This window comes from Schistocerca piceifrons, chromosome 3 (genome assembly GCF_021461385.2).
Source record: "Schistocerca piceifrons isolate TAMUIC-IGC-003096 chromosome 3, iqSchPice1.1, whole genome shotgun sequence".
Taxonomy (NCBI): domain Eukaryota; kingdom Metazoa; phylum Arthropoda; class Insecta; order Orthoptera; family Acrididae; genus Schistocerca; species Schistocerca piceifrons.
The window spans coordinates 556,633,464-556,777,642 of record NC_060140.1 but is presented as its reverse complement, the minus strand read 5'-3'; the positions used below and the strand labels follow the sequence as shown (position 1 = coordinate 556,777,642).

General features: G+C 41.9%; 1 protein-coding gene across 1 annotated transcript; it reads left to right on the top strand.

The window, feature by feature from the left end:
• Nucleotides 1-30,434: 30,434 nt before the first annotated feature.
• Nucleotides 30,435-140,455, top strand: LOC124788830 (zinc carboxypeptidase-like). The gene is made up of 9 exons (XM_047256111.1): nt 30,435-30,590; nt 48,908-49,044; nt 53,989-54,064; nt 66,805-66,949; nt 68,899-69,059; nt 98,417-98,501; nt 114,642-114,844; nt 117,137-117,221; nt 140,262-140,455. Exons 1-9 carry the CDS (start codon nt 30,435-30,437, stop codon nt 140,453-140,455), a joined length of 1,242 nt encoding a protein of 413 aa, XP_047112067.1.
• The last annotated feature ends 3,724 nt before the right edge of the window (nt 140,456-144,179 follow it).

Below are 144,179 nucleotides of genomic sequence, written 5' to 3'. Positions count from 1 at the left end.
GCTGCAAAGGGTCCAACTATAGCTGTACATGTATATTAAATACTTTCATGCCCAATTTCAAGGCCAGTAGGGCTATCGTACATTTTGGTAATGACAGATATCTCATCAATAGACAAAATACCAGGTCAGTATGTTTCTGTGAACTACTGTATCGTCTGCTACAAAACATGGAATATGTTATCATGTATCACGCATTTTAAATGTATATTTCAACACACCTCTGTAAGGTACTCAATAATTTATCTTGCCCCAAATTTTCCTGTCAGTGACATGCTGATTCGGCTTGACAATAAATCTAGAACTACCTGCTTCCAATGGCTTGTTAAATAAGTTTGTCTTCCTTCACTTGGTTTCTATGATGGTTCTATCGCTGTTTCTCCTTAATATGACAGTTTCCTAGACACGTAATAATTTGGAATGGAGTCTAGTGACTGGAACATTCTCACATTTCATTCAATTTTCCAAGTAATGGAATCCTCTTCAAAAGGCGTGTGTGTTGTAGATTCTGGTGTTAGTAATCTGAAGGAACAGCTGTGGAACTAGTTCGTTGTGTTTCTGCAGATAGTTTTGCTGCTTTCCATTTTGTATTATCACGCCCGTGTGGCAATTTTCTCTTCAATGAAAGTTGCTGCTGCTTAGTTGGTACATTGAGTTACGTATGTACTGCATTCAATACGATTTTTTTTTATTTTATGTATCCATAAACTGTTTTAGCTTTAAGTGTGGTATTGAGTACACTACACGATCATCTCTAGTTCGCATGACTGGTAATATGGACAGTAGTCATTACATTACTGACGTTTTAAGGCCAGTGACTATGTCCCATCTAAGTGGTTCCAATGACGTTCTGCTTCAACAAGAAAACGCGACAGTGTGTTGGCCGATTCGACTGTTACCCTGGCGAGTTGCTTAGCCATTGAAAACAAATCTGCCATGGGTTACCGAGATTCTGGCACGCCACCATTCGTGAGCCGCTAGGACGATGAACTCTAGGACGGAGGTGAAGCAGCGTGGAAGGACGTACTCGAGTTACTGAGATTCTGGCACACCACCATTCGTGAGCCCTTACGACTGATGAACTCTAGAACAGAGATGAAGCAGCATGGAAGGACGTACTCGTATTTGAAATCCAAGCTCAGTTCTACTCTATGATCAGTCGTGGAGTAGCCATTGTTGCTGTTTGCTAAATTTTGCAAGCTATAAACCCACCAAATCATCTACAAATTTAAACACGTATCCTTCCTAGTATAATGTATACACACAATAAGTAAAATTTAGTTATTTACATCGGTTTCTGGAGTTCCAATTTTAATAATCAGCAGTGTATATACACTTCTCCAGACAAGTGTGATGTGTTTTTCACAATTCCAGGCAGTGTCACATACTCGTAATCAGTGATCTCTAGACATCAGTGCAACATGGATACCAGGTACATCGCTTTTCGACAGTCGATTTTATCTGACAACTTTGTATCTGAGCTCCAAGAGAACGTACTTATGTGTATATCTGACAGTATTTACCCTCTGTTACCTAGTTTCTGCCGGCCGGAGTGGCCGAGCGGCTCTAGGCGCTACAGTCCGGAGCCGCGCGACCGCTACGGTCGCAGGTTCGAATCCTGCCTCGGGCATGCATATGTGTGATGTCCTTAGGTTAGTTAGGTTTAACTAGTTCTAAGTTCTAGGGGACTGATGACTCTCAGCAGTTAAGTCCCATAGTGCTCAGAGCCATTTGAACCTTTTTTTTTTTTTTTTACCTAGTTTCTCAGCCCTCCAAAGGTGATGGCTAGGTTTCGCGTTTCCATGATATTTCCACTTTACAATGACATCATTTTGAACTGACCTAGTAACCTGTAAATTCCGAGAAATAATTCTGACAAAATGGGATTAGAATTATTTTCTATTCGAACTGACGCTTTCCACTGGTCTAACATAATGTCGGAGAATACGTATGATGGTGACGTGTAAGCTGTCTGTACGATTAACATGAGAAAAGAGCCCCTATTATTGTACAGAATGTTTCGAGAATATTCATCCGATTTCACAAGGGTACATCCTCTATCAAAATACTAACACGAATTCTTTACAGACGAATGGAAAAACTAGTAGAAGCCAACCTCGGGGAAGATCAGTTTGGATTCCGTAGAAACACTGGAACACGTGAGGCAATACTGACCTTACGACTTATCTTAGAAGAAAGATTAAGGAAAGGCAAACCTACGTTTCTAGCATTTGTAGACTTAGAGAAAGCTTTTGACAATGTTGACTGGAATACTCTCTTTCAAATTCTAAAGGTGGCAGGGGTAAAATACAGGGAGCGAAAGGCTATTTACAATTTGTACAGAAACCAGATGGCAGTTATAAGAGTCGAGGGACATGAAAGGGAAGCAGTGGTTGGGAAGGGAGTAAGACAGGGTTGTAGCCTGTCCCCGATGTTGTTCAATCTGTATATTGAGCAAGCAGTAAAGGAAACAAAAGAAAAATTCGGAGTAGGTATTAAAATTCATGGAGAAGAAATAAAAACTTTGAGGTTCGCCGATGACATTGTAATTCTGTCAGAGACAGCAAAGGACTTGGAAGAGCAGTTGAATGGAATGGACAGTGTCTTGAAAGGAGGATATAAGATGAACATCAACAAAAGCAAAACAAGGATAATGGAATGTAGTCTAATTAAGTCGGGTGATGCTGAGGGAATTAGATTAGGAAATGAGGCACTTAAAGTAGTAAAGGAGTTTTGCTATTTGGGGAGCAAAATAACTGATGATGGTCGAAGTAGAGAGGATATAAAATGTAGGCTGGCAATGGCAAGGAAAGCGTTTCTGAAGAAGAGAAATTTGTTAACATCCAGTATTGATTTAAGTGTCAGGAAGTCATTTCTGAAAGTATTCGTATGGAGTGTAGCCATGTATGGAAGTGAAACATGGACGATAAATAGTTTGGACAAGAAGAGAATAGAAGCTTTCGAAATGTGGTGCTACAGAAGAATGCTGAAGATTAGATGGGTAGATCACATAACTAATGAGGAAGTATTGAATAGGATTGGGGAGAAGAGAAGTTTGTGGCACAACTTGACCAGAAGAAGGGATCGGTTGGTAGGACATGTTCTGAGGCATCAAGGGATCACCAATTTAGTATTGGAGGGCAGCGTGGAGGGTAAAAATCGTAGGGGGAGACCAAGAGATGAATACACTAAGCAGATTCAGAAGGATGTAGGTTGCAGTAGGTATTGGGAGATGAAAAAGCTTGCACAGGATAGAGTAGCATGGAGAGCTGCATCAAACCAGTCTCAGGACTGAAGACCACAACAACAACATCTTCTATATGAGTGAAGAGAGAAAATTGGTTTGAATTTTCACTTACGCGTCAGAATTTAAAGTTTGCTTTGGCGTCAGTTGTGGGTGTTGGTTCACGTGCTTGCCAGTAGGTGTCACCTTGTTTGCTCACTTGTTCAGTACTCAATGCACACTAAGTAGAGATGGTGATAACACAATAACAAAAGGCATTCCGCATTCCCCGTTTCAACAGGTGCTGTTCAGTTACAATTGTGCTGCGTGATTTTCACCGAGATTACGGTACTTTCATGTGCTGCAGGGTAAGGGCCGTGTGGAACTTGTATTGTTATTATTGGCGTCAAAAGCCCTCTGACCTCTCGGTATGTTGATTCTTCGTGGGCGTCTGTAAAAGAGTCCGTCTCTGTGATTCCCATTCCAAGAGTTAGCTTTGGTTGAACCGTGAAGCCTCTATGTCATAGCGCTGAAAGTAGGAAATCCAAGCGTGCTTGCAAAATTGTGCAGTGAGTTTGATTGTCTTCTAAATTAAGACACGAAGGAGTTTCAGACATTGGCTGCTAGTGGGCATTAATTTAAATCAGTGCCTAATCGCAGCCACTGTCTATAATTCCTATGTGTGTTAATGTAGACGATATATAGGGTGGAGAAAAATTGTGTCACGAAAATTTAACCTTGGATAGCTGATGCCAGTAGGAAACAAAATTACTGATGTTGTGTAGGTCGACAACGCATAATTTTTGGTTCTAATGGCTCTGAGCACTATGCGCCTAGAACCGCTTGGCCACACCGGCCGGCGCATAATTTTTAAACTACGGAAACTTGGCGCCACGTGCTCAGATTGGCCGCGGGATTGCCCTGGTGCCGGATGCCCTCAACAACGTATAAACACGAAAGCTTTGCCTGCCGGAGATCGCGCTGTGCAACCTATGAGTTCATAGCTCTAGCATACGACCACCGCGGCGTTCGGGGCCCACACCACAGTTGCGACACCTGAGGATGGGCTTATGAGAGCCCGAAACCAGTCGTGATAATTTAAGAAATTTACAATTGAAGCGGTATTTTTAACCTCTAGTAATATACACTACTGGCCATTAAAACTGCTACACCACGAAGAAATGCGGATGATAAACGGGTATTCATTGGACAAATATATTATACTATTACATTTTCACGCAGTTTGGGTGCATAGGTCCTGAGAAATCAGTACCCAGAACAACCACCTCTGGCCGTAATAATGGCCTTGATACGCCTGAGTCAAACAGAGCTTGGATGGCGTGTACAGGTATAGCTGCCCATACAGCTTCAACACGATACCACTGTTCATCAAGAGTAGTGACTGGCGTATTGTGACGAGCCAGTTGCTCGGCCCCCTTTGACCAGACATTTTCAATTGGTGAGAGATCTGGAGAATGTGCTGGCCAGGGTAGCAGTCGAACATTTTCTATATCCAGAAAGGCCCGGTCGTGCATTATCCTGCTGAAATGTAGGGTTTCGCAAGGATCGAATGAAGGGTGGAGCCACGGCTCGTAACATATCTGAAATGTAACGTCCACTGTTCAAAGTGCCGTCAATGCGAACAAGAAGTGACCGAGACGTGTAACCAATGGCACCCCATAAAATCATGCCGGGTTATACGCCAGTATGGCGATGACGAATACACGCTTCCAATGTGCGTTCACCGCGATGTCACCAAACTCGGATGCGATCGTCATGATGCTGTAAACAGAACTTGGATTCATCCGAAAAAATGAAGTTTTGCCATTCGTTGACCCGGGTTCGTCGTTGAGTACACCATCGCAGGCGCTCCTGCCTGTGATGCAGCGTCAAGGGTAACCGCAGCCATGGTCTCCGAGCTGATAGTCCATGCTGCTGCAAAAGTCGTCGAACTGTTCGTGCAGATGGTCGTTGTCTTGCAAACGTCCCCATCTGTCGACTCAGGGATCGAGACGAGGCTCCACGGTACGTTACAGCCATGCGGATAAGATGCCTGTCATCTCGACTGCTAGTGATACGAGGCCGTTGGGATCAACCCATCGATTCCATATTCTGCTAACAGTCATTGGATCTCGACCAACGCGAGCAACAATGTCGCGATACGATAAACCGCAATCGCGATAGGCTACAATCCGACCTTTATCAAAGTCGGAAACGTGATGGTACGCATTTCTCCTCCTTACACGAGGCATCACAACAACGTTTCACCAGGCAACGCCGGTCAACTGCTGTTTGTGTATGAGAAATCGGTTGGAAACTTTCCTCATGTCAGCACGTTGTAGGTGTCGCCACAGGCGCTAATCTTGTGTGAATGCTCTGAAAAGCTAATCGTTTGCATATCACAGCATCTTCTTCCTGTCGGTTAAATTTCGCGTCTGTAGCACTTCATCTTCGTGGTGTAGCAGTTTTAATGGCCAGTAGCGTATATATAAATGTTTGTTGAGTGCCTGGCAGGAGGGACACTGAATATTTGTGAAAGACAAAATGAAAACTTCGACGTTAAGCGTAAATAGAGAAAGTGCTCAAACATTGCATGTGTAAGCATGTAAAAAATATGCTCTTGTAAAATCGGATGGTTCTTCTTAAAATAAAAACGTTACAGTCACACATGTAAGTTAAAACTCATCCCAAATTGCTATCTTCATTCATATAGAAGAACAGAGGAAAAATGCTCCTGTCGGAGTACAAAAAAGGTGACTCTGCTCAACTTTTAATAGAGTTTGGCAGAAAAGTGGCGAACCAGCTGCCTACAACAGACTGAATTACTGCCGTTACGAAACTCCACATTAACATTACACATCGTTTGTGAATCTCAAAAACACAAATTATACAATAACGTGGCTAACGATGAGTGTTTCATTGCACACACTTCCTACACGTCCTCTCGTTATCCTGTCTCGTCAGGAAGTTGAGTCACATTCCAATTTTCTTCGATTTCGTCGCTCGCCGTGAAGCAACGCTAAGTCACAGAATAAATATTTCGCTCGCGCAGGCGAAATGCGCCACCTTGCGAAATATATTCACTTATGAATGTCTTTCAACCGGATGTCCTACGTCTACTAGTTAGTACAAGGCAAGGGGCAATTTAAGGCATTATATAGTTTCGTAACAACATTTTGCGAAATGCACTGTGTATTAGTCGCACGGAATTATGATTATTAAAGGCTGGAGTACGTTTACCAAACACCATTGACAACAGGCGATTGGTAGGTCCATGGCCTTTTTAGATCTAAGACTTCCACATCTGGGCAAAGCGTCCCCGTGTAACGATAGAAAACAGGAATGAGGTCTACTAGTTAGTACAAGGCAAGGGGCAATTTAAGGCATTATATAGTTTCGTAACAACATTTTGCGAAATGCACTGTGTATTAGTCGCACGGAATTATGATTATTAAAGGCTGGAGTACGTTTACCAAACACCATTGACAACAGGCGATTGGTAGGGCCATGGCCTTTTTAGATCTAAGACTTCCACATCTGGGCAAAGCGTCCCCGTGTAACGATAGAAAACAGGAATGAGGTCAGCCGAACTGGTTTCCTAATCCCATTTCGCATATTGGTACTTGTGATTGAAGTTCATAAATTTAAATAACAATCTTCTTGTTCAGTTTATTGACAATTAGTTATCGCACAGATGCTGGGTGAAGTCGGTCGATCTCTCAGGGAAGCTGGGCGCTGCAAGGCGGGCTCGTCTCTTATGATGACTGTCTCCCCCACGCCTGCTACCGGGATGCGTAGTCGATGGATCGGGCTCGGGTTGTTCCTCGTGGTGGGCCAGGTGGTTAGAGGCTAGCACCTGGGTCAGGAATGGGATGTGGTGAACATGAAACAGAACGAAAAGTCTAGGCATTCTGACCCCTTGCTCAGAATTTCTTCTTGGTCCTGAAATTGTTAGTAACAATGCTAACATGTTTTTGCACTGGCATGATAGATTCGGATCGAGTTTTTCTTTGTTCACTTTTCACCATTCTTTCACATTTTTAACATTTCTGTTAAATGTCACTGGTTTTATATCCTATTGTCCTCGAAGTAGTCCTTGGATCGGTCTCAACACGATATGAATTCTCATAATGTTCCTAATTATTTTGCATTAGCTGTACCCTGTCAACAGTCACAGGTTATCCATGGGCACACACAATTACACTGCACTTTGTAACCTCCCCCTCACTTATAGACCTTAATGACAGTGAAAAATTAAACCGCGTACACCTAATGCAAATTGGGGAAAAGCAATCGTCACCGAAGTTAATTTGTCGGTAAAGAGGGAGGAAAGGGTTACATCTACATGAAAGGAAAAATGCAAATGAAATTGGTGTAAATTAATTTTGAGGAAAGGGTAAAACTAATAAAGAAAGTAAATGTGCGGTCGTTACGTTAACAATTAATTGGCGTTAGTTAGATATTTGAGATTTGGGGAAAATTACGGTCGCCCGTCCTATGGACAACTACTATAATAACTGAAAATGAAAGATTAATGCACATATAATTAGACTAAAGGCGTGGCAACTGAAGGTTGACACGTGCTGTGTGAATGTTTGTCAGAAATAATAAATTTCGCTACACTCTGACTTAATTTAGCAAAAGAATTAATAAAACCGGAAAATTGAAAGTTAATTTAGTGACTGAAATTATAGTGAACTTTGTTTCTGAAACACTACGAAATTCAGTAAAATAGGTTAGTCTTGGGCTACCTCAACAATCATTTCAAAAACTACTTGAAGGTACGCAATGTAGAAATAAGAGATTTAACTTGGAACTTGAATTAAATGATTCTGAACAATTAACAATAGTAAAATTTAGTACGTACCAAGCTGAGCTGCAGTCACAGGTAAGCTAAAATATGGTAACAAAACTCGCACTCTTAATTTCTGCTTGTGTAATCTAAATACTGTAGCCAGCTATGAATACATTAACTGAACTTTGAAATTAAAGCAGTGAAATGGAATGATATTACTTTAATGCTGGTGTATGAATTTCAACGACACTGGGGTTCACTACAGAAAAGGAAGGGACCCTGCTTGGTAAAGCAATTGGGACAATGAACGACAAAGGTCCATGCTAAGTTGCTGTATTTTTTTGATGTAACAGTTTGAAAAGCTGAGGTCTGCCATACAGTTCTAAAACTTTACGTGCTTTTAGTCTTCCTTGCTCTTTGATTGAAGGTTTGCATCCGTCGATCGGGGAGGCGGCGACAGTCACTCATTGTCGGCCGTCGCTGTTGCAGAAGCTGGATGTTGGCGCGCCTTCTTCTCGACACGGTCACCAGGCGAAACGGGCTCTTGATGTCCGCCAGCTAATGCTTCCCGTCCGCGACACCGTGTCAGAAACTATCATAGCAAGTCGAGCGCAATTACATGCTGCCAAACCTCGAAAGCGCGGCAACTCGCGAGAGCGTCACACAACACACCTGCTCCACCGCCCTACGCCAGCCAGACTCCCTCTGCCCGCGTTCCATGCGGCAGAATTAACACTACCAAAGATCCTAAACACTTCGGTTCTCCACACGACCTATCGATGTAATCGTTCGATACCATAGTTTTCCCTAGGCAAGACCCAGCGTAAAAATACAAATAATATTTACAAAACAAACCAATTATACATCGACATAATGCTTATATAAATGCAAATAGTAAAACAATTACAATATACACTCCTGGAAATTGAAATAAGAACACCGTGAATTCATTGTCCCAGGAAGGGGAAACTTTATTGACACATTCCTGGGGTCAGATACATCACATGATCACACTGACAGAACCACAGGCACATAGACACAGGCAACAGAGCATGCACAATGTCGGCACTAGTAAAGTTTATATCCACCTTTCGCAGCAATGCAGGCTGCTATTCTCCCATGGAGACGATCGTAGAGATGCTGGATGTAGTCCTGTGGAATGGCTTGCCATGCCATTTCCACCTGGCGCCTCAGTTGGACCAGCGTTCGTGCAGGATGTGCAAACCGCGTGAGACGACGCTTCATTCAGTCCTAAACATGCTCAATGGGGGACAGATCCGGAGATCTTGCTGGCCAGGGTAGTTGACTTACACCTTCTAGAGCACGTTGGGTGGCACGGGATACATGCGGACGTGCATTGTCTTGTTGGAACAGCAAGTTCCCTTGCCGGTCTAGGAATGGTAGAACGATGGGTTCGATGACGGTTTGGATGTACCGTGCACTATTCAGTGTCCCCTCGACGATCACCAGTGGTGTACGGCCAGTGTAGGAGATTGCTCCCCACACAATGATGCCGGGTGTTGGCCCTGTGTGCCTCGGTCGTATGCAGTCCTGATTGTGGCGCTCAACTGCACGGCGCCAAACATGCATACGACCATCATTGGTACCAAGGCAGAAGCGACTCTCATCGCTGAAGACGACACGTCTCCATTCGTCCCTCCATTCACGCCTGTCGCGACACCACTGGAGGCGGGCTGCACGATGTTGGGGCGCGAGCGGAAGATGGCCTAACGGTGTGCGGGACCGTAGCCCAGCTTCATGGAGACGGTTGCAAATGGTCCTCGCCGATACCCCAGGAGCAACAGTGTCCCTAATTTGCTGGGAAGTGGCGGTGAAGTCCCCTACGGCACTGCGTAGGATCCTACGGTCTTGGCGTGCATCCGTGCGTCGCTGCGGTCCGGTCCCAGGTCGACGGGCACGTGCACCTTCCGCCGACCACTGGCGACAACATCGATGTACTGTGGAGACCTCATGCCCCAAGTGTGGAGCAATTCGGCGGTACGTCCACCCGGCCTCCCGCATGCCCACTATATGCCCTCGCTCAAAGTCCGTCAACTGCACATACGGTTCACGTCCACGCTGTCGCGGCATGCTACCAGTGTTAAAGACTGCGATGGAGCTCCGTATGCCACGGCAAACTGGCTGACACTGACGGCGGCGGTGCACAAATGCTGCACAGCTAGCGCCATTCGATGGCCAACACCGCGGTTCCTGGTGTGTTCGCTGTGCCGTGCGTGTGATCATTGCTTGTACAGACCTCTCGCAGTGTCCGAAGCAAGTATGGTGGGTCTGACACACCGGTGTCAATGTGTTCTTTTTTCCATTTCCAGGAGTGTATAAAGACACAGAAATGTCATATCTACAGGTAACAAAATAAGGAAAAAATTTATAGTACAATAGATGGAAATAGGAGGATATGCATTTCCGGCGTTACAACTTACATTCAGACAACTTCATATGTCATTAAATCAAAAAAAAGTTCAAATGTTTGTGAAATTTTATGGAACTTAACTGCTAAGGTCATCAGTCCCTAAGCTTACACACTACTTAACCTAAATTATCCTAAGGACAAACACACACACCCATGCCCGAGGGAGGACTCGAACCTCCGCCGGGACCAGCCGCACAGTACGTGACTGCAGCGCTCCAGACCGCACGGCTAATCCCGCGCGGCGTCATTTAATCAGTCATAAATGCCCTTATTTACAAGGCCATATTACTTTGCTTGCTTCACTGTAAGTCCAATTGCTCAAGTAATACAAACATTCAACCACTAATACATGGTAATTTGGCGCTAGCATCCGAATCTAACATAACTCAGCCACCGTTAGTTTACATGTTACATTACACTCAAAATTTGGTTATGTACCATAGGTCCACCACATTGTAGTAACCACAAAACAACATGCACACCCCTGCTCTTTGTTGTCTAGTATTCCAGGAAAAATTATTCTGCCCCAGCGTATTTCTCAGACAAGTGCGTGAAGTTCAGTGTCCAGAGCTATTTGGACTCATTTCCTGTCAAAATATTTGCTTTTAGTAAGTACTGGTACTATCACCCATGAACTACATTACTATTTATACTTAATCGAGAACATGAACACACACAAAATTAAAGTTCATTCAGCAAATACACACAAAAGTTATTCATATACACATAAAAGTATACAATCAACATTAGCTCTCCTTCTGTGGTTCTGCTGAAAACAAACATCAATACACTTACTTATCTAACTAAACCTACCTACACCTAAAACCTCAATGAAATAAAATCTCCTTAATATACACAAACTTTACTAGAGACTGGACGAATTGTAATTTTCACTCTGCATAGTACTTTTTGATATCATGGTGAGGATAGAGTCCCTTCACCTTTCCTGTCACTGGGTAGGCCAATAGATATGCCCCAGGATGTGGAATCCTTCTTATTTCAAACGGTCCAACAAATAACAATCGTCATTTCCTGTTCCTCTTCTTCAGTAAAGATGCATATGGATGAGTGTGCAACATCACTCTATCCGCCACAGCCAAAGTTTGTACTTTCTTTAACTTACTGTCATATTTTACCTTTCTGTTTCTGGCCCTTTCGGTCATGTTCACTAAAGCCAACTTACTTTTTTCATTCTAAGTGGGCTTATTACGTGGCATCTTTGGCAGACTGTTCACCCGCTCATTCTTTTGTCATCGGTTGCTTCAACTATGACCGATGGTTGTTCTCACCAGGCTTGATTATTTATTGGCCTTGGCTTCATGTCGTATATAGTTTGATTACTTTGTCCTTGATTTCTGTGGTCATTATATACCGGATTGTACCTCCTTTCAAATCGCCTCTGTCTGTTTCTGTTCGGCTCATAATTTCTTCCGTTATTCTGCTGTTTCATACAGTTTGCTCCATTTTTGTAACCTTTACTCACATACGTTCAATGAAAATTATTCATTTACCTTCCATTCATTCTTCCTATATTACTCTTATAACCTATCTGCCTATTTTCCATTTGACAGGATTTATTGTAACTACTCCTTCCTCTTCGTTTCTCCTGTAGCAAATCGATTGAATCTACTGCAGACATGAATTCTTCCAGATCATCTTGTGAAACATGCAACAGTCTTTCCCTGATATCCATGAGAAGCTGAACTTTGATGATCATTATCGTACTTTTGTGATCTATTGGTTGTTCCCAATATCTGTCTTTATTCAAACATTTTTCCAAGTATCTTTTCGGTAAGAGAAGGGTTCCGGATAATCTACTTCCTTCTTCAGTCTCTTCTGAATACCTCTTCACCAATATCTATTGAGGAATGCCTTGTCAAATTCTTCGTAGCTGTGATACATGTTTATTGTCAGTGACCCACACACTCCCATCGCCTTGGATGTATCCTGACACATATTCGATTTTCTGTCGATCAGACCAAGCTCGTGGTAATACTCCTCTGATTCTTCTGATAAATAAAACAGGATTTAATGTCTCTTTTTCTGGAAGAAATATTTGGAATTGACTATGCTTTAACATTTCCCCTTCCATGATAGATCTGGTATAATCACTCACTGGTGACATACTTCCATACAAATGTTCGTTTGGGCTTGTATCTGTGTACTGCGCCCCCTCCCCCCCTCCAATTATACATAGAGCCATGATTGCTACCTTTAGATCTCCACTCTAGGCTGGTTTCGTTTCTTTCTTTAATAGCCGCCCCACCTCCTCCGCACCCCTCCCCATCCCCCGTAGTTCTTCTATCCTTTGAGTGCACGTTTGCAAATTGTGTATAACCTCTCCTTTCCATCCTTGGAACTCAGTTCGTAGCTGCTCGCGGATTTCCGTCGACTTCTGATCTATTTGGTGAGATGACGGTAGGCCTTTACTCACTATATTCTTTGCCGCTTCCTTGATACCTCTATTAACAGACAATATCACCTGCTGTTTCTTATCCACTACCCAGTCGTCTAATTGTTGCTTAAACTGCTGGATTTTCTTGGAACTTTTGTTCCAGTCGCCCTTCACATCCGGACGCTAATTCCCTTACTGTTGAGGCCAGATTTTGTACCTCTACTTCTACCGTTTGTTGTCTCCCCCGCACGGTTTCAATTTCACTGTTTACTCTGTTTATTTCGATCGGAAATTGTTCGTGGGTTTTATCCATACTATTTATTTATTTCCTGAATTCTGTGTGCTCACATCAGCTAATACTTTAACAACATTTTCCCTTGTGGGCAGTTCGTTCGCTTTATTTGTTGTACCGTTAACTTTCTCGGCTAACTCTGCCTATTCTGTAACTAAATTGTTCTCAGTTGTGGTCAGATTTGTTACTTTATCCAGTATATTTGCCTGTTTCACAGGTATGGTTTCTACATTTTCAGAACGAGCCACCTGCGCAGCTGACATTCGCTTGCTCATCAAACAGCTTCTTCTGAGCAGCAGATATGTTGGAGTGATCCGAGGTTAAATTCTCAACTGACGTGGAAATATTCACTTGAATAGCAGATTTTTGAGACTTCTGCAGCTAAGCTAGCTACGGTATTCATCAATTGTTTCATTTGATGTAAGAGCTCAGCCATATGCTTTGCATCCTCCTTCGCCAGCATCTAACGTTTGCCCTGGGTTTTGTTCATCACCACTGGGCTGCACATTCTCTTCCCGTTCCCTTTGCATTTCAAACTGTGATCTGGTTTTAACGATAAGAATTCAATTGGTCACTATTCTTTTGATTACTTTACTCTGGACACAATTCAGCTTTACCCCACGGAAATACACACCAGATTCTATACCCCAGACTATCTCTCCACAAATGTGAACACATGAACAAACACACACACACACACACACACACACACATATATATATATATATATATATATATATATATATATATATATATATATATATATATATCACTCTCCATATACTTATGCATATAATAACGAAATCTACAAATATTCCTAACCCAGTCGTTATCTACAAAGACAGGTCAATGTGTGCAATGAGTTAGCATGTCATTCTTGCGCTTGCCTTTACTGAAGAGTAGAACTGCGTGAAGTTCATATGTGATCGACCCACGTTGTCGTGGCTGTCTGATGTCGGATGTAGCTCACATAGAATGATTCCATCAGTCGTACATGAAATTATACAAAGCACAACATAAATTAATGTTTTTAAGCTGGTAATATTATACTCGTTGTTATGGAACTAGTGTGTGTAGTGTCTCTGTTTGTTTGTATGTATGTGAAGGACAATATCTTGATTGGCTCGACTACTCCCACAGCATAATTTCCTACACGTAGACAAGTTACTCTCGTGGTGTAGATGTAACTGTCGACTCCGACGGTTGCCTGTAAAATTCTTGAAATGTGAGAGAAAGAAAACTTCTTTAGTATCTTCTCGAATTGCTCATTCGATGATTGTTTGCGAGTGAAATGAGTTCTTTTTAGCAGAGAAATCTTTCTCTATGCTTCAGACCGTGTTATTAAAGTAGGTTCTACAACCAACATCGATCACCAAATGTTCGAAGTCCTACACATGCCTGTAGTACATAACATTTCATCACAGAATCCTTTGATCAAAATTAATTACGCGCAATTACCTTTGAAATGTAACAGACTGAATTACGGCCGTTACGAAACTCCACATTAACATTACACATCGCTTGTGAATCTCAAAAACACAAATTATACAATATGGCGGCTAACAATGAGTGTTTCATTGCACACACTTCCTACACGTCCTCTCGTTATCCTGTCTCGTCACCAAGTCGAGTCACATTCCAATTTTCTTACTTTTCTTCTCTCGCCATGGAGCAGCGCTAAGTCACGGAATAAATATTTCGCTCGCGCAGACGAAACACGCCACCTCGCGATGTATGTTTACTTTAAACAAAAATCTATAAGAAGGTCGCTGAACCGATCAGCTGACCTCCACCATATAGTGCGGGCCAAGGGACACTTTACACGCTAGGTAGGCAAGAATACTGCTGCTTTGCAATGATGGTACCATTTGGAGCCCTCAGCCCTTAAACGGCCTCGGAACATACGCAGTTTGGTATCTACACACGACCAATTCCCATACTGTTCACACCCTATGCGGACCCGGGTGCGGTGGCCAACCTTAAGACACGGCTTCGCATTCGTTGTAATTATTTCCGTTACTTACAGTGTACTGAGCGCAAGTAGCTTCGGCTTATGAAACTATATGGGAACGAATGCTGTCGGCGATGGCGCCGCCTGACTGACGTTGACAAGAAATCCGCTGCAGGTCAACGAATGGCGTAAGTCAGCCATAGGGGAGGCCCTGGTTGGGAAACCCACGGTGCAGACTTACTTTGTCGGTAATCCCACGGTACCTGCGGCACACACGAAAGGGTCGGGAACACCACGATCGGAAAGGCCATGTTACCCTCTGGATAATCGTGAGAATGTCTCTGTCGAAGAAAAAGATAGGGTCGAACAGCAACGTCTGTACCACCATGTGTAGAGGATGGCAATAAGCATCCAAGCGTGGTAAAACACAAGGGGAGGAACAACACGGCACTAAATATTACTTAACATAAATTTTAATTTTGTTTATTGTTTCACTTTTATTTCACAGTTCGTAGTGTGGTTCTGTTGAAGGCCTCAAATAAGCATCACTCATTTAAACAATTGTACCAGACAAGGTACAATAAAATAACGAAATCCGCTTCACCATTACTTTGGTCACAGTATTAAAAACAATAATGATTCGTTTAATTGGCGTCGGCAGCTGTGGCGAGCGGTTCTAGGCGCTTCATTCCGGAACCGCACTGCTGCTACCGTCGCAGTTTCGAATCCTGCCTCAGACATGGATGTGTGTGATGTTCTTAGGTTAGTTAGGTTTAAGTAGTTTTAAGTCTAGGGGACTGATGACCTCAGATGTTAAGTCCGTTAGTGCTTAGAGCCATTTGAACCATTTTTAATTGTCGTGCTAATACCAAATGGGGTAGGACTCAAACCCGCCCAGTAAATCCAGGAACCGGACGCCACGTAACCGGAGGCAGACCAATATAGCGCAGTAGACAATACTTCTATAGCACACAGATAAACATTTTTAGGATCTTAACAGACACGAACAATGAAGAAAAATTTTAGGTATTATAAGAACCTGTAAACATATGACAGTGACCTCCACAGACACCAAGGCACGCACTTTACTTAAAATTAACTTACAGGAAAATGAATCAGAACGTCATGGATAAAATCCGTCTTTTACAGAAGCAACTCCTAAATTCATAAGTTTCTCAATGCAAACAGTGTCTCCTTATGGAGTTAGAAAACTAAATATGTGTGAAAATCAGGGTGTATAACCAAAAGAAAACAGTTTAATCAAAAGGTACGAAACTAGTATAAAAACACAAACTGGCTGATATCTGCACACAAAACCGATTAAAACGACAACGCACCAAACAAACTTCTAACTGAACAAGCAAAAACAGTAATGAACTGCGAAACTTTCTTGTAAAGAAGAGCACAGCTGCACCAACAGTTTAAACACGTACATACGAATGAATGACCAATACCACACAACAGTATCCTTCGTAAGTCTGATTGGCAACGACTTTTATTCGATTCAGAGCTTCGCATGCCCATCAGTTAAGAACGAATTGCACACAGCTGTAGAGAACGTAAACTTGTCTAACACATCTAACCAACATTGGCTCCCCGTAACACGCCTGAGTTTAAGTGCAAAATCTGACCAGTCACTCCCAGTAGTCAACAACCTGGCCGAAACCTTTTCTAGCAACAGATGCCAGTGGCTCAGGTACCCTACAATAAACGTTCAAAAGTCGCTCACCAAATTTAGCAGCAATTCCAGAATATGCTGTAGGACTGTGAGTAGGAATCTGGTGCCGCTCTCGTCGACGACCAAAAGCCAGCACTTCGGGACAGGAGGGGCCAGCTACTCCTCCGCTGCCGACTGTGTCTGAATGGCGTGACGCCTGCGGTCGATCTCGAAGTAGTTGGGTATTCCGTGCCGAAACACAGAATACCCGCCTCTCGCGCCACTTGTCTGCAACAAATCTCTGAAATGTTGGTATACGTAGGTGATCTGCGCGGGCGGCGGATAAACCTTAGTAACATACATGGGCAAAGATATGCAGGTCAGCTTATCGATACTAGCCGAAGCGGCTCAAGTTATTTTGTTTAATCCAAATCTTTGTTTCATTTTTTACTTATCTTGAATCCAACCTCACTCACATTCGCCGATATGCTTGTAGCAAGAAACTATTTTGAGGAGTTTCTAATGATGTATCGAGCGTGTTGTAGGAGAAGAACCTCAGCAAGTTCTGGAATTTGTCGATTAGTAAAAGTGCTGCTTTCTTTCACGACTTCTGCCAGTTCCATTTTCTGCCAGCTTCGACCGCTTGGTGGCCTCCCTCCTCTACTTTCTTGTGAGAGAGAGTGGTCGCGATAGGCCATTTAGATTAAAAGACTCTTCTTTAGAGCATTTCCCTTTAAACAATGATTTCTTGCTCTTTGTCACATTTGATCTAGTGCAGTCACATCTTAGTGAAACTAATTTAACGTCCGCTGTTTACAGCTAGTTTAAAAATCGGAGACAAGACACATAGATACAAAATTAGCATAAGATTTAAAAAGTCATGAGGCACAGGGTGACAATTATTGAACTATATGAAAGAAGAAAAAACGTAAATTAGTTACAAACTATGGCTCACACACAGACATTCGGATTTGGGTTATGACGTGTTAAATATGCCTGATGCCTGCCATCATTGTCTGTGATGTGGTGCAGACGAATAGCGAAATTTCGCATGACCCTCTGAAGTGTCGGAATATCGATGCTGCCGATGATCTCCTGAACGACTCTTTCAGCTCAGCAATGGTTTTGTGGTTACTGCTGTACAGATTGTCTTTAATATAGCTCCTAAAAAAGGAGTCACTTGTGTTTAGATCCGGGGAATATGGCGGCCAATGGCGGCCAATGCCAGTGGCCTCTGGGTAGCCTAGAGCCAGAATGCGGTCCCCAAAGTGCTCCTCCAGCACATCATAAATTATGCTGCTTCGATGGCGTCGAGGTCTGTCCTGCATGAACCACATCTTGTCGGAATCAGGGTCACTTTGGATAATGGGAATAAAATTATCTGCCCGAACCTTCACGTACTGTTCGGTAGTCACCGTGCCATCAAGGAATATCGCACCGATTATTACGTGACTGGACATTGCACACCACACAGTCATTCGTAGAGACTGAACAGACGATCGCGAAATGAGGATTCTCAGTGCCCCGAATGCGAAAATTTTGCTTATTAACGAACCCATCGAAATGAAAATGGGCTTTGTCGCTAAACCAAACCATACAGCGGATATTAACTCCCATCATGCCCCGCGGTCAACCATGCAGTCTAAACATCCTAACGCAAACCGTTCAGAAGCTAATGACGATTTTATGTCATATAGTTCAATAATTGTCGCCCTGTATATTAATACAGTACAATGATCTATAAGTTTAAACTTATATAAAAAATATAATCGACATGGAGAGAGAGTGTTCAGGAACTCTTCAACAATAAGTCTGATGGTTTCATCCTCCGCATACTGTCATACTTTGGTGAAATTAGAATCCTTATCTCTGTCGAGATCACTTTCTATTGTAAGTCAAAGTTCTGATTCGGAAGACCACTTTTTTCTATATTTGAGGTGAGATAAAGAGGCATTATGGCGCCTCTGCCTCGTGATGGATACGTTCTTGTTGGCTTCTAATACAGTTAGGGGATGGTAGTTACGGCGAAAAGTGAACAGTACTTCCATAGAGAGATTCAGTAGGATTCGGAATGTAAGCTGTCCCCTTAACAGCATGAATTCCTTGACTTCGGAACACATTCAATACAGTTCCATGCTGTCATTTAGTGCACAAAATATGAGTTTAGTTAGTATCGGACAACATTTCTCATTGGATTTTGGACTTCCTTACAGATAGAAATAAAAACGCATTTCTTAACGGAACAAAATCAATAGATAAAAAGCTAACTTCGGGAGTATCTTCAGGGAGTGTTTACATTTCACTTGTAGATTAATGAACTCTAGAATTACGCCGCGGAGTTTGTGAGGCAAGTCGTGGACCACGTTTTGTTCTACAGAGAGGTTACGTCTGTAGAAGACTGTACCAAAATGAAGGAAGACTTGCAGAGCATTGACGATTAGTGCGGGATTGGTAATTCATCCTGAACGTAAATAAATGGAAGAATAAACCAGAATAGAGTTTTACTACTGTTCGATGAGACTATTGCCGACAAATGAGTGGAACAGTAACTACCGTAAAATACCGAGCAATCACCATTCAGAATGACCTAAAGTGGAATGACAACGTAAAACAAAACTGTAGAAAACGCAGATACCCAACTGGGTTTTATTGGGAGAATCTTAAAGAAAAGTAATTTATCCACGAAAGAAATGGGTTAGAAGATATTTGTAAGACTGTGTTTATTAACTATCAAACACTGAACATAAATGCAGATGCTTGCCAGGCCTGCAGGTTGCACTCTTGTATGGTGGCAGAGTGGCATGGGGTGTGATGTAAAACAGTTGTATCTAGACAGCGACGCAGTCAGCGCGTTTTCGAAACGTATTGTTCCAGCGTGGCTGAGGACAAGTGCACCCAGTATTTCAATGAATACTTGAAATCTGGATTCATTCGCTTACCTATGACTGAATGACAACCCTTTAGCCTTTTTGTGAAAAGATGTTTTTCTATAATGTTGCAAAGCCTACTAGACAAGAGATGATCTGGGAAAATTAAATTCCGACAATGTGGGTATTAACATGCTTAACTGTTTTTACGACCGGTTTTGGTTCCTTAATTGTCTTTTTCTTTTCTTCATACAAAAACAGTTATTTTTGTATTTTTACAGAGTGATTAATATTTACTTTTACTGCAAATACATTAAAACATTGTAAGGAACAAATTTATACCAATGGCTGCAAAGAGCAGAAGCATGCCTATGTACATGTGTCAGAACATTGTATTTTCTACATTTATACAGAAAATGTATGCAGCGTGATCTCCCCTGTAACTTTCCCTACATAAGCATGTACCATATGTGTAGTACATGAAGTGATATCTTGTTTAATTAATGAAATGTTAGTTCAGCTTATAATAAAGAAATCAGTCGTTTGAAAGAGATAATATGTACATAAAATCTAAAACCAACGTTAAATAGAGCACAAAGAGATCCTTCTGTTGAGCAGCCATCTTTACTGTCTATCATGTATTAACAACAACTACTTTTTTTATTTATATTGACCGTGTGTGTATGTGGAAATTTCATGTTTTCATTAATTGTGGATAAACTGTTAGACATAGGACATTATGAATGATCCTAGGGAAACCGAAAGACGCTTCTTTTAACATGCAGGATGAACATTAACAAAACCGACAAACTGCAGGTACGGATTACTTACAGGGAATGGAAGAAGAAAGATCCTATGAACACGTGTCTGGAAATGTATCTTTGCCACTGTAGATAGTGCGGCTGAATGAAAGTACATCCAACCTCCTTGCACTCACTGCCACTGATAGTTATAGTACCGGTTGTCATGCGGGGTGCACATAAGAGTACTTCGCTTGTACCATGTTGGTGGACCACTTGCCTGGATCTTTTACTAGGGGTCATCTCAACGTCCTGTAGAACGTGACCCTCCAAACCGGGTGTACACATAGTCCGCCGCCTCTCTGTAAGTTCGTCTGTGTGAAAGGACCTGTGATCACACAGGCGCCAAAAAAGGGCTTGAAATTTTGTGTGATGTGGTTGGTGTCTGTGAGGATAATTGTTTTGGTATAGCTGTGCTGTTTCCATCTGCTAGGCCGCGCACAAACACCGTGTCGGCTTGTTCCCGGCGTGAATGCCGGATCATTATGCTTCTTACAGTACGCTGCATCAATCACACAGCCTGCAACACACAATGAACGTGGTCAGAGGAACTTTCATTCGCCAGCGCCATCTACCGTGGCAATGATGGATTTCCGGACACGTGCTCATAAGACTTTTTTTCACCATTTCCAGTCAGGAATCCCCCTCTGACGTTTGTCGGTTTTATTAATCTTCATATCATATTTTGTGTTTTTGAGTTATGCATACTGGGTGATCAAAAACTCAGTATAAATTTGAAAACTGAATAAATCACGGAATAATGTAGATAGAGAGGTACAAATTGACACACATGCTTGGAATGACATGTCGTTTTATTAAAGCCAAAAAAATACAAAAGTTTAAAAAAATGTCCGACAGATGGCGCTGAATCTGATCAGAATAGCAATAATTAGCATAACAAAGTAAGACAAAGCAACGATGTTCTTTACAGGAAATGCTCAATATATCCTCCATCATTCCTCAACAATAGGTGTAGTCGAGGAATAATGTGAACAGCACTGTAAAGCATGTCCAGAGTTAGAGTGAGGCATTGGCGTCGGATGTTGTCTTTCATCATTCCTAGAGATGTCGGTCGATCGCGATACACTTGCGACTTCAGGTAATCCCAAAGCCAATAATCACACGGAGTGAGGTCTGGAGACCTGGGAGGCCAAGCATGACGAAAGTGGCGACTGTGCGCACGATCATCACCAAACGACGCGCGCAAGAGATCTTTCACGCGTCTAGCAATATGGGGTGGAGCGCCATACTGCATAAACATCGTACGTTGCAACAGGTGTTTATCAGCCAGGCTGGGGATGATGCTATTCTGTAACATATCGGCGTACCTCTCACACGTCACGGTAGCAGTTAAAAAACCAGAATCACGCATTTCCTCGAAGAAAAAAGGCCCGATAACGGTAGATGTGGTAAATCCAACCCATACCGTGACTTTCTCGTCGTGCAATGGAGTTTCCACGACAGTTCTAGGATTTTCGGTAGCCCAAATTCTACAGTTGTGGGCGTTGACAGACCCTCGGAGCGTGAAATGAGCTTCGTCGGTCCACAACACGTTACTCAACCAATCATCATTTTCCGCCATCTTTTGAAACGCCCACACCGCAAATGCCCTCCGCTTCACTAAATCGCCAGGTAACAGTTCATGATGCCGATGGACTTTGTACGGATAGCATCGGAGGGTACGCCTAAGTGCCAACCAAACAGTAGTGTATGGAATGCCGGTGCGACGTGCGACTGCACGAGCGCTGACTTCCCCGTGCATAGACGAACCCGCTACAGTCTCCATTTCTTCCTGAACTGTCTCAGCAGCATTACACCTTGTGCTCGGTCGGCCACTACGGGGTCTATCGTCTAAACAACCCGTGGCTTCGAACTTCGAAATCATTCTCGCCTCAGCTGCATTTGTCAATGGACCTCTTTCCCCGTTCGAATCCCCTTCCTATGGCGATAGGATCGTAACGCTGAACTAGCACATTCCCCATTATGATAATACAGCTTCACTAAAAGCGCCTTTTCGGGTAACGTCAACATGCTGCGACTGCTGGCGCATCTTATTCTCTCTCGCATTACAGCTCCTTTTATACACGATTGTCATGCGCAGTCACTGACGTTTTGCTGTTCAGCGCCATCTGTCAGACATTTTGTGAACTTTGTTTTTTTTTTTTTTGTTCTAATTAAACCACATGTCATTCCAAGCATGTGTGTCAATTTTACCTCTCTATCTACATTATTCCGTGGTTTATTAAGTTTTCAAATTTATACTGACTTTTTGATCACCCGGTATATTAAATGTTGGTATATTTTATGTACTTTGTGTTGGTCGTAAGATTTGATGGACTAAATGGGGGCGTGTAGCCGTGCTTGAATGGCCGCTCCTGGTCATTCCGCACTGGGTCGTCACTGAGGTAACTTGATGTTGGACAGGTGTTAGCGTCGAATAGAAGTCGTAAAGTGATAGACTTTTGGCGGCAAGTGAGCTTGAGAATACTTAGACTTTCGTTCTTACTTATGAGAATTTGGTGGTGAACGGGACTTAGAAACAGTGAACTGGTTGGAACTCTAACTTTTTGCTAGTGTTAGGCGATGGCCAACTTGGAACTCCGGTTTATTTCCACTGCATTTTGTAGATATTGCTGGTTCGCCTGCTGGAATGTACACATTATTACGCGAGTTTTGATATACTAATCGCTACATTGAACTTTATTTATTTGTGAGATGGAGATTACTTTGTAAATAGTTTAACGGAACTGGACTCTGTTTTTTAAGAACCAGTCATGTTTAATTAATGTCTGGGGAATCTGCTTCCAGTTTACTGTTATTGTCATTTTACTCTGTAAGCTGTTAATGTGTTTGTATGTTGGCAGCGCTATGTAGCGGTCTGCATTAATAACTCTGACAGCGCTGTGCGCACTGTGTAAGAGACTCTCTGTGGCTGGTTGGACTCACAGTTGGAGGTGAACAGCCAGCAGTGATGGAAGTTGGTTGTGAGCAGTCAGCAGTGAAGGATGTTAGAGGTTAATAATTAGCAGCGTTGGAGGTTTGCAGTATTAGCGCGAGCGGACGGTCTGAATGTGTATCAATCATGGAGGTTTATTACTGATGATTATATAATTTTTTTGAACTGTTTGTCACTTGATTAAGGAAAAATCTGGTAAATACATTGTTTGCTCTGCAACAAAGTCTTTCCTTTGTTAACCACATTCCTGTTAGTAGTTAGAGCCTTCAGTAGCTACAAACTTTTAACAGCTGGCAGTATTGGTGCCTGCGGCATTGCTGTAGTTCATGTACTGAAAATTTTCTGTGAGGTAAGTGACTTACGAAATGTAAGAGTTATTACTAGGATTTGTTTTAATTCAGGGCCATTCTTCTGAGTTAATTTTAAAGCAGCCAGATCGCGTTACCGTTGAATATTGTGGGTAATTAATGAATAGAAGTTTGAGTTCTGTTAGGCAGGGCAAATTTTGTAGGTCAGATATGAAACGATAAGGACTAGCAAAGTAACACCTGCATTCAGTTTCACTCAGCAGTTGAAGTAAAAAATTAAGAAGTTTCAACTTCATGCTTGAACTTATTTTTGTATGACCACAATTTCAGTTATTTGAGTGTTTTATCAATCATCCGTTCATTTGATTTAATTTCTTTGGTGTTGCCTACGAAGGGATACAGCCCTTTTTATCTTTTTTATTGGTATTTTATTTATTTCTACTTGTATTTAATTTAAATCTACGTAGATTGCAGTTGCTTCAATAATTTCGATTGAAGGATGACGAGTTAAATGAATTTTGCAGCGAGTTTAGCTGCTGCGCATGAAAGCATATGGGCGAACTAATATTTCAAATAGAGTCCTGCATAGGCCCAGCTATATATATATATATATATATATATATATATATATATATATATATATATATATATGTGTGTGTGTGTGTGTGTGTGTGTGTGTGTGTGTGTATGTGTGTGTGTCGGTGTGCGTTTGTGTGTGAAGTTGATCCTCACACTTGTGTAAGGGGTGATCAAAAAGTTTTCGTTTGTGGATGTTGCCGCAGCGAATACCCTATACAACGTCGCTCGACTTGGATGCGGGTGTACAAACAGCGACATGCACGTAAGGGAGTAGTGTGACATTCGTATTTTTCTCACATGCGTGTGCTAAATGCAGAAACGGGAGCTATGGGAACTTTATTACGAAATGCAATGAATCAGGACCAGTGTCCTTTTATTCTTTTCTTGACTGCCAGAGAACCAGCACCCATAGACGTCCATCAGAGAAAGAAGACCGTTTGGCGCACCAGGAAAACAAAAGGTGCACCAAGTTCCATGCTGGTCGCGGTTCGTCACAAGACGCCGTCAGATCTGGGAGGCCAGCCTCATTCATTATGGACCAATGGGAGACACTCGAGTACCCGTCCGTAAGTCCTGACCTCTTCCCATGTGACTATAACGCCTTCGGTCCCTTAAAGAATGCGTTCAATGGTCGACGAGTCCGGTGTGTGTGTGAAATCTTATGGGACTTAACTGCTAAGGTCATCAGTCCCTAAGCTTACACACTACTTAACCTAAACTATCTTAAGGACAAACACACACACCCATGCCCGAGGGAGGACTCGAACCTCCGCCCGGACCAGCCTCACAGTCCATGACTGCAGCGCCCCAGACCGCTCGGCTAATCCCGCGCGGCTCGACTTGTGTGTACTGGCCTCACGAGAACAGAAAATTGAACATAAGCCACAAACTTTTACAGTTCATACTATCGTCGTCCAAGGGCAAAACCCAAAACGCGGTGCTGTCTTGTTCGGACGCCCGTTTTATCTGGTCAGAATATATGAGAAACGCGAAAATGCGTTTGTGTTCCTTGTTGTAAGACAGAATTTATATACTGTTGAAACCAAACATATCCGTATGAAGCTTCGTAAAGTCCTTTAACAGAGACTGATAATGTTACCTGTTCACTGTTTCTGCAATAATCCTCGAAAAAGTTATCACTATCTCTAATTGTTTACTCAAATAGCAATAGTTTTCCGTTGTAGTGCACATCCCCGCACAGTAAATGCCAAAATTTCTTTGTGTCTGTGTTGGAAATAGAAAATTTCTAAGTGGGATGACTGACGCTCGAAATTATAGGTTATAACCGAGCAAGGTGGTACAGTGTACGCTGGACTCGCCTTAGGGAGGTCGACGGTTTGTCTCACTGTGCGACTATCCAAGCAAATGCCGGAAAGGTTCCTCTGAAAATGGCACGGCCGCTAACCTGCCGCATCCTTTCACCTCAGGATGCCGGCTTAATCACGTTCGCGCTGTGTGCATGATCGCGCTTCACTGTCGCTCAACGGCGCTCTCTCGCTCGTTTTACCACAGTTGTCACCATGACACATCCGAGGTGTCCACATTCTTACGTATTTGAGAAGAAAATCTTTTTTTATCGCACCACGCGATTACGAGTTATATCACCCATCTGTGAAGAAATGTTTGCATGCTGTGTTCTTAATTATCTTTTCAGACTGTCTCGTACAGATATAAAGGCACCATCCTACGCCAACAGTAAATCTCTTGAACTGGGGTGGCCAGCTGAGTAGACAAGTTATTGCGTGATGACATTCGTTGCAGTAAGGCACGCTGCCGTCTAGTGCGGTGGCTGCAGAATGGCTATGTCTTTTTTTTTCGCTTTGCTCACAGCATAGCTGATGCTGCCCGCCGTGAGAACTGCATAGCGTAACATTCAGTCGATACGAAGATTCATACCCTCTACGAATCTAAACAATCCGTATTAGTTATTATCCGATTTCGTTAAAATTTGGTACACAGCCTTTTGTTATTAATGGGATAATGCTGTCAAACTTTCAGATTTTAATTTATTATGGTTCGGGAGATAAAGATAATTAAAATGGTTCAAATGGCTCTGAGCACTATGGGACTCAACTGCTGAGGTCATAAGTCCCCTAGAACTTAGAACTACTTAAACCTAACTAACCTAAGGACATCACACACATCCATGCCCGAGGCAGGATTCGAACCTGCGACCGTAGCGGTCGCGAGGTTCCAGACTGTAGCGCCTAGAACCGCTCGGCCACTCCGGCCGGCCAAAGATAATTAGATGAAACTACTAAAACCTACGTTTGTTTTTTAAAATCAACTTAGGAACACTAACATATTGACTTTCATTATCATTTGAAGTCTTTTCAAAGTTATCAGTGCATAAAAAGTCAATTAATTAGAATTTTCTTTTTAAAATTTTAGTCATTGTGCATTATGTAATACAAAAACTGGTCAACATTATTATTGATTATATTTTGCCATCAGAGTGCGTGAGAATGATTAAGAGAGTGTATGTGGGACATACGTTAAAATTTAATATTTCATTTTACCTAAAACCTTGTACAAACTAACTGTGGGCAAGTTACGTTGCAACCACGATTAAGGTGACGTATGTCGGTGTGTGCTTGCTTTTGTATAAAAGTTGCCAGAATGGAACTTAGAGGCGGAATAAGTTCATTTATCAATTTGAAGAATATTTCGCACTTCGTTTAATTTGATTAAACAAAATACAAGTTTGTTGAAGTTTTACTGACATGATTACTACAAAATTAGTGGTTAGATAAGGCAAGATTTGCCGCGAGAATGATCTGTAATGAACGTTCTGATTGGTCGTTTAGATCAACAGCCAATCAGAATTAAGCTGTTCCCACGTGAAAAGAGGAGTGGGAATACGGGAGAGTACCTCGAAGGGAGTCGCTTGCTAGCCGGTCTACGGATAACACGATGTCAGATCGCTCCTTAAAAATACTCTGTAGGATGAGGAAATAGTGAGCTAATTTCGTTTCGAACATATAGTCACTGAAGCGACTGGAGTTAGGAACATTTTAATGAAAGTTTGGTGTTACTAAATTAAACACTTTGAGAGATATGAGCGTGTGAACTTTGTGGTCGTAGTAACAACTAGACGTGGCGTGTTTCATGCTCTGTATGGAATATTTTGGGGAGCACCTCTTACGAAGAACACCACTGAAACGAACGAATGTTTAACTTGTGAATAGTTTTGGGTCTGTGACTGGTAGAACGTGAAAATTAATCGGTTCCGACTTACTAAAATTCGGCTACTTTTCGAGTGAATATTTGTTATACAGACAGTGACTTTTGAATGATAACGTTTTACCGTATTAAATACGGATTTGATACCCATTTCATAGGTTTCAGTATGAATAAAAAGCAGATTTAATCTAATGTTGAAGACTTTTCTGCAAGTAGGCTTGAATATTCCGAACGCCCGATTTTTTTAATCATGAACTTTCAGGAAGTGACTTTCAACTAGAGTTAACCGGACTCTGTGTGGTAGGTATTAGGTGGTAGTTTCATCGACGCTGCTTTACACGCCTAGCACGTATCTGCTACCACAGAGTGAAGGGACATCGCCAAGAATCCTATCGAGGCAGGAGGACTGAACGACAGCGTTCACAAAAACGCAGACGACCGACCCCCACCCCGCCGCACTACCTACTTTTAACAAAACTCTCACTGAGCTGAACGCTGTCTGTGGCCCCGGGAGCTGAGGACCTATAGTAGTCTCAATGTGCTCCGATAACGATTTATACGAAATATGGAGAGTGATTCTAGCTACAATATGCGCCCTGAATCATCGTCTCCATTCGCCAAAACATTATAGTATTTCCCTATATTTTCCCTTTATGATCGGGTGACTATAATTAAAGTGCATTTACTCAGGGATGTCCATAGTGGGCTATAATTAACGTATGGCTGCGATACTTGGTACATATACTAATGCGTTTATGCAGAACCGATTTCAGCTGGAAATAAAAGGTCAAATTTCGGCCACCAGGTGCAACTCTGTCGCTGTACAGCATATCGACGTCTCTGTTGATCATATTGAACAAATTGTGTAATAATAAAATATGCCTTTCTAACTTGTTTGAACTTGTATGCCTACGTCCCCCATTACATATGTATTTCTATACGTCTTTACATCTATCTTGCATTCACAGCACAAGATTTACACCTGTTGGCCAAAACTGGAACTAATTTTTTTGCAGTACGAATCAGTTCCACATTAACACATTAGAATATCTACTACGATTCGCTGGCATACGATAATTACAGCCGCCATCGGACCTCTGTGAGTAGCTGCACTTTAATTATAACCATCCGGTATATGTGAAGGATCGCCAACCCCCTCTATTTCTCTTTTGAGATTTTCTGATACATTGCCTTTATGTTCACTGACGTAGCGCTCTCCAATCAATTGATCCTTTTTGGATGCATTAGTGCCATTAAACTTACGTTACCCTGTGTTTACGATACTATGCATTAATGCTGCTCCATCAGAACCATTACTGAACTGCAATAATAATAATAACCATAAGACGTACTACGTTTTTTCTTCCATATGCCACCAACCATTTTCAACTACTGTGCTGCAACTAGCACTGCTAATATACTTTTATTATGTCAACTGAAACTTCTAGAAACACTGTTGTATCAAGTAAAAAGCTGATCATGTTCCAAACGTTATTAATGTAAAGGTGACCCCATAGAAGATCCGGCTAAATAAGAGACGGAGAAAATTTTGTACTCTAGAAAAGCTTAGTAACAACGTAGTATATTGTTGTGTATTGCACTCAATTCTTCTTATGTGTTTACCTACCTGTGGTGAAACTGATTTTCTGACGCCATCACCACAAGCAGAGGGAGTACATATTGCTGCCAGATGGTTCTTATGAGATAATCCCGATTTGCAGTTATGTATCACAAGTAGACACCTTGATGAAAGCTGCCTGTAGCAGTAGACGAAACATTTCTTACCAAAGTGCGTTATGAAGCAGATACACAAACAGAGGAAATTCACTGGATTTGCCTTATCGTTACGAGGGCTACAGTTAACATTTTTGCAAAATAAAAAAAAAACTTTTTTCGTTCAGTTCGTTTTCTTGTTTCTCAGCTTAATCGCCTTTAAAATTTGTATACTTTTCTGTGTTTTCGAACCAATTTTGCAAACGCCTTTCCTTACTTTAATGTTCGTAGCTCAGAAACATAACTTTTGGAGGATTCAACATGTCCTGTACATGCATTTTTTGTTTGACGCACGGGAGCAGTAGGATGTCGTTAGAAGATCAACCACACGCCTAGGGACAAGGATACATTATTCTATGTTTTTCTATGGCAAAAATTAAACTGTATGACGTTCCGTGTGGCATAGCAAATTGTCATGATGACGAATGATGTAATATTTTCTGTTATTTACCCTGATGTAATTGATGGCTGCGGCAAACTAACTGTTGTACACAATTTATCAAAAATCTCTAAGTAAGTGGTTGCAACATATCCATTGTAAGCAAAGAAAGAAGCCCCATTTCCTTGGAATTGCTTCACGAAATGACCACCTCTGCTGGTTTCAGCTCTCTTCAGTTCGAAAAATCTATCGAAATTTTGTCTCGTTTTAGGATATTGTTTATAGGTTTTGTACTTACTCGGTCTAATTTCTCGAACAATTCCTTACACCAGTTGATACGATCCTATTTCTGAGCTTCAGTCAAGTTTTGCAGACTAATAAATCACGTGTGCTCCTATTCAATCATGTTGCGCTTCAGAAAGATGTTTCTTACAATTTCAACTGACTTATACTGACGACTGGAAAATTCATCCTTGACAGACGCGTAACTATGAAGAAATTCTGCGAATAAATAGCAAACAACGTTTTGTGAAGCTTGTTGTTAACCAACAGCTGAGTGAACCGAACTGAGGAAATGTTGCTGGGGCAGACATTCTGGAAATGTTTAAAAATCGTCAAATGAAAACCTTTACACGAAAACTACAGTGTTTCAAAACACTACCTATTTGAAGACTAGCTGTAAATAAACTACTAGTGGCAGTTCAGAGCTGGCATTGTTTTAACAATAACAAAAGGCAATTTTTAAACAACAGTAAACTCAGCTGCGCCATCTAGGGACCCTTCGTAGCAATTTATAAGGCGAATTTTCCTCCCAGCGAATAGTGAAGGACGCCAATTCCAGTTTCAGCATGCTGTGGAGAGTTGCATTGTTGACGTTGGCAGCCCTGCTGCTGACAGCTGGGAAGCCCCGGCACTTTGATTCACACACCGTGTACCGCGTTTTGCCCACCAAGGAGCTCCACGTACAGTTCCTCAATGAGTTCGCCGACGAGCACCTCCACGACGTAAGTACCATTTGCCGCTGATACTTTCAAATACTCTGACCTCTTTCTCTCTTACAGCCTTTCATGACAGCTGCTGCTCCTCTACAATAGTGTCCACTTCATTTATAGCCTTTGAAGTAGAAGTCTGTCTATGGTTGACTTCCTTCTGCGGATTGTTAGTAGAATTTGTTCGTTTAAAATGCCCCTTTGCTTGTACATTGCACAGAGCAATTCATTAGAAAGGATATTAAATTACTAAACAGCTCTTTAGTTGTGCTGTTATGTAACGGCCTACCTGTCTGTTTGCCATCTAGTGTATTTTGAAAGCAGCAATAAGTTGTCGATATTCTATAAGTGCTGCTAATATTGAAGCAGCATTTTTGCGAAACCTCATAAAATGCACCACAGTTAGTGAAAGTAAAAAACACCGATAGCAAGAAAGGAATTTGTTGGCAACTAGAAGGAACGGCAAGTAATATCTTTACATCATCTTAAGTATTTAATTCAGCATGCAGCTGATGTACAAGTGTTAGTGTCTAGCATTTTGTTGTTATTTGTCTGTTTTCGAACCTTCAGTCAGTTAGACTATGTCTCCCGAGCAGTATTGAGGTTCGTTCTTAACTGTTTCCTATTTCCTATTAATGTCTTGAAAGGTTTATTAAAGCAGCTAGAAGTTGTTGTAGAGTCAACTGGGATTTTCCCGACAATCTTATATTCTCAGAAAGGAAACATGCCCTGGGCTATGACTAAGCCATGCCTCTGCAATATTCTTTTTCCCAAAAATGCTAGTCGAGCACATTTCCCAGGAGAAATTCTGTGAAGTGAGGGAGGTAGGAGATGAGGAACTGGGGTTGCTAAAATCGCAGTGTCTAGGGGTAGAACCAGCTACTGCGAACCATCTGGTAGGTCATATGAGGATATGCTATCATTCGTGGAGGATCTCTTGTTATCAGCTGACATATTGGGTTTGTCAGACAAACAGTTGCAGCAAACAGCAAGATTGCACTTCTCAGAAGAAGTGAAGTGCTTTGTATGACGCATAGAGGAAATGGACCAGGCGAAAATTTTTTAGCAACTCTAGCAAGGGATTGTACAGAGGTATGAGAAGCAGAATAGTGCCTGGTTATTCCATTAACAATTGAGTATAATTTCCAATAGGCCTAAATAAAACCATGGAGGATTTTGCAGAGAGAATAAGAAAAATTAGTGTGGACACTCATGAAATCAGTTGGAGTGATGTGGCAAACAAGATGCTGTTACAGGAAGCCGAACACAGGGCACTCAATGCTTTTCTGATGCGTTCAGCATGGGAAACGGGAGGTGGGCATGGTGATAGCAGTCAGGTTAGCCATGAAATCCCTAGACTTAGAACTACTTAAACCTAACTAACCTAAGGAAATCACACAAATCGATGCCCGAGGCATGATTCGAACCTGCGACCGTAGCAGCAGCGGGGTTCTGGACTGAAGCGCCTAGGACCGCTCGGTCACAGCAGACGGATGGAATTTGAAGAGACTGACGTTGTGACAGGGGTAAGAGATCGATTAAATGTGTTCTCGCTGAATATAAGGTGATTTAATTGTGGGTGTACAGCGGATATGGAGAGGCAGTGTCACCAACCACGAAATGATAGGGGTAGTATGAACTATCAGCGGTTTTGTGGGAATAACAGCAAGAGTGGTATGAATCAACACCAATATTATGGGAACAGTGGTAAGGATAATGTGCGTGGTAACATGCATCTGTAATAAAGTCAAAAGAAACGACTTCCCAGAAAAAGGAAATGCAGTAAATACAAATACAGAAGAGGAACATGCCATAATGAGCGAGTTAGATAGTAAGAAGTTTTTGTTGGACACAAGGGTGCATGTGTCGGTGCTCTTGAGTGATTTGTGGGTAAGAGGCAATGAAAATCACCACGTTATAATTTACGCGGTGTAGGGGATAACGATATACAGCCACAGGCGCCGATAAGTCTGAATTTTCAATTAGTGGCAACCAAGTTTAATCAGTATGTGGAAGTGGTGCCTAATGTAAGAGAAGAGTACAGCATGATCCTAGCATTAGACTTTCTGCACCAGCGTCATACCACTATTTACCTTCGACAATATGTGGTGGAACTAAGTGGGAAGACATTTTGTTTAGGGGAAACTGTCGTAAATGTTGATCTATCATGAGGAGCGTCTGTTGTACAAGGCAATCCCGACAAACTGCGAGCAATGACATTACGGATAAATTTACGTAACTGTGTGTCAGGTGGCACCGGGGAGTCGCTGTAGATGAGCACAGAGCCTGACGTGATTCTAAACATCACGGAAACCATTGATAATCTTGGACAGTGCTTGAATTTTTCGACAATGGACTTGAGGAATGGCTATCTTCAGTTAGAAGTGGCACCAGAAGACTGATTAAAGACTGTTATTTTAGTTCGATGGAGACATTATTACATAAGAATGCCGTTCGGTTGAAAGAATGCACCAGCAACATTTCAACGTTTGTTAGATGAAGTGTTGAAGGGACTGAAACCCCACTAATCTTTAGTGTATCTGGACGACATGATATTTTTTAAATGGATATACAAGAACGTTGGTAACCACTGGATTAAGTGTTCAAGAGGTTACTGGCTGCTTATTCAACACAGAGGACTGAGAAGTGTCATTTTGTGTTGAAACACGTAAATTACTTGGGTCATGTAATCAGTAGATTATGTGAGGACTGCTCCACGGTTAATACAGGGATGCAAGATTTTCCAGTACCATGTACAAGCAAAGAGCTACAGTCTTTTTTTGGCCTCATGAATTGTTATAGAAAATTGCTGAGAGGATTCACGAATATTGCGCGACTGCTTACGCAATTGCTGAAAAAGGGCATGAAGTTAGTGAGGTGTGAGGTGTGTCAGAAAGCATTTGATGAATTAGAAGAAGTATTGACGTCAAGTCCAACGCTGATACTCCCGGGTTTTCAGAAGGAATTTGCGTTACAATGTACCCTCAGGTGCGTTTAAGCAAGGGGATCGGTGGATGGGAGTACCATATTTCTTTTGCGACGTGGCATCTAAATGGAATTGTGAGAAATTATTCTAAACTGGAGAGGGAGACACAGGCTGTGCATTGACTAACATACTTAGGGTGTTACGCATACAGCAGGAAGTTTAAAGTAGTGGCCCATTATGCTGCGTTGAAGAGGTTGCTAGGTTTGAAGAACTCATCCAACAGATTCATATGATGGGGTTTTAAAACTCAGTGGATTTGAGTATGAAGCAATCTTCGATCCAGTGGAGGAACACGGAAATTCCGACGCATTAAGCAGAAATATAGTGGTGATAGAAGCACTAGCTCAAGGCCTTGCTGAGTGGCAACCAACGCAGATCCCTGTCAGAGAGCGTAAGCAGTACGATAAGCAACAGCAGTCCAGAAAGTGTGATGGGATTTTATGTAATGAGACGAGATTAAGACCGCGAGCGGTTGTACAAGTAAAGCTAAGGGAAGAATTGCTGAGAGAAGTGCATGAGCACGTTTTGTTTTGCCATGGAGGGTCCAGAGCAACGAATCAGAGTGTAGCAGAGAAATGCTGGTTGAGAGAAAGGAGAGGTGATGTCGCTCAGTATGTCAGGAATTGTGTGCAGTGTGCTCCACGTGTATATCTAATTTAGAAACAAGTATTGTTGCAGAGGGTGTCGGAAGCGACGCGACCGTTTCGATTTATTGGGGTAGAGGTGTTAGTAATCTTTAACCGAACTTGAACAGGGAATCTGACTATAATAGCCCATTTCGATCGTTATATCGAGATGATGCCGATGCCAGACCACACAAGTATTGATGAATAACTGAGTATTGAAGTTTGGGGTGCCAGGGTCAATAATAACGGTTCAAGTGACTAACTTCATCAAAACTGATGAAGGCATTGTGACAGTTGTTGGAAGTAAAAAACATGGAAGGACAGAGCTGGTTCATCAGACTGAGGATGCTTCGTTATTATGTTAACCCCCCCATATAGATAGAGACACGTATTGGTCTTCAGTGGTAAGTGTGCACTGTCACCACTCGAGAAAGTGTATGGTAAAAAGATGTCATCGTCATTCAGTATGATTAAGCAGGAATGCAGCAAGAGTGAAAATGCAGTCTGAGAGTTTGCAAGAACTGTGGGAGAAATCTGGAAAAAGGTACAACAAGCGAACAGAGGTGATGTTGTCAACTCTATGTACTCCAAAAGTAAAGACAAAGAAATTTGTAACACGTTACCAGGGTCTGTAACAAGTAACTGAGACCACGTCACTTGTGACTGTAAAGCTACAACTGCCAACAAGGCCAAAGATTGTACATGTCAGACACTTGAGACTGTTCAAGGATGCGCCATAGTCGATCTCAGAGGGTATGTCGGCAGAACCAAATAAAAGAGTGAAAAATAAAGAGTTGAGGAATAAGCAACAAAAGAAGGAGGATCATGGACCTCGTAAACCGTATTCATTAATGCTGAGGAATTAGCCAACATGTAGTGCGATTTTGTTCCTTTGTTTGTTGCGTACATTGTTAAAGTAACTGTGGATACGATTGTATGTCTGTGGTAGGGTAAGGGTCATCTTTAATTGTTCTGTGAGAGATGCTGCTGAGAGACAGCAGGCTTCAGGGCGAAAGGGAGATGATAGTGGTCGCTGTCCTCAGATTGACATTCGACGACAGGGAGGAACGAAGATACTACACTGAAGCGCCAAAGAAACCGGTAAAGGCATGCGTATTCAAATACAGGGATATGTAAACAAGTAGAATACGGCGCTGCGGTCGGCAACGCCTATATAACACAACAAATGTTTGGCGCAGTTGTTAGATGGGTTTCTGTTGCTACAATTGCAGGTTATCAAGATTAAAGTGTGTTTGAACGTGGTGTTATAGTCGGCGCACGAGCGATAGGACACAACATCTCCAAGGTAGTGATGAACTGGGACTTTCCCGTACGGCCATTTCACGAGTGTACCGTGATCGGGAATCCAGTAAAACATAAAATCTCCCACATCGTTGGGACCAGTGAAAGATCCTGCTAGAACGGGACCAACGACGAGTGAAGAGAATCGTTCAACGTGACAGAAGTGCAACCCTTCCGCAATATGCTGCAAATTTCAGTGCTGGGCCATCAACATCATTGATATGGGCTTTTGGAGCCAAAGACGCACTTGTGTACCCTTGATGACTGCAGGGCCCAAGCTGTACACCTCACCTAGGCCCTTCAATACCGACATTGGACTGTTGTTGAGTGCAAACAGGATGCCTGGTCCGATGAGGTTCGCTTCAAATTATATCAAGTGGATGGATGTGTACGGGTATGGAGACATCCTCATGAATCCATGGATCTGCATGTCAGCAGGGGATTGTTCAAGCTGGTGGAGACTCTGTAATAATATGTAGAGTGTGCAGTTGGAGTGATATGGGATCCCTAATACGTCTAGATACGATTCTGAGTGGTGACACTTACGTAAGCATCCTGTCTGATCACCTGCATCCATTCATGCCCATTGTGCATTCCGACGCATTGTCCTGCAATTCCAGCAGGGCAATGCGTCACTACACATGTCCGGAATTGGTACAGAGTGGCTCCAGGAACACTCGTCTGAGTTTAAACACTTCCAGTGCCCACCAAACTCCTCAGACATGAACATTATTGAACACATCTGAGATGCTTTGCAACGTGCTGTTCAGAAGAGATCTCCACCCCGTCATAGTCTTACGGATTTACGGACAGCCCTGCAGGATTTATGGTGTCAGTTCGCTCCTGCAGTACTTCAGACATTAGTCGAGTCCATGCCACGTCGTTTTGTGGCATTTCTGTGAGCCCGTGGGAGCCTCCACGATATTAGGCAGGTGTACTAGTTTCTCTGGCTCTTCAGTGTAGTTTCGCCAGTGATGTACCTCTTCGCCTAGGGTGGAAATTCATCACATAGATGGAGGAATTTTGTCTTCCAGCCAGCAGGATGTGATATTGTCTAGTCACAAGTGGACTGTCAAGTTGGTATTTAATGTTTGGGAACTATAGAAAGAAATACGAAGGTTGGAGGGAACATTTTCGGGTTTGAAACAATCAGCTAACAGTAATCGAGTATTCAGACAGGTGTCAGCGGAGCACAGGAAGTTGCTCTCAGCATATACGCTGCTGAAAGAGCGGTAGTAGGAAGTATTAGGAGTAGTACTCTAAGAATTACAGAAAGAAAAAAGGGAACGGATAGATGTGAGAGGAAGGGCATTTAAGACATTTCTGGGACATGGATGGGTGGATGTGGGGGAAAGGATATTCAAGACAATATTTGGGACAGCAGACACAAACGATGTGAGTGAAATGAATAAGACAGCAGAAGCTGCAAGAGAACTAGCAGAAGGGATTTACACACAGATTGTAAGTTTTCAGAGTGGCGTACTGAAGAACACACAATTGCTTTGAGAAATAACTAGAAACATAATGGATTTTGCTAAAGCATGAACTATCGCTGTAAACCAGGATTAGGGGCAGTTCAAGGAGGAATGAAAGTGCTATATGCGGGAATAGCGCTAATGAGACTTGCAGTCGTTTGGAGTTGGTATATGGAATGCAGGAGTGTACGTAACGAGCTTGTGTATACTTGGTTTACAATGATGCACTAGTGGTGAAACGTTTCTATGACCAAGGGAAGCTCATGGGGGCACGAAGCTTAGCGTTAAGAGGCAATGGGTTATTGATTAGTGGAACTGTGTGTGATATAATGTAATCCACATTTCATCTACCATCCACAACCACAAGAGTCACTTTTTTAAATACAAAACAACTGTAGCTGTATTTGCCGGATAAGCCCTTAGAGACGTTGCCTAAGTAAAACCTAACCTTCTAGAACGATACCTGGGAACGAAGCCTGGTTCACTCATTGAGACAGATGATAGCCACACAGGAGGGCAAGATCACTGTGAAGCAACTAAGGCAGGACGTTGAACAGTATCAGGATGGCAGACAATGGGTGACTGTGACCTCGAGTGTTGTGATTCCTGGAAAGATAGTGACTCTTACTTTACTTTTCGTAGCCGTTATTGACCTGTGACGATGAGCAGTTTGGAAGCCTGATCCAGGATCCCCAGAGCGAGAGATGGGGAATGAATTTGTAGAGCTTAAGAAAAATGAGAAGCAGACGTAAAGTTTAATGAAGAAAATGTTTAGTGGTTAAAATGTCAGTCCACAGTAATCTTGGGACTGTGTGTCTTATGTTATAGATCAATAATGCAAGTAGTCACCGTGGGGAGCCATTCCTATGCAGGACTTGACAGACCCAATCTTCCGAAGAAAGCCTCATGTGTACGCAAAAGGATTGTGAGATCAGCTAGCCATGTTCAGCAAGACCTGCATTGCACAGTGGTAATCGCCAGAGAGGGTAATGTAGTGTCATCACGCCAGAGTAGGAACCACGTTGTGAACTATGTGACAGGATGTTGGGTAATAGTGCAGCAAATGCGACCCAGAGCCATTATAAACAGCTCTGTATTTTGAGGGCAATTCTTTTGGAGTTCAGCAGCACCACCATGACGCCAAGGTCAAACTAGATGACGAGACGATTGGGCACTGCCAACTGCAGCCTTTGGTTTGAGGCTGGGTCATGCCAGCCTCCTACTGAACCAAATCTCGTCCATGAGACTTGGTGCCACAGTTTTGCCAACCTGCTGTCCGTATTTGCCACCATCAAACTCTTGTCAGGTGGCAACAGCATATGACTCATGCATGGTAGTCTTGCCTTATCTGTGCGTTGGATGAGAGCTGAGCCTGAGTCATTTGAGTGAGGGTGTTTAACAGCAGACTGCAGTCATGGCAGGAAGAAGAGATACAATGCTGACGTCAGGGACTTGGCCCTCTGACACATCACTGGCCGCTGCTTGGCTTAATGTCAGCAATGCTGGGCTCTGAGACATGTACCTCTTGAATATGACCGATTCACATTGTCAACAATAAGATGAGTAACTGGAATTTAATAAAATATTTCTTTCTACCACCAAAATGTCACCAGGTGCCACCGGCCTCTAGCTCCAACTCTCACCCTATGGGGTGACGTCAGAAATTGACCACACCTATACAGCTTGTTAAAAACAAAATCTGCTGTACTGCATGTTCCTGAGATGTACTCTGCATTGTCTGATGACAGACACACAGCCCAGCTCTGCTGCAGTAGCTTTTCCTCTTTCTCCCACTCCACAAAACACTTCTCTGACTAATTTTACCTGCCTTGCATTTCTCTTCGCACAAAGGGGTGAGTGGCGATGTTCTGAATAGCACTGGGGGCAGACTCCCTCTGGTTTCGTGGACTACGTTGTGCACCGCCCTCATTGGCGTCCAACTTGCTCTCGCAGTGACCTCTCATTTAGCTATGCCATAATTTAACAAAGGCAATAAAAATCCAAGTAGTTATATGTTGGCAGTCGCTAGCACCAATTCATATTTCATTATCCAGTAATCATTTATCTATTCCAATTTCCATCTACTGTTTCTTATGGGTTTCACACAAGTTACAGGACAGTTTGATTGAAATGATCGCACAACTTCACCACTTTCTTCTCTTTTTAAATTTATGCAGATGCAATAGCGCTGAAAGTTTGTTATAGCATAATTGCACCAAAGAAATTTGTACTAATATGGCACTGGGACTGTGTGCTCATCTTTGGTATTGATTGTCTGGTAAAGAATAAGAACCTTTTTTCAGGGGTATATGTGATCATTTATTATATTCCCTATTACTCCAATAGTCTGTCACACACTCACTCTGTTTCTTGCTGTTAAGAGTAACTTCATTTTATCGAACAACATGATATTCATTTTGAGTACCATCTTACAAACCCTTTCATTGTTCTTTTACATTTGCATTACAGTTTTTATTCTTGTCTTAAACTTCATTCAGTCATACTGAGTTTGCAAAAAATTATTATTATTAATTATCTTACCCATTCACTCGCTGATGGCTTAGGTTTAATCATACTTTTCCATTTATTTTTAAAACATCATTTAACATTTACTTCAAGACAATTTTTAAAATTTACCCATTCATCCTTTTTTACAAATATATAAATGAAGACATGATAAATTTATTAAAACATACATGATAGTAGATTATTATACAGTGACATCATAGCATTAAAATATGTATAACTCAAGACATATGTAACACAAATTCCAACTTCATATGTGGCAGTAATACTTCATGTCACTGTGCATCAAAATTGCATACACATCTGTAAGTAGTGATACAAAATGGTGTCTGCCCCATATAGGGGTTTTAGCTTAAACAACAAGTTAAAAAGAAAACAAATTCTTGCATTAAATATTCAAAATATTCAATTTTGTAACAATACTATCAGTAATTGACTTACATTGTACAAACATTACATCTCAATGGTGCTTATTATTGATGATCAACACTTACAGGTTACACAATTTTAGGTCAAACAATATTTTGTTAATCAATCATTAAATTGTCCCTAAAAGAAAATTACATTCATAATATTATCATTGGTTTAAGACATTAAATTAGTTCTGCTCACAGTATCATTATAGTCACTGGATTGATATGAGATTTATGGAATTAGTTTCTGAGTTCAAGCATCACTATGAGTATAATAGGCATAGCATATTAACACTGGTTTAACGAGAAAGTGCTCTAGTAGAAATGCAAGAGTGTTCTCAACATAAAGTTTCTCCCTGTTGTCTCTGTTGCACACACACAAACACATAAGAATTCTTTACTTAAAGTTCTTATAATACTAATGAACATAACCCATTTTAAAAAAGTTCAAGTCCTTGATATGATCACACTTTTTAATGTTTGTTTCAGATATAGGTGTAAGAACAATGTCATATAATGAGTCTTCTTTTATAGTAATTGCGGGCTTTCAAATAAAATGAAATGGTGTGGTGGCCGTCAGATACGCACCCACAGACTTGTAGTTGCAATAATAAAAGTTTTGGCTGGTTTTGTTGTCTAGGGGCTGGGATACGTAGTTGCCGCATTACAGGCCAAATACTGCTGAGTCTACAGTATACGATAAGAATAAAAACATGAATCGAATGGTCGAAGGTTTCTATCACTCGGAAATTGCGAATTATGAATGTAACATATAAATTTATAAATGAAAGATCGCAAATAAGTAACATCTGAAGGTACTATCTTAACAGCTGCAAATTATGAGTACGATAGTAGAAGTACTTTTGAGAATGCGGCATACTTCTGCAAAATGCTTATTTGTGTCGGTGGTCCAGCAATTAAATAGAATATAAGTTGAATAACAGGGAGACCATAGATTCCTACTTCGCGTAATTAGTTATGAACAACAACATAGCTCGCGAGATATTCACTTCAGAATGGATACTACGTCTTCACTACAGAAGCTACGCAAATCACACAAGAGCACATGCCGGCACTCTGAAATATTTCTATGCTCCGTGACCACGCGCAGACTGCTCCACTGTCCAAGTCTGTCCACCCACTTTGCATCCGTCGCGCCGTACCGTCCCGGATTCCCCGTGTCCTGAGCAGTATCCCTCGAACTCTTCTCTCGCTTCCATCCAGTCTCCCCATTCGTGACCACTGTGACTGGCTAGAGCGCCATGTCTTCAAGCCAACGCACCAACACAAACATAATGAAACACATTCGAAATACTGGATTTATTTTAAATAACTTGAAATTAAATAAATACTCCTACGGCTGGACCTGAAACACGCTCTAACATACATCATTAAATACACAAACAAATTAAATACACATATATCAAAGGAACAGCAAGCAAAAGAAGGCCAGTAGCCTAATGTCTCTGTACTTTCTAAAACAATAAATAATATCTACATGAATAGCGTATATCAGATATAAACAAAGACATAGATGAATAAATATATTTATAAGCATCTTGGTACCGTTTTTTCGTGTAACTGTGGAGTACTTATGGCCTCATGCGATCGATAGACATCGACCACTTTGACCGCCAATAATTCATGTACTATTCAAGTTACATGCATGTAATTCATACCAGTTTAGGTTTACACTAACAGCTTTCTAAAGACACGTCGCTCCTCAAAATCGGATGAACCATTTAGATTTTGGAAATTCGTTGCTGGGTGTTACTTGTATCATTTATCGTCAGATACTAAACTTTAATCTAATAAAAATATTGAAAATCTAATAACACCATCAGAATCGTTGTGCAAATAATGTTAATGCACATGTTTCTTTATGAGGTATCATGACTCATCTGGCTACTATTAATTTCTATGAGAACTGCGGAATGTCTGCCATTAAGGTTTCACAAAGTCCGCCATATTTGGCACTCCCGGCATATCTCCTTCACTGACACAGTGCCACCATGGAATTCCCAGCCACGCGTCCGATGGACCACGTGGTCGGGCCGTTGTGCGGCCGCCAGCGAGCCGCAGCGCGCCGAGAGGCCCCAGCGCGGCCACGCCAACTCCAAACTCAGAATATTTCCAAGGCGCCACAACTCGGCCCTTACCTCGCACAATGTCACGTGATTCATCGAAATTGAATGTTTTAGTGTTCTTTCATTCACTCAACAACCTAAATCGTCGTTATTGTTTATCTATGAAGTGCGGTAGTCGACTGCTTATTCAAAAAAAATGTTCTTTTCCGTCCACAAGGTTCTGCAATGTAGTCGAAAATATGTGTCCTTCATGCACAGAACCTTAGGAAACATGAGTATATTTGCGATCGTCGCAACATTCATTATGTATCAAACAAGTACATGCATCACAGGGGCAAGATTTAATGGTTTGTCGACAGTATCTACACGCAGAAGCCACATGACATCATCATAATGGTATAAGTAAACAGGTCAGGCAGAAGAAGCCTATCTTGTTGCAATACTTAGGTCGATCCGTTCGGCGAACCGATGACGGGTTCTAGAAATTCCCTCAAGTCCTCAACTTGCGTTAGGTAGAGTCCAGGTAGCGTGCATTGCGCTAGTGGTGGCTTGTTTTGGTGTGATGGCAGCGACCAGTGCTGTGACATGCGCCACACGTGAGTGACCTGACGAACTAATTTTCTGTACCACTGGGAGTACAACACACCGTTTCTCTGGTGGGCAATAATGCATCGATTTACTCATTCCTCGTACCCTCTGTCTCGTTGCATCTGCAGCCTTCTCATGCCTTCCTCCAACATGTGACTGCAGTGACCTCAAACAGCACAATTGTACATATATTAGTATTATGCCTTAGAAATGCAAACGTGTCTTTGTTGCTATCACTAATCATATACTATAATTACAACTGAACATTCACAGATATCTTCACAAATTTTTCATTACTCATTACTATTCACAACATTTCATTCTTTAAATATTCTTCTCATTTTAATGTTATTTCAACTTTGAACATCTATATTTTTAATTATTTCAAGTTTCTCGTGGTGGCCATTTTTATAGCAGCTATATAGAAATTGCAGCAGATCAAAGAAAAACGCCTTTTGCTTGCTGCACATTAAGTTTTTTTTTAATTTAAGTTGTGCACGCAGATGTGTCTCGCCTTATTTGCAAGGCATCTTCAGTTGTTATCCAGCAACAATTGGTGATTTTTCGTTTGCGCGTATAGATTATTGTTTGCACATTTAAAACAGTTAACTGAACTTTTGGTAATAAAATTGAAAAGGATTTACAGACCAGCATCTGATTTATTGTTTATAAGCTGAACAGCTTTGTATCATGTGACAAACTGGCTAAAAGCTTTCTGTTTTCCTTGTAACTGCCATTTTTTGTGCAAAGTGTCATTCGTTTCTGTAAGTGTTGCCATCTTGTTCAGTTTTTGCTTTCAGTTTTTTGACTGCATGTATTATGTGTAAGTTTTTTGTGTGCTGTTTACTCTTTTCATTCTTCTTATTTATTTAATTTATTATTACTATGTTTTCATTCTTTTTCATTTGTCATTTAAATATTTAGGAGAGGAACGCTATTTGTGATCATTAATTGGAATTTCTGTCTGTTAAATTTTCGTTCGATGCAGACAGTGTGTAGGTATCTGTATCCACTTGGTAATTCACTAGTAGCTTCTTTTCACCTTTGTTTTGTATATGTGATAATTTTCTTCTAAGATTAAGAGGTGTCTTCCATTATTTATTGTGACTATTTTCATATCTTTCTCTCTTATAGTAGGTTTATGATTATTTTCTCTTAAATGTTATGCAAAAGTTGAGTCGGTTGTCCCATATTTCCATACTGTGAGGTGTTCTTTGTACCAGGTGTCGAATATTCTGTTGTTTTTTCCCACATACCTTGAACACATGTGTAGTATTGTAGTTGATATATTCCTGCTTTCTGACAAATGTCTGTGTCTTTTGTTGTTTTTCGCATGTACTTTTGGATTGAACTCCCTGTTTTGAAATTTATTTTTATACCTTGTCTTTTATAAATTTTTCTTATTTCATGTATGAGTTTGTGCTAGTATGACACTGTGTACCACTTGAATCTTCTTCCTTGTTTTAACGCGTTGTTTGTATTGTTCTTGCTCTGTTATTCTGTGTGCTTGTTTGTGTGGCGTTTTTTGTGCTGTTGTTTGTGGCTGTTCATGTATTCTGTTTACAGACTGTAATTGTTGTTTAATTTTGTGACCAGATTACTGTCATCCCCACTGTTTGTTGCTATTTGTGTGATGATGTCTGGTTCTTTCTGGTATTTTTCTGTGCTGAGTGATATTATGTTGAGTCTACAAATCATGTACCTGAACGCTGTTTGTTTCTGTGAGTGTGGGTGAGTTGAAATCTGATGTATTATTGTGTCAGTTATTGTAGAATTATGGTAAATTTTAAAGCTATGTTAAATGCTTTCTTTTTTAATGTTATATCTAAGAAGTTTATTTGGCTGTCAGTTACTTTTCCATTGTGAATCTTACATTTTTGTGTACTGTATTCATCACAGCTTGCAACTGATCAATTTTTGAAAACTCTTCCTTCCATGTTTAAATTTACATAAGGATGTAAAATCAGAATCCTATTGGTTAACATTTGTAACAAACTCATCTTTTATTTATGAAATTACATAATAACAGTTACGTCAATAATTTGTTCCTGTTTTCGTTTTAGTTAGTTGGGAACTCAGATGAGATTTACAAAGTTTCATCTGTCCTTGGTTCAATAGTTTCCTGTGATTATTTATATGGGCGTGCACTACTATTTACACCTATCCGCTCCGGTAGCTGAATGGTCAGCGATACAGAATGTCAATCCTAAGGGCCTGGGTTCGATTCCTGGCTGGGTCAGAGATTTTCTCCGCTCAGGGACTGGGTGTTGTGTTGTCCTAATTATCATTATTTCATCCCCATCGACGCATAAGTCACCGAAGTGGCGTCAAATCGAACGGTCTACCTGACGGGAGGCCCTAGTCACACGACATTTTTTTTTTACTAGTTACACCAGAGAAGTCCACTGATACCTTGTAGACAACCCATTATTATCTGTCTTTATCTTCTTTTGTTTCATAAAATCCTTGCAACATTTTTACCTAAGTTGTGGTCCATTGTCTGATAGGGTCCTCTTCACTTTTCCAACTGCACAAAGGATGCAGTTGTTCAAAGCACTCATCACTGATCTACCTGTGGCGTACTTCAATGGTGCAAACGTTACGAATTTAGAGATGATTTGAATTATCACTCGTGTGTACTGATACGCTCCATATGAGATCATTATTGGCCCAAATATGTCTGTGGCCCTGAAGACTCGGAGTCCTTTTGGTGCAATTGATGACATGGGAACCCAGTTATTGATAGTTGTTAATTTTGCCTTTTGAGATGATGCCCATTTATTCACTGCCGGCCGCGGTGGCCGTGCGGTTCTAGGCACTTCAGTCCGGAACCGCGGGACTGCTACGGTCGCAGGTTCGAATCCTGTCTCGGGCATGGATGTGTGTGATGTCCTTAGGTTAGTTAGGTTTAAGTAGTTCTAAGTTCTAGGGTACTGATGACCTAAGATGTTAAGTCCCATAGTGCTCAGAGCCATTTGAACCTATTTATTCACTACCGTATTTGTCCTCCTGCCCATATTTTTAGAATGCTCTGATTGTCTCAACTTGATGTCTCGCTCGTGAGGATCAAAATGAGGTCTCCAAGGTTGAGTGGCAAGCTGGATGGTGGCACGTACTGTGCATGCACTGAGTTCTAACATTGGTTAATGTTACAGGTTAAAGCGTGATTGTTCTTATTGTCAATTAATTGTTATGTCTATTCCTCGGTTAAACTTAGAAAATATGTTCTATGTGTCTGCCCTCAGCCCTCGTTTATTGAGTTTCCATCTGGTTGTTAATGAGCTCACTGAGAAAGAATTATTTTTTTAATGAGGTTGGTCGTGTTGGTTGTGGCCAGTGCTGATTCATATTGAGGAATCTTTACTGGACGTGTGTGACAGTTCATTTTGGCGCCATAGTACTAGCTTGTGTATTCTTTGAGGTGAAGGTTAATGGCCTCTCACTTTGTCACTGCCGCCGGCGTCAGTTTCCTCGTGCAAATGTCTTTGTTAAATTTCGAGTAATACAGAGAAACTGTTAGTACTAATACCACTATTTTCTGTTTAGATAATTTTTTTGGGGTGGATTGTTTTACTATAAACCATACCTGAGCTTATAAAAATTGTGTAGCCGTTTATTTTAAAATATTGATTTCATTAATTGCTATTTTTGCCTATTTTAAAAGTTTTGTTTGGTCAGTTATTTAAACAGTTATTCCGTCATTAACTGTTTCTTGTTTGCTTTAAAATTTAATGTGGAGGTTTATTTTTAAAAAAATGCATTCGCTTCAAAATTGTATGCGATTAGTTAAGAAGGTGTCTCTTTTTTAATGGGCCTCTGGTCATTGTAGTAATCACTTGGTTCAACTTTTTCATGCATTTGAGTAATTTCTTCAAAATTGTCAGTGTATTGGGCAGTTGACAGTCGTATCTAATTCTGAACTGATTCAAACAAATTTGTATTTTTTGTATATCTATAACGTCACAGTTTGGATTCATTAATTTTGAAATTTATGCCTTGTGTAAAGTTGCATTTTGCGTTTTTGTAAATGAAATAGTTTAGACTTAATCTAGATTTTATTGGCCCAGAACCTTTCCACTTCAGTCGTTACTGACGATACGAAAATTTCTACCACTGAAAAGTGTGTGGTTGTATCACCACTGAGACAAGCATTGGTGTAGCCTCTTCAACTCTGACCCTAACAGTGCAAATGAGCAAGATGGCCTCCACAGTGTCAGGCCCTCCACTCTCCCCTCTGCGGAAAAATCATGCATCTACGTCACGTAATGCCCTCGCGCCATGAACAGCCTCATTTACAACTTCTTACATATAAATGTTATTAAAAATCTGAATCTGCCATCAGATGCCTGCTAAAAATCCAAATGGAACTGATACGTTACACTTTGACCTACGTACAGTAGTTTGCTGCCCTCAAAATTGAATTCAAGACCATCGTGCCATTAATTATTACAATACAAATAAATATGTAATGACAGTATGATAGAAGTTTCCTTACACTTTCCACTACCACTATCAGAACTGACGTAGCTCTAATAGTTTTTGATTTATAGGTAAAACTTCGTCAATTAATAAAAAAAATTTCAAAAGTGAAAAATGCATACCGTAATTAATATTGTATGCGATGTATGATCACGTCTGCTAACACACACTGCTTGCTAATTGTATTAAGGTCTTGAATAAAATTATTTTGTGATCCAAAATTGACATTCAGCTGAAAAGTGTCTCACATGTTAAGTAATTATGTTTTAATACTTGTGAATAGTTCAATTGACGTGCATAGAAGAGTGCCTTAATTTGATATGTCAATGTGGTTGGGACCATAAATACTGTAAAAGCTGTTAATTATTTACTGAAATTAAGTCTGACAGTTATTCTCAGGGCTGTAACCCTTTAACATAATAATTATAGAGCGCATCTACTTATCGTCAGAAACGTGTACATCTCTTCTGTAACGTGACGAATCGTGCTTCTCCATATCTATGAAGGTTTGCACTGCAGATCTACTAATGTGAACAATATAAGTCAGGTCTTTGTGTGATAGTGGCTGAACTGACGTCATGTCCATCTGATTTCAGTTCTGACAGGAGCACGTGTGAGCAACACACTGCTGCTCTGCTCAGCTATGCTGGCACTGCTCTCTAGCACATCCACTACGCACAGCCAAGGGTGTGTACACTCAACTATCACATCTTGGGGCATGTGCACACCAAACGCAGTATGTGGCCAAAATCAATCGCCCATACTCAGATATAGTACTTCATGTCGCCATGTCCCGTCTGAGTTTGAAAAGTACAACCAGGACATAGCACTGTGCTATTATTCAACACGAAACTTAGAAAAATATAGGCACTTCCTAAGTCACACACGCAACTTAAACACCCAGTATGGCTGAAAATATCTCATGACTCGATTTCAGCTAGTCACAACTGCAGACACCAGAGAAACGGTGCGGAAGAGGACGGTCATTCTTTCCCTACACACCGTCTAAGGTCGCGTTTTCTTGTAAGCACTACACAGCACAGTGGCTGAGCGGTCCCCATATCGATGTTGGAGTTAGAGCCTAGGTCTCTGCCGGGCGGGAGTACAAGAATAATACTTAAGTTCTGAATTTTAGTAGATCTGAAGGTACATCGTTATATGAAATAAACACGTAATGATTTCTGATGGTGCTCATTTAGCCCATCCCAAAGCAGTGTTAGCCTGCTGGTGCGTTGCCACTTTTTCGTGCACTATGAGAAAAGTCTGCTTTTCACATTAAACATGCGCAGCTGTGCAGCCAATATGTTGTCTTCCTCAGTGCGAACGGTAGTAAACTTTGTCTCTGTTGATCCATTGTCGATACATGACAGCCTGCAGTATCTGTTGAGAAGTTATTTTATTTATACCATCAGATTCGGCATGTCATTAATGTCATCCTTAGGCCCCTAAGCACTCCATGTATAGTCAATCAGATATATTGGTACTTGCATAACTGGAGTCATCAATATCTTGATTCTGTGAATTCGTTTTTAAAGTGTTTACTTTGAAAACATGACAACTCTAAGTTTTCGAAGCAAACACTCCAAAAACGAATTAACAGAGTCTAAATATTGAGGCTACAGTTATTCGAGTATCGATATATTTCAGTGTCTATACGTGGAGTGCATAAGGACCTGAAGATGGCATTAATGAGATGCCGAAACTGGTTGTCTAAATAAAATAACTGCTCGAAACATAGGGATATTTCTAGAATTTCCTTGGGTTAAAAGTAAATTTTGTGGTGAAAGCTGCATTGATATCTACAGTTTTGTGAAATAGTTACAGAAGTGCTTATATTTATTTCCAAACAGATTTTGTTCTGGGAGGATGCGAACGTCGCCAACAAGTCGGCAGACGTGATGGTAACGCCGAGAATGCAGAGCAGCTTCGTAAAGGCACTCAAGGAGAAGAGCATCACATATTCTGTCTTCATAGAAGATGTTCAAAAGTAAGCCTCTCATCAATATTATTGCGCCATACAGTTGCGATATCCGGTTGAGTTTAGAGGTAAGAAAGATTTAGAGATAAGAAGGGTTTTTGAAACATACATCCGCGAAAATGAAAAAATTAATCTCCTTCTTTCTTAGTATATTACACTCAGGAAGGAGAAACGATCTGACACTGACGCGAATTTCATATAATATCTGTGGAGCTGCACGCCGCTTCACTATCCGGGCGTTCACCGGCATCTTCACCGATCCACATACTTCTTGTCTGTTTGATTTGCTTATCTGCAATTTCAGAACAATGGAACAATATCACTAGTGTTCTGTTTCATAGTGCAAGTAAAATCGAAAGTGCCTCTCCTAATGGTATAGCATGGAATGACGAAAATATTTGCGAAATGATTGAATTGTTTCACATCACTTCTTATTTTTGTTCTATATCAATTGGAAACGTCTCGTCTGCACTACTCATTCAGCCCGTTTATTTAAAAAAAATTCATTCATCACTTCAGACTTAAACTTTTACTTCATGATTCGAGAGATTCATTCCTGTAGTCTTACGATGTTACGAATGTTCTAGTGTAGACATTACGTTTTGGGTACAAACCTGCAGTTGAAATTATGTGTTGAGACGGATATACACACAGAGGACAAAAGCCGTGCGAAACCTCCTAGTATCGTGCTGGACACCCTTTCCCCCAGCGTAGTGCAGAAACTCGATCTGGCATGGAATCAAAAAGTCCTCGAAACTTCCCTGCGGAAATATTGGGCCATTCTGCCACTATAGCCGTCCATAATTGCCAAAGTACTGCCCATGGGGGATTTTGTGTACGAACTGACCTCTTGGTTATGCCTCACATATGTTCGATGAGATTCGTGTCGGGCGAGCGGGATGGTAAAATCATTCGTTCGAACCAGTTGCGAAGTACAGTAGCCCAGTGATTGGTACATTGTCATCCACAAAAATTCCATTGCTTTTCGGGAACATGAATGGCTGCAAACGGTCTCCAAGTAGCCGAACATAACCAGAGGACCCGGTATATTCCACGCAAACACAGCTCTCGCCATTATGGAGTCACCACCGACTGGCACCGTGCCTTGTAGACTACTTGGATCCATGGCTTGTGGTGTCTACGGCACACTTGAATTTACCATCAGCTCTCACCAACTGAAATCGGGACTCATCTGACGAGGTCACGGTTGTCCAGTCGTCTAGGGTCCAACCAATATGGTCAGTGAACTAGTGGCACAGGAGAGGCGCTGCAGGTGATGTGCTGTTAGCAAAGACACTCACATTGGCCGTATGCTGCCATAGACCATTAACGCCAGATATCGTCGCACTTTACTAATAGATACGTTCGTCGTATGTCTCACGTTAATTTCTGTTGCTATTTCACGCACTTTTGCTTGTCTGTTAGCATTAACAACCCTACACAGATGCCGCTGCTCTCGGACCTTAAGTGAAGGCCGTCGCCCATTGCGCTATCCATGCTAAGAGGAAATGCCTGAAGTCTAGCATTCTCGGCGTACTCTTGACACTGTGGATCTCGGAATACTGGAGCCCCTAACGATTTGCGAAACAGAATGACCCACGTGTCTTGTTCCAACCACCATTCCGCATCAAGCGCCAGATATGTATATGCATATCGCTAAGCTACATCTTTTGTAACCTCAGTGTATATTCTGTTAATATTCATTTCTAGATTTAAGCATTCTAACTGATACTACGAATAACAGAGAATTACTTGCCTAATATTGCAGTTGGTATTATCTTGTGGAAGACTTAAAAGGATGGAGCGATCCGACACCGTCCAACAGCATACAAGGATCTGGGCTAGGGTGGGCTGGAGATGGGTCTGGAGGAAAGGAAGCAGTTTGTTGTGAAATGTACCTCAAAACTATTGAATACTGTATTTATTACTCATCCAACACTGCTACCACTTTACGACAGTCGCCTACCACCCACAATACTCTTAAATGGGAAACTATAGTTTACACGTTATGATTACTGTATTACACGGAAGCGCCAAAGAAAATGGTATAGGCATGCATATTCATATACAGAGATATGTAAACAGACGAAATACGGCTCTACGGTCGCTAACGCCTATACAAGACAAAAAACGTCTGCGCAGTTGTTAGATCGGTTACTGCTGCTACAATGCCAGGTTATCAAGATTTAAGTGAGTTTAACGTGATTTGTACTTCCCGAACAAGTGATGGGACACAGAATCTCCGAGGTAGCGAAGAATTGCGGATTTTCACCTACGACCATTTCACGAGTGTATCGTAAATATTAGGAATCCGATGAAACATCATATCCTCGACATACCTGCGGCCGGAAAAAGATCCTGCAAGTATGGGACCAACCCTTCCTCAAATTGCTGCAGTTTTCAGTGCTAGGCCATCAAGAGGTGTCAGCGCGGGAATCATTCAACAACACATCATCGATATGGGCATTCGGAGCCGAAGGCCCACTCGTTTACTCTTGATGACTGAACGCCGCAAAGCTTTACGACGCGCCTAGGCCGCCCCCACGCCTGCTGCCGGGATGGCCGGCCGGTGTGGCCGTGCGGTTCTAGGCGCTACAGTCTGGCACCGCGCGGCCGCTACGGTCGCAGGTTCGAATCCTGCCTCGGACATGGATGTGTGTGGTGTCCTTAGGTTAGTTAGGTTTAAGTAGTTCTAAGTTCTAGGGGACGGATGAGCTCAGAAGTTAAGTCCCATAGTGCTCAGAGCCATTTGAACCAATTTTCGCCTAGGCCCGTCAACACCGATATTGGACTGTTGACGACTGCAAACATGTTGCCTGGTCGGACGAGACTCGTTTCAAAATGCATCCAGCGGATGGATGAATACGCGTATGGAGACAACCTCATGAAACCATGGACCCTGCATGTCAGCAGGGGACTGTTCAGGCTGGTGGAGGCTCTGTAACGGTGTGGGACGTGTGCGGTTGGAGTGGTTCAAAAAATGGCTCTGAGCACTATGGGACTTAACATCTATGGTCAACAGTCCCCTAGAACTTAGAACTACTTAAACCTAACTAACCGAAGGACATCACACAACACCCAGCCATCACGAGGCAGAGAAAATCCCTGACCCCGCCGGGAATCGAACCCGGGAACCCGGGCGTGGGAAGCGAGAACGCTACCGCACGACCACGAGATGCGGGCTGGTTGGAGTGGTATGGGATCTCTGATACGTTTAGATACGACTCTGACGTGTGACACGTACATAAACATCCTGTCTGGTCACCTTCATCCATTCATGTTCATTGTGCATTCAGACGGGCTTGAGCAATTCCAGCAGGTCCATGCGATACCCCACACGTCCAGAATTGCTCCAGGAACACTCTTTTAAGTTTAAACACTTCCGCTGGCCACCAAACTCCCCAGATATGAACATTATTGAACATATCTGGGATGCCTTGCAACGTGCTGTTCAGAAGAGATCTCCACCCCCTCGTACTCTTACGGATTTACGGACAGCCCTGCAGGATTCATGGTATCAATTCCCTCCAGTGCTACCTCAGACATTAGTCGAGTCCATGCCAAGTCCTGTTGCAGTACTTCTGCGTGCTCATGTGGGCCCTACGCGATATTTTGCAGTTGTACCAATTTATTCGGCTATTTAGTGTATTAAACTTGTTTTGAAACTATTTACTTGGGGAATGAAGGTTACTTACAGAATACATTAAATTTTTCACTCACAAGAAGCGGGGCGGTACAACTTTCCAGTGTGTAAACAATTTGTATTTCATTTATTAGTCTTCAATTTCTTTTTCATTCATTAGACTTATAGTTTAACTGCTAGCATTTACACAGATTGTTTGGCAATCTCGATGTGTTTATAGCAATGGAGTTAATAGCAGCACTGTTGGCTACTCGATGTCTTGGTATAAATTGTGTAAGAGTGAGTTTGATTATAAGAAATGACAATAGACTCCAGTGCAGCTGTATAATAGATTTGCATTAAAAATTGAAGCTGAAGTCTTCACTTAATGTTATGGTTTGTCAACCTGCTTAGAAGTTGAAAAATTTTAAACTACAGGCAGTTGTTTCATAAATCATTCACAATAATCCACTGGAGCCAATCAATTTAATTTTTGCAACACAAGCCTCAAAATCTCATCAATTTAAAATCAAAGTTCATTAATGCTTTCTATGTTTGTGTTATTTCCTAAAATAAATGGCAATTTCGGGCTCAGCTTCACTTCTCGGAATTGTTAGTGGTCCCTAAATATCTATAAATTCTAACATAAATTTCTTGCTCAACGTGGGTAGTGCGAGACGAAACAAAATTACACAACGACACTCATTAACTAGACAAACGATTCGCCATATTGCCACACAGCGCATTCGATCCATTAGATTGTCTGGTATTTCCATGCTGTTACCGATCAGCGCCGATCGCTGCGATTTGCTCGCTATCTACAAAACGATCCCATGTCCATGCGAGGGATCGTTGCCATCCGTGACTCATGTGTAACTGCCTTCCTACCATGTGACAGGAGCGAAGAGCAATCTCAGTTTGGTCGACCCCCAAGAAGTGCAACAAAACAGGACAATCGGTATCGCGAAAGATTGTCAGCATGGTTTTTCCCAGTCGGCAGCTGTATCATAAATTCATTCACGGTTGGAGATAATAGATTTTTCCTCTCCTTAGATTGTCTCTAGGTCTCCGTTGCACTATGATGCAATCAGTGCTCGTCTCCTGCCAAAGTTCGATCGTGAGAAACATCTCCTTCACGCTCGCGACGGTTCAAGCGTTGCAGAGATGTCGTTGATAAGCACCGCTTTGGTTGACTCGTCAAATCTGTCAGTAATTTATTTGAACGAAAGTGGGAAAATAGTTCACAATTTAGTTGCTGTTAGATTTAGCAATCATATTTCTCTTACATTATTGTATGGTGAGCTCGATTAACGTTTCTTCATTTTTTATAGGCTTATTGACAAGCAACTTCCGGACAACGTATCGATGGGACCCTTTGGTTGGGACGTCTACCACACCCTCCACGATGTGAGTTGATGCTGTCGGTAGGTTAGTGGAAAAGTAAAAGACAACGACAGGTTTTTTAAAGATATTTTTAAGAATAGTTTATGACTTTACAAACTACTGAATAAATTTGCAGTATGTTAGCATGTTACTGTAAAGTTATATGCTACTTTAACATGCTGTTAAGTGTGGGAAGGTTGTTAAATCACTTCTTTATTTTGATTTAAAATTTTGTTGTTCTCTGCTTAACTGTCAGAATGAGTTAGTCCTCAGATGGAAAGACGAAGAGACATACAATCGGCAGCAGAACCTTAAATAGTGCAGGTGATGCATTGGTATTGTTACATCTTCGGTAACGGGTATGTAATTCAAATGTGGTATATTAAGCGTTAACTACGGCAGAAGAAAAGCGAAAAGTTAAGCAAATAATCTATTGTAAAGCCGAATACATAAATCAAGTACAAATATAAAGAAAGAGCTAATTGCTAGATAATACACTCACAGAAAGAAATCGCAACACCGAGAAGAAGTTGTGCGGCATAAACGAAAGCTGGTAGGCGTGTTTCTACATTTGACAGGTGGGGCCAGTTCAAATTTCGCGCCAGTCGGATAAATGTGACGCTAATAGCGCCACTATAAGGACGTAATGTTTCAAATACGCGCTGTATGGCTCATGAGGGTAGTTACGTTTGCGATTGGATGTGATGAGTTGATGTTAGTCAAGAGTGCCTTTAAGGCCACAAAGACGCATCATACACACCTCACTGAGTTTGAACGAGGTCATGTAATAATGTTACGAGAAGCTGGATGTTCCTTCTGCGATACTGCAGAAAGACTTGGCAGGAATGTTACCTCTGTACACGATTCCTGGCAGAAGAGTCACGAGAATGTCTGGTCGCAAGAAGTCAGGGCCGCGGGCCACCGCGTGGCGCTACCGACAGGGAAGACCATCGCGTTCGGTGTTTGGTTGTGCTGCATCTGCAGCAGCAATTTGAGCAGCAGTTGGCATCACAATGACACTACGAACTACTACAAATCGAGTCAGACGCCCTGTAGCATGCGTTCCACTTACCCTCAAACCACCGCTATTTGCGGTTTCAGTGGGGGCAAGTGAGAGCTTGGAGGGCAGGGTGGAGGCCTGTTGTTCTTTTTTTTTCTGATGGAAACTGGTTCGGCCTTGGTGCCATTGATGGCCGTGGACCCGCAACTAACTTGTCTGCGTGCCAGACACACTGAACCCGCACCTGGGGTTATGGTCTGGGCTGAGATTTCTTATGACAGCGCGAGAGGGCTCGTGGTTATCCCATACACCATGACTGGAAAATTGTACGTCAATCTGGTGATTCGATCTATTGTGCAGCCATTCATGAACAGCATTCCAGGGGGTGTTTTCCAACACGATAACGCTCGCCCATATACCGCTACTGTAACCCAACATGCTCTACAGAGTACCGACACGTCCTTTGGCCTGCTCGCTCACCAGTCTGTCTCCAATGTTGCACATGTGGGACATCATAGGATGACAACTCCAGCGTCATTTGCGAACAACATTAACTGTCCTTCTATTGACAGACCAAGTGCAACAGGCATGGAATTCCATCCCATAAACTGACATCCGGTACCTATACAACATGCACGTTTGCATGTTTTCATTCGACATTGTAGTGGTTACACATGTCACATTTACGATGTCTTATATGCAGTTACATTAACCTGTGTTTTTGCAATAGTAATTACTTGAACATATTACCTAGACAAATGTATTATCGAAAATTTTGTACTCTATAGTAATTATTTTTTGATCTTGCGACATTTGTCCGTCTGTGTATTAGCAGTTAACTGCAGCAGAAGAAAAGGGAAAAGTTATGTAAATAATCCATTGCTCACTGGTGCAAGTATATTTGTAAAGCCGAACGCATGAATAAAGTGCGAAAATAATTACTAGATAATAGAGTAAGAAGAACCACACACTTAGTAAGAGTTTTTAATTGTCATGTAGACGGTTAATATGTGGAATGACCTACTTCAAATAGCTAATAATAGTTTAATAACGACTGGATACTGGATCTTGGCATACTGTACAGCATATCATTAGCAGAGTATTTCCAAAACTTTCTCAGTACAAAGAGCCAACGATTCGCCGTGTGCATATTTAAAGAGAAGAAAGGAAAATAATCTTTCTTCTTCTTTTTCTTGGACCTATCTCCTACATCAAGGGACTGGCACGTTACTCTGGATTTGGCAGTGTTAGTGTAAGAGGGCGGCCGCACGCGCTTCTGGTCGTCACCCTACTCTGCACGGGACAGAACGTGTGTACCCAATCTGTCTGCGCCTAGTTGTGTATCACATATGGAGGAATGAGAGCGTTTTCGAAATCTTCGCAAATCATTTACCTAAGGTGAGACGTCGGTATCAGCTCGGTATCATATAGTCGGATGTGAGAAACCACCTAAAAACCACATCCCCGCTGGCCGACACGCCAGCCCTCATCGTAAATCAGCCGGGCAGATTCGTTCCGGGGAGGGCGCGTTCCCGCGAACCACGAAACGGCGAGTTCACGCGCCGCTGTAGGGGCGGGTAAAGGAAAATGATCTACACTCCTGGAAATTGAAATAAGAACACCGTGAATTCATTGTCCCAGGAAGGGGAAACTTTATTGACACATTCCTGGGGTCAGATACATCACATGATCACACTGACAGAACCACAGGCACATAGACACAGGCAACAGAGCATGCACAATGTCGACACTAGTACAGTGTATATCCACCTTTCGCAGCAATGCAGGCTGCTATTCTCCCATGGAGACGATCGTAGAGATGCTGGATGTAGTCCTGTGGAACGGCTTGCCATGCCATTTCCACCTGGCGCCTCAGTTGGACCAGCGTTCGTGCTGGACGTGCAGACCGCGTGAGACGACGCTTCATCCAGTCCCAAACATGCTCAATGGGGGACAGATCCGGAGATCTTGCTGGCCAGGGTAGTTGACTTACACCTTCTAGAGCACGTTGGGTGGCACGGGATACATGCGGACGTGCATTGTCCTGTTGGAACAGCAAGTTCCCTTGCCGGTCTAGGAATGGTAGAACGATGGGTTCGATGACGGTTTGGATGTACCGTGCACTATTCAGTGTCCCCTCGACGATCACCAGTGGTGTACGGCCAGTGTAGGAGATCGCTCCCCACACCATGATGCCGGGTGTTGGCCCTGTGTGCCTCGGTCGTATGCAGTCCTGATTGTGGCGCTCACCTGCACGGCGCCAAACACGCATACGACCATCATTGGCACCAAGGCAGAAGCGACTCTCATCGCTGAAGACGACACGTCTCCATTCGTCCCTCCATTCACGCCTGTCGCGACACCACTGGAGGCGGGCTGCACGATGTTGGGGTGTGAGCGGAAGACGGCCTAACGGTGTGCGGGACCGTAGCCCAGCTTCATGGAGACGGTTGCGAATGGTCCTCGCCGATACCCCAGGAGCAACAGTGTCCCTAATTTGCTGGGAAGTGGCGGTGCGGTCCCCTGCGGCACTGCGTAGGATCCTACGGTCTTGGCGTGCATCCGTGCGTCGCTGCGGTCCGGTTCCAGGTCGACGGGCACGTGCACCTTCCGCCGACCACTGGCGACAACATCGATGTACTGTGGAGACCTCACGCCCCACGTGTTGAGCAATTCGGCGGTACGTCCACCCGGCCTCCCGCATGCCCACTATACGCCCTCGCTCAAAGTCCGTCAACTGCACATACGGTTCACGTCCACACTGTCGCGGAATGCTACCAGTGTTAAAGACTGCGATGGAGCTCCGTATGCCACGGCAAACTGGCTGACACTGACGGCGGCGGTGCACAAATGCTGCGCAGCTAGCGCCATTCGACGGCCAACACCGCGGTTCCTGGTGTGTCCGCTGTGCTGTGCGTGTGATCATTGCTTGTACAGTATGGTGGGTCTGACACACCGGTGTCAATGTGTTCTTTTTTCCATTTCCAGGAGTGTATAACAAGGTTTACTGATTATTAAAAAAAAAAAGAGATATAGCTGCGACACTTGAAGTGGGAGGGAAGAGGCGTGAAGAGTGATACGTACTCACATCAAAGTAACATAATGCAGTCACCTGAGAAATTGCGAGGTGCCGGGGCTAGCAGTGTATTTTACAGTAAATTCTTCTAGAATCTTCATATGCAAATGATGCTCTAAGCCCCCACTTTTCTAACTCCGACTTTTGCTGTTGCACATGGATTAAGAAGAAACGTGAACTGACTGTAATCGACCCTGCAAGTGGAATAGAAAAGACTTTGGCACCTGCAATAATTTAATTTGATTAAATAAAGTTTCATTAACATAGTGAGAAATGAAAGGGTTGCTCTACCGATTAACAGAATGAAAGTTCTGTCCAAAATAACAATTTGATTTATTATGACTAAACTCAAAGTAATAAACAAAACACATGAAACATTTACAATACATCAAATTGGATCAAATTGGATACTCAAATAAATGCTGTGTAGGTGAAGTTGTCCATAAACTAGATTGTGACATTTATGACATAGTGGTATGTGGAGCCAATTCCTTGCATCTCAAATCTTAAGAGAAACACCCGGCCAACCCAACATTGACTGGTGCTACAGTAGGGAGAACTCAGACAATGAACACCCAAGACAGAACAAAGTTAGAAAAGACGAACAGGGGCGCTCTGCTGAGCTCTGATTATCACCTAGAAAAATCACTAATCTGCCGGTGCTGCGAACATACATTACCAAGCTGTCTTCTTAACTGCAAGAACACGATCTGGCGTACCGGAGGCGATGGCTGGTTGCTTCGACGTCCCATCGTGGTGATGATAATGTCGCGAGTATAGCCCAAAACAAATTATTCTGGTCTGGTTGTTCCAGACTAAAGACTTCCTAGCAATACAAATGCACCTCTGATGGAGACGAAGAAGGCCCGCCACACAATCACTGATGGTACAGTGATTGATTTTAATAAGTGAAGTCACACAGTAACTCTGATACAGTCAACTTTAGCCAAAACTGCTCAAGACAGACAACATAGACCGCTTGTGCGCAGAACGCTCAATTGCCAACTGTACTCGGAAAGTTACGTTGAAGTCGAAACTTCAGCAACTTCGTCAAACAGTTACAATTAAATGAAAGTATACTAGACAGCCAACGGAAGGCAGGCTGTCCAGAGCAGCGAGAGCTCAGTCTTGTAACTTACTCTGACCAAAAGGCGGGAGCCGGCTCTCTCAAGAGCACCCATACAAACCGAACACAGAACATTCCCGCCCACACGACAGTGGCCGTGTTTAAACGTTCCAATCAGCAACTCGAAAACCGGCGGAAAATTCCACTCTATTGCTGAAGCACTACCATTCCACAAATGGAGATTCTTGGTGCCAATTTCTGCGCCGATTTTGCTACGTCACGGAGCTAAGCCCTGAGCAAGCCAATCAAAGTTACGATTTTGCAGAAAACGCGGGAATTTGCCCGCCAAGACTGCCTAGGAACACAAGTCATTCCCACGCCTCGCTGATAGGCCGCCAGTAAGTAATGGAATCTCTAGCCCAGCCGCCCCTTCTGGCACCTCTGGGCGTGTCGCTCTCACTCTTATGACAATGTCAGCGTCTGGAAAGCATCCACTCGACTCCCTCACACCCGTCGGCTTAACCTTTTCAACTCAGCGGAACTCGCCTGTCACCGAACCACCCGGGTGATTAGGACACTGCGTGGGAAGTTCGCGTGTGAAGGAATAGCAACTTTTCACCGCATGCAATTAGAGAGAAAAATCGAATTACTGAGAGTAAGATAGAAATACGAGAGGGGGCTCATGCCACCTCTCAAAATGGTCCCTTTTTTGTCACCATTAGTTTGTAGTATCATGCCGTTAATAAATTTCTTGTATCCGTTGCCACTGTCTTGACGTTTTCGTGCCTCATCCTAGGTTGACCAACATTTGATCATGATTTTAAAGCAGATGACTAACATCTTAAAACGAAAAAAGGGAATTTTACCAGAGACTATATAGTAATAGATCTCAGCTGCACAAGTACACCGCATTTTCTTGGAATAGGTGATACAAACAAACGTCAAAATATTTTCTAGTAGCTGTAGATGTAGGAAGTATGCAGCAGACCTCAGCAGTTACGGTGGCTAGGACAGTTGCAAAGTCGAAGAGGAAGAAGAAGGTTGTGCTGTTAGGTAGTTCTCATGGCAGAGGTGTAGGCCAGCATTTGCAGGCAGTGTTGGGGTGTGAGTATTAGACCTAATTGTGAAGCCTAATGCAGGATTGGCTCAGGTGGCTGTTAACATAGGGGGGTTATGTAGGGATTTTACTAAAGTGGATCAGGTAGTGATTGTGGGTGGGGCTGGTAATAGTGTTGATATGGATGGGGAGTATGACATAGATGGTGGCCTGCAAAAGATAGCCACTCAGACCGGCAACATGAATGTGCATTTCGTGGAACTGTTTCAGCGTTACGATCGGCCTCATCTTAATACAGCCGTCAGGCATAATAACATGAGACGGGGGTCCGCTGATGACAGAAAGCATGGGTCACATTTTAGTGGTGTTGGTGGTGTCTATCAGCAGGACGGGTTTCACTAGACATGGCATGCACCTCAACAGGTATGGGAAGGGGAGGTTGGCAAAGCTTATAGGTGACAGCATAGGTGGGGGTGGTGGGATCACTCATGGGAAAATTCCTGCAGTAGTGGGTGTAGAGCTGCACCTTTTTTAGATTGAAGTCAGCTGATAGGTATTCCTGCTTAAGGGAAGTCTCTCTAACAAAAGAACCACTTTTGACAAAGCTTAGGTATCTGAGTAATGAGGGAATTAGTATATTTCATCAAAATATACAAGCTATTAGAGATAAAGTTAGTGAACTGCTTATAGATGTTGACTCTGAAATTATTGGTATATCTGAGCACTTCTTAAATAAGGAGATAATTCAGAGACGTCCTTTACCAGGATACAGGTTGGTTGGCAGCTTTTCTAGGAGCTCTTTGCGGTGTGGTGGAGTAGCCATGTATGTGAAAAACGGCATCCAATTTGAGTCAATTGATGTTTCAAAGTACTGCACAGGAAAGGTGTTTGAATGTTGTGCAGGTGTGGTTAAATTTAATGGAGCTAAACTTCTAACTGTTGTTATTTATAGATCCCCAGACTCCGATTTCACAACATTTTTGCTAAAGCTAGAGGAGGTTCTTGGTTCATTTTATAGGAAATACAAAAAGTTTGATATATGTGGTGACTTCAATATTAATTGTATAAGTGATTGTGCAAGGAAAAGGATGCTGGTAGACCTCCTTAATTCATATAATCTTATGCAAACCGTATTCTTTCCAACGAGAGTTCAAGGGAACAGTAGAACAACCATAGATAACATTTTTGTACATTCCTCATTACTAGAAGGGCATTCTGTTAGCAAAAAGGCCTTTCAGATCCTGATGCACAAATTTTAACTCTAAAATATTTTTGTGCTGCAACACATGTTAAATATAGTTATCAACTGTTTAGGAAAGCTGATCCAGTTGCTGTAGAGACCTTTGTAAACCTTATCAAGAAACAAGAGTGGCAAGATGTTTATAGCGCTGATACAGTAGACGATAAATATAATGCTTTTCTCAAGACTTTTCTCGTGCTCTTTGAAAGTTGCTTTCCGTTAGAACGTTCAAAACAGGGTACTAACACAAACAGGCAGCCTGGGTGGCTGACTGGAGGAATAAGAATATCTTGTAGAACAAAGTGGCAATTATATCAAAACGTTAGAAACAGTCAAAATCTAAATGCAGCAGCCCATTACAAACAGTATTGTAAGGTGCTTAAAAATGTTATTATGAAGGCAAAAAGTATGTGGTATGCAGATAGAATAGCTAAGTCTCAGGATAAAATTAAAACCATATGGTCAGTCATAAAGGAAGTGGCTGGTCTGCAAAGACAGGTCGAGGACATAGAATCAGTACGTAGTGGGAATGTCTGTGTTACTCATATGTACAGTATTTAATAATCACTTTCTGAATATAGCAGGTGAACTAAATAGAAACCTACACTCCTGGAAATGGAAAAAAGAACACATTGACACCGGTGTGTCAGACCCACCATACTTGCTCCGGACACTGCGAGAGGGCTGTACAAGCAGTGATCACACGCACGGCACAGCGGACACACCAGGAACCGCGGTGTTGGCCGTCGAATGGCGCTAGCTGCGCAGCATTTGTGCACCGCCGCCGTCAGTGTCAGCCAGTTTGCCGTGGCATACGGAGCTCCATCGCAGTCTTTAACACTGGTAGCATGCCGCGACAGCGTGGACGTGAACCGTATGTGCAGTTGACGGACTTTGAGCGAGGGCGTATAGTGGGCATGCGGGAGGCCGGGTGGACGTACCGCCGAATTGCTCAACACGTGGGGCGTGAGGTCTCCACAGTACATCGATGTTGTCGCCAGTGGTCGGCGGAAGGTGCACGTGCCCGTCGACCTGAGACCGGACCGCAGCGACGCACGGATGCACGCCAAGACCGTAGGATCCTACGCAGTGCCGTAGGGGACCGCACCGCCACTTCCCAGCAAATTAGGGACACTGTTGCTCCTGGGGTATCGGCGAGGACCATTCGCAACCGTCTCCATGAAGCTGGGCTACGGTCCCGCACACCGTTAGGCCGTCTTCCGCTCACGCCCCAACATCGTGCAGCCCGCCTCCAGTGGTGTCGCGACAGGCGTGAATGGAGGGACGAATGGAGACGTGTCGTCTTCAGCGATGAGAGTCGCTTCTGCCTTGGTGCCAATGATGGTCGTATGCGTGTTTGGCGCCGTGCAGGTGAGCGCCACAATCAGGACTGCATACGACTGAGGCACACAGGGCCAACACCCGGCATCATGGTGTGGGGAGCGATCTCCTACACTGGCCGTACACCACTGGTGATCGTCGAGGGGACACTGAATAGTGCACGGTACATCCAAACCGTCATCGAACCCATCGTTCTGCCATTCCCAGACCGGCAAGGGAACTTGCTGTTCCAACAGGACAATGCACGTCCGCATGTATCCCGTGCCACCCAACGTGCTCTAGAAGGTGTAATTCAACTACCCTGGCCAGCAAGATCTCCGGATCTGTCCCCCATTGAGCATGTTTGGGACTGGATGAAGCGTCGTCTCACGCGGTCTGCACGTCCAGCACGAACGCTGGTCCAACTGAGGCGCCAGGTGGAAATGGCATGGTAAGCCGTTCCACAGGACTGCATCCAGCATCTCTACGATCGTCTCCATGGGAGAATAGCAGCCTGCATTGCTGCGAAAGGTGGATATACACTGTACTAGTGCCGACATTGTGCATGCTCTGTTGCCTGTGTCTATGTGCCTGTGGTTCTGTCAGTGTGATCATGTGATGTATCTGACCCCAGGAATGTGTCAATAAAGTTTCCCCTTCCTGGGACAATGCATTCACGGTGTTCTTATTTCAATTTCCAGGAGTGTAGTCCCAACAGGGAATCGTATAGCGCTCTTAGAAAAAAGTGTTCCGAGACTGTTACCTGAAATGCTTCTCCATGATACTGACAAGAGGGAGATTGAGTTAATAATTAAATCACTAAAGACCAAGAACTCTCATGGATATGACGGGGTATCTAGCAGAATACTGAAGTGTTGTTCTATGTATGTTAGCCCAGTACTTAGCCATATCTGTAACTTTTCCTTTAGGAGTGGTCGGTTTCCTGACCGATTAAAGTACTTGGTAGTGAAGCCACTATATAAAAATGGAGACAGGGATAATGTCGACAATTTTAGACCTATTTCTATGCCATCAGTGTTTGCTAAAGTTATCGAGAAGGTTGTATATACAAGGTTACTGGAGCATTTAAATTCACATAATGTGCACTCAAATGTACAGTTTGGTTTTAGAAATGGTTTAACAACTGAAAATGCTATATTCTCTTTGTGAGGTTTTGGACGGATTAAATAAAAGGTTGCGAATGCTAGGTGTTTTCTTTGATTTAACGAAGGCTTTTGACTGTGTTGACCACAAAATATTACTGCAGAAGTTGGACCATTACGGAGTCAGGGGAGTAGCTTACAATTGGTTCCCCTCTTACTTTAAGAACAGAAAGCAGAAGGTAATTCTCCGCAATATTGAGAATGGTACTGATGCTCAGTCCCAATGGGGCACTGTTAAGTGGGGCGTTCCCCAAGGGTCGGTACTGGGGTCACTGCTGTTTCTTATTTATATAAATGATATGCCTTCTAGTATTACAGGTGATTCAAAAATATTTCTGTTTGCTGATGACACCAGCTTGGTAGTGAAGGATCTTGTGTGTAATATTGAAACAGTGTCAAATAATGTAGTTCATGAAATAAGTTCGTGGCTTGTGGAAAATAATTTGATGCTAAATCACAGTAAGACTCAGTTTTTACAGTTTCTAACTCACAATTTAACAAGAATCGGTTATTTGATCAGACAGAATGGGCATATTATAAGCGAGACGGAACAGTTCAAGTTCCTAGGCGTTCGGATAGATAGTAAGCTGTTGTGGAAAGCCCATGCCCAGGATCTTGTTCAGAAACTAAATGCTGCTTTATTTACCATTAGAACAGTATCTGAAATAAGTGACAGTTCAACACGAACAGTAGTCTACCTCGCATATTTTCATACGCTTAAGTCGTATGCTATTATTTTTTGGGGTAATTCTTCTGATTCAAAAATGGTATTTTTGGTTCAAAAACGGGCTGTTCGAGCTATATGTGGTGTAAGTTCGAGAACCTCTTGTCGACCCCTATTCAATAGTCTGGGAATTCTGACATTGCCCTCACAGTATATATTTTCTTTAATGTCGTTTGTTGTTAGCAGTATCAGCCTATTCCCAAGAGTTAGCAGCTTTCACTCAGTTAATACTAGGCAGAAATCAAATCTGCATGTGGAATGCACATCCTTGACTCTTGTGCAGAAAGAAGTGCAGTATTCTGCTGCATCCATTTTCAATAAGCTACCACAAGAACTCAAAAATCTTAGCAGTAGCCCAAACTCTTTTAAGTCTAAACTGAAGAGTTTCCTCATGGCTCACTCCTTCTATTCTGTCGAGGAACTCCTGGAAGAGCTAAAAAATTAAGCAAATTCCAGTGTTACACTGTTGATTTTCTTTATTTAAACTTACGACTTGTCGCCTGAATATGTTTCTTATATTTCATTTTATCGGTTTCTACTATTGTTATAATTTCATGTATTGACTCGTTCCATGACCATGAAGACTTCTCCTTCATTTGGTCCCACGGAACAATAAATAAATAAATACATTTCCATATCCCAGTCTAATGCATCAAATGCATGTTTTTTGTATTATGCAATATGTGATTTGACCATATGGTATCCCCAAGTGCCTGTTGACTTCTTGAAGCAGTTAAAACACAGAATTATGCTTCCTGTAAATTACATTTGCATTATTTGCGCAGAAGGCTGTAAGGTTCTTTACATCTAAATTACGATAATTCAGTAAAGACTTGATCAGACTAAACACCAATACCTATTCCATCAGCCTGTTCAGTGAAGTCCACAAGCCTGTTTCTTATTATCTCTCCACAATCAAAATACTTTACAACTAGAGGGAATATCTTTCTGTTTTTGTGGTTGGTCGCATCCGTTGCGATAGAGAAAAAGTTGCTTGATTTAGCTGTATCTTTCAAGACATCAATGAAGCTCTGAACATTTTTTCGACCACATGTCCTCATCTTGCCCAGTTCAGAATAGTGGAAGACATCCTTCGATAATTTATTTCCACAGTCCATACTTCTGTAGCTGACATTATGTTTGACAGCTGTTGCTAGTTCACTTGCAACGTTTTTAATATCCTTACTGTCATTACCAAAGTATCTTCACCTCCTTTTCGTTTCGAGTATGATCTTCTAAACGAGAATGTTGACTACAGTCAATATTATGTCAATGAGCGATCCTGAAGTCACGCTTACATAGCACACTGTAAGCCTGTAAAGAGTCAGTTGAAAAGTTAATAATGTGACGAGTGTTTTTACACATGAGTGTCTCTATAATTCACTTTCGTGAGTCCTTGTTACTTTCGTGTTTTATTCATACCGTAGCTGCTGAGCGGTACGAGGCAAGTGCACCCGTTGGTTGCCAGTACTGACCGACAAACAAGGAAACGTTCACCAGTTTCAAGACAACTCTAGACGCATAGATTATGTCATTCTTCCTCCTCTCCTCGAAATGCCATAAGCCAATTCATCTTCTTTCCGTAGAAGCACAACCATAAAATAGACTAAATGTCGACATTATTATCGATTGTCAAATGAAAATATTTCGAGATTTGTCTGATAGGGATTTTGAACTATCCGTAGTACTTCGCGGGGATGATGTGGATAACAGTGATGACTGACGAAACATACGGAAGAAAGAGTCGGTCAGTGAGAGAGTCGGGAGGATTAAAGGAAAATTGCTGCAGTACGGGAGATGCCGGGAGATACGTGAGAGATGGTTACCCTACTCATACCCTAAACTGCTTCGTCACTCGTCGTACACATTTCCACCTCTGGCACTCAAAATCAATCCTAGGCACGTGTTCTACAGTCAGTAGTTTTCTTTTGTCAACGGTTTGTCGTATACTTTAGATCGTTTTTTGTGTCAAACTCTATTTCATTGTGCCGTTTAATTTCTCACATTCGCAGATACTTTCTTTCTCCTGTTCTAGTTTCATCAAGACACACAATTTATTTTCCTAGCACTGTACGTAACACACTTGCCCGCTACTAAGGCGTTTGCTCCTTTCTTCAGGTACACGCGTGGCTTAATTCTCTTCCTGCGTCCTACCCCGGCATCGTCACGACGGTTCGGGCTGGCTTCAGCTTCGAACGTCTCGAAATCCTCGGTGTTAAGATTTCGTACGGCACCGGCCGCCCCATAGCTGTCATCGAGGGAAGTAAGTAAACATAGGTGCCACCACAGATTTCGCATTATTTTTGTGAGCCTATCAGAGTGTGAATGCTCACTCACAGTAGCTAGTTTAACAGAATCACTCATCTTGAGAAGCTGTAACGCTACTAATCGTTTTTCTGTTACTATGGTTTGCTGTATACTCTATTCTCCAAGGGAACTAACACCGCTGACGTCAGTCACGCGTGATGTTTTATGCCACTCTCGCCGGTAATCTGCATACACTGAGTTATCAGAAGTCATGTGATAGCGATATTCACATACACATATGGTGGTGGTGATGGTTGTTGGGATGTTTAAGGGGGACTAAACAGCGAAGGTCATCAGTCCCCCATACACATATGGCGATAGTATCGAGTACACAAGGTATAAAAGGGCAGTGCATTGCCACGGCTGACATTTATACTCAGGTGATCCACGTGAGAAAGTTTCCCACATTATGGCCGCACGACGGGAATTAACAAACTTTCAACGCGAAATTTTAGTTGGAGCTAGACGCATGGGACATTAAATTTCGGAAATCGTTAGGAGATCCAATATTCTGATAAATGAAAAGCACCAGTTTGCTTTTGTTCTACAATATTACTTTTATTGTTAACCGGTTTTCGGCTTACAAGGCTATCTTCAGACATTTTCTGAGTATTATCACCAAAGAAGTTAAATGTTAGCAGACAACATCGGAAGAGAAGTAACACATCTAGACTGAAGTAGAAACATGATGGAATTTTTATGGGTGGCAATGCGCGATTAGTCTAAAGAACATTCTGGACAATTCGAGCGAATGATTTGTCCACCTATCGAACATTTGTGGTGGGATATAATCGAGAGATCAGTCCGTCCCCAAAACCTTGCATTGCCAGTACTTCGCACTTATGGATGGCTATAGAGGCAGCATGGCTCAGTATTTCTGCAGCGGACATCCAATGACCTGTTACGTCAGGTTACGTCGAGTCACGACAGGCAAAAACCGGTCCGAGACGATGTTAGGAGGTATCTCATGATCTTTGTCACTTCACTGTAGTGTAGCCAAGAGATACTTCATCGCTTGTGTGTTGCCCTCTGGAAGAGTTGACTCAAGAGTAATGGAACTGTTGTAAAGCCTAGCGCTCAAGCATGACGTCGCGTCACAAATTTCTCTGGAGAGAGTCGTAATCCTCTATTCATACGGCTCCAAAATGAGCGCAGCATTCCAGAATTCGGTATGTTACATTCATAATTTCCTTTCGGATTTAGGGAAGTGTTATATCACAGAATTTGTTTCACACAGATCTGGTGTTTTATGGCAAAATTATCATGATGTGTTAAAGAAAGTTGATGTCTGTATCTCTGTTGTTAGTGAAGTTGCATTAGCCTTTGTTGTAAGAGTCTCTGGTCGCTATGTGAAAGAAATTACAGATGTATTTTAAGAGACAAAATTTATTTGAAGTGGTTAAGTTGGACGCCTTACACTATGTACTGGATGTGTCATCGAAACACTATAATCTGAGGGGCCACAAATTTGTTATTTATAAAGGGAGAAGCGTCACCCGGAAATGCATAGTTTCGGCACACTATGACGCATGAGAGCTGTGGAATCAAAACTTCTTCGGTTTATGTGTGATATCCTGATTCGTTATGTACACATTGGCAATCAATGTAAGCAGACGCTAGTATTGCACGTAATAAATAACATTCCTGAGAATTTCCGGACAATGACTCTGCCTTGGGAAAATGATCAGTTTGCTGCCCTACGTAGTGAGCAGTCCGCAGACGGAGAAAGGTCGTTCTCATTACACTTGTGTCTAATGTATTGTCCTCACTAGAAGAATGACTAGTTTGCGTTCAGCAACACATGCTGAAGGTTGACGGTGATTTTTTATACACACCGTGTAAAAATTTGCTATTCCTATAACAATTTCATTACAGTATTATTGAAAGCCTTTTTATCGTGCTCAGCCATACACGCGAGGGAGTGGATCAGCACGGCCAGCGTGACGTGGTTCATCAACGAGATCCTCAGCTCGACCGATGCCAGAGTGAGAAGCATCATTGATCAGTTCGACTTCTACATCTTCCCTGTCACCAACCCCGATGGATACGAGTACTCTTGGACGGATGTGAGTAGCTGTCTTCTAAATGAACGCGGCAAATGCGGTGAAATTCACAACGTGTAGGATGAATAGCCACGGCTGACAGTTCAGAAACTAAGCAATAAATCATAGCAACATCCTACAAAAAATGCCAATGCTTCAAGATGATCACGACAATGATAAGTGTGCATTTCTGCTAGAATGATAAGTGTGTTATCAAGATTACACAATTTAGATCGGCACAATTATAACAACGTTATTAAATTAATAACTAGTAAAGGCACTGAGCTGTAATTTCAATTCAAGGTATGGGACAATAGCTGTGAGAAATAGCTAGTCATTGTTTGCCGCACATTGCTAGCTAATACACAGCCTAACTGTACTTGTAATTGCGGCCAATTACGTAAATGTGACAGAACGACATTTCCTTCGCACATGTCTCATAACGAATGCAGTATGCTGTGTTCGTAAGCTTATCTTATTTACCAATATGTTAACGTGAAGTTCTTTGTCTGATTTATTAGTTAATTATGAAAAGGATAGATAGCTACTCACCATATAGCGGAGATGTTGAGATGTACAACAAAAAGACGGCCAAACAAATTAGCTTTCGGCCAGAAAGGCTTTCATCGGAATTAGATAAAATACACACTCACGAAAACATTACTCACACGCACAAGACCACAGTCTTTGGCTGCCGAGGCCTCAGCATCCAGAGGTTGTGGTCATGTGTGTGTGAGTTGCATTGTGTGTGTGTGTGTGTGTGTGTGTGTGTGTGTGTGTGTGTCTGTGATGTGTAATTCCGTTGAAGGACTTTCTGCCCGAAAGCTAGCTTGTTTGATCGTCGTTTTGTTGAGCCTATAAGTGACTCAACACCTCCGCTATATGGTGAATCTTGTTGTTGTTGTTGTGGTCTTCAGGCCTGAGACTGGTTTGATGCAGCTCTCCATGCAACCCTATCCTGTGCAAGCTTCTTCATCTCCCAGTACTTACTGCAAACTACATCCTTCTGAATCTGCTTCGTGTATTCATCTCTTGGTCTCCCTCTACGCTTTTGACCCTCCACGCTGTCCTCCAATGCTAAATTTGTGATCTCTTGATGCCTCAGAACATGTCCTACTAACCGGTCCCTTCTTTTTGTCAAGTTGTGCCACAAACTCCTCTTCTCCCCAATTCTATTCAATACCTTCTCATTAGTTATGTGATCTACCCATCTAATCTTCAGCATTCTTCTGTAGCACCACATTTTGAAAGCTTCTATTCTCTTCTTGTCCAAACGATTTATCGTCCATGTTTCACTTCCATACGTGGCTACACTCCGTACAAATACTTTCAGAAACGACTTCCTGACACTTAAATCTATACTCGATGTCAACAAATTTCGCTTCTTCAGAAACGCTTTCCTTGCCATTGCCAGACTACATTTTATATCTTCTCTACTTCAACCATGATCAGTTATTTTGCTCCCCAAATAACAAAACTCCCTTACTACCTTAAGTGTCTAATTTCCTAATCTAATTCCCTCAGCATCACCCGATTTATTTCGACTACATTCCATAATCCTCATTTTGCTTTTGTTGGTGTTCATCTTATGTCCTCCTTTCAAGACACTGTCCATTCCGTTCAACTGCTCTTCCAAGTCCTTTGCTGTCTCTAATAGAATTACAATGTCATCGGCGAACCTCAAAGTTTTTATTTCTTCTCCATTGATTTTAATACCTACTCCGAATTTTTCTTTTGTTTCCTTTACTGCTTGCTCAATATACAAATTGAATAACATCGGGAGACGCTACAACCCTGTCTCACTCCCTTCCCAACCACTACTTTCCTTTCATGCCCCTCCATCTGGTTTCTGTACAAATTGTAAATAGCCTTTCGTTCCCTGTATTTTACCCCTGCCACCCTTAGAATTTGAAAGAGAGTATTCCAGTCAACATTGTCAAAAGTTTTCTCTAAGTCTACAAATGCTAGAAACATAGGTTTGCCTTTCCTTAATCTATTTTCTAAGATAGGTCGTAGGGTCAGTATTGCCTCAGGTGTTCCACCATTTCAACAGAATCCAAACTGATATTCCCCGAGGTCGGTTTCTACTAGTTTTTCCATTCCTCTGTAAAGAATTCGTGTTAGTATTTTGCAGCTGTGACTTTTTAAACTGATAGTTCGGTAATTTTCACATCTGTCGACACCTGCTTTCTTTGGGATTGGAATTATTATATTCTTCTTGAAGTCTGAGGGTATTTCGCCTGTCTCATACATCTTACTCACCAGATGGTAGAGTTTTGTCAGGACTGGCTCTCCCAAGGCCGCCAGTAGTTCTAATGGGATGATGTCTACTCCCGGGGCGTTGTTTCGACTCAGGGCTTTCAGTGCTCTGTCAAACTCTTCACGCAGTGTCATATCTCCCATTTCATCTTCATCTACATCCTCTTCCATTTCCATAATATTGTCCTCAAGTACATCGCCATTATATAGACTATATACTCTATATACTCCTTCCACCTTTCTGCTTTCCCTTCTTTGCTTAGAACTGTGTTTCCATCTGAGCTCTTGATATTCGTACAAGGGGATCTCTTTTCTCCAAAGGTTCAAATTGGTTCAAATGGCTCTGAGCACTATGGGACTCGACTGCTGAGGTCATTAGTCCCCTAGAACTAACTAAACTAAGGACATCACAAACATCCATGCCCGAGGCAGGATTCGAACCTGCGACCGTAGCGGTCTTGCGGTTCCAGACTGCAGCGTCTTTAACCGCACGGCCACTTCGGCCGGCTCTCCAAAGGTCTTTTTAATTTTCTTGTAGGCAGTATCTATCTTACCCCTAGCCTCTACATCCTTACATTTGTCCTCTAGCCATCTCTGCTTAGCCATTTTGCACTTCCTGTCGATCTCATTTTTGAAACGTTTGTATTCCTTTTTGCCGGCTTCATTTACTGCATTTTTATATTTTCTCCTTTCATCAATTAAATTCAATATTTCTTCTGTTACCCAAGGATTTCTACTAGCCCTCGTCTTTTTACCTACTTGATCATCTGCTGCCTTCACAACTTCATCCCTGAAAGCTACCCATTCCTCTTCTACTGTATTTCTTTCCCCCATTCTTGTCAATTGTTCCCTTATGCTCTCCCTGAAACCCTGTACAGCCTCTGGTTCTTTCAATTTATCCAGGTCCCATCTCCTTAAACTCCCACCTTTTTGCAGTTTCTTCAGTTTTAATCCACAGTTCATAACCAACAGACTGTGGTCAGAGTCCACATCTGCCCTTGGAAATGTCTTACAATTTAAAACTTGGTTCCTACATTTCTGTCTTACCATTATATAATCAATTTGATACCTTCTAGTATCTCCAGGATTCTTCCATGTATACAACCTTCTTTTATGATTCTTGAACCAAGTGTTAGCTATGATTAAGTTATGCTTTGTGCAAAACTCTGCCAGGCGGCTTCCTCTTTCATTTTTTAGCCCCAATCCATATTCACCTACTATGGTTCCTTCTCTCACTTTCCCTACTTTCGAATTCCAGTCACCCATGAGTATTAAATATTCGTCTCCCTTCACTACATGAATAATTTCTTTTATCTCATCATACATTTCATCAATTTCTTCATCATCTGCAGAGCTAGTTGGCATATAAACTTGTACTACTGTAGTAGGCGTGGGCTTCGTGTCTATCTTGGCCACAATAATGCGTTGACTATGCCGTTTGTAGTAGCTTACCCGCACTCCTAATTTTTTTATTCGTTATTAAACCTACTCCTGCATTACCCCTATTTGATTTTGTATTTATAACCCTGTATCCACCTGACCAAAAGGCTTGTTCCTCCTGCCACCGAACTTCACTAATTCAAACGATATCTAACTTTAACCTATCCATTTCCCTTTTTAAATTTTCTAACCTACCTGCCCGATTAAGGGATCTGACATTCCACGCTCCGATCTGTAGAACGCCAGTTTTCTTTTTCCTGGTAATGACGTCCTCTTGAGTAGTCCCCGCCCGGAGATTCGAATGGGGGACTATTTTACCTCCGTAATATTTTACCCAAGAGGATGCCATCATCATTTAACCACACAGTAGAGCTGCATGCCCTCGGGAAAAATTACGGCTGTAGTTTCCCCTTGCGTTCAGCCGTTCGCAGTACCAGCACAGCAAGGCCGTTTTGGTTAGTGTTACAAGGCCAGATCAGTCAATCGTCCAGACTGTTGACCCTGCAACTACTGAAAAGGCGATGCCCCTCTTCAGGAACCACACGTTTGTGTGGCCTCTGAACAGATACCCCTCCGTTGTGGTTGCACCTATGGCACGGCCATCTGTATAGCTGAGGCACGCAAGCCTCCACACCAATGGCAAGGTCCATGGTTCATGATCAGGAAAGATATGGTGAATAGCAACTTATAATTTTTATAATACTGTTATTATTCCGTCCTGAATTTTCCATTGTTTTATTAGTTAGTTAGTTACATATTAATCTACTACGGAAGATGCAAGTAAATTAAAACTGGTGCTACTTACGCGTTTCACAATACACCATTGAAAAGAGCTCGAAAATACGCTTCTTATGAATATACGATGTCAGTTTGCATTTGTGCCGTTAAACGTATTCTCTTTGTAACTAGTTTCAAGCGCCTTTACGCGCGCGATGTAATTACATTGCTTGTAAGTAGATCAACATACTTACAAATGAAAACACAGCCCATTGTTGGCTGTGTATTAATGTTCTTTATTTAGTTTTGCTGTTAGCTGATTCCGACTTTGTGTCGTTTCCAAACATATCCGAACGGTCTAAGGCGCTGCCGTCGTGGACTGTGCAGCTGGTCCCGGCGGAAGTTCGAGTCCTTCCTCTGGCGTGGGTGTGTGTGTTTGTCCTTTGGATAATTTAGGCTACATAGTGTGTAATCTTAGGGACTGATGACCTTAGAGTTAAGTCCCATAAGATTTCACACATATTTAAACATTTTTTTCCAAACATATGCATGACGTTAACTTACGTACATCACGTTTTGCATTATGTAAGTATTCATCTTACACGCCATAATCCATAAATATATATGGACATAATAGTAACTACAACTAAAAGTGCATAATGGTGTACCGTTACTGTACGGACTTTATCCACATGTACCCGTGGATTATGGCGTGTAGCATGAATCCGATACCTACACAACGCAAAACGTGATGTTCATAGGTTGATGTCGCGCACCTGCTTGAAAACGATGCGAAGTCGAAATTAGCTTATCGCACAAGTTAAATGAAGAACGTTAATACACAGCCTACAACGGACGGTGTTTCCATTTGTAAAATGTTTAGAGGCTGTGAACCCATGCAGAAACAAAATTTCAATATACTTCACCCCGTGAGTTCGCAAAAAGCCAGACAAAAAGAACAGCTGCTCTCAACGTATATTCATATTTATTATGTTCAATCACTTTTAATTTGAATGGTTGGCCATCTTTTAACAATTATTTTGGTTTGGCGTGATCACGAGGGTGCAAAAGATTACACGCAAACTCGATAAGAGCACGCAGTTCCGAGATGCCGCGACGGTAACTAGTGCGTGTGGTTGTTCGCGTTGATGTGAGGTAGGTTATTGATAGAAACTGGACAGCAAGCAGTCAACTCGATATTTTGGGGACTGAGTAGAGTTACTAAGGCTTTGAACTTGCAATCTGGCAATCAGCTGGAACCCTAACTTTTATTAGTGTCAGACTGTAAACATTGCAGGACCTAGAGTTATTTCTGTGACTGCTTTACTACTGGTACTATTAATACCGTCGAACTTTTTCCTCGGTTGCTGCTTCAATTCTGCTTCATCGTCTAGATAAGAACAAATCCATCTTTTGCACCTGAATGTATGTAGAAATCTGTTCGCCTATTCCTAGTAGGCATTGTCAGTGATATTAATTCCTATGTCCTTTTGATGCATCCATGTGTTCTATATGCACTGGGCGTGCATAGTACCGGCTTCCTTTAATTAATAGGTCACGTTTAAACATTTTACAGCACAATACCTACAGTGTGCTACATCATAGTTTATGCCAGTGAAATGTTATAAAGCGACCTATCAATTGGATGCGGTTCTACTTGCATCCAGCACAGACAGAAGAACACTCTGATACATCAAAAGAACATGTAAGTAACTACCGCTGAAAATGCTTGCCATGAAAAGGCGAAACATGTTTGGTACAAGCATACTAAATATTAAGTTGCACAAGATGGATGTTTTTCCTTATCTGGACGATAAAGCGTAACTTTCTGAATGCTTCGAGAAAATTTATATATATATATTTTTTACCGAGCTACAGAAATTTAATTGTACGGTTAGCTATTGGTATATCAATAATTAATGCGCTACGGGAGTTTATGTTACGTGCCTTTGAAATGTGGACATCTGCCTGCGCCAGAATTGCATATATGCAAGCTTCACTTCACGTACGTTATTATCACCAGCCTATTTGACGTTATACTCGCGTGCTTTTTGCAAAGCCTCCATCCTATTTATTGAGTTTTTCGTTAATGAATAGACAATCAATTCACCAAAATTTGAAGCAAAGGTGTTGTGTACCATTATTCGGCCTATGGGCTTTATCGCAAGTATTTATCATTAATCACTTTTATTTATGCTTAATTGGCAAACTTGCCAGACTTAGAATTTCAACTACAGGATCACTTGTGTAACCTGTTGAATTTTAATTAATATAGCTGCAGGGCACAAATGAGGCGGTCAGAAACGCACCACTGCGTCAAATAACGAACGAGCATTAGTCAAGGTCGTACACGTGTCCAAACTGCACAAGGTAGAGTGAACCGAGCGTTCTTGTACTATATATAAGAAAACGAGGCAGATTGCAACCTGTCCTGTGCCAGTTTCATCATCCGTGCTCAACTACTGTAGCCTGCATCCACTTGAACATGACCTTGTATTCAAGCCGTGATCTCCCTCTACATTTCTCTGCACTACCAATTTAATATTCCTTGATAGCTTAGGAATTTAAATCAAGAATAGCTGCCAACATGAGTAACTTAGAAGCAGATATCCTCGGATTAGTGAAGCAACTTAAACCACTTAATTAAAGTAAGTCTTCCCCTCCAGACTGTATACCAATTAGGTTCCTTTCAGAGTATGCTGATGCAATAACCCCATAATTAACAATCATATACAACCGCTCGCTCGACGAAAGATCCGTACCCAAAGATTGGAAAGTTGCACAGGTCACACCGGTATTCAAGAAAGGCATTAGGAGTAATACACCAAATTCCAGAACCACACCATTGACGTCGATATGGAGCTCGATTTTGGAACATATATTTTATTCGAACATTTTGAATTACTTCGAAGACAACTGTCTATTAACACACAGTCAACACGGATTTAGAAAACATCGTTTTCGTGAAACACAACTAGCTCTTTACTCATGGAATGTAGAATGGTATTGACAAGGGATTTCAAATTGATTCCAAATTTCTAGATTTCCAGAATGCTTTTGACACCGTACCTCGCAAGCGACTCGTAATCAAATTATGTGCTTATGGAATATGTCCCAATTATGTGATTGGCTTGGTGACTTCCTGTCAGAGAGGTAACAGTTCGTAGTAAATGACAGAAAATCATCGAGTAATAGAGAAGTGGTTTCTGGCGTTCCATACGGTAGTGTTGTAGGACCTCCGCTGTTCCTCATCTACATAAACGATTTAGAAGACAATCTAAGCAGCCATCTTAGGTTGTTTGCACATGTTGCTGTCGCTTATCATCTAGTAAAGTTGTCATAAGATCAAAACAAATTGCAAAACGGTTTAGAAATGATATCCGTAAGGTGCGAAAATTTGCAATTGACTACAAGTAATGAAACGCGAGAGGTAATCCACATGAGCGCTTAGAGGAATCCGTTGAACATCATTTACACGATACATCAATCAAATATAAAGGCGTAAAGTCAATTAAATACATAAGAATGACAATTACGAACAACTTCAGCTGGGAAGAACACATAGAAAATGTTGCGGGGAAGGTGAATCAATGACTGTGATTTTTTTGGCAGAACACTTAGAAGATGCAATAGATCTACTAAAAAACTGCTTGTCTGTCGCCTTTTGGAGGACTGTTGCGTGGTGTGGGATCGTTAACAGATGGGATTAACGGACTACATCAAGAAAGTTCAATGAAGAGGAGCACGTGTCGTATTATCGCGATATAGAGGAGAGAGTGTCACGGACATGATACAGGATTTGGGCTGGACGTCTTTAAAACAAAGACGTTTCTCGTTGCGACGGGATCTTCTCGGGAAATTTGAATCAGAAACTTTCTCCTTCGAATGTGAAAATACTTTCTTGACGCCGACCTACAAAGGGAGGAACGATCATCACAATACAGTAAGGAAATAGAGCTCGCAAAGAAAGGTATAGATGTTCGTTTCTTTCGGAAGTGGAATAATAGAGAATTAGTGTGGCGGTGGTTCGATGTACGCTCTGCCAGGCACTTAAGTGCGATTTGCAGAGTATCCATGTAGATGTAGATGTAGCTACAGAGTGAGAGGTGAACGGATATCTTCTTTCCATCAAGATGTGCCATAAATTTATTTTCTCCCCAATTACATTCTTTCCTCATTAGTTATACGATCTAAGCACCTAATCTTTAGTCCTCCTCTGTAACTCTTCACTTCGAAGCTTCAATTCTGTTCTTATCTGTGCTCTTCATCGTTCATATTTCACTTTCAAATAATGCTACACTCCGGGCAAGTACTTTCAGAAAGTACACCCTAACACTAAATTTTACACAAGATGTTAATTTATTTCTTATTTTCAGAAAAAAATCTTGAGATGTGCATTTTGATTCTATGTACGAGGGTTGAATAAAAAGTAATGCCTCCACCTCCGTTAATTGGGTTTGGATGGGAATATTTTAATAAATCAGACGCAGAAATAATCCTTAGAATGTGATCTTTAATTACCAATATTCACTTTTCCACAGAATCACCAGCCAATTGGATACATTTCTGCCAACGATGAACAAGTTTTCTGAAGCCGTCATGGATGAAGTCAACACCCTGTTTCCGCAACCACTGTCTCACAGTCCTCTCAGCGTCTTCATCAGAAGCATAATGATGTCGCCGCAGATCGTCTTTCATTATCAGGAACAGATGGAAGTCAGACGGTGCTAAATCTGGACTGTATGGAGGATGCCGTACAGTGGTGAGTTTCAGTCTCTGAAGTTCTGCTGTCGTGGCACTTGAAAAGTGTGGTTTGGCATTCTCATGCTGCAGGAAAACATTTCCCTTTTCCTTTCGGATGCTTGTTAGTCGTCGTTTCAGAGTTTGCTGCTTTGTGATGTAACGCTCTGAATTTATTGTTCTTCCACGAACCAGGAAATCAACATGGATAACACCATCTGCGTCCCAGAACACTGTGGCCACAATTTTTCCAGCTGAGGGCTGCGTCTTGAATTTCTCTTTCTGGGGCGAGTCTTTATGTCGATATTCCATTGACTGACGTTTCCTCTCCGGGTCGTAATGGCGTACCAACGTTTCGTCCCCTGTCACAACTTCATTCTCGTAACGTGAGTGGAGCTCCTGGCAAATTTCAAGTCTGTGCGCTTTCATTTCAGGAGTCAGTATCCGGGGTACCCATCGTGCACAGATCTTCCGATAGCCAAGCAAAGCAATAATGTGACTCACACGTTCTTGTGACATCCCGATTGTGCTTGCAATTTCTATCTGAGTGATACGACGATCGTCCAGAATCAATCTGTCAACATTTTGCTTGTGAAATTCGGTGGTTACTGTCACAGGACGTCCAACTCTTTGTATGTCACGCAGGTCAGATGTTCCCGCCTCAACATCGTCAAACTTACTCACCCAACGACACACAGTACTCACATCAGCACAGTCACCATAAACTGCTTTCATTCTCTGATGAATCTCCTTTAGGGTGACATCTTCTGCTGTCAAGAATTCAATGACTGCACGTTGCTTAAATCGCACTGACCGACCGTCTGCGCAGGGTTCCATACTTTACACTGTAACAACACAACCGTTCAATGCTAAGGCTTCCCGCCAACTGGAGCTGTAGAGAAGAGGCTACGTCACAAGCCAGTACTTGCTGCATACCTATGCCGCCAACTGTTGAAGAGTTACGAAGGTGGAGGCATTACTTTTCAGTCTACCCTCGTATCTGTACCACCGTCAGATATTTTACTGCCCAAAATAGCAAAGCTCATTTTCTATTTTCAGTGTCTCATTTTCTTATCGAATTCTTTCAGTAGCGTCTCATTTAATTCGACTGTATTCCATCATCCTTGTTCCATTATTGTTAATGATCATGTTATAACCTCTTTCAAGGCTCAAGACATTCAATTTAACTGATAAAATTAATGGATGTTTGTACACTATTGCAAGTGGTTTCCATTAGAAGACAGTGTGTCTCTTTAGGTCATCGTTCTTCTGACTGGTTTCATGTGACCAACCATGACTTCCTCTCATGTGCCAAACTCCTCAATTCAGAGTAGCTCTTACAGCCAAGTTCGTCAATTATTTATTCCATATATTACAGTCTCTGATTTCCCCTACTATTTTTGCCTTCTATAGCTCGCTTAAGTACCACGGAACTTACTCTCTGCTGTCATAGCATACGCCTTGTCCTCCTGTCTAACATTCTGACCAGTGGTTTCCGCTTATTTCTTTCGTTGCCAGTTCAGTGGAGATTCTTCTCATTTCTTGTCTTATCAGTCCATTTAATTTTTAGCGTCCTTCTGTAACACTGCGCCTCAAGCGATTCCACCCAAACAGTCCGTCATCCCCTTCTAGAGAATGTTGAGCTCCAAACGTACATTCTGTGAAAGTTCTGCTTCAAATTTAGGCTTATATTAGTGGATAATTTTTAGCGAGGAATGCCCATTTTGCCTGTGATTGTCATTTTCTTATACCCTCCTTACTTCGTCTGCCATTCGTCATTTTGAATGCAAGATATTAGGACTCCTTCTCTTCATCTACTTCATGGTCCACAATTTTGATGTTAAGTTTGTCACTAATCTCATTTCTGCTACTCGTAATTACTTTTGTTTTCACTTGGTACTGTGCTTGTTAAGGTGGCCATTACCTTAAACGCATCAAATACCTCTTCATTTACACTGACAGTGCAACGTCATCAGCGAATTTTATCACTAATACCCTGTCACCCTGAATTTTATTCCCAACAAGGACCTTTTTTAAATTCTCTTATCGCCTTTTCAGTGTGCAAGTTGAACAGTAGGGGAGAAATACCACCTGTACGCTGTACGCCCATCTTTAACTCGAATACTTTTCTCTTTGTTTTCTATTCTTGTAGTACCCTTTGGTTCTTGCACATATTGTATATTATCCATCTTTTCCTTAATCTTGTACCTGTTCCCCTTAGATTTTCTTTCATTTTGCACCATTTAACGCTGTTTATACGGCGATAAACCCTATGGCATTTTCTTTGCCTCCTTTGTTAAGAGCAATGTGAGAACTACAAACAGTAATATCTGTACATAGATATCACGAAATTTAGAATAACAACCATGGATGACCCACTTTACTGAACAATACACTGCATTAAGATAATACGAATATAGGAAAGAGAGCTAATGACGACATACTCGTTCGCCTCCTATCTTCTGGAAATCCTTGGGTAACTGCAAGAAAAAAAATGGTTCAAATGGCTCCGAGCACTATGGGATTTAACATCTGTGATCATCAGTGCCCTAGAACTTAGAACTACTTAAACCTAACTAACCTAAGGACATCACACACATCCATGCCCGAGGCAGGATTCGAACCTGCGACCGTAGCGGTCACGCGGTTCCAGACTGAAGCGCCTTTAACCGCACGGCCACACCGGCCGGCTAACTGCAAGACAGTCAGTTTCTGGAAAAATGAAATATCAACTGCACTGCATATCGGTGCTGCGCTCAGCTTACTCTTCAGTACTTACTAGGCAGTGGTGGAAGGTCGAGGTGACTGTCGCGCCTCCCAGTACTTGAAACTAGCCGAAATACGAGGACTATTCGAAAAGAAAAGAACGATAGGTCGCGAAATGGAAACCACAATGAAAATCAAAGCTGTTTTATTTATAACGGTTAGCTACACCTTTCAGCTACTTCTCTACACAGTCGCCATTCAGACTTAGACATCTGTCGTAACGTTGTATCAACTTTCAGTGCTTTGCAACAATTTTTTACTCTGCACTGCAGCTCATTGTCTGTGTTAAAACGTTTTCTTCATAGCCAGCCGTTCATTTGAGCAGAGATGAACCTCAGGGGTAGCCAATTACGGGCCGTGATCAAACACTTCTCGTCGGAAATGCTGCAGGAAAATCTTCATTGCCCCTGCAGAGTGCGGCCGAGAATTGTCGTGTAGAAAGAACCGCATGACAGTTATGTTATGTGTAGTGCATAGCTTCAGTCGAAATCTTTCACCAAGCTCTCATACTTGGCGGGAGACGCTAATTTCTAGCCATCTCTACGTTCTCACTGTGAGCTCACAGAACTGAAAAGAGCGACATGATGTGATCGACGGGCGTACCATAGACACAGTGGCCAACGCGTCTGTTCAAAGCTTCATCACTTTTTCACTGTATTTTCCATTTCGCAACCGATCGTTCCTTAGTTTCTGAATAACCCTCCTACATAAGGTGGGAGAAATGTTGCAGAAGTTCATTTAGGCTTGTAAAATGCATTGATTTTCGTATAACAAAATACATCTTCCCTAAAAAACTATTTCGAGGTCCAGTGACCTTTCTAAGTGTTGGTGGCAATAAAATGAAATCGAGACACGTGGGAAAAAAGTAAGTAATGTGTTTATTATTCCGAAAAAAAACGCACATTTATCCCACTGTGGCACAAGCTGGTCAATACCTTTATGGAAAAAGTTTTGATTTGCCTACAGCACCATGCTTGTACCCAAGTGTTCATTTCTTTGCCCGAAGCAAATCGACGGCCACGAATTTCTTTCTTCAGGGCTCCAAAAAGACGGAATTCGCGTGGAGAGATGGCGGAGCTGTACAGAGGGTGCGCGAGTGCTCCCAAGCGAAACTTCTGCAGCGTAGTCGAAACTACCTGGGAAACATGTGGGCGGGCATTATCCTGCAACAGAATGAAGCCGTCTGTCAGCATTCCACTCTGTCTGGATTTGATGGCGCGCTTCAGTTTTTGCAAAGTGGCCACATGCTGCTATGCATTAATTACGACGGGTCCTTGGAGTTAAAGAGAAAGGTCATCATGGTTTTCCCGGAGCTGGTGTCCCTGTTGTTTCGATGGGAAGCCCTCTCACGTCCTCCGTACAGTCCCGATCTCTCCCCGTGCTAATTCTATATTTTTGGAGCCCTGAAGAAACGCATTCGCAGCCATCGATTTGCTTCGGATAAAGAGCTGCAATCCTGGACACAGTCAAGTTCCGCAGGCAACTGCGAACATTTCTCCATGAAGGCACTGACCGGCTTGTCTGCCAGCGGAATAAATGTATTAACAGTTATGGGAATTACTTTTGAAGTAATAAACAGTGTACTTACTTCTTCCATCTGTCTCGTATTCAGTTGACTGCAGGGCGTTATACACAGATAGATATACGGAATTTTCTGAACTAAATCGTTCAAACTTATTTCACAAAATGATAGAGAAATAAATCTGGAAAAGAAAGTATGAGTAATCCTTACGTGCTGTTTGAACACTGAAGAAGACAGTAAATTAAAATTTATTAATATTTAGTACCATAAAAATTATCAACTATTATAATTACGTACAGTATTGTAAGATCTGTTACTTGATCTGCAGACTGGTGTAGAAATATTATTTATACTGGAGTGTGGAAAGCATTTTCTGGAAATTTTTTTAGGAAAAAATAGCCAACTCAGTCTGCTCATTAAGGATTTTATCAGCGGAGCTGTTTTTGTGAGGACGTATTTCGGTTTATCCTAACAAATTTATAGTGGCTCATTTTTCAGCTAAGTGTAATATTTTCATGTCGTTCTCAGTGTTTCTCACTGAATGGTTCAACAACGTGAGATGAAAATGACGATAGTATTAAAGCAGTCTGGTAACGAAATGTATAAATTCGAATCTGGTAACAGTACTTTTTCAATAAAGTAACATAAAACCAATTTGGAGTGTACGCTATCAACAATTTATTTCGTACAACTGCCACAGTCCCCATGACTTTATTTAACAAAATTGCAGGTGTTAATCAGTTTGGTTAACGGGAATTCCTTCCCCCCCACATTGATACTGATAGATCCTGGCGTCTCACGATCATGATTGCTCGAGGATTTGCGTCTGGCCACAAGTGCTTACTGTGTGTGCAATGAACTGCAACAGTGAGACGGCCCATACCATCAAACTCCGCTTTACTTGTCACAAGCAAAATGGGCCATATCTCAAAGCTGTTGATTTGCGGAAATATAATTACGAGAACTTTTCTTCCGGTTTTGATGAATAGTACCTGCTGTAGGAATTCATTCTGTGATCAAACGTATCCGGACACCTGGCTGATAATGACTTAGAAGCTCGTGGCGCCCTCCATCGGTAATGCTGGAATTAAATATGGTGTTGTCCCACTCTTAGCGTTGATTTCAGCTTCCACTCTCGCAGGCATACGTTCGATCAAGTACTGGAAGGTTTCTTGGGGAATGGCTGCCCATTCTTCCCGGAGTGCTGCACTGAGGAGAGGTATCGATTTCGATCGGTGAGTCCTGGCACGAAGTCGGCGTTCCAAAGCATCCCAAAGGTGTTCTATAGGATTCAGGTCAGGACTCTGTGCAGGCCACATCATCACAGGGATGTTATTGTCGTGTAACCACTCCGCCACAGGCCGTGCATTATGAACAGGTGCTCGATCTTCTTGAAAGATGCAATCGTCATCCCCCAATTACTCTTCAACAGTGGGAAATAAGAAGGTGCTTAAAACATTAATGTAAGCCTGTGCTATGATAGTGCCACGCAAAACAACAAGGGGTGCAAACCCTCTCCACGAAAAACACGATAACACCATAACACCACCGCCTCCGAATGTTACTGTTGGTATTACGCACGCCGGCAGATGACGTTCACCGGGCATTCGCCATACCCACACCCCCCATCGGATCGCTATATTGTGTACCGCGATTTCTCACTCTACACAACGTTTTTTCACTGCTTACGCTCCTTACACCAAGCAAGGCGTCATTTAGCATTTAACGGCGTGATGTGTGGCTTATGAGCAGCCGCTCGACCATGAGATCCACGTTTTCTCACTTCCCGCCTAATTGTCATAGTACTTGCAGTGGATCCTGATGCAGTTTGGAATTGCCGGTCGAAGTGGCCGTGCGGTTAAAGGCGCTGCAGTCTGGAACCGCAAGACCGCTATGGTCGCAGGTTCGAATCCTGCCTCGGGCATGGATGTTTGTGATGTCCTTAGGTTAGTTCGGTTTAACTAGTTCTAAGTTCTAGGGGACTAATGACCTCAGCAGTTGAGTCCCATAGTGCTCAGAACCATTTGAACCATTTTGAACCAGTTTGGAATTCCTGTGTGGTGGTCTGGATAGATGTCTGCCTATTACACATTACGACCCTCTTCAACTGTCAGAGGTCTCTGTCAGTGAACAGACGAGGTCGGCCTATACGCTTTTGTGCTGCAGGTGTCTCTTCACGTTTCCACTTCAGTATCACATCGGAAACAGTGGACTTGGGGGTGTTCAGGAGTGTGAAAATCTCGCGTACAGACGTATGACACAAGTGACACCCAATCACCTGACCACGTTCGAAGTCTGTGAGCTCCGCGGAGCGCCCCATTCTGCTCTTTCACAATAGATAGTGACTACTGAGGTCACTGATAAGGAGTACCTGGCAGTAGGTGGCAGCACAACGCACCTAATATGAAAAACGTATGTTGTTGGGGGTATCCGGATACCTTTGGTCACATAGTGTATGTTCACTTTTTTAAACATTAGTTATCTGAACTTTTACTGTAGTGTTCTAAGTATTCTACTGCACTTGAAAAATATGTCTTTTTGCATAGCGATAATACTGTATTTAAGAGATACATGTTTTCGGTCTCTGGTGGCATCGTCCTTCACAGGGGCGTCCTAGCAGAGAAAGGTTGCAGTATGTCCCTCTCCAGCTGTATGCTTCCAGCTGGGATCTAGCTCTGCCTTCTAGGGTAATGAAAATCAGTAACTTAATCAAAGCCATTTTGGCCACAAGAACTGTTTTCTTCACTACGATATCGCTTTAAAATTACCTTAACCCTCAAGTTTTAATTAAAATTTCGAATAAAAGACTAATAATAACGTAAGAGTTAGATATGGTTGTTTGAGGCATGCTAAGATATAAATACAGTACACAAAAAACGTTTTCAGTTAAGAAGATTCGTGTGCTAGTATACTCGTATATATACGAGAACGAGACAAGTCCTGAAATGGAGTAACGAAATAAAAATAATGAAAGGAAGTTCTTATGCAATACAGCATGAATCAGTAGACAGAATCAGTTAGCGATGGACTTAGGAAATAAAAGAATGGATAATGGGACACAATTAATGGAGGAAATTCTCCAACCAATAAAGGAATGAGTGAGGAGGCAGAATCAATAAAGCAAGGCCTTTAAAAATAAAGGAGCATTTTTTTTACCTTCGTATCGACCAACTAGGGCCTCGTAACAACTTTAGTTCCTCTTATTTCTTTGCAGTTCCCAATTTTTCGAGTATTTCTTCGTCTTCTCCCCATTTTTGCTTTAGTTTTGTTTTCCTAGATATTCATTTCTTGCTATAGATATTTGATGTCAAACCGTATACTCTCTCCATTTTGTAACTCTTATTTATTATTGGCTTTTAGCATACATCATTTTTATCCACCATCAACATATAGGAATAAGAAATGAAACAGAATTAATGAGGCATGACTCAGACTAACAAGGACCACATAAGGACAAAGGGACGAGACATACAGACGCCTGAGGAACAGCAGGGTCAACAAAATTATATATCAGAAAACGGAAGCATTAGTTGCGATCAGATGAAAGGGTCTGTTCAAAATGCTTCAAATGGCTCTGAGCACTATGGGACTTAACATCTGAGGTCACCAGTCCCCTAGAACTTAGAACTACTTAAACCTAACTAACTCAAGGACATCGCACACATCCATGCCCGAGGCAGGATTCGAACCTGCGACCGTAGCGGTAGTGGGGTTCCAGACTGAAGCGCCGAGAACCGCTCGACCACACCGGCCAGCACAGGGCCTGTAGCCAGTTAAACGGCCCAATGAACGCTACGCTTGATCACAAGACTGAATCGAGTACGTTGAGCAAGAAGTGATATACGAAAGAAATCTATGTGAGGCAGAGAGTGTGAGCTGCGAGAGAGAAAGAGAGAGGTCTCTTATTGGGGAATACATTACGTCACTAGAAGGTAAAGAGAGACCTTGTATTAGGCAAAGTACCATAAGTCAATGAGTATCTCTCTCCCTCCTCTCCGCCTCTTAACACACAAGAGCAGAAAAGGAAAGCTGAAACCAATTAAAAGCGAGGAGCCTCTTACACTACGGCATGTCGGGGCTAACCGGGGTAAAAGTGGTAAGTTAACACAAGCAGAGGACAGAAGGTCTTCACAACCTCACCTCACCTCAGTTTAGAATGAAGAGTGCTGTGATTCAGATAGTTCATCAGCGAAGAGCGCTTGTTCGACGCTCATGTAAACTTATGGCCACTCAGGCCTTATTATTGGACCACTGTCAGTCTTGGGAAGGAGACCAGAGAATAAAATGTACTGCGATGCAGAAAAAGCAAGTGAGATGACCAAGAGTATACTGAATGGACAAATCGGAGCAAGATCTGCAAAAAGTGTGGTTGGATTGTGGAACACGGGATCACACGTTCCAGTACAGAACAAGATATGCTGTTTGAGACTTTGGCGACGTAGTAACTGGATCATTGGTTTATGGGTGTCGCGTCTGATAACGTTGTGGAAGCTGCACAATATTTCAACCAGACAACTGCTTGTCATCTCCTGGTGCTTATTGATGCTTCGCTTTTTTTTGTGGGAGGCTGAAATACAGTTTCACCGGCGGCTCACGGTCTTACTGTCTTAGTAAAACTGTTCCATTTGACAATGATGTTATTCGAAAGACATCACTGGAGTGCACGCTGTAAGTCCCACACCGCCATCTCAGGCAAATATTAACAAACTATGAACTACATTACATATCAACAGTGGTGGTTGACTATGGCCGTTACCCATCGAGTGGTCAAGCCAACACTAACGCTTCATTAGTGACCATAAAAGTTCTATCGTTAGCCATGGTCAGAATCAGAGTCCTCAAGGATGGTGAGAGGAACAGGGTGTTGGTGTCAGTGCCGGGGAGGCGTTATGCCAATGTTTTGTAAGCCAGAAACCATGGCATGTAGGGCTTCAACTTTGTCATAGAGACACCTTGCCTTCTCATGCATGGACGTCTTGAGAGTGGTCATGTCCGTTTCCTCGTGGAGGGGGGGGGGGGGGGGGGTGAGGGGCATGCAGGCTCCACCAAAGCACCTTATTCCGCAGGCGCTGGAGGGTCTGTATCCAGGAGGCACTAATCGTAGCCCACGCAATGGAACCATATGTGAGGGAAGGGTGGACAACCATCCAGTACAGCTGGAGCTTGGTGTCGAATTTCAGTTCCCTGCTGGCGAGCATTGGGTACAACGCTTTTATCAGCTTGAGTCCTTTTTGGGTTACCTATTCTGCATGGCGATGGAAGAGCAATTTTTATCCATCTGGACATCCAGGTATTTGGTATCAGGGGACCATGAGACCTGGACGCCCGCAATAGTGATGTTGTGGTGGAGGATGGGGCGCTGTTTAGTGAAGTAGACTACCGTAATTTTAGCGGCATTGAGAGCAATCTTGTTGGAACGACACCAAGTCACTATCCGTCCACCTGCCTCTGGAGGCGAGCAGTGAGTTGGTCTGTGTTGCGACCGGTGGTATAGAGCGCTGTATCACCTTCATATAGCGCCAGGTGGCAGTTTGGGAGAACTGGCATATTGTTAACATATATGTTAAAAAGGATGATAGAGAATACAGAGCCCCAAGGGGTACCCATTTACATGTGACGTAAGCTAGAGCGTTGACCTTGCTGAGTAACCAGGTAAGTCCTATCGTGAAGGAAATTATCCATGATCTTCAGATAGATGTCGGGGATGGTTGTCTCTGTCAGCATTTTGTACACAAGATTATCTTGCCTGGTCTTGTCATACGCGTTTTGCAGGTCCAGGAAAACTGCTGGAGTCGACATGATGGAGTTAAAAACCTTGCTGATATCTTCTGTGATCTTAAGGACTTGGAGTTTAGCTGTCAAGTGGGCAGCGAATACAAATAGTTCCGCACAGATTGTCCCAGCCGCCCCCAGAGGCTGGGAAATCCGGTGAAGGATCAAAGATTCTAGAACCTTGGCCATGGTATTCAGAAGGATAATGGAGCTGTTGTTAGTAGAAACCATAGGATCCTTTGAGAGCTTGGGGATGGCAGTCATTCTGGCCTGCTTCCACTATGGGGTAAAAACGCCAGTTTTGAGACAGCAATGCAGGATGCTGGTAAATAAGACCAGCGGCTTGCGCGGGAGTCGACAGAGGTGGTCGTTTAAGATACCATCAAAACCTGGAGACGACTGCCCACTCTTCCACCAGAGGATCCGTTGGATTTCCGCTGTGGACGTAAGATGAGGGTCGTCAGAGGTGGTCTTTGTCTGAAAGTGGAAACGGCAGCCAGACTATCATGTTCATTTTGGAGTTAATCAGGCATGAGGCCCTGGATGAGAAACTGGTTTTGGGTCTCAAATGCATCGGCCAGAGTTTCTACATCATAGAGGGCATCATAAGTTATGTCAGCCACTGTGTGGATGGGATGGTTGGTCTTCACTGCAGAGCATCACATGGCTCAGACAAAAGCCCATTCGGATTTATTTATATTGGGGGAGGAAGGCGGACATCTTGTCCTTCCATTGTTCTGTTTTCCAATTGGTGAGCCAGTGGCAGAATTCATGCTGGGATGCTTCATGCAATGCTTATCTGGAGGATCACGAAACAACTTCCACTGCCTACGGTAGCGGTTTTTCTGAATTTTGAGTTCATCCAAGAGGTAGGCAAATCATTAAGTGGGTTAAAGCCCTTGGGACAATGAAAATACAGGCCTTGGATTTTTGTGCTGAGGTAATCAACAGCACTAACCAGATTGGCAGGCATTGTTAGGTCGAAATGTTGCTGAGTGGTGTTATTAAGAATCCTGGAAAATTTGACCCTATCCATGATGGTCAAGGGAGAATAGACATCTAAAGACAGTGAGACGTCAGTAAGTTGTAGGAGCATGTGGTTGTGGTCAGAGTGGACTGGTATATGGGTGGGAGTGGGGCCATAGACCGACAGCGCCATAGGATCTTCTAGGTCAAGGAGTCTGTCCTTGGGATTAGCAACGCGAAGTGCCAAGACGAATGCTTGGCGTTGACATCTACCCCAACAATGAGTTTGTCAAATGATGTCAAATTACGGAGATCAGATTCAAGAAGTGGTAGGTTAGGGCTCGAATACGCTGCAGCAAAATCTGTAGCACCAAGGCCGATAGATACAGTGATTAGCGTAACCCCTATATGTTCGAGTGGTTGGAGAACCTCTTGATTATGTATGAGTAACTCAGGCAGAAAAACTGCTTTGCCCCCACCTTGGGGAGACGAAAACCGTCAGTGGGTTTCAGGTGGGTTCCTGAGACAAGTAAAATGTCCACATGGTGGTCATAGAGCAGAGCTTCACAACATACGTGCTCGCGGAGCAAGCTGTGAGCAGCAAGGTGCAAGCACGGAGCAGTGCGAGCACGCTACCCCCACTACCGGACCAGAGTGGAGAGTGGGGAGAGTCACGTGGGGCACAAAAGAGCTGCCGCCAGTCAATGTAAATCTGCGGCCACCTGCAGGGATATCACTCACGAATTATTACTGCGACAAATGAAACAAATAAAGGAGAATGTACATGTGCCACATAATTTTATCAGCTTAGTGTATGCCTCTACATTCGTATTAATTTGTGAACTGTTACACAATAAAAGGTGTCACTGAAGTGTGGGTTTCTCGGTTATCTTGTACTTTTTGCCCTTTACAATTGCGTCTATGTTCGGAATAGTTGTTCTTGTGCATCGTAGGCGCAGCGTGCAGTTTAAATTTCGATCAGACAATGCGTCTCTCAGGCGCGTCTTGTTACATTTCATTGCAGAGAACAGTTGTTCACAAACATACGTGCAACCTGACATTGATATTATTTTAGCCACCAGTTTGTGCAAACAAGGAAATCCATCCTGAGGGAAGTGTCTGTAGAATTCCAAAATGTTTTTCTTGTTCTGAAATTTGTCTCTGTATTGTCTGTCACACTGCAGGTCAATAATTTCTAGTTGCAGCTCAGGACGAATCTCTTCAATATTCGCTGAATATGGAGAGCAGAACAGATCAAAATCACTGTCTAGTGCTGTCAGATCTTGAAAGCGTTGATCAAATTCTCCCTTAAGGGCAACTAAACTATGTGAATAACGTTCACAGTCCTTGTGAACATCTTGCATGGATGATAAGTTAGGAAAATGAGCTAGATTTCCTGCTTCCAGCTGACTCACCCAAAGTATCAATTTCATTTTAAAAGCTCGTATTCGATCTATGAAATGAGTAATTAGCAGATCTTTACCTTGTAGTGAAATGTTCAAAGCATTCAGATGGCTAGTTAAATCTGCTAAGAACGCGAGATCACGTTTCCTTGAAGGCTCTTTCAATTCAGGAACACACATGTTATTTATTTCCATGAACATATTTATCTCATCTAAAAAAATCGATTTAATAATTCGCCACGATTAAGCCAGCAGACCTCGCTGTAATAAGGCAGGCTACCATACTGGCTTTCTACATCCTCAAGAAAGCTGTTAAATTGCCTATGTTGTAGTCCATGCTTCCCTATATAATTGGTTGTACGAACAACACCACTCATCACATTTTTTAGAGTGATACTCTTTGCACATAAGTTTTCCTGGTGGATCACACAGTGAACGCCCCTTATTTCATTTGGCACGGTCAGTTTTTGCATTTTCTCCTTCAAAAGCGCAACTAAACCTGATTTTTTCCCTGTCATCGCTGGTACACCGTCTGTAGACACTGAAACTAAAGAATTCCACGACAGTCCTATATTTTTAACACTTTCTTCAACACTACTTAAAATATCACCTCCGGTTGTAGTGTTCTTCATGGCTACTACATCGAGGAGCTCCTCCCTCACCTGAAGATCTTTATTAACACTTCTAATAAATATGGCAAGCTGCGCTGTTCCAGTGACATCAACACTTTCGTCCAGAGCTAGAGAATACGCCATAAAATCTTTACAGATATTTGCAAGCTGGCTCTGGACGTCGTCTGCCATGTCCTGTGTGCGACGCATAATGGTCATGTTAGATAATGGCACAATCCGAAACTGTTCAACTTCAGAAGGACACAAATGTTCCGCTGCAACTACCAAACATTCTTTTATTAAATCGCCATCAGTGAAGGGGCGCAGGGATTTTGCTAAAAGCACAGCAATTTTGTAACTCACTCTGAGAGCTGCCTTAGTTGATTTTTTTTTGTCGTCCAGATCTTCTTCGGATAGCTTCCTTTTAAGTTTAATAACTTCCTGTGCACGATCTGGTCCATCACATTTTCCACTTCCGTAGTCTTTCGCGTGGTACGACATATAATGTCGCTGCAAATTAAATTTTCTAAAACAATTCAGCGTTTTGTGACATACTTAACATTTTGCAACACCATCTTTTTCTGTAAACAGATACAATTCCTCCCAGTGGGGATAGAACTGCGAAAGCATGGTTGGGGTTACACAACGGCGACTTGACATGATTCTTAACCAGCAAAGTGACTCTTAGAGCTGATCGTAGTACTTTAAACGTTACACAGTCGGCGCGAATTCAATAGGCACACTGCGGCTCTATTCAAACGTGCTCGCGCATTTCAACTCCCTCCCCTCCCTCCCCTCCAGCCCTCCCTCCCCTTCCTCCCCTCCCTCCCCTCCCTCCCCTCCATCCCTCCCTCCCCTCCCTTCCCGCTCTCCCCTCCCTCCCTACTCTGCGACCTTGCAGCTGCTCGCGAGCACATGCCTGAGCAGACGCGAATACTCGCGCTCAAAACCGGCCAGTTGTTAAGCCCTGTCGTAGAGGAAAGCGTTCAGTTCAGTCTTCATACTTTTAAGGCCATTAGCATTAAAAATACAACTAGATCCAGAGGGATCTGATGGTAGTGTGGTGGGCGATTCACCATCCTAACAAAATGTGTCTGAACCCTTCAACAAGGGCGATGACCTTAATGAGCCTGTCCTCTGACCAACGGATCTTTTGAGCTGTTTCGTGAAAGACAGCCCTGATGTGCCGCGTGAACAGAGACAGAGAGATGGCTTCGAGGGTCTCTCGCATGTCATCTCGAAAAGAAGCATCTGTCTCCACCACTGGGGAAACATCCTGGGGGGGGGGGAGAGGGGGCTGCTTGACCCTGTGGCGGGCAGTGGTGGGCGTGATGGCTAGTGGAGAAGGTACCGCAGTGGAGGGTTGTGGCACTTCAGCAGGTGGGCGGGAGGAGACTACAGCTTGGTGGGCGTTGGTATGCGTCACAGATGACGGATGAGACTGAGCTGCAGCAGCGAATGTGGTCCTAGGGGATGGATCTGGAGGGGCTCCTGTGTCGCAGACATGTCAGGCGCCTGAGCATCAGTGGTGGATTGGTCGCCGGACTTACCCCATAAGACGGGGAAATGGGTGTGGACCCGTGATGGCGGGGGTTGCCAATTCCTCCTTGGTTTCCTTCATGGAGGTCGGGAAGAGTTCATAGCCTTCTGATGTACAGGACAACCCTTCTCGGAAGTCAGATGGTGGGGATGGTGAGAGGTTCCCAAACAGTGGGCACACATGGGTTTTTCTGAGGCTGGGAGTTTACAGTCCTCTGACGGATGCGAACCAGCACACTTGACACATCGAAAAGGCAGTGAACAGCACTTGTTGCTGCAATGGCTCACCGATATATACGCTGACTCGCTAGAAAAGCTCAGTCGCAAGGGTTGAGCCTATAACGCCATCGTAGACAAATCGTAGAGCACGGCGATATCCCGTGCCCCCTGCTGGAGAAACTGGCCACAGTCTCCGCATTTGCGATGCGGGAAAAGCGCGGCCGCAAATAGCGGCCCAGCGAGCGCACGGCCAGAATGCTGGCGCCCAGTTTAAGTGTGCGGACAATCCATGTTGACTCGGATTTGTTCGTCTGCGGCCGACGATGCCTTAGTACCACCAATGCTGGTTCTCGTGCTTTGCTGAGTTGAAATCCCGTGTCTCTGTTGATTAGGTCGCAAATTATACGAATTTCAACAGCTTCTTTAATGAGGAGTCGCAGTACGTGGAAGCGGACGAAAGGATCTTCGTCTCTCCGTAGTTCATGCTGAGTCTCGTGTCAAGACAGTGCTCACCCACAGCAGACTTTCTGGCTGACCCAGTCTGGTGTGACGGCTGTGTTCAGCACATCTATCCTTAACGGTGCGACACGCCTGGCCAATGTATGATTTCCCACACTGGCACGGGATTTTATGTATCCTTGGTCTCCTTGGACCTAGGTTGTCTTTAATAGAACCCAGCACAGTTTCCATTCGCGGTGGTGGGACGAAGACACATATTATTTGACACCCGTGCACTCGCTGGCCCGCTATTTACGGCCGCGCTTTTCCCGCATAGCGAATGCGGAGACCGTGGCTCGTTTCTCCGGCAAGGGGCACTGGATGTCACAGTGCTCTATGATTCGTCTACGATGACGTTATAGCATCCACCCTTTTCGCCTGCGCTTTTCTAGCGAGTCAGCGTATATATTGGTGAGCCACTGTAGCAACACGTCAGTCAGCACCTGGAAATGACGAGCAGTTGTCTAGTTGAAATATTGTGCTGCTTCCACATCATCATCCTACGCGGCACCTGTGAACCAATGAAGCAAAACAAGGTGGTCTGATGGTGACGTCGGAGCACTACCTAGAGAGTCCTCAATTTGTTGCTGCATGTGTCGCATGGGCCTGAGTACAAGCTGAATACGAATATAAGCCATACCCTTCATTCTTAAGGTGGAAAATGAGTAAAATTCAGGCTAGAAAAAATATCTCACATTACCGGTTCACAAAAACTGTTCGTAATATAGTCGGTCTTAATCACTTTTTTATCTTATTACGTGCATTTTCGTCAGTCTCATCCCAAAATACGTTTTCTTCACTACCATCCTGTGCACTGAACATGCAGCACTTCTTGAAGCCATTGCTGACAGAATCTGATGATTTTGTGTGCAGTGAAGAGCGAATCTATTCACACATAAGGCTGACTGATGGCATTTCAATCCTGCCAGGTGGACTGAGCGCATGATACATTTCAAGAACCCAGTTGGAATAATATTTTCCGAGATGGTATTTAAATGGCTTGTTTGCTACTACATGAGGCACCTACTGTTTTGAAGTCATTCCTCAGGGTGTAGCGACTGGGTCTGTCCTCAGTGCAGCACCTTTATTCTCTACATCAGCGTGAGAGTTTAAAAGCATTCAACAGTAGCATAGTTCTCTTATTGAGAAGCGCATCAGGTCTACGAGTCGAAGCAGTATCTAGATAGTCCATAATTAATTCTGTTGTCATCCGGCTTCTTTCGTGGCAACGAATCGCTAACTACTCAGGGGAATTTTCCTTGGGAAATGTTTTGCACTTGAGAATCTACAGCTTTCCCCTCTGTTCAGTACCTGCTTAACAGTGGAACTTTAGTCCGTTTTTCTAATGGGATGTATCCCTCACCTTTATAGCCTACTCTCGTGTTGCTCGGTAAGTCCCGAAAGACGAGCTCCTCGTCGGCGTTGCCGACCTGGCGTAGAGCCGCTGTCGCATTTGGATTACGAATCTCAGTAAGTTGACACGTTTCTCGGTAAAGCTTGCTGGCAGTTTCTGTGTTACTGTAGAACTTTGTAGGATACAGAGGCCATTTCTACGTATTAACCAGACCACTAAAAGTTACAGAATTTAATTCCATTCTATGATCACAATAATTATCGTCTGCCAGTTGCCGAAAATTGCTGAGATCATACACACTGGAATTTAAAAAAAAATTTTATACTTCCTGGAGCACTGTTTTTATTCGCGACTATTTCGCAGGTCTGAAACTAAACGACCTTCCCATGGAATTCTATCTGCGGCTCATTTATGGTTTTCGCAATCTCTAAGCCCCTTAACTGGATTATTTTTTGCGAGGTAAGTGTCCCATCTCTCATTTTGTCTTGTACGAAGGAAAGAACTCTAGCTCAAAGTTCAGGGTATTTCCAAGGTTACTCTCTTTTGGATATCCTTGAGAAAAGAAGAGTTGAAGAGTTATTAGCTTATTCTCCTAAGCGATCCATCATCACATGTCGTATTCGTCCAAACCACACTTTTTGCCAGCTTTTGTATTGGATGTAGTCTTCGTATAACGAATAACTACGAGTTCAAAATTTGCATCCTACTGCACCGAATTCCAAAGTTTGTTGTCGATTTTCTTTCAACATTTCCACTTTTCGGTGAAGACAACGTTTTACTCTTTAGTTTGAGAACAACATTTCCTTCACGCCAATTAGCATAAATTCCGAATTCGATCATGGGAAACTCAACTTGCACTTTTCTCACACGTTATTCTGAAAGCACTAGGTAAATGCCACAAGGGGAATGCAACATTTCTCGACACCCGAAAATCATTTAACTCGGTACGTCACCGACTTTTATTACTACAAATATCATCATACGGAGTCTCAAACAGAATTTGTGAGTGGAATGAGTATTTCATGATAGCGAGTACGCAGCATATTATCTTTAATAGAGAATCATCAACACAAGTAGAAGTAATTCCTGGCTTGCGTAGGGACGATCGTTTGGGAGTTAGGGACACTTGTGATACTCGTTGTATAGTAACCCTACACTTTGTGCAGACGATGTAGTTATCTACGATGAAGTACCAACAGTAAAAAGCTGCAATTCATAGCATCCTACCAATGTGCTGAAGTCTGTCACCAATTTTTAATAAGATTTCTAATTGCTACAAACATTGACAACTTGTTCTAATTTTCAGAACTGTGAAAATTAGAACCCTAGTACCGAAATGTCAATGGGTCTAACTGCAATCAATCGACTCAGACAAAATCCTCGTTTTTAACGATTTGTAAGGAAGTGAAATGGAATGACCACATAGGCTCAGTCATAGGTAATGCTGGTGACAGACTTCAGCACATTGGTAGGATGCTATGAATTGCAGTCCGCCTACTTGGGACACTGCTTAGAAATGTCGCGCCCCAGTGGTATGATGCTACAATGGGAGATGGTTCGCGGTCAGATGGAGGTCAGGAAGTCGACGGCTGAGCATCCAAGGGACGTGTGTATGAGAACTCCGAGGACAATTACCTGTTTAACGTGTGAAGATGTTATTAGCACAGTACTAAAATATGAAACATTTATTGTCCACATATACAAGAGTTGATGTGTCGATGTTCGGGCAGCCAGCGCTGGGGAGAGTGTAAAACGTAAATGCCCGTCCAGTATGTGCTGGTTACGGTACGGCCCTTAGCCACAGAGGTGGTGGCAGTCTCAGTGCACAGCACCAATGTCGTTACGAGGCCACTGCCCCGCGGGTATAGAATGCATGGCCGTCTGCGCTGCTCAAGGTGACCAACAGCTTGTGGCGTAATATGGCCATGACGCTGGTCATAAGCTGCACACAGGGAAGGCGTCTACCAGCTATGCCCAGAGTACTTGAACCCATGTAAATAAGTGCTGTGGCCTCCCATCAGGAGAGAGAGACCGGCACCATCAAAGTCTGCCCCAACAGTGGAGGCAAGCGGCAGCATTGGCACGCCCACACGATGACGGATGACAATCTGCTCCCAGCGTGCTAGTTAGGCTTTCAGAATGCCAGCTGGATGGTAACAATCACAGCTCCCCATCGGTCTGGAGTCAGTAGTCGACTGTTGCAGCTCACAGCGACCAAGTTCACCAAATAAGACTTGCTGCTCGATAGAGGACTGAAGGTCACTGAGATGAGCAGAGGGTCTACCAAAATGGGCCACGACTCTTAGCAGGATGCTTATAAACTGAACAGAACTCCACCAAAGCAGAAACAGTATTTGTGCAGGATGGTCTGAAGCACTCGGCTACAGTGAGGCAGTAATGACATCACGCGCCCTGCTCTTCTTATTTCGTCAGGTTTCGCAACTTCACCCTTCAATGTTCTTTTTGCCATGTCAGTGATCTGTACATTTAATTTGGCATCCACCTGCTCTATCTTGAGATGCTTTAAGTATTTACCATTATTACGATGTCTCTTGTCACCGTGATGTCATTCTGAAGTATTGTTTACTTGCTCAGCTCATTTAGGATGTAGCAATAGCTACTGTGTTTGCTGCTGCACCGTTGACGATTCTCTCTCGCTGGAATTCTGCCTTGCTATTGACTCTGCTGCTGCCAGGGAAGATCTTTCAAATTTTTCTGGCTGCACCAATATACTATTCTGTTGTGCAACATTTTGAGTCCCTCTTGCCGGCCGCTGTGGCCGAGCGGATCTAGGCGCTTCATTCTCGGACCGCGCGACCGCTACGGTCGCAGGTTCGAATCCTGCCTCGGGCATGGATGTATGTGATGTCCTTGGATTAGTTAGGTTTAAGTAGTTCTAAGTCTAAGGGACTGATGACCTCAGATGTTAAGTCCGATAGTGCTCAGAGCCATTTGAACCATTTGCGTCCCTCTTAGCATATTGCTCCTATTTTGCGTGGAATCCTTACCAAATATGACAAAGAAGGGCGGTGCAAATGGTCCAAATTTGTTTGATTCATGGGAGACCGTCACGCAAATATTGAAAATCTGAATTTCCAGACGCTTGAAAATGGGAGCCAGTTATTACCCGAAGGCTTACTTGAAAATTTTGAAGAACTTTCCAAACACTAGCAGCATAGTTACTCTGTTCCTAACTACAGCCAATGTTTCAATAGTACAAAAATAAACCTATATTTGTAGGATTGAGCAGACAAGCTGCAATCTAACTTTTTGTAACCGAATTTTAGGGAAAATGAATGGCTGATATTACTTCAAAAATGGTTCAAATGGCTCTGAGCATTATGAGACTCACCTTCTAAGGTCATCAGTCCCCTAGAACTTAGAACTACTTAAACCTAACTAACCTAAGGACATCACATACATCCATGCCCGAGGCAGGATTCGAACCTGCGACCGTAGATGTCGCGCGGCTCCAGACTGTAGCGCCTAGAACCGCTCGGCCACTCCGGCCGGCTTGATATTAGTTTGCATAGGTAGTAATATATCTTATCTTGCTGTCTTTTATATGTTATCAGGATCGCATGTGGCGCAAAACGCGTCGGCCAAACGGGCCGTGCTTTGGCACCGACGGTAATCGAAACTGGGATCATCGCTGGTCAGGTAAGCGAACGACTTAGCCAGCTTAAATACTGCAAAATTCCTAGATGGTCCAGGTATCAATCTAGCACATCCTCAGTCAAGAATTATTAACAGTTACAAGTTTTGTAAGCAAAGGAGAGATAGCTGAAAGCTGGAGATGGGATATGACACTGCAAGCAGTGTTTAAGAACAATGAGAGACGTAAGCCTAAAAAGAGAAAGGAACGAAAATTAGAGTTTAACAGCCCTTTAATAGAGGTGTTATTACAGAAGGAACACAAGCTTGGATTACGAAATACGATGGGGTAGAAAATCGGCCATGCCCTTTTCAAAGGAACCATCCCGGCATTTGCCTGTAGCGATTTAAGGAAATCACGGAAAATCTAAATCTGGATGGGCAGATGGGTCTTTGAACCGTCGTCTACCCGAATGCGAGTCTAGTGTGCGAACCAAGTTACCATCTCATTTGGTATCTAAGTGTAAACATGACACCTGTAGGGAAAGGTGACACTCGCTCACACTTATTGAGTTTCTTGAAAACACACACCAACAAAATACTGGCCTATCTGATATGCAAGGCTTATCGAACGATGAAATACCCTCGGACATCAGGATGATTTTAATAACCCGATTTCCAATGAAGGCAACTGACAGGTTTGAATGTTTCGAGTTTTATAAGTCATGGCAGTAGGGGTTCTGGACAAAATATTGCTGACATCAGCATTAGCATTCCTGGAAATGATGATGCCAGCACCAGCTTTCCCTGAATCGCTGACGCCAGCATACAGCTCTCGAACAATTAATGGCAATGCAACAGGCCAGATGACAGGAATGCAAGGGCTGATGTTCACACCGATCTACCAATACTCCTTCGGTAAACAAATATAAATTTCATTGTACATTCTCACCTCAAATCAACGACAAATGCTAGCTTACCCCCAAGAAACGATTAGGCTACTTAATAAGATTCAGCTGTGGCTTATTAAGGAAACACATAATAAAGTCCCTGAGGTTGTCAGCGGAGCCTCGCCTGGTTTTTATGGTGGAAGAGCCTAGGCTAGCAGTACGGCAGAAAATGGAAACCATTTACTACGAAATTAAAGACACTCAACCGATAAATTTAAGATTTATTCAAATAAAACAAGGCGTCTATGAGAAGTGCAAGTGAAGAACATGAATCTATCGAGAGATTAACAAGATACAATGATTCTGTATAAAAGATAATAGATTAACAGGGTCGCCACCAGCATGATACTAGAAAAAATCTCAATTGATGTTCTGCCTGATCCTAAAAAGGTCATGCGATTGCGATCATCAAACCATGAACATAATTTTAACTCAGTAATAAAAGGAAAAGCGTAAAAAAACGCGAGTACACAATAGAATTACTAAATGGAAAATGAAAATAGAAAACTCATCAGCAAGGAAATAAATTTCTAGTTATTTTACCTTAATGGCGATTCTTAGACATGAGTGAGTGCTGGGCACTAAGATACACGTGATATCAGCAAAGAACCATTGCGAGTAAGCGAGTGAGTGCATGAGGCGCCAAGTACATTTGAAACACAGGTCAAAACTGTTCTAGATATGACGAGACACGTATTTCATTGCCACATCTGCCAAATTCCAAGGCCTACATTGTTTTTGCCGTCCTACCATGGGTGTGGTGTCGCTGGCTGCTGGGCGTAGCTGGTATACGAAGTGGAGCAGTTTCTGAGCAACGTGAATCTTGTTTTCGCCGTTCTTGCCGAACTTCAACGCTGCAAATATTCTGAGACCAGTGAGGATGAAGTGAAACCTGAAGTTCTAAATCATATGGACATAAAACACCCACTGTAGTCAGACACACCATGCTGGAGCTCCACCAAAATTCTGAACAAGGCTGTGACCCCAACAAATTTCTGCCATGTTAAAGACCTCAGAAAAGACCTCCATACAATTCTTGCAGACAATCACAGGGAAAAGGACCTAAATTTTCACCATTCTGGGACCTCCACGCATCGTCAGATCCCACCAGCAAATTAAAATGTATCCACCAGTCTGCATCGAGAGTTCAGAGAGCACGTAGAAACCAAAAATCTCGTATTGGATTTTCAAAACGTCCTGATGACAAAATATTACGCTTCTGTGGGCAGGATCTTATGAGCACATACATGACTGAAAGCGCTCATAGTGGGTGGATTACTCAGGGCTTTGATTACTTGTGTCCCGTTTCTCTATTCACCATGCTAGTTGCACTCTGACATTGACTTCTAGTTCTACTGACCAGGATGGTAGGGATAAGTATGGGGCTCATTCAGCTATCTTGGTGTCTGGTGTTCAGGGACAGCAAAATGCTCAAATAATCACAATTTACTTGCAGCTGTTACATGCACTATCCCCCACTCCAAAAACCTGACACAACAAAAAGAAATTCCTAAGACCACATAGTAAATCTGCTTGCAAGCAGAAGAATACGCAACAAGAAAAGGTGCTCCATCCTAACCAATGGCGTAATGAAATAGTAAGTTCCGTTATTCAATCTGAATCGAAATGAAAATTAATAATTAGCGTTTGGTACACAAAAGTGGCATTGAAATGAGGGGAAAATATATGTGAAGGATGCCAGGAACAGGTCACCGCATCACGTCTTCCCCCCACACCCCAGTTAGATTTAAAATTTTGAATGTAGAGGATTCACTGAGAAACAAGGTAGAATCTCTACCAAACCATTTTTGTCGACATTTATTGCGAGCAAAAGAAAACAAAATGTAAAAACAAATAAAAATAAAGAACACAGAGAGACTACGTATTGTGGCTGTATCCTCAATGCTATAAATGATTACAATTTACACTTATGCTGAACTGTTAGAACAGAAATACTTCAGTTTTGAAATACATACATTCCAACCATTATTCCATCTGCATGGATGTGTAGGTATATTTATGGAGCAAATGTACAACTTAGATTCGAAAGGGTAAAAACTATGAGAATAATAACGGCAACATGAGAAAATTAATTGATTTATAGTTTACTTGAAAGTTGAAGATAAAATTAGTATAACAAACTAATATAAAAAGAGCTTTACTTAAATTAAGCAAGGAACGGCTAACTAAATTAACATGTCACTTCTGTCACCTATTCTCATGAAGTCATCATGTGTGCCATATGGGGAAATAATTCTAAAAATTCTTTACATAATGAAACAAAACACATAAACCATCATCAATATCATTTGTGTGACCCATTCTCAACCAGTGAACATGTGTTGCATGTGGATTAATAATTGCAAAACTTCTTTATAAAGTTAAACAAAAATATGACTATTACCAGCTACACTTGAGTGACCAATTCACAAGAGGTGAACATGCGTAACATGTGGAGAAATAATTGTTACAAATTCTTTACAGAATCAAACAAAATCTAGAAACCATTATCCGTGTCACGTAAGTGACCACTTCTCATGAGGTAAACGTGTTTATTGTAGGATCGATGCTCATGGAACAGGCGTTTTTACAATTTGCTGCAAGAAAAATTTGTTCGACATGAGTTACAGAACTAATCAAAACAGAAAAACTATTGGCAGTGTCACTTGTGTGACCAATTCTCATCGCTGTTAACCAGTACATTACATGGAAATTTTTCCTAAACTGAATATAATGTCTGATTTGCTACTTCTCCATCAATATGGGAGCAAATAAATTCCAGCTGTTGGGGAATGGATCTTGATCCTGGGATGGTATAGCCAAACTACTCCACCCATACCTTAGGGTGGAGGTTGGCATATTATCCCTGAACGCTTGAAATTTGGTAACTTGAGGAAAGAATTTAGGTCGAAATATTCCTCTTCTGCTGACCTCACAGCTTTGGTTTGCATTGTATGTTGTCCATAACGGACTGCTACGGTCGCAGGTTCGAATCCTGCCTCGGGCATGGATGTGTGTGATGTCCTTAGGTTAGTTAGGTTTAAGTAGTTCTGAGTTCTAGGTGACTGATGACCACAGCAGTTGAGTCCCATAGTGCTCAGAGCCATTTGAACCATTTTGTCCATAATGAACTACACCCAGAGTTTGTGATAGGGCACTGCTGCTGCTGGGTGATGACTGGCTGCGCTCACTACCATGTGTATCTACAAATACTGAAGGAACATCGCACATGACTGCGCTGGTTCCTGCCTTGATACCCATGATTTGTGACTCCTGAAGATGCCGATTGTTTAGTTCCCCAGAGACTGGCTGAATTTCCTACACTTCAGGGTCTTAAGTGTGCGGACACAATGAAAAGTGCTCTTAATGGTTGATTACTCCTATTGCTCTATTCTTCTGACATAGGATAGTAGAGATTAATGTGCAGCTCGTCCAGCTACCTGAGTGTTCGAGGGCGGCCTAATGCTCAGGTAATTACTGTTTCCTTGAATTGTATACTCTTTTTAAAATGTATAGCCAGCATGCAAGAAGTGGTTGTGAATTGTACTGGAAATACGTATCAGTAAGTATTTCGTTCACCTCTAAATATTATTATTATTATTATTACTATTATTATTATTATTATTATTTCTTTCCTTTCTCAGACGTTATTTATGGTTAAAAATGGAAAGTGACATGGACCTTTTAACTGTACAGTATATGTTACATTGCATTTAGGAACTTTTGGGTAATTGAACATGTATCAATAATTACAGATTTCTGTAGTTGTATACATACATTTGGATGTAGCTGTATTGCGTTGATGTACTGGTGGATATTGTGCGGAAAGCCTCCTGTAGTTGATAGTATAATTGGTATAATGTCAACTTTATCCTGATGCCACATGTCCTTGACTTCCTCAGCCAGTTGGATGTATTTTTCAATTTTTTCTCCTGTTTTCTTCTGTATATTTGTTGTATTGGATATGGATATTTCGATTAGTTGTGTTAATTTCTTCTTTTTATTGGTGAGTATGATGTCAGTTTTGTTATGTGGTGTTGTTTTATCTGTTATAATGGTCCTGTTCCAATATAATTTGTATTCATCATTCTCCAGTACAATTTGTGGTGCATACTTGTATGTGGGAATGTGTTGTTTTATTAGTTTATGTTGTATGGCAAGTTGTTGATGTTTTATTTTTGCTACATTGTCATGTCTTCTGGTGTATTCTGTATTTGCTAGTATTGTACATCCGCTTGTGATGTGATCTACTGTTTCTATTTGTTGTTTGCAAAGTCTGCATTTATGTGTTGTGGTATTGGGATCTTTAATAATGTGCTTGCTGTAATATCTGGTGTTTATTGTTTGATCCTGTATTGAAATCATGAATCCTTCTGTCTCACTGTATATATTGCCTTTTCTTAGCCATGTGTTGGATGCGTCTTGATCGATGTGTGGCTGTGTTAGATGATACGGGTGCTTGCCATGTAGTGTTTTCTTTTTCCTATTTACTGTCTTTGTATCTGTTGATGTTATGTGATCTAAAGGGTTGTAGAAGTGGTTATGAAATTGCAGTGGTGTAGCTGATGTATTTATATGAGTGATTGCTTTGTGTATTTTGCTAGTTTCTGCTCGTTCTAGAAAGAATTTTCTTAAATTGTCTACCTGTCCATAATGTAGGTTTTTTATGTAGATAAATCCCCATCCTCCTTCCTTTCTGCTTAATTTGAATCTTTCTGTTGCTGAATGTATGTGATGTATTCTATATTTGTGGCATTGTGATTGTGTAAGTGTATTGAGAGCTTCTAATTCTGTGTTACTCCATTTCACTTCTCCAAATGAATAGGTCAATATTGGTATAGCATAAGTATTTATAGCTTTTGTCTTGTTTCTTGCTGTCAATTCTGTTTTCAGTATTTTTGTTAGTCTTTGTCTTTATTTTTCTTTTAGTTCTTCTCTAATATTTATATTATCTATTCCTATTTTTTCCTGTATCCTAGATATTTATAGGCTTTTTTCCATAGCTTCTATGCAGTCTCTGTGGTTATCCAATAAGTGATCTTCTTGTTTAGTGTGTTTTCCCTTGACTATGCTGTTTTTCTTACATTTGTCTGTTCTGAAAGCCATATTTATATCATTGCTGAATACTTCTGTTATCTTTAGTAATTGGTTGAGTTGTTGATTTGTTGCTGCCAGTAGTTTTAGATCATCCATGTATAGCAAATGTGTAATTTTGTGTTGGTATGTTCCAGTACTATTATATCCATAATTTGTATTACTTAGCATCTTGGATAGTCGGTTCAGAGCAAGGCAGAACCAGAAAGGACTTAATGAGACTCCTTGGTATATTCCACACATAATCTGTATTGGCTGCGATATTATATGAATTTGTTTGGATATTAAGTGTGGTTTTCCAATTTTTCATTACTATGTTTAGGAACTGTATCAATTTAGGATTCACTTTGTATATTTCCAATATCTGTAGTAACCATGAGTGCGGTACACTATCAAAAGCTTTTTGGTAATCAATGTATGCATAGTGTAGCGACCTTTGTTTAGTTTTAACTTGATATGTCACCTCTGCATCTATTATCAGTTGCTCTTTACATTCTCGTGCTCCTTTGCAGCAGCCTTTTTGTTCTTCATTAAAAATTTTGATCTGTGTTGTATGTGTCATTAATTTCTGTGTAATGACTGAAGTTAATATTTTGTTTATTGTTGGTAGTCATGTTATGGGGCGATATTTTGCTGGGTTTGCTGTGTCTGCTTGATCCTTAGGTTTCAGATAAGTTATTCCTTGTGTATCAGGGACTGTGTATGGGTCTGCAATTTAACTGTTAAATAATTTAGTTAGATGTGAATGTGTTGAGGTGAACTTCTTTAGCCAGAAATGTACTATTTTATCTTTTCCAGGGGCTTTCCAACTGTGCGTAGAATTAATTGCATGGGTGACTTCATGTTGCAAAATTATCACATCAGGCATTTGTGGTATCTTGTATATGTCTGTTTCTGCTTGTATCCACCGTGCATGCCTGTTATGCTGTACCGGGTTTGACCATATGTTGTTCCAGAAGTGTTTCATGTCTGTTATGTTTCGTGGATTGTCTATTTTAATGTGTGTGTTATCTATTGTCTGATAAAATTTCTTTTGGTTTGTGTTGAATGTTTGGTTTTGTTTCCTTCTATTTTCACTTTTTTTGTATCTTCTAAGTCGTTTGGCCAATGCTTGTAATGTCTGCTTCTTTTCATCTAATTGCTCTATCGCTTCTTGTTGTGAGATTTTACCTAACCTTTTTCGTTTTTTGTCTGATATTTCATTTCTTATAAATTGTGTTAGCTGTCCTATGTCTTTTCTCAGTTTTTCTATTCTGATCTGTAGCCTGTGTTGCCATGCTGGTTTGGGGGTTTCTTCTGTGTGTTGGTTTGTTCTGATCATTGCCTAGTGTGTATATTTATTGTAGTGAGTGCTTCTATATAAACCAGCAGTTGTAACTCTTCCATAGTTGTATTTTCTTTCATTTTGTTGTGTATGATTGTTTTGATAGTTGTTATTGTTGTTTCGACATGTGGGTTATGTGGGGGTCGATGAAAGAATGGTCTAATGTCTGTATTTGTGTCTTTTATTACTATTACTATTATTATTATTATTATTACTATTATTGTTAGTAGTAGTATTATGTGTGTGTGCCAGAGCTTTTTTTGTTATCATTACAACACTAGCAGAACTACTACAGTGAACTGTCACTAACCCTGCCCTCAGTAGTCTGGCCTCTAATAAATGTAGCGTCTAGTCACTAAAGCAGAGATGATATGCACAGCAATGAATTATCCAGCCCAGTAATAATGTTAGTTGATTGCAGTTTTAAGCAATGATACATGTTTCAAATTGTGGCTTTCTTTACAGGTAAATATCATTGCTTTTAAAGGGAAAAACAGTATTCTAGACCTCAAGCAGAAATTCACTGTTTTAGATAAACTGAACCGAAGTTCTTTGTACAAATCCATTGTTATTGAGTACAGTGTTTGATGAACAACTATTTGTGACATCAAAAACAAAAATTGTTATTCTACAGTACGGGAAGCAAATGGAGAACGACTTCAGAAAACAGGAAGTTATATGAAATAATGAGAATTAAGAACTTAGCTTTTTATAGATGGCTTATACAAGACTGCAGTAGAGGTGTTCCAGTAATCAGAGCGATAATAAAGAAAAAAGCAGTTGTATTTAACAAACAACCTGCCGGCAATAACTAGTTTGCAGCAAGCGAAGTTTGGCTGTCAAACTGAAAAGCCAATGTCGTGTGTTGGAGCTGACAGTCGCTAGGGAAAGTCGCTCAGCTAACAAAAAATATGCAGAAAATTTTGCAAAGAAGATACGGAAGATAATAGAGAAAGAAGATTTAAATGCTGATACTTTGTACATTGCTGATGAAACACGCCTCTTTTCAAAGAGGCTTCCTTCAAAAACATTATCTGTCAAGAACGATAAGGAAGCTCTTGGGTATAAACAATGTGGTAACATTAATGGCGTGTTCTACCACAAGTAGCAATCATAAACTGCCACTCAAAGTGATTGTTAAACTCCAACATCCACGTTGTTTTCAGCACAGTGACATAAATACGTTACCAGTGCAATACTGCGCTTGGAAGAAATTATGGATGGACACAGAAAAAATCCTCTCTGTGGCTCCACGACACATTTGTTTTAGCTGTGAGAAAGGAGTTGAAGAAGAAAAAAAAACTGCCGCTGAAAGCTGTACTTATAACTGACAATGTTTATTGGTGATATACAACAATTCAGTCTTGCAACCAAAGTGACGGCACTGATTCAGACTAGGGGATTTTGGAATCAATTAAACGCCACTATCGACATGGACTTTTTGTCTCCTTGCCGAACGAATGTGCGAAGGACTCCACCGAGGTCATGTTGAAGCTGTAGAAAGCAATCAACTTACGTGAAGTGCTCCAAACTTTAGAAGCTTGGTTTTAAGTGGAGAACTCCATCAGAATGAAAAGCTGGGGATGAATTTGGTCATCCACTGTTGCAGGGCTGAAGCTAGTACTGAGCGAGATTGATGACCAAGTCAGTTTGGAACCATCAGTTGATATGTTCCATAAGCTTCAAAGAGGAGGATGAAGTGATGAAGAAACAGTTAGAAATCTGCCGGAAAATAATAATGATAGTGATGAAGAAGAGTATATACAAGGAGACAACATGAAGGTTTCTTACTCTGCAGATACTGAAACTGGAGACATCTTCCTGGAGTGCATTATGCAACAAACAGATACATGCAGTACTGATGTAATGACTACAAAGCCGTTGCATAATAAAGCTTGCAGCCTTTGTGTACAGGATGTACTTCATAGTGGGTGATGCGACAGACTAGTTTTTCTGCGAATATGAATGTACTGGCCATTACTGCAATTGCTAGTTGTAAATAAATATATGTCATGAAAAAATTTATTTTTTAAACTTATCGACGTATGACAGCATACACACAAACACACACAGACTCTCTCTCTCTCTCTCTCTCTCTCTCTCTCTCTCTCTCTCTCTCGTAGGTAACTGCAGCGTATACATCACTGCAACACCAGCGTTAGGCCAGCATAACTTGTTCTGTACCAGTCGCAGGACAACCATACACTGCTTTCTTCTAATTGTAATTGAAGCACTTCCCCACAGCCGTGTATTCCAGTGAATCATGAATCAGCATGCTACCCTCCATACTTCACAGCAAGCACAAGCTGTCAAGATCATCAATGGAATTGCATAATTTTTTTATAAAAGACGCTTAACCGCTCGAGCATATTCTCGCTCCTAAGATAACAATGAACACTATATTTAGTGTCAAGGATAACATTATTCATTATACTGAAACCTATATATTTACAGCTATTTATAAACTGTTCAGCCAGTCATCTTAGACCTCTCAGATGGTGAAGATGTTGAAGTACAGCAGTAAGACAGTCGTTATGTATGTATTAGTAACGATGATGCAGTGAAGAACGCCAACGACAGTATATAACATGATTAATAATTCGTTCTCCTTATGGGCAAGGCTCCGCCACTGCAACAACAACAGTCGCCTGATGTAGAAATGAGGTTATATAAACACACATACAGTTTAAAAAATATGGTGCTAAAAGTGAAGTGTGGTTATAAAAGGGGGACTTCCCACAAACAGTTAAAATATTTAATGAAAAGGAGTGCACACATCTACAGAACACATCTCCACAAATCTAATGATTACAAGCTCTTCAGTATAACGTGATCTAGGTTCTAGAGTGTCAGCTAAGCTGGCAGCCCTATGTCGGCTGTTTCTACAGTGTAATATATATGTTGTTGTTGTTGTTGTGGTCTTCAGTCCTGAGACTGGTTTGATGCAGCTCTCCATGCTACTCTATCCTGTGCAAGCTTCTTCATCTCCCAGTACCTACTGCAGCCTACATCCTTCTGAATCTGCTTAGTGTATTAATCTCTTGGTCTCCCTCTACGATTATTACCCTCCACGCTGCCCTCCAGTACTAAATTGGTGATCCCTTGAAGCCTCAGAACATGTCCTACCAACCGATCCCTTCTACTAGTCAAGCTGTGATACAAACTCCTCTTCTCCCCAATTCTATTCAATACCTCCTCATTAGTTCTACCCATTTAATCTTCAGCATTCTTCTGTAGCACCACATTTCGAAAGCTTCTATTCTCTTCTTGTCTAAACTATTTATCGTCCATGTTTCACTTCCATACATGGCTACACTCCATACAAATACTTTCAGAAACGACTTCCTGACACTTAAACCAATACTCGATGTCAACAAATTTCTCTTCTTCAGAAACGCTTTCGTTGCCATTGCCAGTCTACATTTTATATCTTCTCTACTTCGACCATCATCAGTTATTTTGCTCCCCAAAGAGCAAAACTCCTTTACTACTTTAAGTGTCTCATTTCCTAATATAATTCCCTCAGCATCACCCGACTTGATTTGACTACATTCCATTATCCTCGTTTTGCTTTTGTTGGTGTTCATCTTATACCCTCCTCTTAAGATACTGTCCATTCCGTTCAACTGCTTTTCCCAGTCTTTTGCTGTCTCTGACAGAATTACAATGTCATTGGGGAACCTCAAAGTTTTTATTTCTTCTCCATGGATTTTAATACCTACTCCGAACTTTTCTTTTGTTTCCTTTACTGCTTGCTCAATACATATAACATTCTAAAATATGCGTTTTCGTACCCGTATATAGTGTTGAAAAATGCCCAATTTTCAATTGTCCATCGAGTTCGTCCAATTTAGTCCACTGCGAGTAATGGACTTTACGGATGGTTTTCTCAAAAATGGAGAGGTATTGTGCCTAGTCTCATATTTTAGACTGTGCACAACCGACCTGTCAAAAACGAGCGCAGTTCATTGGACATGTCTGAGTTCTTCCCCTTGTGAGCGCTACAGAGCGACGTCTGTATCTCTGGCACTCTGAGGGTGCACACCGCACTGGAAGTATTAGAAAACCAGTTGCTCGTCGATACCATGCATTTGTGTGAATTATTTTCTTTCTGCTCCTGAAAGACGATATCCATACTAGCAGCCCAGACTGTGTTACTGCACAGGCGTCTATGCTTCTCACAGGGGTCGTACCTGACATAATCTATCTTTGGACAGAACGAGAAGCTCGGCTCGTTGAATATGGCATTCTTAGTGTCGATTTACACGTTCTTTATATCGCGCAGCAAACAGCAAATCAGAAACTCTTACTTTCTGTGCTGACGCTGCATCTGCTAAATATACGGTCAAGTCACATTAATGTGATCATCCGTTACGGTCGCTTCAACGAGCAATAACCACTCACAGACGGCAGGTGACATTAGTAACAGTGCAGCGTATATAGAACGCGTCTGGGCAAAGCGGAAAACAGTGCAGTTGCTGTCGTACTAAGGAAACGGAGCTGTTTGTCTGACGTCTAAAAGGGCACAATCAGTACTTTTGGGCCAAGGTTGGAAGCATTTGCGAAATTTCTAAGTTTGTAAACAGTTCGTATGGTGCCCTTCAAACACGACACCGAGGCAACTGTTGCATACCACGGACCATAGCTGACAGAGGTGAACAACGACTGCAGAAATGTGTGTGGGCGAATAGTCGTCCATTTGTTGAGCAAATGACCGCCCACTCAACCAATGGGCTGGCGACAGTGTCTCCTCAAAGACTGTTCAGCGAACGTCGCTGCATTTAGGCCTCCGCATCAGGTGCCTGGTTGAGGCACCCATGCTGACTTCTGTTCACTGACGACGAAGGCTGGAATTTGCACATCAGTACTGCAGCTGGACGTCCATAGAGTGGCGACAGGTAGCCTTTCCCGATTAAACGATTTTTATGCTCCATTGGACAGGTGGCCGTTGGCGTGTACAGCGTGAAATGTTAGAAAGCAAACACGCAGCAGCAATTAGGGTTTGGGGAATATTTTCGTGGCATTCCGTTGGTGATCTCTTCATTTTGGAACGCACAATGGATTATCAGAAGCATGCATGTATCCTTGGGGACCAGGTTCATCCTTAAATGCAAGTAGTTTTTCCTTGGTACGATTCCACCTACCAGCAGGACAATGCAATGTGTTACAAGCTTGCAGTATACATACGGGGGTCAAAAAGCGGCAGGACGAGTTTACCGTGTTCCTCTGGCTGTTCAAGACATGGATCTTCAACCTCAGCAGCTCGCCACGGCACTGGAGTTAGAATGGTTTCACATCCACGCTGTACCTTCCCGAATCTCATTGGCTCTCTTCCTGCATGTCTCGCAGTTGTCTGCGTCAAAAAAGGTGGTTATTGATGTTTTTGACAGCTGGTCTCATTTATGTAACAAGACAGTGTACGAGCCGAATCGTTTGGCAGTACGAGAACTTCTCCTTCTCAGTACCTAAGCCAATCTTCATAACTAACGTACACTTCATAACTAACGCGTCGTGGGCAACCCGTTAAACACTTGCGAATCGTACGTGGCGTTACTTGTACGACACAAATGGTTGCGTGAGAAGAAACACAGAGAGGCTGGTTGCTATCGCTGCTTAGGCTACGCTCCTTTCCTCGGACCCTGGCAAGAGGTACATCATTTTAAACCAAAAGAAGAGTTAGGGCTGGCATCGCAACGAAGTTTGAGAAAACCGTTGTGCTGTGTAGCCCAGCAGATTGGAGTGTCTATAGAGTCATGCACTAACTCAAACTAAAATCTTAGTAACAGTAGTGCGACGATTGCACTTTTCAGAAACTGTTGTCCGACGTTAATAGGCTATTGCAAATTGGCTGTTATCAATCTGTGATGATGAAGATTTCAATAGTAATTTTTTTAGTGTTTTTACTTTTTTTTGTGGAAACGGCTGCATTTATTGGGATATGTGAATTCGTAGAACGACGCACGTTGCAGTTTTAAGAATAAGTATATCAGTAGTCTCAGCATGACGTGCAAGCAAAAGTGTTGTACGCAATTAGCGGAAAGACCACAAAGGTAAGATAAGAGAGATTAGGGCTCGTACAGAGGCATATAGGCAGTCATTTTTCCCACGTTCTGTTTGGAACAGGGAGAGAAGATGCTAATTGTGGTACGAGGTACCCTCCGCCACGCACCGATGGTGGATTACGGAGTATGTATGTAAATGTAAATGTAAATGTCTTATATGCGACTGCTTGGTGATATCTTCGCATGCCCATGTGAGAAGAATGTGACACTGTGGCAGGTATGTAATGTCTCCCTCGCCAACAATAAGGCTGAATGCAGACTACAACTTCAATTTGTTTAGACGTCTTTAATGCCAGATGAAACTCTGACTAAAGAGGAATTGTGTAGAAATTTACAAGCTAATCGTAATGGAGAATTCATTTCTTCTGATAATTTCATTTTTGATTCCTTATGGTAATCCTGAGGCTAGTTGAAGGAAGTAGGAAATCCATTGAGGAAAGCATATAACTGGTACTTGAGGCAAAGTAAAAGTAAGTGACAAAGCATAACGTTTGGAAATATATTAACTTCGTTTTGTATTGTTTATGAAACTCTTATAGAGTACGACAGGAAATGACCTATCTGCTCCTAACTTCTTAACCTGAAATACTTCTCGATCTGAAACATTTATTGCTAAAACAGTTAAAAAACAAAATAAAACAACGCGGAAATTGAACTTAATTGATGATTGATTCGATTAAACCTACGGTTACTTCTAAGTATATTTTTTGCCAATGAAGACTAACTTTTTACTTTGGTGAAACCAAACTGATTTAAGACGCCAACACAGCTGTACCTAGTGTTCGTGGAGGCAGAATTTTCTTTAACGAAACAGTGATTCTTGCAATCATTTTTAAAGAGGTTGCAGCTACACACCAACATAGAGGCTGACAGTTTGTGAGTCTAATTCCATTCCTTCAGCACGAAGTGTTCAGCAGTATTTCATATGCGCTATTTAGCACTACCTATAGTTATATTTACGTCAGCTGACATTTGACAGTGATCAGGTTGGATAGCTGCTGCGAACAATGGAGCGATGTCAGATTGGTAGTGTAGACTCCCAAATGTCGCCGATTCAGTAGCACAGAGCGGCATGCTTGCTAGTTATCAAGCAGGAAAAGTTTATAAGTCTCGAAAATGTCATACATAAAAGAGAAAATAGAGGTCTGGCAATCATTAAAGTGATGGAGAGTTTTGTAAAATGCTTAAAGACTTTATACAAACCTATTATATAAGTGAATTTAAGAACTTTCATGGGATTTTTTTAAATAAAGGATAGATAATTTAAACTCCATACTCGTCCCAATTTAAATATTGACAGAATTGCAAAAGAATGTCATCTCCCGAAATTTGTACATATGAAATCCAACGTGATACCAACCTTTGGTAAGATCTATTACTGAGCGAGGTATGTTGGTAATCAAGGAAGAAATTGGTGTTAGTAAGTTACACAGTTATGGAAACTATTTCGCTTGGACAAATTAAAGTTAAGAACAGATTTCTATCGTGGTTAGAAACTATAGAAATGTAAGCCATACGTACATTTCAGATTTTGTAATGTGGTTTTTGTAGAACATAGAGACATAAATGGGATTTTCTATCACTGTGAGGGGTGGAGCGCAGCGGTGGCTGCCTACAAACAGTAGTTGGACACGGCAGTGTCGCAACTTTGGGCCTTAAATGTCAGACAGCAACTAACTAAAATTAGGCTGCAGCTACGGCGATCTGCAGGTAAGACTGTGGGGCCGCATTCCGCCCGGAGAGAGGCAGAGCGTAATCGTACTTCGTGGCACCCTGGTGGCTACTCTGGTAGCTGGCTGTGCTGGGTAAGCGTATCCTTGTTCCACTGTTTATGCTTCTGACTTTCCACGGATAAATTTACATGCTCGGAAAACTATCTCTGTCGCTTCTTAACGTGCCGTGTTTGCTTTCTGCAACCCACATGAACACAAAAGTGGCTAAATATCTTCGACATACTTATTGTAACGTTGAAATCAATGCTAAATGTTGGACAAACACCCCAAGGTTTACACTACAGACAGTGACTGTAGATTGCCAGTATTGACTAAAGTACTCATCCGCTCACCATGCGCCTTTGTACGGCCACATCAGTATAGCACAGGTGCCGCGCGGCACAAGCTGAAGCAAGAGCACTTCTCGAGTGCCGGCAACACTGCGCAGGGCCAAACACTGCCACGGGTAGCATATGCCAGCGGAAGGCTCAGTCTGACATGAGCAGCAGACTGCACAGCAAGCGTTAAAGGATGGATGCGCGAGATTACTTACCAGTGGTGTCCGTATTTGCCATCATCACGTAGAACTAATATATGGTGACACAATTACTACATCAGTCGTGTTTGCAGTACTCTACCTTTTAAAAACAATTCAATATAGGAAAACGGCAGAGTGAATACCAAATTCAACTGGCTGTTAACTCAGCAAGACTTGTTGCAATGATCATTATAGCTGGTAAAATGAATCAGCTAACATCATCAGCTGCGCTCATTTGAAATCTATCCTTTAATTTAAATGAGGGAATGCACAAAGGGAAATATGCTAGTACAGGCAAATTGGTACAGAAATATTTCTACCCGTGCTCCCTGCTAGCACTCATCTGCAGCTTCAATAAGCTCTTGTTATAACCAGATTTGCTAAGGAAAGTTTTAAGAAGTGGAATTAAAGAGGAATATCACTAAGCATAAAGAGCACAGCTCTAGAGATTCCCATAGAGCGAAGACTTGGTAAATTATCGACCTACTGTAGTGCTCAATGTTCAAGAATCGTTCAATATCCACAGAAGGGGGAGCCAGCAGCGACCAATGTCGTGAGGACTACGCTGGACCGAAGGCGTTCTCTGAGTGTGAGACAAAGGCCATGTCAGAGTTCCTGACCAGCCTGGGCAGCGACCTACAAGTCTACCTGAGCTTCCACAACTACAGGCAGCTCCTCATCTATCCCTACGGTTCATCTCACGAAGTCGCCGACAACGCCGCTGAACTGGTGAGCAGACCAACATTTTCCGCAATCATTCGAATTGCTTGAAAGGCTGCCAGTGTCTCTGTCACTTGCATTTGCAGTAGTGCACTATTAGAAAAGATGGAAGTTTTAGTGGTTGAAATACAGATACGTAACTGAATCAAAGTTTACTATTTTGCACTTTTTTTACATAATTAATTGAAGCATTTGAGTAACGATTTTTCTGCTTGTTCCTGAGGCAACAGAGAGACAGAAATTAGGTAATATTGTTCGTTAGGTACGAAAATATATCTCGATGGTTTAAATTTCGATGTTATAGTCGGGTGATGTTGAGGGAATTAGATTAGGAAATGAGGCACTTAAAGTAGTAAAGGAGTTTTGCTATTTGGGGAGCAAAATAACTGATGATGGTCGAAGTAGAGAGGATATAAAATTTAGGCTGGCAATGGCAAGGAAAGCGTTTCTGAAGAAGAGAAATTTGTTAACATCCAGTATTGATTTAAGTGTCAGGAAGTCATTTCTGAAAGTATTCGTATGGAGTGTAGCCATGTATGGAAGTGAAACATGGACGATAAATAGTTTGGACAAGAAGAGAACAGAAGCTTTCGAAATGTGGTGCTACAGAAGAATGCTGAAGATTAGATGGGTAGATCACATAACTAATGAGGAAGTATTGAATAGGATTGGGGAGAAGAGAAGTTTGTGGCACAACCTGACCAGAAGAAGGGATCGGTTGGTAGGACATGTTCTGAGGCATCAAGGGATCACCAATTTAGTATTGGAGGGCAGCGTGGAGGGTAAAAATCGTAGAGGGAGACCAAGAGACGAATACACTAAGCAGATTCAGAAGGATGTAGGTTGCAGTAGGTACTGGGAGATGAAAAAGCTTGCACAGGATAGAGTAGCATGGAGAGCTGCATCAAACCAGTCTCAGGACTGAAGACCACAACAACAACAACAGTTATTTTCACTAATATGATGTTGAACCTTAGTCCCTTTGTATGAAGAAAGGTCCTCTGAACACAATGTGACCTCTGCTGGAAGGTAGCTAACCAGGTGATGATACTGTAACGGATGTATGCAGTCCTCTTATAACCCACTATCAAAGCAGACCTATTTTTCGTGGGAACTTTGCTGTGTCATCGCAAAAGAAAATAATGTGAAACACACCAACACGAGTTGCCTTCCTGGAACTGTCTTTAAACATGAGCCTGCAGGGACCATCCAGTCTCACCTTTACTAGTTTCCTGTAACAGCCAATTTCTAACGTTCCAGTCAAATTAGTCAGTGTCCACTGCAATGGACCACGTGTTGGCAGCCGTGTTGACGAAATTGTGATGGTGGCAGGTAATGTGTTCAGAGGAGTAGTCACAGACTGTGCTATAGATTGTAGTGTTTCCCATTAGCACGCTTAAATTACCCTCGTGATTTATGTCGGTGGAATGTGAGCCACTGACCCGCAGTCAGCATCCACACGTCGAATACCACAGCCTAGAATTTAGGTAAGAGGACATCCATTGTCACTTCTCATCATTTGATTCCTTCCTCTCGTTCATCTCAATCCTACAATGCCTTTTTAAATACCATAACTTATTTATTTTTCAACTTTTATTTCATTCGTATTTGTGCTAAATAGACGAACTTGAAGACATATACTAGTGCACTCTTTTGTTCCTATATATGTAGAAAACATTTGTTTGTTAAAACACATGTAAATCTGTTGAGTACAATATTTTTTACGTGTGTCGTCAAATTTGGGGCATTTTTGTAGTATGACCGTGATATGGCTTTCCTGTTTATCTACATCTCCAAGATTCAACTTCATTAATCAATGTACCAATTTACTGCTTGATTCGCTCCTGTAAGCGTATACGATTAAATGGTTCCGATGTTAATAGAGAGTGGACTCTCTTTCTTTGAGTTCCAATTTGGTCTCAAGTTCCTGAGTCGACCATTTATTGCAATAGTGCTAAGGTTTGTCGTAAAGAGCAGATAATTTTACGTTTTCTTCAAAGAAGAAAAAAATAGCTTAAATGCTGGTACAAAGTTGATCAAGACATCTAATGATGTGCATATGTTCAAATATTTAAAGACAGCAAAACTCTTCAATGTGGTTTTAACAAGTATAAAAATTATAAAAAATAATAAAAGAAGCCGAGTGAAAGTCATGTATATTACTAGTTGTTATATGAAAAATACGTGAATTTGATAGAGGCATTTTGCAAACTGTCTAGCGAGTGAGGCAGGAGAGTCTTCCTGAGAATCTCAAAAGTTACGTAATTAGTCAACACGAAGGGATATTTTCATCTGTTACAGCACAAAATGGCTGAGAAAGCAGTCAAAGCTTTGGAATCCAGATACGGCACCCATTATGGCTTTGGCAGCGTTGCGGATGCAATCTGTAAGTATTTTGCAGTGAGGCAGCTACTCGCTCAACTTAAGTCAACCACATAAAAAGTCCTTTATGAATTTAGCAGTACTATCTCTTGACGTAGCCAGCATATTTATCTGTTAATCTTACCAAAGATAGAGTTAATATATACGTATATTAGGTGTTCTTTCCGTTCTGTACTTGTTGTTAACGAACGACTTTTTTTATTTCACCTGGCAAGAGAAAACCTTCAGACCATCTTTTCCATATAACCAGACATCCTTATTGGTATAAGAGCAATACATAGCGATAATGATGATACATACACAATAATTACTATATAGAATCAGGAAAATGTCTATGTTATTGGCATTTTATTGGGCAAATTCTTGTCGAATGTGAGCAACAGTGTCAACCAGAAATGTATGGCAGCTGCACAGAAAGGACCAAATAAAGAGAATAGTTTCTAAGGAAGAACAGGAATCGACAGAGTAAGGTTAGAAGGTAAGATGGAAGGTAGAAAACAGAAATCGATAGGGATCAGAAAGCCAGGATAGTGTCGACAGTGTCACGGAGAGACTGGATCAGAGCTGGGACAAAAAAGAACACGTGAAATATGCCAAGATGGAAACTACGCCAATGATAACAAATCAAGATTTGAATGTACAATGGTTTTGGATAAGACGCACATATCAGGGCAATTCGTTCATGAGTCGCGTAGCTGACATAGAGAAAGGGATGGAGAAAAATTTAGAGTCAAATATCGGTACACCTGAGGAACTGGACTTCTGTGGAGTCGTGTTGCAGTGATGGAGTGTTGATAGATGTTTGGTATGAGAGGAGATGTATCGACAACTGTAACTAAGGAACCGATGAAGAAAAGAATAGAGTTTGAAATCACTTCTCATATTTGGTCGCGTTCGTTCAATGTGAGCAGAGCACGTAATCAAACAATGAATGTTACTCACATTTCTTGTGTAAGCATTCATGGTTACTTCCAGTCGTCTGAAATTTTCACTAGTTTGGTCAAGGATTCAATTTAACGAATTTTTATTTCATTTAAGTACTCAGGGGGCACTCAGGGATGCTCTCTGGGGCACTCTGGGATGCTCTGTAGGTCATTGTTTATTTTATTGATCAGTTTAAAGTTGCGAAGCATCCTTATCTATCTCGTGAGATTTTTTTTAAAAAAAGTATACCTCTCCTTTTATTTTAAATTCTTATCGTTTATACTTTCGCACTGCATATAGGCAAGAGAACAATTTTCTGCGTGTTGTAACAGTTATTTCTTTCCAATTTAGATGCTCATCAAAAATTATGTGGAGATGATTTACGGTTTTTTTTCAAAGCGTAATTTTATACCACTAAGGAATACAGGAGGAAGTGTATAATTAAAATGTCCGCTGAGCAAATTTCGCTTTAAAATGAGGATGACGTGTCGCTTCTTAGGATTACTTTAAGATCTACGTTTTGTGCCCATTGTGTAACTGAGCAAAGTTCGTAATTTATTTCCTGATGTAGCACCGGCAATTTTATTACAGCTGGAGCTTAGATACCCCTGTATCTTGTCAGTATACATGCGGTTGTTATAATCATGTGACTTAGATGAAATAGCACTGATTTACAATGAGAAAAGCAACGGAGCAAAAACTGAACACCAAGGGACTTCACTGAGCACATGTTTCCATGAGGGCTTTTCCGACCCCACAGATGGTTCGTTGATATCTTTTTCTGAGTTAGCTGTAGAGCCAAAGTATTGCACTGTTTGAGAAACTCAACTGCTTCATTTTCATAAGTAATATTCTGAAATCAACAGTATCAAAATTTTTACTGACCTGATGCTACATATCTGTGTAAATCATATGTGACATGGTCAGTCAAATTGACTAATACAACTGCTGTGCTACGATGTTTTCGGAACATGATTGATATTTACAAAATTTGAGATATCGCTTCAGCTGTCATGAGCAATGTACTCCAAGGCTTTAGGTACTACAGATAACAGCGTAGTTTTGATAATCGTTTTTGGGTAGTGGTCGAATTAAGTTTTACTTCCTGTCAGTAGGATATGTACCACTGACAAGAGAAAGAGGAGATTATGACGATTGTACACATCTCTAATCCATTTGCAATTGTAATGTGTTAACAGAATCTTCCTTCGGTTCTTGGTAGAACAAAACTATAATGACTGAAAAGCAACAGTTTACTTTTGTTCTACAATATTACTTTTATTGTTAACCGGTTTTCAGCTTACAAGGCCATCTTCAGACATGCCTGAAGATGGCCTTGTAAGCTGAAAGCCGGTTAACAATAAAAGTAATATTGTAGAACAAAAGCAAACTGATGCTTATCATTAATTAATTATAATGTGCTTTATCATCTTCCATTACGAGTGTCCGTTCTCGCCTACAAAACTGCATAACTTTGCTGAAATCTTGAATGGCTTTCGTTGCGTCTAACTACAGATTCCTAAGGAATAATAAAATTTACTCTTGGAGAACTGTTTAGATTTGAACTGAAATGTCTAACAAATTTTAACTACGTGTAAACCTGCTTGAATATTATTAAGATTATCATATTTATTCCGCGGCGTTTAGTGAAGAACTAGGGGTCGTTCTGTCCAGAAAGTAGGTTTAACGCTTCGCTTCACTTTTTACCTTTCATTATTGGTTTGATAAATAATGTTTCCCACCAAAACACAATGCCACTATTTAACACTGAGCTAAGAAGCAGTACTAACTCAACTTAAGAACTTTCCTTCTGAAAACAGGTAATTCGCACTTCTAATACTTGTCACCAGCCCTGAGGGACGAATTTTGAATATAATTACTTTCATTAAACTTGGAACAGTTAATGAATTTATGTTTGGGTAAATGCACATTTAGACCAGAATGAAACTCACAAGGTGTTGAATTACCACTTTTTTCACCAATCACTTTACGAAACGTTACAAATAAAAATGAAGTTATTTATTCTTTCCAGATTATACTACGTCTTGAGAAACAAAGCAAATGAATTTAATTAAATACTGTTGCAATGCGAGCCATCCATATTGATGTCACCAATTTCTTACATAAATGAACCACTCAAACGTGGGATTAACTGCAAATACGTTTCCACTTAAGAAACAATAATTTAAAATTCGACTTAAGCAAAGGAAATACAAAGTGCTTGAAATAAGAATGTAATACTTTTGACAGTTAACAATTACTGTATTAATCCAAGAGCACAATCAGCGCAGTTTCTATTAATAAAAGTCTGGCTGTCCTGTAACATTAACAGGGAAATGGCGGCTAGTACGGGACATTTAAGGCATATTAATATAAAACTTTTGTTGTGTTTTAAAATAAGGTGTAAAAGCGTATAACCTTTACTTGACATTTGTTTTGATGTAAATGGGGAAAAACAACTTTCTAACCAAAACGGCACACAACAAGAAAAAATTTTCTATGGCTTACAGGTCGAGATCTTAAGAAAAGTGTCGGGTAGTGTGTACCACAAAACGAGATTTGGGCTTTTAAATAAAAAGAGCTCTTTTGCGGTTCACAAACGAATTAATCTGTTTATATATCAAAATACAAGATAGTAAAGAAAACAGATTGTTAAAAAAATTTTCAGCTAGTCGACTGAAGCTGAAACAACGCATAACATTTGGAGATTGTGGTTTTCTGAGACAGTTCTGGGTGCTTCTTAATAAAGCTCTGAGGGAAAACGATTACCTGTCAGTTTATTTTCTCTTTTAAATCTGTGAAGAAGTTTTAAATTTTCTGCCAAATCGTCTCAGTCTTCGCTGGCGTCATTAACCAGAAATGTGAGTCCCTCATGTGGTTTGTTTGAAAAAACCTAACTGAGACGTCATTGATGTTTGCTGATTCCCTACAATGGTTTTACTCTCCTATGCAGTGTAGTTCTATGAGCATTAAAATGATCGGCAGCTGCTCTTTTCGCCATGTCAGTATCGGACCACTCCCCTTTACCCTCGCTGGCCGGTTTCTTGTTCAGTCTTTGCACCGTGCTATAAAACAAAAAATAAAGTTACTTAAACGGCCCATACCATATGCCTTTGGTGAAGCTCACTACCATCTGACTGACAAGCAACATTAAAATATTAAAAATGTTGTCTAGGCGTAGCGCCTTTGAGTAGTAATCAGAATATCATGGGTCGGAGGTTCGAACTCAGCCACCGAAAGAATGAAAATCATCAGCAATGGTGGCCCAATACTTCCGGCATATGAAGTCACCCTTGCTCTGCCAATGGCCTAGTCATAGAGCATGGAGGAACGCACAGAGGTTCGGCGCATTCTCTTGGCCCCGGAATGGAAAACTGCCCGAAAAGGCCGAACGATCAGCAATGATCAATGGCAAGGCTATGGAAACCACTGCATCAAAGACACATAGGGTGTATCCACAGGACATGTGGTCTGTAACTGAAAAAGTGTTATGATGCACTCTCCATTGGCAAAAGATTTCGGTTTAGTACCCCATTCCGATCTCTGCGAGGGGACTACCACTGGAGAGCTGACCATGAGAAAAAGGTGGAACAACGAACAAAGGGATAGCATTCTACGAGTCGCAGCATGGAATGTCAGCAGTTTGAACGTAGTAGAAAATTAAGTTGTTCCCATCAGAATCGACAACAACCAACACCGACAACAATAGCTCAGGTATGCATGCTGACGTCTCAAGCAGGAGATTATTAGACAGTTAAAGTAGACGAGAATACTGAACGGGTAGTTCAGTACGTCAAAGCAGACGAAAATCTAATTGACGTGGAGGACTGGAATACGGTTGTACGGGAAGGAGTAGAAGATGAGTTACAGGAGAATATGGGCTTGGTAGTAGGAATGAGAGAGAAGAAAGACTAATTGAGTTCTACAATAAATTTCAGCTACTGACAGCCAATACTCTGTTCAAGGTCCGAAGAGAAGAAAAGGAGGTGTACTTGGAAATGACCTGGTGATATGGGAAGTTTCCATCCAGCTAGATTACACCATTGTCAGACAGAGATTGCAAAATCAGATATAGGATTGTGAGGCATGTCCAGGAGCAGATATAGACTCAGATCATAATTTAGTAATGATGAAGAATAGATTGAAGTTTAAGAGAAACGTACGGAAGAATCAGTGTGGAAGTATGTGGTATTCTGAAAGTCCACTAACGATGTGAATACTATGTTGAGCAATATCGGAGTAGGCTATTCAGTTTAACGGAAATGGATATATCTAAAAAGTGCAATCACAGATGTTGGATAGTCAGATGTGGATACAAGTAAGACAACTCCGAGAAAATCATGGGAAACAGAAGAAATATTTCAACTCGTCAATGAAGGAAAGAAGTACACAAATGTTTAGGGAAAGACAGCAGCAAAATAAATTAGTTAAGAATTAAGTAAACAGGAAATGCAGGGCAGTAAAATCGAAATGGCTCCAGGAAAAAGTGAAGAAATTTAAAAAGAAATGATTGTCGGAAGGGCGGACTTGTATACAGAAAAGTCAAAACAACCAGCAGTTAAATTAAAAGCAAGAGTGCTAACATTAAAAGTGTAATGGGAATACCACTGTTAAACGCAGCAGAAAGAGCATATACGTGGAACAGAGTACACTGTTGGCCTTGTCCATTGGCTTCATACAAGAAAAAAAATTGAGTCGATAGGGAAGACATGGGGGATCCAGTGTAAGAGGTAGTTTTAAAAGGGCCCTGAAAGACTTAAGATGAAACAAAGCAGAAGGGCTAGGCAACATACCAGCAGAATTTCTAAAATCATTGTGGCAAATGGCATCCAAATGACTGTTCGAGTTAGCACATGGAATCTTTGAGACTGGCGATGTACCATCAAACTTTTGGAATAATAACATAATATTCTCCACGCTGCTCCGAAGTTAGCGGTGACAGATAGTTGCGAGAACTACCGCACATTCATCATGACATCTCATGCATCCAAGCTGCTGACACGAATAGTAATTACAGAGAAGAATGACAAAAGAAAACTGAGGGGCTGTTATATGATAGAAAGTTTGGATTTAGGAAAGGTAAAGGCACGAGATATGCAGTCTGACTTGGTACTTGATAATGGAAGCAAGAATGAAGAAAAATCAAAATACGTTCATAGTGTTCCACAAAATTTCGGCGAACTGCCGGATGTTTGCAACTTCCTACCACAATATTTCGGCGCAGAGTCTTCTGGCCATCTTCAGGTGCTATTAGCGAAAACTCCCTGAGCTCTGGTATTTAAGACCCCTCCGGCACATGCGTGGTGGATTCACTTGTCGTTGCGCGGTTCCATCACAGACCTACGCCGGCTACGGAGGACACAACGTTCTTCGACAATTGAATTCCGTGCCGAATTCAATTGGTAACCGCCGTCACGATTAATAAGAGACTCATTGTCAGGCAGCCGTCACGGATTCATTAACAATAGAACTCTTAAAGTTAGACGTGTGGGCCACAATTTTTGTCTCGTTGTAATTCATGGCATGACCGGTGGAAATACAGTGTTTGGCGATGGCAGACTTACAAGGCTGAAGAAGGCGAGTATGCCGGTGATGTTCTACAATGTGATCCTGCACAGTAGGCGTCGTTTGCCCTGTATAAGATTTGCCGCATTCACACGGAATCCTGTAAACACCTGCCTTGCGCAGCTCTAGGTCGTCTTTGACAGATCCCAACAGCGACGAAATTTTTGTAGGAGAGCGAAAGATTGTTTTCACTTTATATTTTCTTAGTATTCTGCGTATTTGCGCTGAAATATTACCAGTATATGGTAAAGAGGCAGTCGTTTTAAGGGCCTCTTCCTCTTCTTTGTTCCGTCGTTTACAGGTCTGCAGCGCTCTATCCACTTGCTGGGACGAGTACCCATTCTTCAGAAATACAGTCTGCAGTTGCTCCACTTCCGTTTGCGGATTATCGGTGTCTAAGACATTAGAAGACATTGTTTCACCGAGCCCACGTTATCTCTGACATCGATAGTTTTGTAGTCACGCTGAGCATTCATTGTTTATGTGCGCATCCAATAGCATCCCATAGTTTCTTATTTTATATATTCACTTATTTCATTAGCATCACATACGGCTGTCCTCATTATGTTATCCACGGATCCAGCGAGCGAGGTCGACGTGTCAGTTCTGAGTTTACCAAAGAAGCGAGCAAAGAAGAAATCATTAAGTTCTTCTGAGAAGCACATGGTGTTTAATGTGCATAAAACGGAACTGTTACATCCAGACCAGTCGATGAGTGACTTTGTTTGGAAAACAGCTTCAGCTACGGGTGTTGGACGTTCTTCAGTGTATCATGTGATAAGTGAGTACAAGGCCACACACTCTTTGAAGTCTCCCAAGAAAGGAAAATTACGACAGAAACTTTCTGAAAGTGTTGATGACTTCGATAGAAATGCGATGCGAAAGAAAGTACACGAATTTTTTTCGTAACGAATTCCCAACAATTGACAAAGTGGTGACAGTCGTGAACGAAGATGCAGATCTGGGCAATTCTCAGAGAACTACATTTTATAAGTTATTGAGAGAAATGAATTTCAAATATGTCCGGTGTGGGCGCGATAGCATGCTAATAGACAGGGATGACATCATTATATGGAGTCGGCGTTATCTTCGAACCATTAAACGGTTGAGAGATGAAGACAGACCCATTAACTATTTGGACGAGACGTGGGTGAACGCAGGACATACCCGAAGTTACGTCTGGGTAGATGACACAATAAATTCCTCGAAACAAGCGTTTCTGTCCGGATTATCCACCGGAAGCAAGGGCCCATCAGGTAAAGGAAAACGTCTGATTATCGCACACATTGCAGTTATTGTTCTTGATAACGCGCCGTACCATTCTCGGAGAAAATAAAAAGTTCCCAGTGCGAATTCCAATAAGCACGTAGTATCAGAGTGGCTAAAATCTAAAAACGTCGATTTCGAAGACGGTATGTTGAAGAAAGAACTTTTAGATACAGTTAAAAATCACAGAACAGCACACAACGAATACACAATAGATGAAATGGCGAAGAATGCAGGGAAAACTGTTCTCAGAATTCCTCCGTACCACTGTGAATTAAACGCCATCGAGTTAGTGTGAGCCAGAATCAAAGGCTATGTTGCAGCGAAAAACAAAACATACAAAATGCCGGAAGTTAAAGTACTGCTAGAAGAAGCGGTAAGAACAGTGACTGCAGAGGATTGGAACAAGTGCGCCCTCCATGTCGTAGAAAAAGTGGAAACTCAAATGTGGAAATTAGACTGCATTATAGAGGAGAGAGAGGAGCGGTTTGTTATAAACCTCAATGAAAACAGGTCAAGTTCGACAGAGTGAACCTTGTTTCGTCCTTTATCATTATTATACTAGTATTGTTATTAAAATTAACAAATAATTGTGTTTGAATGGAGCGTTTTGTTAGCAACCTGAATGAAAATAAATCTGTTTCGACAGAATGAACTCAATTTAACATTATTTTAACATTATTGTTAAATTTATTTCGTACAGTGTTGCCCAGGTTTCTCACGGTCCGCTGTGACAAGTCAGCAGCCAGCCGAACGCCGGCAGCTGCAAAGCGTGCGCCAAGGATTTTCCACACCCCTACGTATCACGTGAACACCGCATGCTTTCTCTGGAAACGAGCGTAGTCGCTCACGTGACACTGTTAATGTTTCGTCCCAGCTCTCGTTGAATAGACTTTAGGTAGGTTTGCAACTCGTTAGCCATGGTGTAGGGAGTAGGGTGCTTACGTCGGATTGATTGATGTCATTTGACCTGTATCCTACCTCTCTGATCTAATTCGAGCCTCATTTACGTGCCTGTGAGTTTTAGAGTAACATGGCTGAGTACAGAATACACCGACATGATCCTTCTGTATGGCAAAGCTCACAGTAATGAATGAGCTACTCGTCGCCTTTATGAAGATTGTTATGCCCAACGTCAGACTCCATAGCATACACATTTCACCACAATTACACAACGTCGTCGAGGAAAGGGTAGGCAGAGGTAGGATGGATGGCAAATGACATCAACTGATCCGACTTAAGCACCCCCCTCCCACCATGACTACCCTGTTAGAAACCCACGTAGCAAACATGTTTTCTAACAGTTGTAGCAGGGAAGTTGTAAGTTTCCGGACCTGGGTCCCTATTCGAAATTTTATGTACTCACTCTACTGCACAGGTCCTAGAAGTCTGAAGCAGGAATTTCCGAACACCCTCTATATATACAAAAGAATTGAAGACGGGCCAGCCATACTCGGCAAAACCTGCACTGCGGGACAGTAGTAGCCGGATGGGGCAGGGCAGTATTGCCATTTCAGGACAAGAACCATGTTATGAGCTGTATGACCAGCGCTGGGTAATAATGCAAAGATGTGCCCCACAGCCGTGTAAATAGCTACGGAGTCAGTTTCTTCCATAGTCCAGCAACACCACGACGACGCCAGTGTCATGCTACACGACCAGGCGTCTGGTCACTGCCGGCTGTGGCCATGAGTTCGGGACTGTGTGGGACTTGGTCTTATAGCACTGCCAACCTACGGTTTGTACCAGCCGCCGCCACAGTCGTGCCACGGGGCATCAATTCGTGCTTGACACTCTTCCCTTAACCACTGGAGTGAATGCGAACTGGGCCTGAGTTGCCTGGTGTGGGCATTCGACAGCAGAACGCAGTCACAGTCGTCTTCTCATTGCACTCCCTTTTATTTATCTTAGGCCCTTACACTACTATCTGAACAACGTAGCAGAAATACTCGTTCTCAACATAGTAAAATCCTCTGTGTACCACTACGTAACTCTGTCATGTTATATTAATCATTTTCTCTATCAGGAACGTGACTTTTGAATAATCTTCCCCGCCATATTAGAGAAAATAAAATCCTATCAAACTTCAAAATGACTCATCTTCTATCACAATAGCTATCTCTTCCGCAGTTCACTCTCGCCAGCCCTTCATACCCGAGTATGTTTCCTTCCCCCTTGCCTGCACACCTATCTATTGACATTCTCTTTTTTCTAACAGCCATTGTCATTTTCATTTCAATCTCCTTATTCACTATCCTTTCCACTTCTTCTAGTACCAAACAAGGTTTTAAAAGTACAAAACTAATTATTATCAGTCTCAATATGTCCATTACTTTATCATATTATTAGCGTTACCGTTTTTAATATTTTTACCAATTATTAATTTTTATTAATAATGCAGATTACTGTTATTGTGACTGTTTTGTAGTAACTAATCAACATAACTCTTAATACCGGCATTATTTTATCCTTAATACCGCTATTATTATTTCCAATTATTATTTTTATTAATAATACATATTATTATTATTGTGATTGTTACGCAGTATTTTTTGGATGCGTTCTTCCTAGTTAGATGTAACAGAGGGCCTCAAGGTCCTAATCTGGTTAGGCTTAAGCAATAATAAGTAAATAAATAATGCACTTAGTGTAAATCATGACGATGAACATAATACGAAGCTAAAGAAACCTCTTGCAACACGACTGCCTGCAGAACTACATCTGGCAAATAAACGAGGTTTTGGTGTGGAAGATTCAAGCGAAACACAACGCCTGCATTATATAAAGTGTTCCGAAAGCTGCGGAACAAAGCAAAGCAACAGGTGTGATACCCAAAATCAGATTGGCCACTCTGTTGTAAGCAACGAACTGAATCCTGCAGAACTACGCAAAAAAATTACAGCTTCAGTAGTAGAAAGCCAAAATAGGATGACTTTTTTAAGCCTTCGCGTAATCAATAAACGGTTTTTCTCAACAAGCAGTCAACTCTCTAGCTACGACAAATTGTCAGCGAAAAAATAACACATCTTCGACACACTCGTTTTTCCTAGAGACATGTTTCTGCCACACTACATAAAGCAATCAAGAGGACCTTGTCTGTGGCAGTAGCTAATGAAGGAGTTAGCATAGTTATGATTAAAACGATAGCCAGTATTAGAAACCCAGTCCCAAAATCATCTTGTAGCGGATCAGTGTTACATTTACTTTTCTGTAGCGTGTTGTGAACATCTAATGTATTTTATTAATGTTCTTTTCAATGTGATTAGGGGGAGAGAGATGTCATAAGGTGATTGTAACAATACATTTTGATTAGCAATTGGACACTATATTTCATTGTTATACACTTATGTATTTAAAAATGTCATATTTGTGAGCTCTAGTTGCATGCTGAGGAAGCAATGAGCCATTACTATGGAAAGAGTTGTATCCAGACTGATTGAGAAGCCATTAGGCCTGTGAACTGACAGATTTTTTCTTAGGTTTTTCCGTTTTGGGAACGCCTTTTCTGTATCAGACATGTGCAGCAGACTGATCCAGAGGACGCCGTTGGTAAAAGGCTCGAAAGTAGTCATATCGTTATCGTTCCAGGAACCCCTTTTCTTTCAAATGAGCAGTACAGTAGAAGTACCGAAGTTGGAAAAGCGTCCAGTGGGGAAAGTATCTCAGTCTTCACTGAAGACGACAGAACAGACACAGATAATCTCTACACTTATCGGCACGTAGCTGGATAATTGTTCGTAGGCAGGAGTGATATGGTCTAAACAGCGTGCGCGTTATAAATGTATCGCAGACGAGCATTTATCGTAAGTTCCAGCCTGCGTGAGCACTCATACGAAAGTCCTTGGTGAATAAGATCACCGTAATCTAGGATGAGAAGTATTAGTGACTCTACCAGGTTCTTTTAAGCACGAGAGGAAATACTTCTTCACATTTCTGTTGTAAATGAAGTACTGTTGACACTTTCTTACATCAGTTTTGCTTTCAGTCGAGTCTACATGATGGTACACAATTATCCCCAAGTTCTCTTTAGAAGAAAAAAATGGTTATTTATGTACTGCTTAGGATTATGAGTGGAAGCGATTCTCTGAAAAGAGGGATAGTAAGTCTTCTGTGAGCAACTAAGATTGCTTGCGTTTTATGTGGGTTAAGTTTTAAACCAATGTTTGCGCCCACTCTGATAGAGCAAGTAAGTTAAATTTCCCTTCCAGATGGCTGTGCGCCGGTTTGTTGGGCTTACACTTAGGTGTAACTGAAAGTCGCCGAGTGTAAGTGATATTTTCAATGGGAGAGAATAGTCGACATATCATTAGCATACAATGAAAAAGGTTTTGGACACAATACCGATCCTTGTGGGACCCATAACGCTACAGTCTTCCATCGAGTCCTCGTTTTTCCAATAATTACATGCTGTTGGAGGGACGTAGGGCGTGAGTGGAATCTGCACAACAGTTCAAGAAAAGTTTTGGCTTCTGAGTTTAGCAAGTAGAATATCAAAATCGACAGTGTCGAAAGCATTGCTGAAGCTCAAAAAGCACATAATACTCTCCTCTTATTTATCCATGGCTAGTTTCAGTTCGTCAGACATTTTTCCAAGAGCAGCCGTCAGGCTGTGATTTTTCCGGAAATCAGACTAGTATACATCTAGAACGTTATTCGATGTTAAGTAATTTGTAAGCTGATTTTGAATTGTGGATTCGGAAGTTCTCGCTAATGCTGGCAGAAAGGCTGTTGGGAAGATGCTAGAGGTCAGAGAATGGTTAAAAATGTTCGTTATTATCGGCAGTAGTGGATCTACGAGGAAATTGTATTGTAATATTGTTGTGTCCTGCAGTGCGCTACTGAATTCCCAGGCGTTACCGTATCATGTCGACTCATTAATTATTCCCTGTGTTTGGATATCAGAACAGTCCTTTTGTAGGACTTCAAGGTGAGCCTGCTTTCAGTTTCTGTAGATTATTAAATGAGATTTTTCTCTGTCGGTCTGCTTGGGATACTAGTACATTAATGAAATCTGATCATGGGCAGAAAGGCCTGGAGCAAAATTCACTGTCGTGAATCACATAGAGCGAGGTTTTAATTGCAGGTCACTGTGTCCCCCATTACGCTTACGTCCTCGTATTATGACACTAGTGAGGACTGGTCTGATTGGAAGGATGATACCACACTGATTTTGCGTGGTTTGTAGATTACTCATTAAAATATTTTGATGACATTTACTTATTTAAAAAAAGAGAACTCTGCTTCACTTTCAGCAGTTGCATCCGATGTATTTAATACCTTTTGGTTTTAGATTAGAGTGATCAACGCTTAGAAGTGTATAGCCCATGAGACAAAGTGCGAAGAGATGTCGGGTTTGAGCCGCCCTCCGACAAAAGACTGGAATTTCAGCTGGTGGAAAAGGTTGTCAACCTCGTAGAAAATGTTCCATTAACGATTACACACTGGCATGAGCGAGGAACGACTCACAGGAGTGTTTCACCGTGGCCGCCTGCGCTGCCTTTACCTGTTGACCTGAAGCGAGAGAAAAACTTGTACATCTGCTACGATAAGACATCTGTCACGGGCGACGAAAGTTACTGTTCTCCAGGCTGAATACTATGAGCGTCTGCAGACTTCGACGAATTACGAACTTGCTAATAGGAAGTCTCGAAAAGGAGGATGTGTTCAGTGGCAAGTGGTAGTTCTCAACAACAGAGTCAATAGATGCTGCTCAGAGCGCTTTCACCTGTTTTAAATAGCAAAAACAGTTATTAACTTTTGATAAACGAATCTACGAGGAAGTTTCTCCACCAGAACATAGAAAATTGGGCAGTGTTAGTGATAAAATTAAAAATATAGGGTTAAAACGGGAGATTAAGGAAATTGTTTTCAATAAAATAGCTAAGTATAAACTATACTCATTCACACACACACACACACACACACACACACACACACACACACACACACCTCACGGAGGTTGAATAAACTAGAATTTCCACCGCAAATATTGCTCAAATGGAAAGTGCTATTGATGTGCGATTGTCACAGAGTGGATTGGTAGTCAGGGGCTCGTATTGTTAGATAATAAACAGATTGTAATAATACTTAGAAAGTGAATTTTTTGTCCAGAGGTACATTTTTAAAATGGAACAGTGCCTGATGACATTAACAAACTAATAGTACAATAAATTGGAATGCCAGTGGTGTCTGTTGCAGGATTCTAATGTGAATCGCTTACGAGAGATGATATTTTGAAAAGTTTGCACACTGACACTTGATTGTGCCATTCACTTGGAGTAGTTGCTATGTGTAATGCCGTTATGTTTCCTTACAATGTGCTTGTGTGTTGCTTCAGTGCATTGTGACTTGCTACACAGTGCGTGGCAGTCCAAGCAGTAGGTCGAGAGCGGGCGATGGGATTTACCAACGCAGAAAAATCGACATGCTCATGGTGTGTGGAGGATGTAGGAAGAATACCGTTCGTTCTTGTACGGTGTATGCGGCAAGATATCCTAGAATACGTCAATCATCTCGTCAGTTATTTATCAATCTATTCAACCAGTTATGCGAAAGTGGTAGTGTAACACCTGCACAACGTAATAGAAGGAAACAAGGGGCGATAAAAATTGGGCAAATTAATGTTCGTGCTGCTTTTGCAGTTGATCCGTATGTTAGATCCCTCGCAATCGCTTGAGGAAGTGGCATGAGTCAGACGAATGTCCTACGCATTCTCCATCGACGTAAGTTCCATCCCTATCACATCTCTCTCCATTAAGAACTGCATGGAAACGGTTATAAGAATCATGTTAACTTCTGTACATGGGCATTAAGACAGGATACCCCAGAAGTATCATGTATCGTGTTTAGTGATAAAGCCATATTTAGCAATACAGCCACATAAATCGCCGAAACATACACTATTGGTTTGTTGACAATTAGCGTTGGGTTCGTCATGTGGAACATTAGCATACATGGAGTGCAAAAGTGTGGTGTGGGATAGTGAACCATCAGCTCATAGGCCCGTGTTTCGTAGACGGAACACTGAACTCACACAAATATCGCAGCCTCCTAACTGACATCTTCCACGGATGCTGTAAACTAGGAGGAACCTGTGGTATTAACATGATGACTGTCTAGGCCATAGCGCATGAAGTACTACAGCATGTCTTCACAAATTATTTCCAAATCATCGGATTGGACGCAGAGCGCCCGCACCTTTGCCAATCCATACCCTGGATTTGATGCCTATAGACTCTTTTCTGTGGGGATAACTGAAAGACGTTGTCTACAAGGACATACAGACTGTATCCGACGATATGCAACGACGTATTACTGCAGCCTGCTCGGACATCGTTGTTAAAATATTAGCATCTGTCAGCAGTCGTTCCACATCAGACTGGAAGGATGTACTGCCGCTGCCGGTGGTGATTTTGAACACAAACTGTGATAGTCAATTGTCTCGTTACTGATGAGAATACACATAAGTTCCTGTACACGCTTGTTTCGTTCTGTAGTGTGTGCTGCCATAGGTATTGCACAACTTTCGGAGTGGAAACTTTTGAAAATACGATTCTCGTAAACGACTCGCATTAGAGTCCTGCAAGAAGCACCAATGACTTTCTAATTTACCCTACTTGTTAATATCAACAGGCATTGTAAAAGTAAATTTTTGAACACATATACACTTTATTATTACCATCTCTTTATTGGCTAACAATACTAGCTTGTGACTACCAATCCATTCTGTGAAAACCGCACATCAGTAGCACTACAGCACTTTCCATTTCTGCAATATTTGCGGTGTCTAAGGTGATTCCTCCTATGTACTGTATATGCACTTAAAAATACTTACACAATAATTAGTAATCAAACGATGTAGAATAGTTGAGAAAACCTGTAAAAATACAGTGAACAAAAACAGGTGTGAATCTTTCTGTCTCGCGAAATTTAATTTAATGTCTTCCACTTCCGATGAGTTGGTTAAAAAATGGTTCAAATGGCTCTGAGCACTACGGGACTTGACATCTGAGGTCATCAGTCCCCTAGAACTTAGAACTACTTCAACCTAACCAAGGGCACCACACACATCCATGCCCGAGGCAGGATTCGAACCGGCGACCGTTGCGGTCGCGCGCTTCCAGACTGAAGCGCCTAGAACCGCTCGGCCACAGCGGCCGGCTCCAATGAGTTTGACGTTAGGGTAAATCAGGATGATATGGTGAACAAAAAATTTCGGCCTCGTAGAAGACAAGAAATTGTTCATTTAAACAAAATAAAAACACTCTCCTTTCACAAAATACATAAGTAACACATTAACAGTACCACATCCTCTTTAAGGCGCTACAAAAGTTTTAAAAAAATACTTATTTTTATCAGTTTCACCATTTCACCCATGTATATGGGCAGCTAATACATTTGATCCAATCCACGTCCTTTTTAGTACAACTGTACAGTTCACCGCACACCACACAACAACACTCTCCATCATCCGCGTCCTCATCATCGTCTTGCAATTGGGTATCCAGCGACGAGTCGGATTCGATGTCAGCGGTAGACGCTTTTCCTTTCTTAGGCTGCTTCTTTTTGATAATTCCTTTGGTAGTCTCTTTGGTTACGGTTTTTCCTTTGGTTACGGTTTTTCATTTGGTTACGGTTTTTCTTTTGGTCCTTTTTTTAGCATTTGCTCTACTCTTCACGGACTCATTTTGTCGTTTTCTGTTTCTCAGGTTGTCGATGTTTTCTGGAGAAGTCAAAACTTAGCTAAAGCTCTGGACTTCTTCCTTGCAGATGCAACTTCAAATCGGATAGGTATCGGCGAAATATGGTCCAAGAGTTTGCCAGGGGTTATTTGAGATTCTTCTGTTGCCACTGTCGAGGTCATATCTGTTGCTTCTGATGAAGACTGCATGTTTTCCTGTGCATTTTCCGCTCGTTGCGAACAGCCCAGTTGTGGTGAAGCTTGTGTTCAAGTCCCTGATCGTTATCTACGTCTGCAGTTGCTTCTTCCGAGGGATTAGGTATCTCCTGCCAGTGCAAACAACTTGGTCGAGGTGAAGTAGATCTGTTTCCATGTCGTTCGTTGTTTTCCTGATGTTGATCTGAAGCTGATGTTAAAAACGCGTATTCGGTGATGACATCAGGATTAAACGGGATGATTCCTGGGCTTCTGAACCCCGATATTGCATTCCCTGTCGTAGCTGCTTGTACCCATGCCTCTGTAAGCAGTCCTCCGAACACTGGAAATTTTTCTATTTGCATTCATTTTAATGTACGAATTGCAAGCATTGTAATGATAGGATTTCAGAGCTTTAAAAAATGCTCTGTGTAGTGCCTGCAGATAGTGTATGGTGTGGCTGGGTCGATAAAGCAAAATTATGTTTTTTCCTTCTGCAAACTCTAATGTATCCACGCTGCTGCAATGAGAGCTATGTCCACCCAAAATAATCACGACTTTTCCCTCAGGCTTCCTCGGTGCAAAATGGTTCCTTAGCCACAGAAGAAAAATATCAGTTGTTACGTACGCCGACTTTTGTGACATGAAAATCGTGGAACCCGGCGGCATACCGTCCTTGTACTCGGCCTTTTCATTTTTTCCCTTCAAAACACAAGCTGGGGGTAAAAACATGCCCTCTCCATTGCAGGAAGCGATTACAGATATGGTTTCACCCTTTTCACCGGATGTTATCGCTGGAACGCTCTTAAACCCCTTTGCTGCCAACACGTAGCCTGGTCTATTATTCAGCTGAAGTCCGTACTCATCTACGTTGAATATATTTCCCGGCTTATCAAGGAGGTTATGCTCTACCAAGATGTTCTGCAGCAATGAAAAACAGTCTGAAACGTTTTTCGTACTTAAACCCCTTGATCGTGCTTGTCAAACTCCTTCCCATTTGCGGATTGCGAGTTCCAGATTTCTTTTTAAGAATAAATGTAGCCAGTCCACTCCAGCAATTTCCTTTTCTCGGTTAAATTTGTGAAGTTGGTTATATTTCTCAGCTAGTTTATATGCCATGGTACGTACTTCTGTCCTTGTCGGTGCAAATCCGAAGTTTTGTAATTTTATGATATGTTTTACCAACTTTTGCTCACATTCTTGTGTTAGTACAGGTGGCCCACCCAAAGGTTTTTTCGTAAAGCACCCGTTTGCTAATCGTCTCTTGACCATGGAACGTGAAACTCCTTTGAGGCTTTATTCAGGTTCATTCCATTTTGCACCGCTTTTACGACATCGTTAAGTTGCTCCTCTGTCCAATCAGCACTGCTGGATCCTTTTTGTCTTTTGTAAAATGTAGGCATCTTTACCTGGAACAATGGCGGTAGTTAGAACATTTACTTTTTAATCACTGAAAAACCAAACTGTACTAGCAAAAAATATATATATAAACTAATTTTTAAATTAACGATTGTATTGAGACGTCGGAAAAACAGAATATAACTCTCGCATGGGATAGGAAACGCTAACATTTCATGACGTCAAAAACCCTGGTTGGGATGTACCTAAATAAAAGCTTTAAACTTTACACATAAGAAAAGTCCTTCACCGTATCACCCCTGCCCAAGTTCACCATTTCTCCCATTTGCTATGGGTGAAACGGTGAATAGCACAGCATAAGTTCCAAACACTAGACGCAACGATTTCTAGGTTATGTAGTTCATAAGCAGTATAAGAAGGCAGAATATATCAAAAAATACCCCGCGGACTACGCTACATGAAGTAACATCTACAAATGCATGCAGCATATAAAGATTATTTAGCATCGAAAAAAGTTTTGTACAAAGTACTTATGCTTTCTAAAACGGAGCTGATTTTCAACACGTACACAGAGACTGTTAGCATGCTGACATACAGAGACATCTGTTTAATCAGTAAAGAATTAAAGCAATTCACCATTTCACCCGGTTCACCATATCACCCTGACTTACCCTAATTATTTTTCTTCTATATGTTTCACGATCATCACGCCATTTGGGTCCAGGAATTTGCAAACGAAAATGTCTTTCACATGTGAGGTCTTACTTGGTGCATTTCCTATTCTGTCTAAACTCTCCTTTTTGATATGATACAAAATTTAATTAACAACTAATAGATGCAATTAGAGGTAAAATTTTCCACACCATATTCTGCCTTGAACGATGTAATTGTAGGTGGTATTATTTCCGATCAGACAGTACTTATCAGTGTAGAGACTTCTTCATCGGCACAGGCAAATTGATGTAGAATTCGACGCTGATAGATAAACTAGATTTAACGCTTTCAGAACATACCATGTATTTCTTATGTGCACTAGAGTGAGTAGTATGAACAATGAAATCGAGTAAGTATTTTACAATTTTTGTTAGGCTTCCCTGTATTTACAAATGTGCAAACTCAGCACTTCGGAATGTAAGTTACAGTAACTACTTGATGGTAGTTTGTCCTTTTCAATCTTACAAAAGAAGAATATAATTTGTTGGTAAAACGTTTTCCTGCCATTATATTCTTGAATGTGGACAGTTGCATTTTTGTGATCAAAAGTATCCGGACACCCCAAAAACATACCTCTTTCATATTAGGTGCATTGTGCTACCACCTACTGCCAGGTACTTCATATTAGTGACATCAGTAGTCATTAGACATCGTGAGAGGGCAGAATGGGGTGCTCTTGAGAAATCACGGACTTCATAAGCCACACATCACGCCGATAAATGCCAAACGACGCGTCGCTTGGTGTATAGAGCGCAAGCATTGGACGACTGAACAGTGGAAAAACGTTGTGTGGATTGACGAATCACGGTACACAATGTGGCGATCCGATGGCAACGTGTGGGTATGGCGAATGCCCGGTGAACGTAATCTGCCAGGATGTGTAGCGCCAACAGTAAAATTCGAAGTCTGTGATGATGTTATGGTGTGGTCGGATTTTTCATTAAGGAAGCTTGTACCCCTTGTTGTTTTGCGTGGCACTATCACAGCACAGACCTACATTGATGTTTTAAGCACCATCTTGCTTCCCACTGTTGAAGAGCAATTCGGGGAAGACGATTGCATCTTTCAACACGATCGAGCACCTGTTCATAATGCACGGCCTGTGACGGAGTGGTTACACGACAATAACATCCCTGTGATGGAACGGCATGCAGAGAGTCCTGACCTGAATTCTATAGAACACCTTTGGGATGTTTTGAACGCCGACTTCGTGGCAGGCCTCATCGACCGACATCGATACCTCTCCTCAGTGCAGTACTCGGTGAAGAATGGGCTGCCATTCCCCAAGAAACCTTCCAGAAACTTATTAAACGTATGCCTGCGAGAATGGAAGCTGTCATCAAGGCTAAGGGTAGGGCAGCACCATATTGAGTTCCAGCATTATCGATGGATGGCGCCACGAACTTTTAAGTCATTTTCAGTCAAGTGTCTCGATGCTTTTGATCACATAGTGTATATATAGCATCAGTCTCCTGTAGGAGATTCGGATTTTGGACAAGGTGTGGCAAAGCTTGAAGATCAAAACAATGCTGACAATAGAGGGTGCTGAAGTGAGGATCCAGATATCAAGTATCAATGGTCGAAAATGTGAAATATTTGCTTATATGTGTCAAAAGCAACAGCAGTCTGCCACTTTGAAGCTGGTACCACATCGTCACTGATGTCTTCATAGTGGAGATTACCACTGCTTAAAATTCATTTTGCGTTACAGGCCCTTCACGAATTTTATTTAATGTCTGGTACTACAGAATGCATTGCCTGAGAAGGTGAACGAATGCAGCAAGATAATCATCCTAATTGGAGGAAATTATCGATGTGGATGGAACCTTGGGAAAATTGGGTCAAACAGTAGGATTTGAGGGAATGGCGTTGGAACGTCTCCCGTAAAAAGCCCCTTCGAAAAATACAGTGTTTTGAGTACTGGGAAAAGATGATCACCAGCAAGGTGTATAAAACAGGAGGCTCTCCATCAAAATGGAACCAGATGCGTGTACGAAGGTAAAAAGGTATGAATTTCAACAACGTAGGGAGTCTGTCTCCCATAAACACCGCACAACGATTAAAGAGCACCCTCTGTGAATAGTAAGGTTGTAGCTGCTGTTTCCCGATTGCTTTCAACTCAGTGCTGTGCTCAACACTCAGTACACGCTCAACTCGTAGTGTGTTCAATGAAGGCCCTACATAAATACAAGCACTGCTTCCTGCAAAGAGACAATTCGAGTAAAGTTCGTGGTCCTTCAAAGTCACTGTACCGTAAATACCGCTTGCCCTGTTTGCTTAACTGCTGGAACAGTGACCGAAAAACTGTATGTGAGTTAGATCTCCTACTGATTTACTTGGCTGATATATTCTGATATTCTGCAGTTTCTATTTGCCTGTTCATGCAAGGAAAACGTATGTACTGGTATTATAGTCAACTGTAAAGCCATTTTACAAAGACTAATCGATAAAAAACTTCAGACTGCAAATATGGACATATTACTTGACAAAGCGGACCATAGACCCAGCTGTAGTGTAAACTGACTTGGTTCTTGGTTATGTTACAATACAGGGCGTCCAGCTGTTCCAACCTATGGTTTCATGCAACCCGCAATGCCTTCAGAAACCACGTGCAAGGTTTTCATATTCTCTCGCTTGCTACAAACAAACTATTGTCTTCCACAAAAGATGATCAGGACCTTTTTGTGGAAAGTTTAATATAGATGATACTTTTTCGTTGGAGGCCACAGCTTTCGAGTGATTGAACAACTATTGCCTCCAGCAAAAACGTACCCAAGTGCAATGTTTAACTACATTAAATCTCCTACAAAAAGTGCCTGTTCATTTTTTCTGTAAGACTAACAGGTTGTACGCAGCGAGCTTTTCCCCCTCTTTAAAAAAATTCTTTAGACAACCATGGCAGGGAGATTTACTCGTCTCTACGCCTCACGCTTCATTCTGACGTAGTTAACCGTCGTGTTTCTTCTGCTGCCTGGAAAGTAGGCACGCGCCTGCTGCTTGGCGGTCGGTGAGGACTCACCTGCCTGGAGGCGAGTGAAGTGCGGGATGGGACGACTGCTTCTCCATGTGGATGCCGTGCTTCAGTGCACGTTACTGCTTTGCAGTGCAAGAATAAGGAATGATCACAGGAACTGCCTCAGCGATCAGCTGTGTCGCCTTACTATTAACATTATTAAATTTACTGAAGAAGGCGGAAGGAGTGACAGTGATGACAGAAAAGACGACGCAATGTTCAGTCAAATTAAATTTGAGTAAGTCAACGGTGCGCAAATTGTGTCAGGAAAGGCACCATGCTAACTGGGTTGGAACCAGGGTGTACACCAAAGAAGATGAAGCAAGCGACCACAGCAAACATCCCATTGGCGATAAGGATAAATGTGTTTCAGGTGGCAGTTTCTACAATAGTGTGATCAATACTAAGAAATTCCAAATTTGCGAGAACCTAGTAGCTTTTATCGCAGATAACTGGATTTCAAGGCGAGCAAGAAAAGAGAAAAAATGTTCAGCCTATGGCATTTGACCTTAAAAGATGCGATTATAAGCGAATCGTTACATGTGTGAACGAGAGAACATTGACAAAACGGCATACTGCATTAAATTTTTACCAGAATATGAAGCTTCAGAATTAAGACAGCCAGTGGTTTACTCGGACGAACCATTAGTTCATACACGTTACACTCTGAATAAATGATGTTGAAGTGTTGCTACACTGGATTTTTTTGCAAGCAAAGGCGCTGGTAAACGTTTGATTTACATACAGCGAGTGACACCGCTTCACTTATAACAAAATTGGAGCGAACAGTAATAAACATAGTCGCTTTTTGGCAGTTAACACTATGGAGCTCTGCGCCAGGTCTTCGGTCTTTTTTGTCGAGTAATACTTTTACATCAAGATAGACAATGGAAATGTATCACATTAAGTCATCTTTTTTGTGTTAGTGGAGTTTCCTTCTCCCACCTAAATAAAGTATGGCAGCATCATTGTTAGGTTTGCCTACACTTTAACGTATTAGTACCGTAAGTATTAAATTACGATGTGTTACATCGTACAAACAATTATTTGCAAATTTTTGTATTCTGCTTGTTAAGTTATCACACAAGTTTGGTTTCAAAACTTTGATTCAGCGTTTCCTGGACTATTATTACTTATCTTAAACAGATACATTTCGTCTTATCCATTATACTGTACAGTCTGTCTCATCATCACCTCAACAAACTGTGTATGTAGTTACCTACAGTTTGACTATGAGCAAAGTATAAGTTGTAAGTGCAGAAACTATGTGCTGTCGACCACTGGGTATCATCAGACAAACGTTTGACTGCATGTCTCTGTGTGTATAGACCCTGCGACTGGCGGCAGCATCGACTGGGTGAAGGGCAAGCTGGGCGTGCCCTACGTTTTCCTGTGGGAGCTGAGGGACAAGGGTCAGTATGGCTTCCTGCTGCCCCCGGACCAGATCATCCCCACCAGCGAGGAGACCTTCTACAGCGTCCTGTCCATCCTCGAGGACGTGTGGGACGCTCTCCGCTGTTAGTAGCTCCCCTAGGGAACCCTATACAGTAACTGTAACCCACGAATAATAAACTACGTTGACACTGAACATTGCATTTTGTCCTGTTCTGATGGTACGTTCCCGCTTTCTGGTGACCTCCACGGGGAGTGTACAGTGTTGTCTCTCTTGCGATGCAATTCGGAAGACGCCAGTATTCGCCGTAACGTAACACTGTGCCTTGGAAGCACTTAGCGAGCGAAACACCTACCCACACATTTTGTGGTGCCCAGATACTGTGCAAAGAATAAGCTACGATGTATCACCACTTGTCTTAGAGACTGGACTGGTAAATGTCCCAAAAAGGACAAATCATTTCACTGTCTTTTCATACTTTCGCAATAATTACACCAACTCACACCTAATCAGAGTCCAGCCAACGCCTGATGCTATAACCTAAATATCGATAGTAGCAGAAAGCCCGTCATAACCAAACTGATATAAAGTCCAGCATCAGTGCACGAAGTTGGAGTCCCAAACTGCTTTACATGAAAATCACAACTTCTGTCGAACTGATATCAGGAAACAACCAGAGTCCCAACTAGTCCAAAGTGAATGACGACTCAAAAACATACGCAACTGACACCCTGTGCAGATCATCACAGATGCTGGCCGAATCAGGCTGCACTGAATACTGTCCTATTGCAAGATGGTCGTCCCCTTTCACGGTTTGGGTTCATTCTTGCACAGAAGATAACACATCTACGTCACTTAATAAGTTTATAGTTTCACCAACTTTTCATACACAACTGACATTCAAATTCTTGTTGTGCGATTAGCTAGACGCTAAAATCTAGTTCCAACTGATATATTACACTTAAGTGGAATAATTCGCCTAAAATTTAAAGTTAAACGACTGCCAAACTTCGTTACTGTACTCAGAATTTGTTATGGCACAGAATAGTATGGGGTAGAAACTAGAAAATTTTTATTGAAATTCACTTTGTCAAAAGCTAACTCAAGACATACCGGAGACAGAGAAGCAAGCGGGAAGCGAGCCATTATATCGCAAGTGGGTCAGGTCATGGACACATTGCAGGACTGTCTGTCGAGTGAGGATACACATTCAGCAGAAAAGAGACTGCAACAGAAAAGCAAAGGAAGAGAGACAAGCATATTCGTTAGCTTGTAAAGCATGTTGCCAGAAACTCTTTTTCACAAGAGCGCCAAGTGAGGAACTGGCACAGCAGTTAACAGCCTGTTAAGTGAATATAGTAAAATAACGTGGACACATGCGCTCATTACGAACTGAGCCTCGCGTCATAGCCTCACGCTAGCTCCCTTTAAATACCCCAGCTCTCCAGCTCACACCATCTGTTGATCATTGGGATCGATGTCATTCACAGTAATAGCACTCGATTCTGCGAATCTATGTTATAGATGCTCCAGCACAGTCTATGAACTAGAGAAAGATGTACTCAAGATGATGACCTTCACCTGATTAACTTGATGGTTGTCGCCACCTACCATTTACTAATGGAAGAACTGACTCTCTTCTGACAACACCACATCACAGAGTGCTGCCAGCGCTGCACTTCAATGAAGCCAGCAACAGAGCCTCTTGAGTCACATGTTCCTTTTCAACATTTAGGCGCCTCCAGGTGGTAGGGAGGAGATCAATCAGCCACATGACTACCGACGCCACGTACATCGTGGATAGGCCATCGAGGTTCATCATAGAGTGGGACTGAGGACACACCAGTAGCCTGCTCGAGAACACCTCACGCTTGGCAGCGGCCTCAGCTGATCGCTCGTACCAGGGTCGCTAAACTTTGTCTGTGTGTGCAATCGGTGAGGTGACTTGACGGACGTCAGCTAGAAGCCAACACGCAGATGGATAGGCGGAACCCCAGCCGACTTGTAAATACTGAGAATAAAAGATTCAACTCTAGTAATGTGCACTAGCGTAACTGACGCTTCGCAGGTACCCAACAGTTAACTTGATTTCACGCAGAGGTGTCTTCTCTCGGCCCTGTGTAAATTGGCGCCAGAAGCGTGCACTTTGATGCTATCATCAGAGTATTTGGCATCAGAAGTGTTCGACTCTGTTGGCTAGAATTTGGAGACACTGGTCTGCATCTATGACGTTCACTCATTATAGCAGTAACCGCAAAATATTAAGTACAAAAAGACATTTTTCTCTTTCTTTAGTTGTGACATGGTAGAGTTTACGTGTATTGATGGGCATGCTGCGTCCAAAGTATGTTTTGTGACACCTACAGAACATGTTGATTTATCAGAATACAGAGGAAATTTTAAAGAGACGTATTTGGTACCAATGAGATATACTATTTTTAATTTAGCAGGTTATAGTGAACCATGCATTAAGTTTGCAGTTGGGCGTGGATGTGACTCTACATTAATAATGAAATCGAGTGCTACCACTGTGAATGTCATCGATTCCAAGGACAAACTCATGGCGACAGCTGGACAGATGGTGTATTTAAAGGGAGCTAGCGTGAGACTGTGACACAAGGATCAGTTCGTAATGACCGCATGTTTTGAAGGTGCAGTGCAGTCGACTTCAATGTTACAGATGTGGGCGTTTTGGCCACAAGGCAAACGAATAAACAGGGGAAGATGTAAATGGGGTGATTCGTCCATTGGAAAGAATTCCCATAAGTCAGAGTACTGTTGTTTGATGGTCTTTGTAAATGGTAAAGATCGTAAATTTTAGTCGACACCGGTGCACACGCACCTCTGATTAGTGTAGACCTCGTGGGTGGAAGAAGACTAGGGACTCCAACACATAAATTACTAGCAGCAGGAAATAATTATTTGGTATCATTGGGGACAACACAGTTCATTTGTAGGAATGGAATTTTAGAATTCCGTGAGTACATGGAAGTTTTGCCAACTGTGGGACAAGATACCGCAATTCCTGAAATTGGTATCATGCAAAACTTAATGTTGCACATCAGGTAATGAGGACATCAGTAATTTATACAGCAGAATTAGGAAAGGTATATAGAAACAAATTCACGAATATTAATCGTTTCTAGACAAAGAGGTGCTCATGCCATTATGTCTGTAGCAGATTTTAAAGACTGTGTTACTGAAAACGTTATTATTTGCCCATCAAGGATGATACGAACGATGCATTTGTCCTTAGGGAAAATGGAAGCAGGAGAGTGCAAGAAACAAGTTTTGGCTCATCAGGCAAAATTCTAGAAAACTGGAGATCACTGGACTTACTCCATATTTATATGTGGAAGAGGAAGCCAGAATAACAAAATTGGTACTGAAGTGGGAACCGGAGGGCAGAAGAAGAGGAGGACGACCTATGAGCACTTGGCTCCAAAATGTACAGCACATAATGAGGAGAATGGGCGCAGAGGAAGAGGACGCACAAGATCTAAACACCTGGAGGAATATTTTGAAAATATAGTTTAAGAACGTTTATTCTTTCTGTAGTAATTTCCGAGTAAATTATTATGTTGGAGATAGGCCTCTGTAACAAGGAAAAGCTCAAAATAATAAATATAAGTAATTATCTTTCACTATAAAAGGGACTAACCAGCTGGATAATGAAACTAGAATTGCAAGGCATAGGATTGTTAATTAATGGAACTAGAAGTGAAATAACAGTAATAGCGCTCAATTTCATGATTACTGTAGAGATACATCCACGCCCAACTGCCTTGTTGAAAAGTGCGCCTCAAATCAAATGCCACTTGCCACCATCACCCATTCTTCATGTTTAAACATA

What these genes read in the sequence shown, in the direction of transcription:
- LOC124788830 (XM_047256111.1), top strand. Translation starts at nt 30,435, where the DNA reads ATGCTGTGGAGAGTTGCATTGTTGACGTTGGCAGCCCTGCTGCTGACA. An exon ending in TTCATAGAAGATGTTCAAAA is followed by an intron (nt 49,045 to 53,988) that starts GTAAGCCTCTCA and finishes CATTTTTTATAG; the next exon opens with GCTTATTGACAAGCAACTTC. An exon ending in TCTACCACACCCTCCACGAT is followed by an intron (nt 54,065 to 66,804) that starts GTGAGTTGATGC and finishes TCCTTTCTTCAG; the next exon opens with GTACACGCGTGGCTTAATTC.